This window comes from Notothenia rossii, assembly GCF_949606895.1.
Source record: "Notothenia rossii genome assembly, chromosome: 6".
NCBI classification, from domain to species: Eukaryota; Metazoa; Chordata; class Actinopteri; order Perciformes; family Nototheniidae; genus Notothenia; species Notothenia rossii.
The window spans coordinates 66700029-66844207 of record NC_136909.1 but is presented as its reverse complement, the minus strand read 5'-3'; the positions used below and the strand labels follow the sequence as shown (position 1 = coordinate 66844207).

Sequence of the window (144179 nt, the reverse complement as noted above, 5' to 3'; positions counted from 1 at the left end):
AGCCTGGAAATCCAATGCTCTGCTCTGATTCGACTCCATTTCAACTAACTTCTTAGATATCCATTAATCATGTTAATGAGCCTGAAGCAAGAGGCCAAAACAAAAGATCACCGAGACAATGTTTAGCAAATGTTGTTGCGGGTTATAAAGAGCTCTGGTTCCTCTCCAGGAACAGGAAACCATAAAAAGTGTATCTGGTTGACTCAATCAGTTTTATGTTGACATTGCAAACTCAAACTCAAGTACTGAGGCTATTGTTTCGAAACACTAGTGAATGTATATTGGATTTCTTCATAATGTCAATGTGTTAGAGTGTTATTAATGAAAAATATAACTGTTACACTCAAAAGTCATTTTTTTTACAAGGTGCTCATGCCCCTCGGATGCATAACTTGATTCCAGATCATCTTGATTTACCTTTCATCATGCAAACGTTGTCCTTGTTAGGACACGTCTGCATTCAGTATTTTCTTGGATGTATGAAAATGCACACAGACATGCATAGAGATGTAAGCCTAACAGGAGAATTCCATCCTTGGACTCCCTTGAAGTGTCGTAAGTAATCAATCTTAAGCTCAGCGCGATGTGGGACGTGTTGCACTTTACTTTTCAAGTGTTCTCACTTTCCTTCGCCCTGTCTCATCTACAGTACATCTGCTGCTGTTTTTTTTTTTTTTCAACATGTCCAAGAATGAAAAACTCAGTTTGTGTTTGAATAGGTTGACTTTATAAGTGCAGACAGAAGAATTAACGGGGGATTGTAATAGCATAGCACTATTGAAACGATGAGCTATCCCAGAAAAAAACTCAGTCTAAACATCAGTTAGTGTGGGTCGATACCTTAACAATTTTGGATTCTCTCCAAATAATATATTTATTTTACTGTCAGAGTCTAAAGTTAATTCTCCTTTTACTCTGCTTTGGTCTTCACCAACTTGTGAGGGAAATACCTGGCTTTTTTTTAATTCGCTAAGCTGTGCCTCTACTGTGACATGTTTCCTTGCTTTAATGTTATAAAAGCTCTTTATTTTTCTCATACTGCCTGTGCTGCAGCACCTCTTTTCACCCTCTGTGTGAAACAAGAGCCCAGTCTGCTCTGATTGGTTAGCTGGCCGTCTCTGTAATGATTGGTCAACTGCTTAGAGATGCTGTGGAAATCTCCCTCTTCTTACATGATATGCCCATATATAACACACCACAAAAAAGGGAAAAGCACAAAAAGCATAAAAGGGCTTCTTATGGGATACATTTTTAATTTGTAATAAAACATCAGTGTGATAATATCACACCTAATTTTCAGTTTCAAAGGATTAAAGGTTGATAAAGACAAGAAAATAAATGCAAGTGTTCATATTCATTCCATCAACAGCACTACTATGCAAACACGCCTGAGTGAGCACAATCATACTGTACACACATGCACGTGGGTTCCCAAGGTCACCTGTGTATAACAGATTAAGGGTATAAATGGCTGCTGTGTGTAGCTCTAATGACTGATCTGTCATCAGTTTTCATTAAGTGCCCTGGGTTTACCAAGGTGAGACCGTTCTGTCTGCACAGTCTGGATGGAGACGCCAAGCTGCGGATTGCAGAGGGGAAAAGAGAAAGCTGGAGTGTGACCTGAACTTCCAGTAACTGTTGCGTGTTTGGCATGTGCATGCAGAGCCGGTGACTCGGGTCGCTGGGCCTCTGTCCTAAGGCAAATTCCAGCAAAGCCATCATTTGGAAGAAAAATGACGTGCCTCATGAATTCCAGAGTAGTCTACAAGATGTGTTGGTCGGGCAATCATATGCTTGTCTAATCAGGAGGAGGCGATCGCAAATAGGAACCCAGGTAGAACATACCTAACTATATTAACATGAAGAGAAGTATGGAAGCCCTTTGAGGCAAATGAGAGGGAAAAAAACTGTAAATTCAACCAAAAAAAAGATAGTCTCCTAGATTATCTTCAACATTCCTTCAAACATTTTTTCATCTGTCAAAAAAATACCTGGTTTAAAATGAAGTTTTGATACATTTTCTAAATTTATTTTCCAAGCAATTAAACTTATTTTCCACTTGTTCCTTACTCATGAACCACAGGAGAGAACTTAGAAAATGGTTGAACAGAATACATTTTTCTCACTTTCTCTGCAAGGATTGTATAAGAAACTGAAAATGAAGAACACATTCATTTTCCTAAATCAGCCACTTATTTTTCAAGTTCACATTTGTGTCTACTACCTGTTGGACATCAGTAGCGAGTCGAGGTCCTGGACAGGAACCAGAGCCTCGAGCTTGTCACCTCAGACAGAACACACAGCAACATGAGCAGATCTTTCTCCAAGGCCCAGGAACACTGCTGACAGTGTTTAGACAACTGCTCAAGTCTCTGTTTCCCGCTGTAACTCACAATGCCTCCTCTCCTCCTCCATCCTGCATCACCAGGAAGACGGAAGGTAGATGCTGAGATGAGCGTCAGACACAGAAAATAAGCTGTAAACACATCAAATAGATGCAAACAGAGTTTATTCTGACAATATATGGGAATGGGATCTTTTCAAAGTGAGTTTCAAAGTAAGAGTCCGGAAACATTATTGTTTTGTATGCAGAGAACAAAAAATCCTCTACACAGTAAAGGACATCTACAGACTATCTGCTCTAAACGGAGGCAGAGATTTTTTTTTTCCCACAGCAAAAGATAGCAAGATAGCGTTAGTTTCGGTGAGATTTGAGGAGGGAGTTTCCTTTTTAATTAAACATTAATATGGCGGGCAAATATTCAACCTAAGTTATTGATCTGGTTTATCACAGTTAAACAAACAGCACAGATAACCATCTGGAACAGAGACTATAATAAAATGCCCTTTCAACTTGACTTATAAATAGCCTTTGAATCAAATCCCTGAAACAGCCGAAAACAAGTCAGGGAAAACAACAAGAGTTAACATGGTTTCAGTTCCAGGAATAGGCTGTACCACAAGGTCCGGGATTGGATTTAGTGATAAGCCAGGCATATGAGCTGCATTCTCTATCTGCTCTGACCCGGCTGCATGTGAGCCGCAATAACAAAGGCGCTCAGCAGTGGGCCCCAGGGTCCGTTTACTCAGTGGTGTAATGTTTGTGCTCTCATGGCCCTCACAGCAGCCGAGCACAGCCCTTATCAGGGGCCCCGGCCTAGCCTGCCACGGCCCTCTGGAAGGCTGCGGCTACAACGTACTGTGTATTCTACCACTGCAAACAAGCCTTGCACAAAGGAGAGAAAAAAAGCAAGTAGAAGGGGTGAGGAGCTAAAGAGAAGGATGAAAAACAGAGGGATCTGAAGCCTGGGGTCTTGGTTGCTTTCCATAAAGGGGCCTCCATCCCTGCTCCTCTGGAGGGAGAGAGGAGAGGAGGGTGGAGGGTCGGAGTGCATTCCTCTCCCTTCATGCCCTAGAGGGGTGTCGGCTTTGGCTGAGGAACGGGGGAATGAAGGCAAGCCTAAGCCCCTGCTAACACGCAGGCATCGGCTCGATAATGCCCAGCCAGCGCGAGAGAATGGGTCCATCACTTTGTCCCAGACCAAAGTTTTGATTGACCAGAAGGTCTTCCAATATACACGGATATACTGTACAAAAGCAATCTCCATCGTGGGAACGAAAACACTGTGGTAATAAAAGCAAGAACGTGTTTAGAGAAAACATGTCCTGCTGCGAACTGAGGTGAACTCATTTCAGTTGTTTGGTGAGTCACAGTGCCAGTCCAGCCAGGGGAGAAAAGGAGTGTTCAATATTTTCCATCTTCGTTGCTGCTTTTCGGGATTTAACATTAACTGGCATGCTGGCATGGCCATTGTAATTTCCAGCTCTGTCTTTTCTCAAAACGCCTTAGAAGATAATGCTTTATGTCACTCTTTGACCAATATGGTCTATGGCATATAAATACCTCCAAACCACAGTAGGAAAGAAAAAACAAATGGTTTTCTGGACAAAAATCCCAGTAGACATTCGGAGAAATTATGTTCAAGTGATGACAATGCCACAAAAAGACTTCCTCATTCACAGTGAAATCCAAATGTCCTCTGTAGAATTAGCTCCAGCTATGGGATCCCTGTGATTGTCAAACCCCACTGAATCTTCCCAAACCCACTGAAAAACCAGTTCCAGTTAGGAAACCATCCCACACCAAAAGAGGCCTTCCTTCCATCGCGCAGCCAACCCACCAACCCACAGCCCTCTCTTGTTTTCCCTAAAAAACCAACAGTGAAATAGGATGCAGGCCTGCAGACTGTTGTGGATTGCACCCATAAAAAGGAAAGACGGAAAGATGGAGCGCTGTTTTTGGTCCCCAAAGTGGAGGAATGTTAAGCATATCCCCAAAGAGATTAGGGTTCTCCTTGGTGTAGCACACAGCTTTCCCTCGATGTGTCAAAGGACCCGTGCAGATCAAAGCCACCTCGGACTTCCTCGTCATTAGCCGTGGCTTATCCCCAAATGCTTTCACCCTCTGATACTGACCCCCCTCATTATCCCAGCACACCCATCACTTCTGCTGGCTTTGGAAACAGAGTGCAGGGCTCTGGCACAGGATGTGATCCCCCTCTTAAAGACCCCCTTCCTCTCTTATTGAGAAAGTTACACTCACTCAGTCAAATTCAGATGTAAACAGCACCGGCACAGAGGGCCGTGCACATGCGTCATAGTTTGACGGAAGTGATACGTCCATGCAGCACATTAAGAGTTTTACAGTCACCGTTGTGCGCTGGGTTCACACATTTTATAAGCAGCATCTATTATCCAGAAATCAATAAATAATGCATTAACATGATTAATACCAAACACACTGACTTGTGGAAAATATGATATGAGCTCCAACAAACAGAAAGATGAAGCCTAAAAGAGAAAGTGTTTGTTTTTGTATAACTCCCTAATGTTTTCTTATTTCTCTTCCTCTGTTTACAATACTAAATGTGAATCTGTTAGCATTCCTCCATTGGTCCTTAGCCGTATGGAAGTCATTAATGTCAGGTCTTTGCTTGCCAAAAAGGTTATTGGCATATTTATACACTTATTGCTGCTAATCTAAACAAAGACTGGCCATCTGAGCCCAACATTTACAGTATATATTGTTTGTGAAATGAAAAGACTTGCTTCAAAGGCTGCACTGACAGAAGAGATATGTAATCGGAGCTGTCTGAGGAAGGAGGAAAATACTAGCTGTTACTTTGTGATCTATGAAAAAATGAAGCAGCGATAGACTACGCTGCACTCGCTTCAACACACCAACATCCGTCTGACCAGCTCCCTATCACTAAAGTCAATACAGCCTGATTAGGCGTGAAGGAGGCAGATACAGAGTGGCTTTGTTCCAACACTTATGAATACATTCCTCCATACTGTAGATTATCCAGATGTACCACGGGAACAAGCCTGTCACACAGAGATGGATTTTCTCCTCAAAGAATAAAAGTATAGAGTGTAGAGCAATCCAAGCGTTCAGTGTGTTTGCTCAGGGTGTGTGAGGCCCACGGTGGAGGAGCTTACTCTGGGGTTGCTGGGGGGGCCACCTGAGCAGCAGAGAGCCTGCACACCTGTTCTCTGTTTGGTCAACAGTGCAATCGTAGCCCGGTCACGCAGCACAATGCTATCGCAGGCGATCTGGAGAGCAATCGAGCGCTTATCTGTTATTGGCTCTGATTGCAGCCATTCAGGCCAATTAAGAGCTCTCCCTCCTGTTCAGCAAGTTCCTGCCCTCCAGCAGCATGGCCCCCGCTGCACGGCTGCTGCAGTTCCTGGACCGGGCCAACCCACCGAGGGAAATAACATTTAAGCAAACATCATGGGACGTTGATTCCCACATATGGATTTGTTTGTAGAAAGGGAAAAGGAGGTGAAGCAGCTGCCGTCGTGACAGTGCAAACCTTGTCACAGCAATTACGTAAAACAGTTTTCACAAAAATGGAATGAGTGCTGAGTAGTTTGCACTTTTTTTTAAATAGATAGTTGGTTTTTGTAATAGTCCTTTATGCTATATAATTGAAACACTTTAACATTTCCCGAAACACATTTCCCGAAACACTTTAACATTTGCCGAAACACTTTAACATTTGCCAAAAGAATCAAACCGGAAAGGGAATGCCCACCATACCAGAAGTGACGTGCAAGTGATTGACATAAACAAAAGTTTGTTTTGGCGGATAGACCACCGATACCTATGGACGGTACGAGTGTTGGTCGTTAAACATCTTTTGTCCGTTCTGTGGAAACCACCTGGGCCAAGTGACATGGTTTTGCTCATCACGACAGGTTCGCCAAGTGGGAAGTGGAGCTGTGCCTTTTACTAGGGATGCACCGAATATTCGGCCGCCGAAGATTATCGGCCGAAAATGGTTAAAAAGGCGAATGTCAGAGAACAGGGTTACGTTGGTACGCTAACGTGTTGTTGTGATGACGTAATCAAAACGCGGCGACAAGCACGGCGCGCGACCATGCTTGCGGCTGGCTCACAGCCAACATGTCTGCCGCTTGGAGATATTTAAAAATATCAGAGAAAGAGGCGCGGATTGCGATTTGTAAAACTTGTTCAGCTGACATTTCTCGAGGGGGTGTAACTGCAAAGACTTTCACCACTTCGAGATTACTCCACCACTTGAAATCAAAACACCCGGACAAATATGCGGAGTAAGATCAAATCACAAGCACTGACAGCGAGAGACTGTTCAGCGCTGCCTCTCATGTGCTTGATGAGAAGAGGAACAGACTTATGGCTGATAAAGCAGAGAAGCTAATGTTCATTAAAAAGAACCTCCCACTTTTCCTTAATAAGTAGAGAAGGCTGGCTTATCATAAGCTTATCTAGTTCTACATGTCTACTCTATACCCACTTTCCTGAACAATTTTCATTGTGAGTTATAATTCACCATCTCAGGTTATCATTAGGGGGAAATGACAGCAGCACAGTGTTCAATATATTGTACTTTCGGTATCTAAATGATACAATGTTGTTTACATTGCTCATGAGGACAGACCTATGGGACAGACCACCTTATTTGCAGATTCTTGAAATTGTAATTTAATTTGTAATTGATTGTGGATTTTGTATCCAGTTTTTACTTTATGTATCTATGTATACAATGTTTACTACTTTGCTTATGAGGACAGACAGCCCTATTTACAGATTCTTGAAATTCAATTGTAATTTCATTTGTAAATAGTTACATTCATGTGGATTTATCCAGTTTGCACATTTGTATGCATGCACTTATAGGTGCATTTGTTGTTGTTGAAGGCCTGGCTGTTACAGTCTTTATTTACACTATTTTGTTGTAGGCCTACTGGCCTAGATGTTTATGCAGTTTTAAAGCACCTTGGCTTTGTTCTGAATGCACTTTGTTGTAGTTATCCTACAGAGAAAAGAAAATGCACTTGACTTGGAATTAATGTACTGGATGCATTCAAAAGTGCTGAATAAATGTTTTATGGACCCATAATAGCGATTATTATTTAAGTTAAGTTTTGCCATAATCATTTATTTTTCCATAATCAGGCAGCTGAACAACATTGGTAAAAAATGTATACATTATATATATATATATATATATATATATATATATATATATATATATTTCTATTAATCATTTTTGTGTTTGTGTGTGTGTGTGTGTGTGTGTGTGTGTGTGTGTGTGTGTGTGTGTGTGTGTCATTCGCATTTATTTTCAGAAGATATTAAGATACTGTCGTCCGTTCGGGTAATGCGGTCAACGCAGCCGTCTCTCACGGTACGTCTACACTACAGGCATCAAAAAATGCTTTCAACGCTTCGCCCATTCACTTGAATGGGGTGACGTAGAAGATTTTTAATCTTCGCCGAACTGCATTGTGGGGAGCATGGCATGGCTTTGCAAGCATCACGAGCATCTATCGGCATCAAAAGTTGAACAATGTTCAACTTTTGGAACAATGTTCAACTTTTGAGGCTCGATGCTTGGCATCAGCCAATGAAATCCCGTTTATGCAAATCCCGCCAGTGCAAGCGCAGCCAATCAAACCGCGTGCAAGCTGGGAGAGCCAGACCGCAGTTCATTTCCTCATATTCCAAACGAGATATTACGGTAGCAAATCACCCGGTTCTTTACGACCGGAACTATTTACCGGGATACAAACCGGAGGAACCAGGCATGGAGGGAGGTGGCAGAGACAGTGGGTGAAACTGATCGTTTTTTCGCCTGTTTGGAGAGTTTATATCCAGTTTACTTCGTTTTAACATTGCTATTGCTTTGTATGTCGGGGGCGGGAGATTCATGTGATTGGTTGCTCGCAAAAAATCGCCAAGCTTCAGACACGCCCAGCTCCAAGATTTTTTCATGCCTGTAGTGTAGACGGGCCGTCACGTTTGCTTGGTCAACTCAGCAGCTCTTCATTTTTGAGTGTGCAATTAATTGCGCCTTTACGCAACGTCCACACGGCGGCATGTGCTGAAGCTTGCCGGTGGGCGTGTCTGAAACTCGACCAACAACCAATCACATGAATATCCAGCCCCGGACACACAAGCACGCTGTTTGATTGGCTAGAGCTTGTACTGGCATATGATTTGATTGGCTGACGCTTCCGTCGAAGCTTCAGTAGAACATTGCTCTACTTTTGAAGCGAGCAACGCGAGCAAAGCGAAGCGACGGAACCACAATGCAGTTCGGCAAAGCGTGACGTCACCCCATTCAAAGTGAATGGGCAGAAGCGTTGAAGCTGCAACGCACGCCGCCGTGTGGACGGGCCGTTACGGTAATCGCCGAGAAGCGGCACTGACACTAGTAGTACAAGATTAAAATAATGCATGTTTTTTCTGCTTTATTTGCGATACAAATAATTTGTACCATAAGTTCTTAATAAGACCGACACTGTTTGACTCAGTCCTAGTTTGACTACTACCAACAATAACATGAAGTACTTATACAGTGTACTTTTTGGGTAATACTCACTAAAAGTCCCCTCCTGAGAAAACAATTATGCCGCTTCTCAGTTTTATTAAGAACCTATGGTAAAACATATTTTTATCGCAAATATAGCACAAAAACATGCAGTATTTCACTCTTGTACTAGCGTCAGTGCCGCTTCTCGGTCGATTACTATAAAGGCGCCATTAATCGCGCACTCAAAAATGAAGACCTGCTGATTTGACCAAGCAAACGCGAGAGACGGCTGAGTTGACCGCAGTGTTCCCCTGTACTCCGACAGCACTGAGCACTACATCGAGATAAAACACATTTATTTATTTGGGACCACACACATATACCTATGGAGTTGGCCAGATGTGTGTAAATTACTGTTCATTGTAATTTGAAAACAAATGCCGGTGTTGGACATTCACAAACACACCGAACACACACACAGAGCGGAGCTGAGCAGAGCACAAACAAACCAGTCATGCGCCTTGTGGACCGGACATCTCCTTCATAAAACGAGTTATAGGGGGAATAATCGGCAGTTCGATGTGTGTAGAGGTGTGTGTGCTTAAAACGAAGCAGCCTGCAGTCGCTCTTTAGCTGTCTAATGAAGGTAAACACAGTGAAGGCTGCGTGTAAAAGGCACAGCTCCACTTCCCACTTGAAAGTATATCGTGATGAGCAAAACCATTTCACTTGGCCCAGGTGGTTTCCACAGAACGGACAAAACATGTTTAACGACCAACACTCGTACCGTCCATAGATCCCGGAGGTCGATCCGCTAAAACAAACTTAAGTTTGTGTCAATCACTTGCACGTCACTTCTGGTATGATGGGCATTCCCGTTCCAGTTTGATTCTCTAGTTTGTTAAAGTGTTTCGGCAAATGTTAAAGTGTTTCGGGAAAGGTTCAATTGTTTCGACACTTGTGCATTTGTCTCAGTTTCGGTAAAGTGTTTCGCTAATGTAAATTTGTTTTATAAAATGTAAATTTGTTTTTTAAAATGTAAATTTGTCTCAAGCTTTGTTAAAGTGTTTCACACTTTGTAATTGTCGATTGCACTTCTCAGCCACCGTACTTCGCGAATGGTACATACATGCATCCATTGCGGGCTTACATACACAGTATCACTCCGCGCCACATCAGTAACATCCTGATAGTATATGTGCGCGGCACTATATGGGGCATTCTACCGAATTAGTACAAAGTGCAGTCCCACAACAAGAGAAACTATTTAACAAAACAATTAAGTATTCAGACATATATTTAGTAAGAATATGTTATGGTCTATTTAAACACAAGGCATTAAAGGTCCCATGTCATGGCCATTTCTACTGATCATAATTCCATTGTTGAGGTATACTAAAATAGATTTATATTGTGCAATTTTCCAAAATCACATTTCTCATACAGTACAGTACAGCATCTCTGTATAGTATGTGTATTCACTCTCTGTCCTAAACGGCTTGTTGGAGCTCCTGCCCCCCCCCCCCCCCCCCCTCCCTATGAGCCCAATGGCCATCTACGAGACAGCGAGACACAGCGAAACCCAGCCCGAAACCAGCCCGAACACACACAGACACCCGCAGCCTGGCTGGGAGTTTGTGTGTGTGCTCACACACACCGACTCACAGCCTCGCCGCGTCCCGCTGTCTCAAGGAGGAGAAATCGGCGGAGCTGCAGCTGAGAAAAGATTGAATGTGTGTGTAACCTAACGGCTCCGTGGACGTAACGTAACGGCTCCACGGATTGGTCCATTTTGGGTAAGGGCACGTCACTGTACCCAGGAAGAAAAAGAGGAATCTCCAACAAGGAGTTCTGGGGCAGCAGACAGGTATTTTCTGTGTTAGAGTTATACTCCCTACAGGGTGTACTGACTCTGCAGACCGTTTACATGCATAAAAACCTTCATAACACACAAGGGGACAGGTAATAACCGGAAAAGCATGACATGGGACCCCCCAGGCGCCAAAGATCGCAGGGGGGGCACCAGGCCTCAGATAATTTGAGGCCAAATATCATATTTAGACTTTTTACATATAATTGTAAAGCAATACATGATTGTCACTAAAAGCCTTGTCTCTACATTACAATAACACATACACAATTATAAATTAATCAATTTGATTACAAATTCAAGTTCGTAGCTAATAAAGGCATACAAATACAGAAATGTATAATTCTTTCTTTAATAGAAATGTTTCTTCTGCCCGTAAAGTGTCCAAACCAGGCTTTTCTGGATAAGCGCATTTTTAATTCATAGTCATTGTCCATGCCGGTTTCAGTTGGATTATTTGTCACAGTTCCTCCGATCAGATCGTTCTCCTCCATTTTGTAGATTATTTACGACTTTTGAATCCACATAAACACATCGGCAAAATCCGGCTTACTTTGAGCATGTGTTTTAAACAGTTTAATCCCTTTGTGAATTGTTTCCACTTGCGCCGTCCTTTAATTTCTTCATTCAGCGGGAATCCAAATGAATGAATCCTGAGTCCAATAACCATCAAAGTCACTCCAATAGTGCTCCTTAATTACGCTTTCATCCTCCTTTAACAAAATACTTCACATTCATCCAGTTTGTGACAGTAGTTGTAGCATTTTTGAGACTTTTAAACTTTTTTTTTACCGCTGTTGCGCACACTTAAAACATTTTTATTTTATTTTGTTCAATGGTGTATTTAGAACATCTTTATGATTACATTCAAACAGAAGTTGGAAAATTTAGATATATTGTAGGTTTAATTTTTTAATAAAGAAACTATACTAAAATAATCATGTCCCCAGTTTTCATGTCACTACCGAAACACATAAAAACATTATGTAAATATAATGTATGATGTCCTTTATTTTTTTATGTTTCATGTGGAACTATGCTGCAGGTCTCCCTTGAAAAAGAGATCTATGATCTCAATGGGACCAATCTTGTTAAATAAAGGTTTGAAATGAAATGAAATGAAAAACAAGGGTTTTTAATCCAATGGCTGAGCCTGGTTTTAAGCCACACCCCTGCATTTTTGACGCGGCAGTGACATTGCGTCCCTGTCCCTCATGGCTGAATGGCCAGTAGCTATATCCCATACTTTTGATATAAATCTGTTCCAAAATCTGAAAAGCAGCTTGTAACCTTAAGAATTGTCACTACCGAACACATATTATCTTCAATTAAGTAAACTTTTTCGGGGTTTTATGCAAAGTATTAGGTTTTTATGTGTGTAAACCTCGTCAAAGACGTGTATGCTAGCCATGTACTTGCTAGCATTCTTCAGTTATGCAACATTTTAGCTAGAATCGTCACTACCGAAACAGTCACTACCAAAACATATGGTTACGTTTCGGTATTTGACATGATCGTTTCATTAGGGACAAAATGGAATGGTACTGTAAGCAGGTAAATCCCATAGTTTTGAAACAAATGTGTTTTAAAGTCTGGAAATCAGTGTGTTACTTTAAAGCTCTCTTATTGTACTATTGTTAGGCATATATTTTAGGTCTCAGATATATAAAAAACATGTCTATGAAGTGTTTTGCTCAAATACCAAACAGATCATGCCTTCTAGCCTCATCCCCCTCTATTTCAGCCTGTTACTAAAGTGCTGATTCTGGGTCAGTAGCTTCAAACATTCACACTTCAACATAAGGCATGTTATGAGTTAAGATTAAGCAAAAAGGTTGAGGGAATATGATACAACCTTGAGAACAAAATACTGTGGTCACTACCGAAACACAGGAAGTTTTGTTTATATTGACTTATCAACTAAATGATATGATACTGATTGGTGTTCAATTTCAACAATCATCAACTCTGGAATCAATATGATCAGTATTATGCATTTTACAAAGAAAGTTTGCATTATGATGTTTATGAATTGTATAAATTGAACTTTGAAACTTGATTAAAAATTTAATTGCATTGATTTAATCGTGAAAACGCTCAATAAATATTAGTTAAAATACTATTTAGAGAAGGGAAGGTAAAACAATCTTAACAGGTTATAATAAGAATGTTTTACTACAGTGTATGTACTATTTTTCGGTAGTGACCATTTTTTGGTAGAGGAAGAACATTCCAATACAGTCTAAAAATACGATATAAAAATGTACGGTTATTTTACTAGATATGTGTAATTTAGATCTGGTACAAAATATATATGGACACAGTTTTGGGGAAAAAACATACAACATTTCAAAACTGTTCCAACCTGACTTTGCACCAATTCGGTAGAATGGCCCGTACACTACATCCTCCTTTCTTACAATGAATGTTGCATACACTGTATAACATTTTCTCTAGTGAACATTCTATAACGGTCCCAATATTAACATTGTTCACTTGTTAACATAAGAATATATGAAATTATATTTTGCATGAGGGAAGGATATATCTATACCTATATACATTTACTATCTATATAAACTCCTTTTGTTGCTGTTCTGGAACATTAACATGTCAACTTAGAATCAGTGTATATCACTCCAACATCCTCATATAAACATGAATCCTGTATATAAACAACACATACAACCTTACTCTTCTCTCTCTATTTTTTTGAAAATAGAGTAAGGATCTTAACGTGTTAACTCTGTCTTAGCACAACCTTCACCCTGAGCTAATTAGGAAATCTTTGTATCTCTCAGCTGGTCGAATAAGTCGGCCAGATCTGTTTTTTCTTGTGCTCTGCGGTGAAGGCGTTTCACATTCAACAGTCTCTGATGTGTCTGCATCTGGCGTGCATAGCTGATGGTCTTCAGGTAAGTCAGGTTCTGGGTCCATTTGGGCGTCGTGTGGTGTTTTCCTCAGATTTCTCCTGTTGCGCCTGTGGTGCTGACCTGAAGATGTGACAACATCATAGGAACAGGACTCGTCTCTCTGTGCAGTAACCAAAGCTGGACGCCAACCCTGTTCAGTCTCCATGTGAACAGTACTTCCTGGTTGCAGCTCTGGATCTTGTTTGGACTGAACTTGCAGCCTTTCAGTCACTAAATTGTCCAGCAGGCAACCTTGTCTCGACAACATTATACTGTCTGTGTAGCGCCCACCCACCATCAACCTCTCCCATGGACCTGGTGTGGATCAGTGCTGCTAAATATGCCTGTAAGTCTGAGAAAAGGCAGAGTGCTAGTCTCTGAAAGAGCTGCGAGGTGCCAAAGTTTGCCCAACCAAAGCCCTACAGTGTGGATCAATACAATCTGAATCTGGCAGTGACCCTTCGTTCACACCACTGCCCCTTTCTCAGGAAACAGAAAGAGGGTGAGGGGACTTTGAACACACCTTAAAATACACACACTTGCTATTTCCTTTGGATGGACTCACCGCTGTACGTCACCGGCTTGGCCACGTTTGACCATCGCCCCGGTGACGATTCACAGCCTAGCCATTAACACGACGGGAGCACTGGAAATATTGACACAAAACTGGCAACATGCGCATATCGTCCACGCACATCCAGCCTGCAAATCCCAAATTAGACGCAGAAAATAGAATCATGCCTGAGAGATTGGACTGTGCCAGTGACGCCTGCATCGTGTGTGTGTGTGTGTGTGTGTGTGTGTGTGTGTGTGTGTGTGTGTGTGTGTGTGTGTGTGTGTGTGTGTGTGTGTGTGTGTGTGTGTGTGTGTGTGTGTGTGTGTGTGTGTATAGAGAATGTATGAATCAGACTAATGTCTGAAAATAGCCAAGCAGCATGGTTCTTGGAATCAGGTTAATCATTATTTTTTTGTCAAATAGCTTTGTTTAAACTTTTACCCACTGTAGCCTACTCTTCTGACAAATCCAATACATTAGTTGACTGAACTAAACAGATTTTGTTAATACTATGAAACCGATACAAAAAATGAAAACTAAAATTGATAAAGGACGTTGTCTCAAAGGACATCTTAGATCAAGTGACAGTAAGATCTTAGCCACAGAGTTAAGAATGAATGAACAGTGCCTATACACAGGATGGAGGCGTGGCACCACATACAGGACTGTCTCAGAAAATTAGAATATTGTGATAAAGTTCTTTATTTTCTGTAATGCAATTAAAAAAACAAAAATGTCATACATTCTGGATTCATTACAAATCAACTGAAATATTGCAAGCCTTTTATTATTTTAATATTGCTGATTATGGCATACAGCTTAAGAAAACTCAAATATCCTATCTCTAAATATTAGAATATCATGAAAAAGTATACTAGTAGGGTGTTCAACGAATCACTTGAATCGTCTAATTAACTCGAAACACCTGCAAGGGTTTCCTGAGCCTTGAAAAACACTCAGCTTGGTTCAGTAAACTAAATCACAAGTATGGGGAAGACTGCTGATCTGACTGCTGTCCAGAGGACCGTCATTGACACCCTCCATCAGGAGGGTAAGACACAAAAAGACATTTCTCAAAGAGCAAGCTGTTCACAGAGTGCAGTTTCAAAGCACATCCACAAAAAGTCTGTTGGAAGGGGGAAATGTGGCAGGAAACGCTGCACAACCAAGAGAGATGACCGCAGCCTTAACAGCATTGTGAAGAAGAGTCGCTTCCAGAATTTGGGGGAGCTTCAAAGACAGTGGACTGAAGCTGGAGTCCAGGTATCAAAAGTCACTGTTCACAGACGTGTCCGGGAAATGGGCTACAATAGCCGTATTCCCATGGTCAAGCCACTTCTGAACTCAAGACAACGGAAGAGGCGTCTGACTTGGGCTAAGGAAAAGAAGCACTGGACAGTTGCACAGTGGTCCAAAGTCCTCTTTTCAGACGAAAGCAAGTTTTGTATTTCATTTGGAAGTCAAGGCGCCAGAGTCTGGAGAAAGGCTGGAGAGGAGCAAAATCCAAGTTGCTTGAAATCCAGTGTGAAGTTCCCACAGTCAGCGATGGTTTGGGGAGCCATGTCAGCTGCTGGTGTTGGTCCACTGTGTTTCATCAAGCCCAGAGTAAATGCAACTGTGTACCAAGAGATTTTAGAGCACTACATGCTTCCGTCTGCTGAAAAGCTCTATGGAGATGAGGAATTCATTTTCCAGCATGATCTGGCACCTGCCCACAGTGCCAAAACCACCAGTAACTGGTGTACTGACCATGGCATTACTGTCCTCGATTGGCCTGCAAATTCCCCTGACCTGAACCCCATAGAGAATATGTGGGGTATTGTGAAGAAGAAGCTGAAAGACACCAGACCCAACAATGCTAATGAGCTAAAGGCCGCTATTGAAGCATCCTGGGCATCCATAACACCTCAGCAATTCCACAGGCTGATTGCCTCCATGCCACGCCGCATTGATGCAGTAATCCGTGCAAAAGGATTCCCAACCAAGTACTGAGTGCATTAATGGACATTTTCAAATGTTTGATTGTGTTTTGCTGTTATAAATCTTTTTTTTTTACTTGGTCTGAGGAACTATTCTAATTTTTTGAGATAGGATTTTTGAGTTTTCTTAAGCTGTATGCCATAATCAGCAATATTAAAATAATAAAAGGCTTGCAATATTTCAGTTGATTTGTAATGAATCCAGAATGTATGACATTTTTGTTTTTTTAATTGCATTACAGAAAATAAAGAACTTTATCACAATATTCTAATTTTCTGAGACAGTCCTGTATATCATAGAGGTGTTGATAAAGAGGAAGAAGATTCATCTCAGTTATGATCTTCACTTCTGCCTGGCAGAGCTGTGCAGGATCATTCCTTGACAGGTCAAAGTGCTAACGGAGAGCTCTGGAAAAGCTAGACGGTAGCCAGAGACAGAGACGATACTGGATGTGAAGAGGAGATTTAGAGAGAAAGGAAACAGAACTCTATCTAACTCTAGGTGTTTTCCGAAAATGTTTTGCTATATCATCTTCAACATGCAACAAGTCTGAAACAGTGCTTTTCCCTGGCATGACTTTTTGTAGCATGAGGGTGGCCTAGCTTAGCATAAAGCCTGGAAACAGGGGCACAGCTAGCGTGGCACTCTATCACTAAGTTATTGTTTATTGAATCTGTTCACAAGGAGACTTGTTAAAATGACAAATGACACTTACATTCAACATATTTTTCTTCATTAACAACAGGTTGACCTTAGTGGAGCACGCACCTGTCGGTAACAAAACCCTCATTAAAAGTCCTACAAGGACGTGAGAGAATGCCAATAGACAGGTTATTGAACAAAGAGATGTATGACTTTGTTGCACCACAGAATGTCATCCTGTTGTCATCACAGGGGTGAATTAGCACACCCTGTATAGAGGAAAGCTAAGCTCATTTACATTTTCTTAGAGACATTTTCAAAAAACATGACTTTCAGTACCGCGGTTTAAAGGATCTAGAAACTGAAACTGTGCAAAACAAGAATATCAAATGGTAGAATATCAAATAAATCAATAATAATCCAAAATCAAATAATATGGTTGAACTCAGAAGTTTAATAGATGGGAAACCACTATTATGGGAGAGACCCCTGAGAAAAGGAATCATTTTTATAAATGACTAATTAGAGAGCACAGGTAATTTATTTTTCATACCATTGTTTTCGCTGTAGGCTATGTATGGTCAGATATGTGATTTTCTTCAGTTTAATCAGCTGCTTTCAGCTATTCCAACTAACTGGAAGCGTAAATGAAAAAAAGATGGAAACCGACCACAGGTCGGTGCACCTTATACAAAAAGTCGGAAATGGCAATCGAAAATGAAAATAAATAAAATAATGTATAATGACTGTTTCAGAGCACTGGCCATACTGCTTTTTTCCTCATACGGTCTGCTCTCACTGAAAATCAAACATGCGGGGCATGGGACTCCCGTGCCCCGCATGTTTGATTAAAGACTTTCATATGTCCCGTGACGGGACATATGAAAGTCTTTATGGGACCCTTTACTGTGCCTCATTCTTTGCTTCACTCACCACCCCCTCTTCGTTTTCCCTGTCTTGTCATCCTCAGGGCTGTGTAAGCTCTGTGGTTTGGCAAGCCCGTGCAGAGAGCTCAGTAGTTCCTGTTGTGGGGAGGGCAACTATTACAACCCCACGCTGCTACAGTTCACAAAACAATTAACATAATTATCATTTTACCAAAATAGAGCCATGATATCCAGTGATGCAGCTGTGGGGGTTTAAATGTCAGCTTGATATGCCTGTTGATATGTTTCTTTTCTGCAGTCTGTCTTTCATTTTGTGTCTTTTGTGTATTTAGTCGTGGAAAGAAGGGAAACAACTGTTCACAGAAAAAATACTGTGTGTCACTGTGGGAAATAAATAAACCAACTACTTTCTAAAAAACATAATGGAAAACATGGTAGAAACACAGTATTTTGAGATTTGAAATGGCAGCGCTATTCCCTTCCGTTTTCCTCTACACATCTGGCAGTGCAAAAGAAAAAGAAAGAACAGGAGAATGATGAGCAGGAGAACAGAGCAGGAAGAGATGAGGCGTCTGGTAGTCTCAAAAATGGAGGATAATACTTTATGTTCGGCCAAGACAATGCCTGCATCACCTTTCAGCTACTCTTTTCTCCCAGCCACAGTGAATGTCGGAAACAACCGCAGCTTAACCGATATGAGGAGCAGTGAGCATTAGACACCAGGATGTCTGCCGTCGAGCAGTTGGTGCGCCGCCAGGGGTGAAATGTCACATCTGAGTATAGGGATGGGAAACCACTGCAGCCAGAAGAAGGGGGATACAGGACAAACAATGCAGAATGGTAATGTATTTGCTGGGAAATGAAATAAAAAAACATTGGTAAGAGAGAGAAAACAAGGGATGAGATTGTAAGTAGGGGATTAGACTATATATGTATATTCATATTTCCTCTATGATTGTTGGCCTTCAATCTGAGCCTAATCACACTTAATTCTTTGGAGGTTTCTGCTTTCCTGTTTAGTAATACATATAAAAACCTCTGATTCACATTTGATTGGGTGGGATTTATATGTGATTAGTTAAAAAACAAGGGATGCATTCTAACGCAACATGCTAGCCTACAACAGGAGCTTTGTATAGAGTCAGATTAAGCTGGGTAAATGTAAACATAAAAAAGCATTTAACCAACATAACATCAAACATAACAGGTTTACCAACGTTCTTATGACTTTACACGAGACGAGGGACTGCAGTCTCAGTAAAACAATTCTAAAACCTATTCTCTATATGTTTTATAACTTAAAAAATATGTCATTGTTTTATATTCTTTTTGTCTGCATATATCTTGGAAAAAACTGTACCTTCGTTTTGAAAAGTGCGATACAAATATAATGTTTAGTGTGTTGTAGGCTACACTAAGGAGTCGTAGTGTGTTTGTCTGCTGTCCCTAGAAAAGTTACAGTTTACGACACATTATGCAGACAGATTAATTCAAAATTGGAAGAAACACAAGCTCGGTTTGTCGGTTTGTTTATCCGTTTGTCGGCAGGATTACCCCAAAAATTGACAGGCGTGTAACTGTGAGGAAGCTTGTAGCATGGGCCTCGAGAGAAACCATTACATTTTGGACCAGATCCCCATTAAATAGCGGATACACACATTCTTTTTCACTACCATGGGGAAGGTCTGTGCTCTCAGATCGCACTATAGTTTATAATCTGTAACCATTACTAGACCTTTATGTTATGTCATGAGCATCATGATAAGCTTAGCAACTTCACGTGTTCAACATGCAAAAGATGAAAGGAAACATTTTCATAGTTGAGATATACAGTATAAACTGTTTTACATTCCTGATAGCGTAATGTGACATAACCATACGGCCTACACCTCTTTAGCAGAACATAAATTGCGGAGAATGAATACCACAGTCAGGGAAGATTTATACAAAGACACACCCACACACTTGTTATTCAACATTAACACAAATCTAACGTCACCCATTCTAAATTCTTCACTCACTCACACTACATTTAACAGTGCATACTGTACTTGCGGCAGCTGTAAGTCTCAGTGAAGCCACATGTCCTTCATTAAGATATATATTCGCTGGCACACAGTTCTGGGTGCAGCCTGTTTCCATAAGACCCCAATAGACTCAACCTGGCTCATTTATCACCATTAGGAAGTGAAAGAAGCCTAGGACAGGTGCTGAAACCAGCTTACAGAAAATTCCCTGTATTTGGACACAAAACACTATCACTATCAGCATTTTGCACAGTGGCTGAAGTATTGAGGTTGCTTAAATGAACTAATATGAAGTGGACAACAGCACTATGGAGCAGGCTTATCCCTGAACCAGTGTTTTTGTTAAACCATTTAACTGTACCAAATTACCAGTGGAAAATATTTTTAATATCAGCTTTAAGTGGCCTAAATACCTCTATTTTTTTATTATGTTGTTGAAAACCACAAGTTTTATTCTCTAAACTCTATAAATCATGTGCAAACAAGGTCTCCACTTTATTTGGAGTTGTAACCAGATCTCTGCCGTCAAATCTTTCAAAAAGGCCTGACAACCTGGTCTCCATTCAACCACTTAATTTAAGTACATAATGGTCTCTCAATGCCTTAATTACCGCTGCTCGGGATATATGTTTCTCAGTTGCTCCCCATGTAAACAAACAACTGACTGAGATTTGTTGCCAGGCGTTCAATTTGTTCCAACTGCTGAACAATTGCCTCGGCTTTTCAAATCACGACGATTGACAGTACTCAGAGGTGTGGCGCAGTTAAAAGAGGAGCAGCTTGAGAGATGTAATGTGAAGAGCTCATGTCTCGACTTGTGTCTTAATTCTCATTATTCAAACTTGGAAAGTAGTTTTACTGTTTTCTTTTGGTTAAGTAGACCTGTTGAAAACGTGCTTTAATATCCTTGGCAGACAGTGTGTGTGCATGTGTGGATATATGTATGTGCATGTCAGTTCGTGCAGTGAGTATGAAGAAGCACCCTAGGGTCTCCCCTTGGGCTGAATGTGAGGAATCCGCCCCTGCTTTCTCTGAAGATGTGCACCCAGTGCCCTTCTTCATGGCAAACCTCACCTGGCCCAGGTGTGCTCTCCACCCCCGGGGCCCGTCAAGTGAACCTGAAGCTGGGGGCCGGTTGGGGTCGCAAAGCAAGCCTGTCCTGCTTTACAGCTCATCTCCTTGGCCTCTCTCCTCCTCCTGTCCAAGCAGCCATGTAATGAAGCCTTAATGAGCCTGTCACTCAAACTGTCACTGGTTCTCACCTGAGAGACACAGCAATAAAGGGGGGAAACCCAGGGTAAAAAGGTAAGGCTGAAAGTGGCAGGAAATTAAAAGAAAGACAAATTAATGAGGGAAAGGATTAAAGTCGGAAAGATTATTACAATCGGACCACTTAAGACAACATCTCTCAACATTTATTTCAATTCTAACACCGCTTTTATTCCATAAAGGCTCAAACTGTTCACTTGCATCACCTTACAATATGAATAACAACAAAACTAAATACATTTCTAGATATCCAACTTTAGATCAGTTAAACTGAAGACAGAAATTGAGAAAAACAATAAAGAAAGAAGGAAAAAAAGAAATAAAGACAATATACAAGAAGGATTTTATATAAACAATGGTGCACTCACAATGTATTGAATTTGACAGTAAGCGTACAAACTGAAATGCACTTTTTAATAATACAAGACATTAAGCAGTATTTTATACTCATAGTGGGACGGGAGTTTATAGTTTTTACTACTTGATTCCTGGCTTGGGGGCCAAAGCATAAATCTGACAGATCATGAGATGATACATTGGGTAGGAAAGAAGAAAAGACAAAGTCCTGCGCACAAATTAGATTTTCTTTTGGAATATGATCTAATTTCTGCTTTTAATGTGCTATACTGGCGATCCTTTTTTCTTTGAGCCTAAAACGTTTCTTTAAATGAAACCATGTGAGAAGTTTAGAGGGGGGAATCATTCACTATTTACAACTCATAGACATCTGAAATGTGTCAAAGAGCCTCAAAAAGACACTGTTTTACTGTAAAAACTGAAAAGGTGCGCAACATGCGGAGCAGTCTTTATTAAGTCATTATCAAATTAGTTGACGCTGAAAAGTTACATATAATTACCTGGAAAATAAATGTTGTAGTATCCCCTGAATTTTTGTAAATTTGAAGTTGAATGAATACAAAATGAAAATACTTGAGAAAAAGTGCTTGGTTTCAATCAATGAAAGCAAATGAAGATGCAGTATGTTATATGGCTTGTATGAGCTCTATCTCCACCACTGTGTGGAGCCAGTGGGCCATTTCCCCTGCAGCAGAGAGAAACAGTGTCAGACAAGGGGAGGGAAGCTGTGAGGGAAAAAGAGAGAAGAGAGGCGGGGGGGGGGCAGCGTACAGTCGTCTGGCAAAGCAAAGGTTGCCTGATTAAAAGCATGTGCTGACCCCCGATTCCCAAGCCATGACAGACAGACCGCAGCAGATACACAGACATGAACAAAGAAGCAAAGACCTCCGCGTTCATGCTTTCAGATGCATTCGCTTGCAGAAACACATTTGGGAATGATGTAGATGGTGGTGGGGGACATTTATGGGTGAGGTATTAAAATGTACCTCCACATTGTTGCACACTGAACCATTTAGAATAAAAAGTATGAAACACATTTGAAGATGTGACTTTAAAAAGTTCCCTAGACCTCTTTTACTCACAGGATTCTCAGACAGAATCATGTCCTCCTGTCCGGAAGGTTAGTTAACGACAACAAACACACTCTTCAAGAGGATCAAGAGAGGCGCTCAGAAGAAGAAGAAAGGTGGGCGTGTGTCCCACGTTAGAGCATCAGTGGCCCATGACGTGAGGAGCTGAAGCGAGCCAGCAGAAAGCAAACAGGAGCAGAGCAGGGGAGCAGCTCGGGATCCAGAGAGAACAGCAAAGTTCAAACCCATAAAGAAAAATACACGCTGCACAGGCTTTCAAATCAAATAATAATTTCTCTTTAAACACAAGAGCTGGGCAGCTAACTCAGCTCTAAAATGACAACATGCAGAGACTCTTTTGTTCTCCAAGGGGCTTGTTGGGATGCCAAAGCTTTGAAGCTAACAAATCCAGACGCAGGAATCATGACTTTAATAAAAATACATTCATATATTTTCCCTTTATTTAGACATTAAGTGCATATTCTGTGTCATTTGGATCTTTCATCATGCTTTTGGTGTGGCTTGGCTTTGCAATATTAAATATTTACCCAATCCTTGGAACACGTCGTTCCTTCTTTTCTCACTCGTGTGGGTTTCTAAAACACACACGTTGACGAGTTTACCTCTAGCAAAACAGTTTCAAGGGAAGTTTGCGGGGGCGGTGCATGGGAGAAAAAAATACATCAATCTTTGTATGTCAACAGCACCTTGGCAGAATGGGGATTTCAAATGGCGCGGAGAAGGCAGCATTTAAGCCTGAGCAGTGTGAGGAGACGTAGGTTGGTCTGTGGTTGCGTCTGGGGTTGCCGTGTTTGTCTGGTTCCCCTTTCTTATCTTTTGTTTACTCTAAAACCCTCTGCCAGCACTCAAGGAGACCATTACACTTCCCCCTTTACAACTTATTTACGTTAGCTTTGATTAATAGCACGTTACATTTGTTATGAGACACACACGTTGATTGAGAAGTGGGAAAGGATGACTTGTTTGATTTGAAAAAATAAGCTTAATCCATCCCCACTCCTTTTGTGACATTTCAGTCGTGCTACGCAATAACAAGAGAGGAGGCCAAGCAGTGCAGCCTGCATGCTACATCTGCAAACAAGCCCAACCAGCTGTGCAGTGTATAGATCGTAACTCTTAAAACCTCCACGTCTCTGTTCATTTGTCAAAATGAATATGGAAAAAGATTAGACATGCATTTCTGAGAGCTGGTTTCCAATTTTTTTGTCCAAAGAAATAGTTTTTCCAGAACTGGAGCACAATATGGCAATGTGGGTAATTTCCAGATTAATAAGATAAACTTAGTGGAATCATTTACCATAACTATACCAAACTTTATTTATTGATGGTAAGGCTGCCACATATGCCATAGAATTTCGATATAAGATTATTGTTGGTAAAATAATTCCTTATAATAATATTATTATGCTTGTATATACAAGAATAACAGAATTACTTCGGGAGACAAAATAAATGATGTAAGAAGTGCTTAATCATTCAAACAATATCACCATATGTGTATTATTAATATGACTTTAAAATCAACATTACATTTTTAAATCATCCCTTTATTTGATTTAATGTTTCTTTTTTCTTGTAAAGCCTTAAAACAAACCATAAAACACATCTGTGAAAAAGGAATTTTATTGGCATCGGGAAGCAAAGTGTGAAATCACAACAGCCCGTTTCAACAGAAGCCTTGCTCAGTCCCTTATTTCAACCCAACGCTCCCAGAGCTCCACCATGGCTCACCTGTCCCTGCACAAAATGTGCTGAGAACATATTTTTGCCCGGTAACAAAGCGCTACTTTTACCCAGCTTTGGGGTTGCTATAAATATTTAAACCAATACACTGCGTTACTATGTCTTTTAGAAAACAGGTAGCAGAGGTACAGTGCAATTAATTGGCAGGTGGAGCTGTTACTGTGCTCCAACATGTCAGGTATAGAATAACACTGTTGCATAAGATAATTCTCAGTTATGGTTCCTGCTGCAGAGTAAGAGCAGCAGTGGCTGTGTGTGTAATGCTGGGGCTGTACTGGTCAGTGCAGCTGCAACTACCCCCCACCCCAGCCCCTGCTCCCCCCTCATGGCTGCTTCACATTATGGTATTCCCTCATTCCCCCTTGTGAAATGTGTTATCTATCATGCGACTGCTTTGGTATCCATTTAAGCTCCTTCCTCGTCTACCTCCTCCTCTGATGGTGACAGATGGCGTTTCTCCCCACGCTTACGGATCTGGACTGATGTTTATTTGTTGAGCAGCGTGCTCAGCGGGAGTCTGTCCTTCCCTTGTTAGCGCTCCCTATATATATATAAATATATATATATGAGGGTATAGCTGCATGTGTGACCCAGGCATCCCAGTGTTTGCACACATCCATCAGCAGAGAGTGAAAGGCTGATCGACCCCAGCATAGCCCAGTGTTATCCGTGTAGCTCATACAGTAGGTATGTAGTAATGCACATTTCTGATAACCAAAATGTGCACAAACCTATCGGCCTCAGATAACGAGTCTGCGCCATGTCAGAGCTGATATCACATGACATAGTGAGTGATTGTGAGAGAGTCTGTCAAACATACGAGCAAACAGATAACTCTCAACTAAACCTCCATCGTTCACTCTTTGTGATAGTGTTCACCCCCTGTTGCCCACCTTTTGCATCCCTCACTCTCAATCTTCCTCCTCCAAATCCAAAGCTGACCACTCCATTGGGCCACATCTTTATCCATGCTCTGTTTTCAGTGTCAGTGTGATGGAGAGGGGTCATCAACCCGGACACCTCCCTTTTCTGCCCCTCCCCCGGAGAAAAGGCCTGGGAATTGAGCTGTTTAGAATAAAGTGAGACTGTTAGCCTGATGGAGAACGGCCTGTTTCTCCGTGAAAGTGTTAGACTGAGACAAGGTCAGACATTGATATCAGTCATGTGAATTTAAAGTGATGTATTGTGCTTGTTGAATATGGTATTAGTAGATTTAACAGTAGCTTTAAAGCTCTGCCATCCGTCTGAGTACGTCTCTCAGACTTATTTTGACAAATGTTGGGATTATAGCTTTTCAAGATAAACTACACTTTTCACACAGACGGATGCAAGGAATCTCCCTGGGGCATAAAAGAAGACAAACGGAAAGTCATGAACTGCTATCAAACTCAGAGAAAAAACGAGATACTGCGTCACTAATTACTCAAAGTGACAGCGTATACTTTACTGAGGAGGAAAAGACAGAAAGTACAATGTGTCAGTGTTTCTAAACTTTAATTTCTGAGTAATTCCTCCATCGCTCAACACATAGGGGTCAGGACTCTGGGAAAGCAAAAGTGAAGTCCAAGAACAACCACCTTTCCATTTAGACAACCTCAAAGACACCACACACACAGAGACACACACTCACTAAGGTCGCCCAGCTGTGAAAAGAAGCCAAAATACACTTAACTAATCTGCTTGATCTAGCAATTTATTGACGATGAACATTTCAAAGAGGTTGAAACTTGAGCCGCATGCGTCTCCTAAACCATGGCCAATGCAATTTCCACTGGCAGGCAGGAGGTTGGGGGGGGGATGTTGGGAATGGGCTGACCAGTGGACGGTGCTTTATTGGTTGCCTTCGCCTCGGCATAAAAACTAATTCACCCTCGATGACAACCCACGACGAAGAAACGAAAGACGAGCTGCATTCTTTTTACCCCCTCCCTCAACTACCTACTTTATTAGCTGGCCTTTGCTGTGACAGAGCCATTCATTCTCTGCCCTGCACTACCCTTTTCTCTCTGACACACACATGCCCTCTTCTCCTCCTCGCACAAACCAAACCAACCAACCCCAACATGTTATATTACCGGCTGGGAATTTATATGGCTTTCAGCATGAAAAAGCAACTACGCCTTTATGGCTGCACAGTAGTGAGGGCCCTCGCACACACCGGGCTCAGGATCCACGCAAAGCCGTGACACACACACAGGGAATTACAGCAGGGCAGTTATGTCAACACACGCTGAAAAAGAGAGGCAACTTGATCTGGTTTTCCTGTATATTACTGACTGTCTTGGTTAAGTCATTTATTCATCCCATGTGGAACAATAACTTTTCACAGATAAAAGCTAAACGTCCTGTCATTAGTCAGCTTACCCCAACTTGCCATCATTTATGCTCTTGAAAGGACCATAACTTTTAATGAAAGCCTGAAGAAGAAAAAATAGAGCAAGAGCCACGCAAAGAATTTCAGTTTCAGTAACACCTTGTCTAACACGCATCCCTCCCAGGGTGGCTCTGAAGGCCAGGAATGTGACCCTCCTCACATCGCCCAGGGATCCAATGAGCTCCACATTGTACAGAGGTTAGGTACCCGCAGGTCCAGCTGGGCTTTACTAGCAGCCCTGCCTCCAGCAGCTCCGCAGGCCTATCGAGTTACCTCGATTTTGGGTCAGCGAAGCCCTTCTGGTTCCACTTAGAGCACTGTTTCATTATTTCAGATTTATCACTGCCATGTTTGCCAGTTGCCGTGTTTTTCCCTCCTTATGTCCCCAAGTGTAATTCATAGCATCTAATAATGCACAAACCAAGACGTTTTAAAGGGACTGCAAGTTGGAGTTGTTCCCAGGCTTCGAGGGATTAGAGGCTCTCTAGGGGCCGCTGGGTAAAACGGTGGATTGTTGCCCAAAAGCAGAGAGAAGCCAGTCCCAGTGGAGGGGACATTACTGGATATTGACAGAGTCACTGCGTGGCCTCGGGGTTCGGTGACTCCCGCCTGAGAGTCACCCGTACGCTCCACCCAGCATGGCATCATGCAGGGCCGTCCCAGAGGATTGCACAATAGTGAAGTAATGTCATGGATGAGTTCCAAATCTTTCATGCCCTTGTTGTTTACTTTACTGAGGCATAAAATAACTATCTCATCTGCTGTTTATTTTGCGAACAATGACCAATTGATAAATGTGAATTTCCCAATGATATCATGATAAATACAAATTGGTTGGACACATAAACATCAGTAGCAGAGGAAAAAAAACAAGCTATTGCACCACTCACTACATCCATGCAACAGTAGGACTCTGCATCTAATCCCTCAGGGGCCATTTAACTGTTGTGTTCTTGTGCCGGAAACTCTCCAGTGGGGGTGCAGGGACAGGAGACTTGGAAAAGTTGGGATGAAGCAAGAAGGGCAAGAAAGCGGGGATGCATCCCCCCCATTACCATAATAGAATTACGGTGGTGAACAAAGCAGGCATTAGTGCGCCCACGGTGGCATTTGGAGAAGATCCATCTCTCTTTCCTCCACGGGCCAGCCCTCACCGCTTAAAGAAAAGGAAAATCTACCCTTTGTCCCCCACCCCACCCCTTTCATGAGCCTCGCCAGATTGCAACAAGGGGCTCAACGAACACACATGCACACACAGACCTGCACAAACACACACTTCTTGCACTGGTGTGTGTGTGCGCACCCACGGCCGGCCGGTGCCTCAGCGTACAGCAGGCAGCTTGACCTGCCCATCAGAAGGGATTACATCTACATAACTCCAACAAAACCCTGTCAGCACCCGGCCCCTCCCTCAGCCACCCTTCCATCCACTTCTTCTGTCATCCTGCTTCTCTCCCCTCTCTGTCTCCTCGTCACTTTAACCTTTCAATCCTCCCTTTCTTCTCCCTCTCCGTGACACTTCTATAAAGTCTGATGTAATACATTTCAGTGTGCCAGTGTTTTTCCCAGCTGTGTTGAATCAAATATCACTCAAAGTCCCCTCAAAGAGAGCATGCAGCAGTGTCAGAGAGCGGTGACCTCCAAATATTTATCACAAGTGCTGGCTTGGCATATCTGAAGTGGAGGTTTCTTTGCTCATGAGCAGCAGCTATAGGACTTGCTGCTACGCTGATTCCCAGATTAGGCAACAGGCAGTAGTGCTGGTGTCAGATTGTCTCTCTGATAGAGGGAACATGGCGCCGTCATGCACAAACACATTGAGCTGTTATGAAATGGACCTGCGACTTCTGGTTGGCTCTCCAGCTGCATGAGTCACTTAAGCTCCTTAAACCCCAGACACACCAAGCCGATTTTGGCCGTCGATGGATGTCAGGCCGAAAATGAGCGTCGTGTCGCCCTACTCAGATTGGTGTGTCCCGCACCGCCGTGTCTTTTCGGCCGCGCCGACACCTTTTTGGCCGAAAACCTACCAATCAGCCAAAGGCTGTCGGTCAAATAAATCACTCTGATTGGCTGTTCAGCTAGCGAATCAGTGCATGAGAAGCGAAACGGAAGTGAGGGACCCAAACAGACTATTAAGAAGGCAAATCTAAGATTTCATTTAACTCCAGCTCTCGACACAGGTTCGGGAAAGCACCATGAGCTTCTCGTTGTAGAGTGAAAATGGAACGCACATGCTATTTGTTTATATCACGCAGTCTGTTCTTCTTCTCTCGGTGTATCACGCAGTCTGTCTTCCGGTTGTTGCCTCTTTTGAATGACGAATACACACTACCGCCGCCTGCTGGTAAGGAGAGTTATTGCCACTCACGCATGCGCAGTTCGTTCGTGCTACTTGGCCGTCGGCTGAAGTCTTTGCGGTGAGTTCCAGTGCGACACATGGCCAGAACGCAGGAGACGTGAGGCGACACAACAGTCGTGTTCCGTCGGGACGTGTTCTTTTTATTTACACAAAGAAGCTAAACCGGAGGGTTCATTAACATTACCATTATGAAATAAAATAATATAGTTTAGGGCTAACTAGAAAAAGATACCAGAACTAGGGCAAATTAAAACATGACTGACCTGCTTGGAGCATCAACGCTAACTGAAGCTGGACTCGGACATGCGACAGCGAAATACACCCCCCGGGTACAAAATAAAGGTATGCATAAACAAACAAAGGCGGACCCAATTTACATATGAAAAGAAAATATAATTTTGGTGAAGAAAATAAAGATTTTCAAGTATACAAATAGCCAAAATAAAAAAGTAATAGAATAGCAATTTTATTTTAAAAAATGTATATCAGTCAGGCTATATATTGGGGGGAAATGTTGAGCGTATCTGGATATTGGGGGGGATGTCCCCCTCCCAACGTATATGGTGAATTCGGCCCTGGCTTTCACACACCTCAGTCAACGACAAACAGCAGGCGGAATGCTATGGGATGCAGGCACAGATCCTGCGGCCTAGTTAGCACCCGAGGTGGTGAAAATCACACGTTGAACTGACTGAATAATGACATGAATGAAACATAATAACATGCATGCAGTGTTTTTAGAAGCTGTGAAATAATGTGCCAATGAACTGCAGCATAGGTAACAAAATGTTTTAATTGGACTTTAAAATAATTTTTTTTTTATCATCTTAACTTGTTGAATAGACAGCTAATTTCTGCAGAACTTCTTGAAACAAGTCTGGGGGGTCTTGAATCCCCAAACCCTTACTCAGGAGTTGGAGGGAGATAGTGACTACCAGACGCGTCACACTTCTGTTCTCTAGTCCTCTGCCGCCCCCTAGTGGAGATATAATAAAGATATCAGTCCTAAAGTTGAGTATACACTGTGTACTAATGGAGATACTGTATGTTGGCAGATAGTGCACAACACACTAATTAACTGTGGCATTTATTTGAGCAAGAAACACAATATGTGCATGGAAAAGTTTTATTCAAACTACAACTTTAGAAAATTGCATTGCCAATTTCTAATAAAAAATATAATAGGTAGTAGACATGGTTTTCCTTGTTTACAAAAATAGTTACACCTGTCCACATTTAAAACCAAGCAGCTTTATTTTAAAGCAGATGTAGAGCTAATATTTTTATAGTTTTCTACTTTTAAATGTCTTCTTCTAATATATGTCCATATTTGGGAATTTCTTTTGATTTAATTATGTTACAGTACAATTGTTATGTTATACACTGATAAACTAAAGCAAATACAATAATTGTAACCTACCCTCTGATTCTGTACATTTTTTTCGATTTCTGTTGCATCGTGGGACATCCGTCCCACAAATGATGGCCGACTCAAAAATCCTTAATCCTTTCTTTAGCTATTCTAGAAATTCAAGACATGGTTAGAATTTTAAGAATGCATTATGGGACGCAGTGCTTGTCTCAAATGAGCAAAATAAGGAAGTGCAGCCATAAAACAAATCTCTGCACTTGGTACTGTAGAATAGATGGAAGCATTCTGTGATTGATCGTCATCTCAATTTAACAACACAGCTGATGTTATCCTTCAAAATCACAGGAGAAACACTGATCCTGGACCCGGTTCTTTCTTGGCAGAGCAGCACGTGCTTATCCCCAGGAGTGAAGGCCTGCACGGGCCGCAGCAAAACAGCCAGCTTCAGCTCCCCCCCCCCCAAATGGCCCCGCTCGCACACACAGGCCCAGTGTCCGGCCGGACTACACGGAGAGGAAACACGCGTACTCCGCTTGACTAGAAATAAAAACACACTGCTCCGCGAGAGACCCCAACCCAGCAGGATAGTCTATCTGCGCTCACAGGAAAGAGGCCAGGGCAGTTAAACTGGGATCACTCTGTACGCTCAGCACATATTCATGGGTACACAGCCTCAGATAAACACACATATGCACAAATACATAAGCAACAATACAGGAAATGGGTCAGCTGCAGCACAGGTATCCTTTACATCCTCCACTGGCTCCCACTGTCCTCCAGTGAAAGGGAACACCCCCGGTCTGCAGCCCTGGGCCCGGCTGGCCGAGCGCACAGCGGCTTATAAGAGGCCATTTCCTTCATAATCATCCCTGCCTTCCCCATGCTATAATTTCCCAAAGGACAGTGGCAATTAGCCTGGGGAGGGCCTGACTGTAGTAGGGGCATCTGTGGAATCTTTATTACCTCATGGCCTTCCATTGACACATATAAACACACACACAGCTTGGATTTCTGGATCCCCTCGAGTCCTCTCGTGTCTGCATATTTCAACTTCTTTCTTCTCTAATACGTGTACAGTTGTGTGTACATTTCACCTCAAAATCAAGATATCATTTTTCTTTTTTTCTTTAATTGTCATGCTACTTTTTGTGTGAGGTGCCTAGTGTTGAAGATATTGGCCATGGCTTCTTTGGAATATAACAAACTCAATAGCACTCAGCTTGTGGTGCTTAAATAACTCAAAACCAATGTCTCTTTCAAGAAATCAGGACTCAAAATAATCCATAGACCTTGGTGTGAGCACTTTCACAAAAGGAATTATTTTCTATCTTTTGAAATACAGCCATCACCTGTATCACCTCGCAGAAGAAAGCATGCTTCTACCTATTATCCAGTGCATGCACACTTCCTTCTGCGCGGACGTACGGAGGAAGAAAGTAGTACCTACGTGTAATTGCTCACATCAAGTCTGTTTTTTTATCTTGAATATGATGTCTGTTTGTAGAGACATTGTTGTTGAGCTTCGCTGTGCATGTGTTGTTTAGTTGATGAATATGTTTCTTAATTTGCATGTGTTTTGGTACATTTGTTGTTGTTTCTTGCATAGTTTTTAAATTGCATCGCACTTCTCCTAATGCAAGTGTTTTTGGCCGTTGTAGCGCATTTGCACCAGTCAGCCAATAAAGATAAGAGGAATATGTACTTCGAAACTGTTCGTCAATTTTTTCCTCCTTCCTAGTGTGCTGTTTGGTTAAGGCCTTTTCTTTCCTCTTCTCTCACCACCCTTTTGTTTAGTTTTTTGTAAATTCGTTAATAGGATCTCTCTGCGGTGTCTATTTCATATTTACACGTAAAACACACATCACCAGTGGATCTGGATGTAGTTTTGTCAACAACAGTAGGGGAAGACATCTTTCAGCAAAGTCTTTACAGCTTGTTGACATAGCCTTGAGGATTTCCTATGATGTGGGATTAATATCATCACATAAACGTCCTGCTCCAGATTACAATAGTGAAATAGGTGTGTCACTCTGAAGTCTGTACACTGTCTATGTGAGTCTTCACATTTAAACAAATCATTTGTGTCTTTCTCACTCTCATATCCCTGATCATTCTGTGAGGATTAGCAGTGGTAAAATCATGTAAAAGCCTGTGCAGGAGCTGCAGACCACACTGCAGCCCCACGCTCCTGACACAATGCACTCATTGATTCCCCTTTGCTTTTGTAAATAACAGCCCTCACCGCAACCTGCACACGTGGAAGCCACAAAAGAGCTGTTTTAGAGATAGCAGGAGCTTTTTAAAAGATTATCCTGTCCTCAAGTCATTACCGGGGCCTTGATAAGAGTTTGTCATCGAGTGGTAATGTTCCATAGATCCCGTTGTTCCCCTATGCTGCCCCTGCCGAGCCCCCCATCCCCGATTTACTCTCGCTCACTCATGCCTCTGTTTAAATGGGAGCAGGGTGGTGTTGTGGCGAGGTGAGGCCATGGTCTGCTAAACACTGTGACATTCATCCAAATGGAATCAGATAAAGATGGGGGCCATGAATACCTTCAACATAAACATCACCTGGAGCAGCAAGAGGGGCCCTCGACAGCACACATCGGCCAATCAGAGTCTGTGAACATCTGGGAAGACAGAGAGATCTACCAATAGCAGAGGATGAAAGAAGGGAGGGAAGTCACTTCTCACCAATCTGAAGAGCTGCTGACTGTGATATCAGATGAGGTCAGAGCTGTGGGTTCCCTCCACACCAGGGGTTACCCACAGATGTGGGTGAGAGGAGGTGATGCGGGGGTGAGAGGAGATGTGTGAGAGAAACATGACCTTAACTCGTGTAGATCAATTTCCCCGTGGAGCAGCCTGGGAGTAGGAAACTGTTGATAGTTGTGTGGAGGAAGGTGAGAAGAGTGAGCCAAAAATACAGTGGTGTGGAGAGCATTATGGCCAGCCATATAGAAACAACTTGAAGAAGATCCGTTACGAGTCAAACTAATAAATCAGAGGAAGAATGTAAAGGTTTTACATTTGGAGAATTAAGCTGAATATTCAGGAGGAGACTCAAAAGTTGAGGATTGAGTTAAAAAAATAGAGCCGAAACTGCAGCCAAAAGTAGTTAAATTAAACTACTATCGTTATTACTGGGGGAGGTGTTGAGAAAACAATGAAAGGGGAGATATTTACAGAGAAAATGAGGAATGAACTCAGTGGTAACCCTCAGCGAGGAGGTGATGAAAACTAACACACATTCAGAGGAAGACATGTTGTCTTTTCAGTAAGTACCGCGAGCAGGCATGGACCTGCCCATCCTGGATGAAGAGATCTGTCAGCACCAGAGGAGAACATGCTCATGGGAAAGGGATGACCTGCTGTACTTCTCCACCACAGACTGCAGTGTTCGGCTGCACACGAAGGCCCCAGTTCGATGGCTGCTTACACAGATGATTGAGAATGCGTAGCAGCGAGAATACCGTGTACGATTGATTTGGCGAAGGCTATTAATTGAATTCTGCCCTGTATGCAGCGTGAAACAGCGAGGGATTTCCATCTGTTAAATGAACACAAGTTCCCCTCACAGCTTTGGATCCAAACACTCTTAATCTTGTGTTTTTTTTAAAACTACTTTGAATGTTTATTTCTGAATGGGGGTACACAAAGCCAAACAGCAGATGGAATAAAGGCTTCCAGGAAATCGTGCAGCAGCAACATGAGTTGGCATGGTGTCCATCTGTTTTACAAAGCAAAAAAGAAGGAATTAAGTACATATAAGTTGGGGAAGAGGTGGATGGCAGGATGAGAGTTATCAGAGCCATTTGGCGAGCTGGGTGGTAGCCGAGAGTTTAAACAGAGGGACAGAACAGAGGCGCAGTGCGGCCTGCATACCGATGGCCTGGCGGGAACGGCTGGATCGGCTCTCCGGCAGTTATTCATTAAGCTATTAAAAGGGAACACAACCAATCATTTGTGTGGCCCTTCTGTTTCAGACTGTTTTTCTTCTCTTTGTGCTCTGCCTTTCTCGCAGGAGAGAAGAAACAGAATGCACTTCAATGAATAAATCCGAAGAGAAAGGAAAAGAGTGAGAACCGTTAGACCTGGGCAGCGAGCTGCGGCCAGCTGTTGGCCCTCCTTCTGAGCAGAAAAGAGGCCATTAAAGGCGGAAGCGACTCATGCAGGAACTAATTCACTTTTAGGGCAGTTTGACAAATGAAGGAACATTCAAATCCAATCTACCTGGGCTAAAATTGAAGGGGGATAATTGAAAAGAGCTCTTGCTATAACAGGTCTTTCTCTCAAAGTGCCATTACACAGCCACTTTGCCTCTCATTGAGGGACAAGAGCGCCCTCTTGAGTCAACATATAACAGCACACAGGACATATAAAGTTAATAATATTGATTTTATTTCCATCCATATATACAGATATTTTTTTCTCTTGTCATATTTATATAGCTTTAAGCATTAGGATCACTGTACAAACAATGAACAAAGAACAATGAAAAACGGCTATAGTTTGCTCTGTGTTAGTCACACTAATCATAAAGAGGAAGTACAGTTCATTGCACAATACTGCATGACGTGAATGGAGGAAGAAACACAGCATGGGTAAACTACAGCTGATTATCTGCTGGGTGTGGGATCCTACAGTATGTCAGTGGGAGTGAAATGGGTCTACAGGAGCATGTAGTGCCCTAAAATAGGCCTGGGTTGCCATAGTGACTCGGGGTTATACGCAACACAACAGAAACAGCACTGACGTGTTTATGAAACACAAAAACGCACAACAAACAATGGTCCCACGGATGGAGTTACTGTCTCGTTTCAGGACCAGTTAACACGCTACAACGCAATAAAAAACACAACCACTTAATATGTATTTTGCTCCACCATTAGGATGAGTATGATGGTCAGAAAAGCAGAACGGATGGCAGTGGGTCATATGCTAAAATATGTGTGTCTGCCTTTGTAATTGTGATGGGCAGCACAGATTACCGTTTGTGTGTAAATTATGTCAAAAGTCTGATTCAAATGAGTACGGACACATTTTTGACAGATCATCTTGTAATACACACCAGAGAACAACCGCGTTACACAAACATCAAAGAAGAGTAGTTTTCGTTTCAAGGTTTCATAAAAGTAGAAAACGAAACATCCTTAGTGGAATAATCTATTCAACTAATATGAACACTACACAAGCTAATTAAACGGCATCACTCCTATCACCCCTGTGTTCAGGGACATTCAATTATAATAAGGGTGAATTAGGAGCAAGGTGGCCTGGCTAACTTTCCTGCTGATCAACAGTTACAGCTGCGGAGGCTGGGAGGCAGCAGGCTTTGGTCACTCAATTATACAGCACCACCTGCTGTGGCTGGAACACCCAGTCTGTCGTGTGTCTGCCTACAGAAATACTGTGTCTCTGTACAGGGAATCGTAGTTAGCATTCTAATAATGTGGTATTTTTGGTTAATTTACGAGGGAATCCAGTCATGGAGTAGTAATGTGGGCCGTCAAGGGCAGTGCAAATGAAATATGGAACGTATTATTTTTGGATGAATGAACTCTGCCGTATTTCATCCCAGCAGAGAAAAGGCAAATTAAACCCGTAGAGCTACAACAGTACTTTGAAGTCATTAACACAGGCACGCAAAATAAAGCTTACCAAGCAACCATAAATAAAAAGTTAAATCCATTAACCTACAGAGAACACGAGGTGCATCACTTCACGTGTTGGGGGGAATCAGGACAGAAGTGTGTTTCTTTTGGGGCCGTTGCATGCATTCACAAATGTGCACAAACACACACGTCATACCAAACATTTTTTTTCATCTTTGTAGTCACAAAAACAGGGAGACGGACTCCACATGGAAACATATCCTCTCTTCTCCTGATGAGGATCATGACTCCTCTGGGCGCTGACACAGAGTTCACTCACACTGGTCGAGGTTTAGAAGTAAGAATGAATGACGGATCCTTGATTTGCACCATCATCCGTTCTTCTCCAAATCTTTCAGAGGTCACTCAGTGCTCTCCTGGCCCAGCTCTTTGTCTTCGCTGATAACGCTCTCTGGCACGCTGCCCTCCCCCTGGAACAGCTCCTCCATCAGCTGCTCCCCTGCGCTGCCGGCCCGGGACGCCCACAGAGCGGCGCCCTCCCGCAGGCCCAGGGAGCGCAGCAGCCGAGCATACTCCAGAAACGCAGACTTGATTAGTTTATGTGCAGGAGGAGGTCAAGGAGAACTCATAACATTGAATAGGTCAGAAGAAAACACAGTGAACGTTTTCATTCCCCCTCAGGAAAGTATTTTTAGTTACACTCTGATTATAACATCACATGGTTGTTTGTTTTAGTAAGTATCTGTGATAATCTTCTTATTTATTGCAAGACCCAAGGAAAAGTAGCTGATGATGAACATAATGAGCCTGGGCATTATCCTTGAGTCAGACATACTCTTTAAATCCCACAGAAAAGGAACTGCAAAGGGACTGCCTTTTCTATCCCAACAAGATTCAGAGTTCACGAATTGATTTGAATTACGTTAGATAACTGTAATAGTGTCTGTAATGTTTTTTCTAGACCATAATTAGTCCAAAAGTCTGCTGCCAAGGCTTTAAAAAAAGAAAGAGGAAGCCAGTCAGCCAGATCTAGATGCACTGCACAGTGTCTGTTACATCATGATTATCATCATCATCACATACAGACACCTGACTAATATAATGCTTCCATGCAGGATGAAGACACCACTGAACAGTTTGGTGAGAAAATAAATAATATGAATCTCATATAGAGATCATTGCAGTCATTACAATACTAGGAACACTTATATGCATAACACAAAGCAAGACAAAGAGTAGTTGTTCAAATACAAACTGCAGCCCTCAAATATTGAATCAAACCCTCTCTTAAAATGCTTCCACATCAACAGGTCTTTATCCCCTTAATGAAGGGAAGAGCTTTTTTTTCAGAACTGTTGCTTTGACTGCATTAAGTTTTAGCAAGTGCAACTAAATATATTCAGCATTTATATGATGGCACTGCGGCCCACCTTGTTTAGGCTACTTTTGATGATCACAAAAATACTAAAGATTAGATGGAAACAGACACTTGAGTTTTTAGTTAGGCCACATTTATATTGGTTTTAAAATAGATATGTCACTTTCTTAAAAGGAGGATATTAATGAATACACTGGGAAACTCTGAAAGTGAGATATTTGATCTTCTTGAAAGACAGCTCGGCCCTGCGCAGGCTTAGTGTGCTCCTGGTCTGCTCTCCATAAATGATAAATCACTTAGTGGCTACAGGCCAGATCTGACCAATGAACAAGCCAGGGGGGATGTTTCCAACTCATGAGATGAAATATTACTTTAGAGGTTTACCTTTTCCCACCCCCTTATCTTTTGTTCTGTAGTGTGTTTATTACTACATTGCGCTGATCACACAAGATACAAATAAGAATATAATATAAGCCAAAAAAAAAGGCTGACTAGTAGAACTTATGTATGCAGTTGCAATAAAGTAAACGTATATACAGTACATCTGAGGAAAAACATTGCAGGATGGGCTAAACTACAACATATGTATTCTTTCTGTATGTCTATGTTCAGACGTTTTTAAAGTAAGTTCTAAAAGTTCTCTTATGAGATACGATGTGCTTTTAAATGTCTTTTACTGTGAAGAGCTCTCTACTATGGAGTGCACATCTGCAGTACAGATGGACAGCGTTAAGAGGGAACCTAACCCTGGTTATAAATGTCCATCGGAGTGCAGTAATGGGTTTTCAAAAAGGATATTGGAAGAGTCATCGGCCTCCATCACCCCGTACTTCAGACAGGCTTCGATGAAGAGCGCGGCTCGATCAAAGTACCGCATGCTGCCCGGGAGATGGATGGAGGAGGACAAAGACACACGCATGAGGAGGTGAGAGCTATTGGCAGACCCCAGCCTCATCCCTGCCCTGATGGCTGGGATCCCAAAGCATACATCAGCCCCGATGTCCCCCTAATTCCCTGAGCTTTCACTGTCAGATCTCAGAGCACGAGGAGGAGGAGAAGTAGAACAACAAACCAAGGGAATCGTTTTAGGGGGAAAATATATGGGGTCACTCAGACCATAGTTTATACTGCCATACACTCAAAGATGGAGAATGGAGCAAAGGAAAGGAAAAAAGTCACAGGGTAAAACATTTGGAATTTTAAAAGAGATAAAGTTAAAAGGTATTCCTAATTATGATGGCTTTTTTAATTTACCGAATTTCTGGGAATGTAATGAATACAAGAAAGACCAGGGTTTCTTCATATTTTCCAATGCAATACTTCATAGGACTTCATTCTAAGCCCATGCCATGGTCTTGCACGTTTTTTGAGCTATGTCTGCGATTATATATACAGTGGGGCAAAAAAGTATTTAGTCAGCAACCAATTGTGCAAGTTCTCCCACTTAAAAAGATGAGAGGCCTGTAATTTTCATCCTAGGTATACTTCAACTATGAGAGACAAAATGAGAAGAAAAAGAAATCCAGAAAATCACATTGTCTGATTTTTAAAGAATTTATTTGCAAACTATGGTGGAAAATAAGTATTTGGTCAATAACAAACAAACAAGATTTCTGGCTCTCACAGACCTGTAACTTCTTCTTTAAGAGCCTCCTCTGTCCTCCACTTGTTAACTGTATTAATGGCACCTGTTTGAACTCGTTATCAGTATAAAAGACACCTGTCCACAACCTCAAACAGTCACACTCCAAACTCCACTATGGCCAAGACCAAAGAGCTGTCAAAGGACACCAGAAACAAAATTGTAGACCTGCACCAGGCTCGGAAGACTGACTCTGCAATAGGTAAGCAGCTTGGTGTGAAGAAATCAACTGTGGGAGCAATTATTAGAAAATGGAAGACATACAAGACCACTGATAATCTCCCTCGATCTGGGGCTCCACGCAAGATCTCACCCTGTGGGGTCAAAATGATCACAAGAACGGTGAGCAAAAATCCCAGAACCACATGGGGGGACCTAGTCAATGACCTGCAGAGAGCTGGGACCAAAGTAACAAAGGGTACCATCAGTAACATACTACGCCGCCAGGGACTCAAATCATGCAGTGCCAGACGTGTCCCCCTGCTTAAGCCAGTACATGTCCAGGCCCGTCTGAAGTTTGCTAGAGAGCATTTAGATGATCCAGAAGAGGATTGGGAGAATGTCATATGGTCAGATGAAACCAAAATAGAACTTTTTGGTAAAAACTCAACTAGACGTGTGTGGAGGAGAAAGAATGCTGAGTTGCATCCAAAGAACACCATACCTACTGTGAAACATGGGGGTGGAAACATCATGCTTTGGGGCTGTTTTTCTGCAAAGGGACCAGGACGACTGATCCGTGTAAAGGAAAGAATGAATGGGGCCATGTATCGTGAGATTTTGAGTGACAACCTCCTTCCATCAGCAAGGGCATTGAAGATGAAACGTGGCTGGGTCTTTCAGCATGACAATGATTCCAAACACACCGCCTGGGCAACGAAGGAGTGGCTTCGTAAGAAGCATTTCAAGGTCCTGGAGTGGCCTAGCCAGTCTTCAGATCATAACCCCATAGAAAATCTTTGGAGGGAGTTGAAAGTCCGTGTTGCCCAGCAGCGACAGCCCCAAAACATCACTGCTCTAGAGGAGATCTGCATGGAGGAATGGGCCAAAATACCAGCAACAGTGTGTGAAAACCTTGTGAAGACTTACAGAAAACGTTTGACCTCTGTCATTGCCAACAAAGGGTATATAACAAAGTATTGAGATGAACTTTTGTTATTGACCAAATACTTATTTTCCACCATAATTTGCAAATAAATTCTTTAAAAATCAGACAATGTGATTGTCTGGATTTCTTTTTTTATCATTCTGTCTCTCATAGTTGAGGTATACCTAGGATGAAAATTACAGGCCTCTCTCATCTTTTTAAGTGGGAGAACTTGAACAATTGGTGGCTGACTAAATACTTTTTTGCCCCACTGTATATGGAAAGCACCTTTGAGCATTAGGAAAAGCGCTATCAAAATCGAATGTATTATTATTATTATTATATAGTAGGCTCATAACGGCATCAGTCCAGGGTCTTACCCGTGCAGCATCTCTCCTACTTTGTAAAAGCAGCCCAGCGACAGCAGCACCAGGATGGCTTTGGACTTCTGGTTGACCTGTGGGGAGCACAGGTGCTCCGCCCAGCGCTTCAGCACATCTGAGCTCTCTGCTGGGTTCAGACGCACCTGGAAACGCACGCACACGCACACGCGCACACACACACACACACACACACACACACACACACACACACACACACACACACACACACACACACACACACACACACACACACACACACACACACACACACACACACACACACACACACACACACACACACACACACACACACACACACACACACACACACACACACACACACACACACACACACACACACACACACACACACACACACACACACACACACACACACACACACACACACACACACACACACACACACACAGCACTGAAACTCCAACTGCTTGAAAGGGGCTTCCTGAGTCAGACAGCCACGTGTTGTTCACAGTGGGAGAACATGGTAGTGTTGGGCTGCTCTAAATTCTATTAAAATATCTGTCTGTCTTTCCAAAATCCATTAATTGCAATGCTAATGCTAACGCTAATGAGAAAACTTGTTCAAACATAGTTGCAAATAAGCTAAATTAATTGCATTCATAAGATAAGTTCAAATCGGTGGCTTAAAGATCACTGTATAAATCAAACATATTATTTATTTAAGAGTTTAAATAGCAACATTTATTTTGACGTTGCTTTTTAAATATTTTAATCGTTTAACCTTTATTAGAATAATGATTTTTTTATTACTATTATCATTTAATTTGTATTTCTGTTGTACCTATATGTTCACTTTATTTTGTAGGGTTTTGTATTGTTGCATCTATTCAATTGTCTTGTGTCTTATCTTTCCGAGATAAATCATTATTTATTTGTATTATAATACATTTTACCTCCTTTTGTCTCTTAACCTTTTAAAATGTTATATTTTGCTGCATGTATCTGTAAAGGTTTTAACTGATCTGAGGGGAATTTCTTGTTGTTTATTTTTGTGTGTGCCATTTTGTAAAGCACTTTGAGCTGCACATGCTGTATGAAAAGTGCTATATAAATAAAGCTTTATTATTATAAATGTGAATAATCTGTCACAACTCTTCTTGCAATTACCAACAGATAATATGTAAACTCAAGCATACAATGTACACAGTTAGTACACTCTGAACTCGCACAACTCACTCTGACACTATCCAAACATTTCACAGTGTGTGATGCTTCCTGTTGACGGACACCGTCATGCTGAGTTACCTTAGCCAGCCAGGCGGCTCGGTTCCACTCCCCATAGGTCTGCAGGTAGCGACAGGCATCCGCCGCCTTGTCAATCAAACACAGCAGCTGGACGCCCTCTGACGGACAGCAGAAGGGGAGAGTTTGTGTGTGCATGTGAAATGGAGATATAATAGCCTATCTCTATGCAAGGCCGGAAACCAGTGTGATTATTTATTTACACACTGCTGGCAATAGCCACACTCATTATGCAATATTTTGATCAAGTTGAATCCAATATTTTTATAAATATTTAACCCTTGTGCCTCACTTTGAAAAAAAGTTATTTTTATGTCCTTCGAGGATATTAATGTTGGAAAAACTGCAACTGTTTTGTTTTTACAGAATATCAGGAAAATTCATCTATTTGTCCTGAAGGGCAAACATGAAAAACGGCTCTATCTGGAGGAAATCAAAAAATGTTAAGCCAGGGCTGCAGTCGAATAGTCCAAAAATCAGCTCCTAAGTTCTATCCCTTGACCTCTGAGTGAAACGTCACGGGGTTAAGGGATAGTGGATAGGAGAATTCAAAAGGACTTAGGAGAATTCCAAATGCACTTTCACTATCCGAAGTGTTTATGATGCGCAAGCGGACGTCATTTTGTGCGTCTGCTGCTGTGGGGGAAACTATGGAAATTACAGTGTTCTATCCAACGGACTACAACATGGATGTTTAATAAGAACGAGGGACTACTGTAAACTCATCTAGAGACTGCACCGTGCTCTGATGCTCTTGCTTTATGCTTTATGAACGTGGACAACAGAGAAACATATTCTTCATGACCAAAGTTGGAATTGAAATAAAAAAGGAAAGTGAAACTTATGCTCGTCACCCTCTCTCTTCGGTCCACATTAATACAAATGATCCCAAAGATTGCATGAACTATGAAAATATCTTAAAATCAATACAAATGTATTTATTATAAACTTAAGTCCTTAACATCTATCACTGTGTATATCACCATTCAAACATCTTTTAAAAGTTGAAAAACCCCCACACAGCTCAGTGAAGACTGTGAAATGTTGACTTTATTTGATCATTTCAGTAAAAACTAACGTCCATATTTCTCTTTTTTTGATTATAATACTGATGAACGTTCAAAACAAAGCACTTTGGCAAGTTACCGTTTTAAAATGCTTAATAAGCACCGTAACTTCCATGATATAATTTCTCCGTCATAATCGGTTGTTTCCGTGAACGGCCGACTGTTGTGTGACAGCAAATGCTGCGGCTGCAAGGCATTGTGGGGCAGCATTTTCTCCTCTCCTTTCAGTTAGGGAGGTCCAGTGGTTCCTAAGCTAAAGGAAGTTATAAAGAAAGTTTGAAACCTCCTTTCCTATCATCTAGAGCAAGGGTTGCCAACACGTCGATCGCGAGCTACCAGTAGCTCGCGGAGGTTTTCCGAGTAGCTCACCAGAGGGCGCTAAAGTGCAGTTGACATGTTGAGACATATTTATTTATGTAGTATATTTTGAGAGTAAGAAAGATAGATAAAAAGAGATGTAAGATGCAGTCATGACAACTGAGGAAGGTCCGTCAAAGAAGAAATCTAAAATATACTACTTTCATGACGAGTGGGAACATGAATTTTTATTTACGAGCATCAAAGACAAGTGTGTGTGTTTAATTTGTGGCTCGAGTGTTGCGGTGGGGAAGAAGGGAAATGTCGAGCGGCACTTCACAAAACTTCACGAAAACTTTTCAAAGGAGTATCCCGCCGGCAGTTGCCTTCGCGTTGAGAAGGTACAACAATTAAAAGCTACGCTACAAAGGCAGCATTCATTGTTCACGAAGCCGGCCAAGAAAGCTAGCCTAGCTACAGAAGCATCGTTCCGAGTCGCTCAGTATTTGGCAAAGAACAAAAAAGCTTTCACTGATGGCGGTGTTCTTAAGGGAGCGATGTCTGTTATGGCAGAGACTTTGTTCAGAGACCACAAGAGCAAGTCGGAGATAATGTCTGCCATTGACGATGTGCAACTGGGAAACAACACTGTGGCGAGGAGAGTGTCGGCGCTGTCAGTGGATGCCATGGGACAGTTGGAGCAGGACATGGTCAGGTGCAAGTGGTTCTCCATACAGTGCGACGAGTCGGTGGATGCGAGCGACACAGCTCAGCTGTCTGTGTTCATCCGGATGGTGTTTGAGGATTTTACGGCGAAAGAGGAATTTCTGACACTGCTTCCACTCAAAACAACAACAAGAGGTGTGGACGTGTATAATTCTATTAAGAATTATTTCATAAATAAAGGCGTGCAAATGGAGAAGCTTGTATCCATAACAACTGATGGAGCCCCGGCTATGAGAGGTCGCCACAACGGTTTTATCGCAAATTGTAAGTCAGATCCATATTTCCCACGTTTCCTGAGTTACCATTGCATCATTCACCAAGAAGCACTTTGTGCCAAAGTTATGGACTTCAATCACGTCATGAAACCTGTGATACAAATAATAAACTCTATCCGAGCGAAGGCAAAGCAACACAGGAGCTTCAAAGTTTTTCTTGAGGAACTGTCAGCTGAATATGGAGATCTCCTTCTCCATGCTGAGGTGAGGTGGTTGAGTAGAGGGAAAATCCTACAGCGCTTCCTCTCCTTGCTGAATGAGGTAAAGCTCTTCATGGAAGAGAGGGGGGAGGACACCTCCATCTTATCTGATGCTGGTTGGGTACTTGACCTGGCCTTTTTGACTGATCTGACAGGAAAATTAAACCAGCTTAACCTCCAGCTACAAGGCAATGGCAAAACAGTATGTGACATGATTAGTGCTGTAAAGGCCTTTAAAGCAAATCTGTGTCTATATCTCCAGCAAGTAAAGGGAAATAAATTGCATCAATTCCCCTCTGTTCAAAAAGTAGGCTACTGCAGGAGAATAAAGATGCTGCTGGCTTTCTTGACTTATCAAAGTACTGTGACTGCTTAACTAAGCTTGGGCAGGAATTTGAGGACAGGTTTCTTGACTTTAAACAGCTTGAGCCCTGTGCAAGTTTCCTTGCTAACCCATTCAACATCGTGGATGTTACTGACATGTCTGAGCAACTGGCCAGCCTTTTCAGTCTCAGTGCTTCAGAGTTGGAGCTGGAGATAATCAATCTCCAGAATGACATTCAGCTGAAAGCACATCAGATGGACAAAGATTTCTGGAAGCTATTGGACCCAGAGAAATTCAAAAACATTCAAACTGCTGCACTGAAACTGTCCTGCTTATTTGGGTCAACATATCGCTGTGAATCAGCATTCTCTGATATGAACTTTATCAAATCCAAATTCAGGACAAGACTTACTGATGAACACCTCAATGACTCAATCAGAGTGAATTTGTCAGGATACACACCCCAGTACAGTGCTCTGGTGGATGCTATGCAGTGCCAGGTGTCACATTAGCTGAGTCAGGAGAAAGACAACAATGCAGTGACAGACTGAATGTTTGAAGACATATGTTTGCTTGATGCAAGTTGAGAAAAGCACAAGCCATATTCCCCTTTTACATGTGAAACAAATTTGTGAAATGCTTGAAATAATTTAAATTATAGAGCTAGAAATGTTATTATTACAATTAGGAACTTTGCACTCTTATCTGTAAAACTGTTTACTGTAGTTATTGATGTTAAAGCAGAACTCAGTATTGCATGGTGATTATTTGTCTTTTTTTCTCTTCATGAGAAAGTCAAGTTTATTCATGTTAATGTTAATGTTTCTGCTCTTGAGTCACGAATGTGATATGTGCACTGAAATCTATATAAAATAACATGAGTAGCTCTTGGCCACTTTCTTTTTTCAAAAGTAGCTCCCGGTTAGAGAAAGGTTGGAGACCCCTGATCTAGAGAATTCGAACGGCACTTATCATGGCTGCTACTGAGGGACTTCCGGGTCATTTCACTCGGTTAGGAATGTTCCTAAGCTAAATGGACTATTCGGCTGCAGCCCAGGGCTTTAGATGAAAAGTCTGATACAACAAAATGGATGACTCGAATGTCCTCAAAATAAGTGTTTTTTACGGGTCCTTAAGAGTCGGAATAGTTAAAACTAAAGAAAATCTCACCCTTGCCAAAATGTATGCCATATTTAATAAAACAATTAAAAAGCCCAAAACTTGCCCAATGAGGCACAGGGGTTAAGGATAAGCTTTTGAGGCTGCTGCCACCCACACAATGAATGCTGCAGATACTCATTAAAACCCAGAGGAGAAGTTTGCAAGCTGTTTTCAGACATGCAGCAACTCTACCTGCTAGCTTGCCGTTGGCGATCATGTTGGTGGCCACTAGTTTGATGGTGGACTGAGAGGGTCCTGAGGAGGTGATGGTGGTCACCAGGCAGGCTTTGAGGGAATCACAGTAGTAGCTGGAGTTGTCTGCGCTCGTCTCCAACAGTAACTGCACTGCCCGGTCCGTCTGAGAGCCACAACAAAGAGATGAGGATGTAATGACTGAGGACAAACAACAGCAGTAACAAGGGGAAATTATGTTCATCATCAGGGTTTCATCTGGAGGGGATGAGGCTCAGGCGGGGTCAGCTCATGCTGGCCTCAGCCTGTCTGCCGATTGGAGGAGAGCGCCTCCACGTACAGCCTGCTGATTGTAGCCTGTGATTAGAGCCAGAGTGGGGACCTTAAGTGGGGAGGGGTGACTACAATCCCCACAGGCTGAGACACCAAGGGGGACACAGGCAGCACTTATCGTCAATCTTGCCTCATTAGGCTCCACAGCAGCGACATCACCTATTTACCCTCATGGGAATATGCTTGTATGTCCAGCTACAGTATAGAGTGTGAAGGTGTTAGTTAGTGTTTTTGTGGGAGACAGGATGGTGGCATATAGTCTGGAAGCTTTAAGCAAGAAAGAAGTAAAAGCAAAACCTCTGCCAGGTTTATCTTTTGAAATATCAAAAGGAGGTTTGCCCTTTGAGGCAAATATTGCACTTTACTCATCTATCTATATTTAAAAAACCTCTTGGTTAAGCTGTTCAATGCAACTCACACAAAGCTGGTTGCACACAAGAAGTCGTCTTTTTAGAGATCATCATTGGACAGCAATGCTTCAAAATGTGATGATTTTATAATATATGATGCATTGCTGTAGAGAAAACTACCAAACAGTATATAAGAGGAGTCGCAATGGACAACCTTTGGACTAACATCTGCAGTGGTTAAAGGCAACAGACACATTGATGCAGCAGCAATACTTATCCCAAAACGTCATGTAAAACACTCGTAGGGAACATTTTACATAATTCCATTACATAAGGAAGGTTTTGAATGCAGGATGTTTATTAGTAGTGGGACACTGAAGTAGATCTGAACACTTTAGTAACTTTGACTTCAATTACAGAAGACATATTTGATCATCTCCTAGGTTATTTTAAGGCTGGGGAATGTGAGCTAAAACACTTCTATAATGGCACTCTTCTATGTTATAATTGTTTCTGTAGGACAGTGTGTGAACAGTCTGTGTGGTGCAGTTCCTACCTGACCCAGCAGGAGGAGCTGGTCCGCACATTTCTTAGTGTGTTCATAACTGGAGCGCTTCACTTCCTGCAGGTGGACCCGATCCAACTGGAACTTCTGTTGGGCAGGAAAGTGAAGACAAAAGTTAGCTTATTTTAACATAATGCCTCCATAGATCCATAAGCGTGTGTGTGGGTGAGCAGTAGAGATGTATCATTTCTGGACAGAAAAAGAGTAATGATGTGCAAAAAAAGATATGGAGGACAATTATAGAAATACAGAGAGCAGAGATGGAGAGCGCAATTAAAAACTCCTTAAAATATTCAAGAGTTCTCCCAGTGTCCCTGGTGCCAGAGCCACCCATACTTAATATCAGTGCTTTTCCCCCCCATTATTTCATTACATGTGCCCAATTGGGAGTTCAGATATTTTTTTCAGAGAGCAAATGATAGGCTTGAAACATTTAAACAGCGATAGCTATTTTAAAGAATGACTTTTATATGAGGACTAGAGGGAAAATGGTTCAATAACGAGAGCGATAACAGCATAGTAGAAAATGAGTTGCACAGGATGTGTGTGTGTGTGTGTGTGTGTGTGTGTGTGTGTGTGTGTGTGTGTGTGTGTGTGTGTGTGTGTGTGTGTGTGTGTGTGTGTGTGTGTGTGTGTGTGTGTGTGTGTGTGTGTGTGTGTGTGTGTGTGTGTGTGTGTGTGTGTGTGTGTGTGTGTGTGTGTGTGTACACCCTTGTATCTTTATCCGACACAGGCAGTACTTTCTTTGCACTTTATTATGATGAATTCTTCAGTGAGTCACAGCCGTGGGCTTAAAATCCTTGCAGAGATACAAGATGAGTTTAGTAACCGCATGCTCTGTATTGGAGTCTTGGATATTAGTAATTACAGCCAGGCTGCTGCCACTGAAGCTGTTTTATGACAAACAGTTGCGAGAGTAGCTGCCGAGTGTCTGGGCAGCACTTTGAAACTTTGGGATCACTCCGTGGCTGCTCATTAAAAGTTAAAAATACTTTAAAGAACAGAATAGTGCATAATCCATCAAATTAACCTCGAAAGACACTCAGAGAAAAAAAAAGACTCTTATTTGAGTTTTTTTTAATAGAACATCCATGAAATTAGACAGTCCATTCATGCTACTTTAATAGTAAGAGCCGTTAGACATTTTCCTTAACTGGCTTTCATCAAAAAAGGTCAAGAAACATTATGTAGCTTTATAGGTGAAGAAATCCAGTCTGGCTTCACTTGGAAAACCAACTTTTACACAACTATTCCATTTGTTTTCTTTTTATAACTATGTCCGCATAAGTAGATGTGTACTTGCGACACAAACACAATGTTAGGGTACATAAGATCTAACAAGGGAAAAAAAATGTAATGTAAAACAGATGCATTCCTGATGGAAACATGGAGGTGGATTTCTTTTTTTATTCAAATGGACTCTGATGGTGCTATGTTGACCGGCAAAGGTAGAAAAAGGCGGTGGAGGACAGATCAATAGACATCTTCTCAACACTCTCCAGAAGAAACTGGGTCAATAATTAGTGCTGGAAAAAAAGAAGAGATCCAAGGTTTTGTTTATTAAAGCCATCAGCAAGCGAATTGATCCGAGCAATGACACGGAGCAAACAAGAGATGTTTTTTTCATTGAGCGTAGCCTGGGGTGGGCTAGAGTCATTGGAGGAAATGTTGGTGGGATTGATTTTAGTTTTAGTGGGGTCAAAGTGAAAGATAGGTTTGACCTTAAAGGCTTGAAAGTCTGAGATACTTCCCTAAAAGAGTGAGGCTTAGTGAGACAACAGAAGAGATACATACACAATAGGGCTGCTCAAGTAATCGCGATTAGGATTATGGCTTGCAACGATTACGAAAACAACGTAATCAAAATAAAACGATTATTTTTTTATTATTACTATTTTGGTCTTTCAGTTGAATTATACTTAAAGGTGGGGTAGGTAAGTTTCAGAAACCGGCTCGAGATACACTTTTTGTTTTATTCCATGGAATGCTCTTAACATCCCGATAGCAATGAATATCTTAAGTGCTTTGACAAAAAAATCCATAAAAAAATGTAATCTGTTGAACCCGTAATACTGTAAAAACTACAACCAATCCGTTTAGCCGGGCCGGCAAAACGGATTGGATTGCCGCCCTGTCTGTCAGCCTTCCATCTCGTGCACGCACAAATGTATCTCGTACCCTCATTGGGCAAGAAAAAATGTAACGGAGAAAATTAAGAACAAAAAGAAAGTGGAAACTAGGAGAAGTCAAACCAGAGTCAATATCGGAGTTGCTTTGGCTGTGTAGTATTGATAACCGAGGTGTGTTTAGCTTTGCCCGATATGTAACGTTACTGCAGCCTGCTCTCGCGGAGGAGGTGCTCTGTAAGGAAGTCTGAAGGAAGGGGTGGATTCTTTTTGGCTGTGTACTTTCAAATTTTAGTGCAATCGAGCCGGTTTCTGAAACTTACCTACCCCACATTTAAAGTTCAGGGTAATCAACTGTTAAAAACATACTGTTCACATTTTTTTCTCCAATAAATGGAGGTTTTCAAAGTCAATGAATAATCGCAATTACAATTATTTACCCAAATAATCGAGATTATGATTTTTGCCATAATCGAGCAGCCCTAATACACAATGTCATTGATAATGGAATATACTGTGTGACCCGTGCTGTGTTGACACTTTGGATGACAAGACACAGCCTGGTAGGCACTTGTTTGTGTGTGCTCTGACTTCAGGAGAGTAACTGTCTCTGTGAGGAATCCTATGGGAATTTTTAAATGTCGACTGCAGGGATCAGGTATTTGTCTCCATTGTGTCAGTGAACCAGAGACCGAGAAAGCAATAACCGGCTAAATAGGTTTCAGACTATGTCTTTTAAACGGCTTGAACTGGTGTACCATATTTTTTAATCAAGGTGACACTTTTTATAAACCTGCAAGAAAGCAAAGAACGCGTTTGGAGGTATCAGGCATTTTTAACTTCGCAAATTTGAGTGCAATAATGCAGAAAAAAGTTGGTTGTTTCATAATATCTAAGACATGAAAGTACAACCCATTCTTTGAGAAAGGCATCTTTTTGGCCTTATTGTATTGGCTAACTGTGGGACAGGGGAAACAGGTAGTGCTGCTTTCACTTACGCAGATGATGTCAATATTTGTTCCCCAAAAAATGTATCAATGGTAATTTTTTTATTTGAACGTTTTTCAGATTGTGATGTGGCTTGGAGAAGAGTACTGATCGTGGTTCAACACAAGCCCACATGCCGGACTTGGGATCAGATTTGGGATGCTGACACTTAATTTTTTTGTTGTTTTACTGACCTGGAAGTAAGAGCTCTCACACAGGATGTCATTGCAGATGTCCAGGTGGTTCTGAGGCGGTGGTGGCTTGGTTCCTTCACCCTGGGTGTTCCCCTCTGCGATGGACAGACGGGCCTGAGCGAACGCCTGGATGTAGTGGGACGCCACAGTCCAGAAGTGAAGATCCGACTCGTCCCCGAACAGCCTGCGGTTTACCACAACATCACATCAGCTTAGCGGATGTTCTCTCGGGGGAAGTTAGTGTAGGTCAGACATTCTGCGAGTTTCTTCTTGTAGTTCGCTCACTAATGACCACAGCTCCTGCATCTTCCAGCCCACGCCTCACTCTTTCAGCTCCCGTCCACCCCCTCTCCACACACTGCCTTTTCTTTCGTCATTTACTTCCCTCAGCATCCCTTTCAACATATCTGCAGAGGCACACAGCTGTTGCTAGGTTACCTTTCCACATTACCCATGGCATGAAAAACTTGGGCGGTCAGTCAGATGTGGAGACATAATCATGGGCTCTCAATGTGATCGGGGACATTGTATTCAATCACCGTAGGAAAGGGGTCTTTGGGATGTTCTAGGCTTAAATAACAGGATGCAAACAGGGGGGGAGGAGGGGGGGGATTGCATTTTTACTCAGACTGGCTGCTCTAGTTACGTTGGATGCTCGAGGGAACGGAGAAGTGGAGCAGAGATGAGATCAGAGTTGCTGACACCAGCTCTCGTGTCATGCCTTGTTTGTGGGGATACAGAAACAAGGCTGTACAGTTGAGGCAAAAAATAACTCCTGTCATTTAGGCATATTATTTCACAGTTTAAAATATACATCTTACATTTTCCATTACATAATCTGAATGAATTAAAATGTAACAAATAAAGAATCAAGTGCAAATCTGCAATAGCTAAAACCACTTTACCTAGATACTAATCTCCAGCCTCCTCGGGTAAAAACTGTGGTCCACAAAGGGAGGAAAAAATATTGCGGAAAGCAGCTAATGAGATCTAATTTTTACACTTTTAGTACACAATTAACGGTAATGATGATAGGTACTGATTTCCATTTAATTACGCTCGCTTGGTTTAATTAGGTCCCCGATCCCAGATTGATCAGTAATAGCATTAATGCAAACACTGTTCGACTTTAGGTCATTATTACCCACTCAACTGCCTAAAGATTATACAAAAAGACAGGAAGACATTAGCGGGGGGAAACATATGGAGGCAAAAATAGTTTTTTTTCTATGTTGGTAAGAAAAATGTGGTTGTATGATATCCTCAAAGAGCGTCTTTCCACTTCCAGGATAACAGCTGTTTGTTTGGTGTTTAATATTACCCTGCTTATATAAACTATACTTTTGTTAGAACTCAGTGACTCAGAACTCCTTTGAGACCGTCTGAATGCTAAGACAATAGTCGCGCCGGGGTACCTCATTGACACAGTGCTTCATGTGCAGACACCAAACAGTGTTAGAGCTCCATGCTGAATTTAAACTCACCGTGAGACCAGGAGGCAGCGCTGCAGCAGGGTGAGCTCCGGGTCTTGTAGCACGCTCTTCATATCACTGGGGAGCCAATCAGAGGCAGACAATCAGAACACAGCGAGCACCAATTACACTTCTCAGACACAGCGGGCCCAGCGTGGCTGTTACGGGAGATTCCCTTGTATTCGTCTACCCACACACTACATGCTTTCTGGGCCTGCTGTCTAAACATGAATCTGAGCGCAAGTGAAAACTTCATAAACGGAAACTATCAGCATCAGCATTAAAAAGCGCAATTACTCACTTAGACATGGCGTTGAGCTGCTCCTGGATCAGGCCTTTTATCTCGTCTTTCTCTGTGTAATCTCTGAAACAGAAGGGTCAAACTCACATGTCTCACTAAAATAAAACATGACCTGATATTAAAGGTGGGGTAGGTAATTCACTTCAGAAACACTTTTTGTTATATTCCATGGAATGCTCTTAACATCCCGATAGCAATGAATATATTAAATGCTTTGACAATAAATACATAAAATAAATTCATCTGTGGAAGTCTTGGCGCTGTAAAAAGCACGACCAATCATCTGAGCCGGCCCGGCTAAAATAACTGGATGGCCTACCTGCCTGTCAGCCTTCCATCTGTGCACAAACTTATCTCGTGCCCTCATTGGTCATGTGCGCGTTCGTGTGTGTTGGAGGAGGGGGTCTGTAAGGAAGTCTGACGGAAGGGGCAGATTTGTTCCAGTTGTGTACTTTCAAATTCTAGCGCACTCGAGCTGGTTTCTCCATTCTTACCTACCCTACCTTTAAAGGTCCCCTATTATACTCTTTTTCATCAGTATATTATAGGTCTCCATATATACAAAACATGTCTCTGAAGTGTTTGGCTCCAAATATCAAACAGATCGTGCATTGTAGCATCCCATAATCCCCTCTGTTTCAGCTCTGTTTCAAAAGTCTAAAGTCTAAAGATGGAAATAAGGAGCCACCCCCCACGCCCCTCTGAGAGATATTTGGTTAAAAAGAACACAGTGGTGCTCTAGGAGGAGATTCAGGTGATAAGGTGTAATAAAAACATTATGACATTACAAAGTGGCCAAAATCTTTTATGGGCAGCATTTTTTACTGTTTCTGGTAAGAGGGAGTTAAAATGCAGTTACATTTTAAGTCTGTGTAGATATAAATAAATGAAACCACTGGCCCATATCAATATGTTGCTCTGCTTCTTTAGGGAAACACGTTGATGCCAGTATTTGTTTTTAATTTGACAGCTGGTGTACTCAACATCAGTTCACAAAGTGAATTCAGACTTTACGTAGGTCTTATAAATAAATTAAAACGCATTGATCAACACTGGTATTGATGTTGAAGACTGGCACAGGGCATTTTGAGCTGTAAAAAAGCACTCTGCTCTCACAGTACTGCTTATAAAAGTTCTTAATCATGTCATGACTTGGATTTTTGTCTCTGGGCCACGCAGTGGGCTGCTATAGATTCTCCAAGTATTTATTTTTCCTGTGCATTTCCTGGGTCCTAAAACCACAGGTCAGATGAGGTAGAAAAACTTAAAATTGAAAACTTACACCGAGATCTTAAAAGGGGGTTATTTAAAAGTGGACACTTGTACGGTGAGTCACTCGGAGTTACATTACATTTTACATTACATGTCACTTGTTAGACGCTTTTATCCAAAGCGACTTACATACTCAACACTGTATACAATCCCCACAGGAGCAATTTGGGGTGAAGTGTCTTGCCCAGGGACACAACGAGATGCTGACTGCAGTGGGGTTTGAACCTGCGCCACACGCCGTTGATACTTACACTTGAGTGATGTCCATGGTGAAGGTTCCTGACCAGGGCTGCAGCAGGAGGAAGGTCTTGAGAGTGAGGGCAGCACGGGGCACCAGCAAGTAAGGACACCACACTGGATCTGAAAAATATTCACCCCATCAAAAGGAACATGCATATTGAAGAGGCCCTATTATGGTTCTTGGGGTTTCCCTTTCCTGTAATGTGGTGTATAGGTTTTTGTGCATATATATTATCTACAAAGGCTAAAATACGAAATGTCCCTCAAGAGGGAGTTTCCTTCCCACACATTCCTCCCCCTGCCTGAAACACCTCCATTGTAGTCCTTTGTTACTTGCGCGACATAGTGACATCACTACTACGTAAAGTTAACATGTCACAGTAGAGAAACAAAATACAAATATGAACCTGAAAATGGGCATTATAGGACCCCTTTAATGCCAACTTGAGTTGTAATACATCATGTGTCATTATGTCCTGCATTGTGTTATTGGATATATTTTTAATGAATTATTTCTTAAATAATAAGTCTTTATCCAACTCATTTCCCCAATCAAAATTCAATATGCACTTCTCTTTCCTTCCTTCCTTCCTCCACTAGCTCACCGGTCAGGTCCTGTTCATCCATGCGGTAGCTGGCGGACTTCATGGCCATCTCCAAAACTCGGATACAGCCGTCGTCAGAGGCCAGAACAACCTTGTCTGACGTGCACCAATCAATGTCCAGGACGCGGTAGTTCACGTTGCGCCCGATCCGCATGCTGCTCACCATTTGGACCTGCGAGAAGAGGAGGAGGGTCAAGATGCTCGAGCTGTCACTTTAAAGCTCATTTGAAAGCATGGGCAATAGCTCTAGGAAGATGGTGGGATATTAAATGTTTCTCAGCAGAATTTCAGAGGAGAAAGGAAGGAACTATATGGAAGGATTTTTGGATTCAACATAAACAGAGGATGTGTGTAACATTAAAGTAATTTATGTTGGGTAGGCTCAGTGGACAAACAGCCTTTATTCAGAACAAATCTCTTTCACTGGCTTTTTATGCGAGTCATTGCAGCCCGGCTGTCAGCAGAGCACTGGAGCATTTCCAAGATTTCTCCTGCTCCTCCCTCTCCACCCTCATTCTCCCCTGCTCCTCCCTCGCCTCCCTCATTCTCCCCTGCTCCTCCCTTCCTCCCTCTCCATCCCTTTCCAGCCATATTGCTCGCTTCCCTCTTCCGCTGGATCCATCTGTTGTCTGGCTTTTACGATTTGGGTCAAACATTTTTGTCTTATCTCAGCTCCCTTACAGAAAGACAATAGTGCTCCAGTGAGACCCTCTCCCTCCATCTCACACTAGTTAACTGGAGCATCTCTTGGTTGTGCAAATCCATCTGCTTTTCCATTTGTATACACAATGCTGCTGGGAAAGATCACACATATCTTGGTGTGGATATGGTATAAAAAAGAAAAATCCAGTCTGTGACATTAGATCATATGATGAACCGGAACGCACACTAGCCTTAGGGATTCTTAGATGAGGTGAAATGAAGACAGAGCAAAGAGAGGACTTTCTAGTTTGGGACGACTTTGGGGAAACAAAGTTAAAGAGGAGGCGAGGAAGCGTGTCGCACACAGGAAACAGGATCATCCATCCTGTTATGGTTGAGCTTATTTACACCACTGAAAAGGCTTTAAGCACTTGTGTATGTGTGCAGCGCATTGCAAAGATTCTTTAATATAAGAGTACAATTACAGTTATTACCACAGCGTTAGTTTGAGAGAGGACATTAGCGGAATATATTGCAACACAGTGCATAATGCTTCAGTGATTACACTGCTATGCAAACACATTTTTCTGCCATGGTTAATCTGTTTAAATGTTTGATATTCTCCTATTAACTTGCAGCACCTTGCAGATGTTTTACTCTTATCATGCAGTGCAGTCAGGTGATGCATGCTGGGAGTTTTTAGTTCTGTAGCCTCACCTCTTTGGTGTCCCAGACCTCTGCTCCATCTGTGTACATCACCAGCAGCTTCTGGTTGCCCTTTCCCGGGGCGAAGCGGATCTTCTTCACCCAGCCACGGTGTGTTGGTATTCCCCTGAAAGCATCAACAACTCGGGCATTGATTTTATTTTTGTATTGCCTCACCAAATGTATTTACTCACTCTTTAGTCAGAAATAAACAATAAGTATAGACAGTCGAGCCATGAATATTCTACAAGTTTGCTTTGGTCTTGATTAAAAAATCGAATGAATATATCAAAACTGAAAAAAGCCAAGAGAGGCAAGCAAGAAACATTCATTCAGATGATCTGCTCTCTAAACCTGATACAAACTGTTGATCTGACCTTCCACCTGTTTTTAAGTCATAAACAGGACTTAAGAACAGGTGGAAAAAGTTTTGCCAGGTTGAACTTTTAAATAGGTTTTTTGGTCCATAAAATGGAAATGTTCCTTTGTTATCTGAGGAACAGGTTGGAAATAAACTAACTTTGTGTTGTCTGTGAAAGCACGTAAAAGAAAAGCAGCCTACCATTGCCGAAATGAATATAACAACATAAAACACCTCCGTAAAACAAAACAACCTAGTGCAAATAAATGCTTTGGAAAAAGTGTAGGTAGTAATGCATGTACTGTAGGTACAATGTTATAGGTGTCTTAAAACCTTGGGCAATACAATCCTAGAGTTGATACCTGGACAAACGGGCTTTGAGGTCCCAGAAGTTGAGATTGCCGTCCACGTCCCCGAGCACCAGGGTGTCGCCTTTCCAAGCAATGCACGCGATACTACCCATACTGCCCTGCAACACAGAAGGGATGCACATATACAGTTAGAGAGGACAAAGTAGGAAGGGCTTTTACCCCTGCTAAATGATCATGTATTTAAAGACTGCTAATTATGTCAACTTAAAATAAAGAAATAATTAAAAACACCATCATTCCAATATATTGTCCAAATACCATCTGCTAAACTTTATAAATCTCATTGTGTTCTCATAAACTAAGAAATGTTTTTAGTGTTGATCGTTATCTGTGTACCAACCCAGGAACTGCAGATGCAAATTCATTTGAGCTATAATCTGGCATATAGTATATTGTCTCTCCCTGAGATGAATGTATTTGTATGCAAATAAAGACATAATAATAATACAAATCTATTAATAACTAAGAGTTTTGACAGCATGGCTTGATGGCGAACATCTTTCCTGTATGGTAATCTTCTATTATATAATATATATGCCGTTAATAACTGTGCAAGATATACCTGGCTGCTAAATCCTAAGAACTGTTATAGGATGTGTATTTTGTAAATTGTGTAACCTTTTATTTTTATAATATTTTTTATTATATTATAACTTTTTTTTAACTGTAATACTTTTTAATGCATGTAACATTATGTAACATAACATTAAGCTGTCTGTGGCTCTTTTTCTGCTGTAACAACGTACATCTCCCGTCTGTGGGACCAATAAAGGTATTCTGATTCAGATTCTGATTCTGATATAAAGAAACAAAATGATATAGTAGGAATTACACTGTCTAGTAGCGGTTACTGAAGTTGTACCCTACTAAGACAACCCGAAAAAAATCCATGTCATCCAAATCATCTTATACATGATTAGAGGAAGGACATAAAAAAATGCTGTTAACATGTCTTCTCTTTCAAATGGGTCGTTTAAAAAGTGCAATGCCAACAGCATATAAAAGGCCTTTTCCTTTAGCTATAACAACAACAACTCTCTAGCCAAGTGCTAAACAAGCACGACATCTGAGTTTAAGTAGGGCTGCGCAGCAAGACAGAGCGCTGATGTGAAGACATTTAGTGTCAGCTCTGCTTCAGTGTGTACCCAGTGGATAATAGGACCAAACTTTTTAGGGGAGAATCTGTCAGTTTCCTGACAGAGATATGAAGATCTTCTATCATTCTGAAAGGACTATAAACCTCCGGGCTATGCAAATCTGTGAGCGATGAATCTGCAGCCATCATGAAAAATACGGCTTTAAAAATCCTCCAGGTAAAGCTCCAGTGTCTGTCTGTGCTGTGTGTGTGAGGAGAAGGCCACACACTGGCTGTCAAGCTATCTAATCTGCTCCTCCGGAATAGACTTTAGTAGCATATTGGTTTTTATTTAGAAATACTGTATGCAGCAAGATGAATTTTTCCATCTTGAATACAAAAAATAAACAGAGACTGTTTGTGATAAGGCGTGAAATTGCACTTAGTATTTTGAGAGCAGTTGTAGGCAATCAAAGAAAAACAACAGAAGGTGCTGCTACTTTACATCATGACTCAGCTTGAAAACATTACAGGCAGTCCAAAAAAGGTTCCTGAACACAAAGACATCTTAAACAATAGCTTCAATGTTGGGGGGGGGGGGGGGGGGGATGGACGCTTGGGACAGTATAACAACACCTTTCTTTAATCAATTATAAAAAGCAACTTGTTTGGTGACACGACTACTTGCAAAGTAATCAAAATAAATCCTGTCTTCAGTAACAGCTTGTGTCTGTTTACCAGCTGGGCTGTTTAGCTGTCACAGCAAATTAATAGCTTTAGATGCCATTCAAGTAAATAAATACAGTAACATGTTCTTTCTTTTCCCCTGAGCCTGAGTCACGCTCTGAACCCGCCGAGAGAGCATGTGCAAAACAATATCTGGGACAACATGATGACACACTGATGACACACGCCAAATCACTGGCATTCAGGTAATCTGGTAAAAATGTAAAGCTGTAGAAGCTGTTGCACATGAGGATGCACACTTTTTATTATTCAGCCAACATGTATATCAACCCCCCCACACAAGATACACAAAATGAACCTGAATCACACAGAATATGGAGGGGGAATGATTGCTTTTACTCTATGGGGGAGGAACTTGTGCAGAGAAGAGGACGGTGTTACATCTTTGTGTACAGTAAGGATTAGCAGAACCACTGGGAATAGCTTTGAGCGAGGATGTGGATGACCTTGACAAAGTCCAGGAGGATATGAAGCTTAAGGAAACATAACAGTTGACACAGTCTGCGCACTCACATCAGGGGGAATCCTTGCACCATCCTTGACTGTGTTGCCCTCTACGGTGATGTGGTACACCTGCCCGTCAGTGTCCGTGAACACAAAGTGCTCCCTGGCTGAGATGGCCTGACTGGACTCTGACTTGCTCTCTGCGTCCTGCAGGAGACTGTGGAGGAGAAACATGACAGTGGTAATGTTTTACACTCTTTCAAATATTTCACATTTGAAAGAGTGTAAACCAGTTCTAGGCCAGTGATTTCCAACCACGGATTCTCGGGGGGGGAATGAAAGGATTGTAGAAAAGCTACAAGTCATTTCAATAAAAGATGATGCGAAAATTGCATAATATAATGGCTAATAGTTGACATAGTTAGCTAGAAGTAATGGATAAATTGACTTATTTGACCAAACTGACCAGGACATTGACAGTTAAACAGTCTGATCTCAATACTATGTACTTTTGTATAATGATTACTGTTAAATAGCATACAGTTTCAAATCAATTATTAGTTTGGAGCATGACTGGTGGCCTACTGTATGGTTGCTTAAATTAATCTCACATGAGTTGGGGATGGCTCTGAGTGAAGCCACATTTTTTTATGTCTGGGAAAAAAGTACTAGATTTTAGACTCCATTTTGGGAAGATGATAAAAGATAAGAAAGTCGTTTTGGAATAAGAAGGATTAACTGTTTGGGGGGGGCGTGGCATTGGGATATATATTTTTTTTAATCCTCTGGAGCAGAGGGAAGAGCTGTGGATTATTGTTATTGATTCGTGCATCAGTCTTTCTTAGGGTCAAAAACACTAAACTCACAACTTCAAAAGAAAGCGTTCAGTTTATTTAATAAAAGAGCACATGTTCAATGTGAAAAGTGACAGTAGATATAGATTAGTTGCAATTTGGTGCTATATATATATATATATATATATATATATATATTTTTTTTTTTTTAAATAAAAAATAAAAAAAACATCTGGAATTTCAGGGGGGGGCGCGGGGCTCCGTTGGCGGGGCGCAGCGCCCCTCCAAGGCAATGGTAGGGGAGACACTGCACACCGTTGAAGCTCTGACTCTGCCTGAGGTTTTTCTATCCTGGCAAAAGACTTCATAAAACTAAATTGTGAGATCTATAACGCCGACCTTATGACTGAGGATTCCACGATGCTCTGCTCAGCGTCTGACACGGTCTGCCGAGCCATGGCCTCCCTCGCTGCCATCTGCTTCTTCTTCAGGCTCTTCAGGTTGTGGGACGGGGACCACTCCTGATTAGACACACAGGGTATAGCAGTTACAGAATCACACCCAGACCCACACTCATTTTCTGGACTAACAACAGGCGAAAAGCAGACAGACAGAGACTGGAGGTAAGGAGGTGTGATTTGCATTCTGAGGAGCTGCTCACATAAATGAAGCTCAGGCCCGCAGGAGAGCAGCCTTCCTGTCTAACTGCTGGAGCACTGTGAATGCAGTCTGCTTGACTCGAGGTTGTAATCAATATGGAAATGAGACAGCAATACGAGGCTGGGGGAGGCCAGCATGTATTATTAAGGTTACTGCCGTTTTTTATTCGCGCTGTGGAGGATTTTACTGCCCCACTGTAAAGTTTGTCCAGCATAACTCTTCTTTTATGAGCATTTCTCTGGCCTAATGAAGCCGCTGCTTTTTGCTGAGCTTGGGAAAAATGTTCAGACTAATCTTTGAAATGGCCCTCTCCACAGCAAGACGGTATTATCACAAAGGAAAGAGTCAACAATGGGTGTTAAGACAACACCTTCAGTTTGTTTTGTTACAGTAAATATCCTAACTGGAGTTATGCAGCAGTGTATTTAAAGAAGCATAGCTAAACATGTTTTCTTTCTGTTTATATTTCAGTTTTATTGTTGCATTCTTCTCTTCTTTTTTTTACTAGCAACTCAGAATGGATCAAATAGTTTCATTATTATGTAGGTTCCTACCAGTGCAGTAACGGTGGGGAAGTTCTTAGCCATCTCCCGGAGAAGCGTCCCCGTCCTGGTGTCCCACAGCTCCAGAGGTTTGTCTCTGAACACAACCACCAGGTACTGCCTGAGGAAAAACATCACAAACACACACATTCAATCTCAAAACATATGCTGCCAAAGACCCCACTACAGGGTCTAAAAAGGCTTTTATAGGGTTATTTCTATATTGAAAAGGGCTGGTGACTTGGATATATTAAAGAGGACATATGATGCAAATGTTTAGGTTCATTTTGTTTGGTGCCTCTACTGTGACATGCTTTAATGTTCAAAAAGGTCTTTATTTCTCACTGTCTGTGATTCAGCACCTCTTTTCACCTTCTGTCTGAAACCAGAGCCCAGTCTGCTCTGATTGGTTAGCCGGCCGACTCGTTTGTGATTGGTCAACCGCTTTGAGATGTCCCATCCCTTAAAATATATGTATTTGAGAACTAGCCAATAGAAGCGTGAGTGTTACATAGTGATGTCACTAATTTAGGGAAGATTTGAGCCTTTGTAGACCATTTGCATGTACAAAAACCTATATAACACACTGCATGAAAGGGAAAAGCCCAGAGCATAATAGGGCCTCTTTAATGTTTGCTGGTGACTGTCACACATAAGTTATTGATGTGTCATATTGCCATCAAATTGATAGAATAGTTTCAGAAATGTGTTTACTATCCATAGTATAAAATACGTTTTAGATTATTTTCAACTATTTCTCAAAAGCGTAAATGCAACAATGATGAGTTTTTAAAACAATTCTTGCCATGTGTCCAACTTTTAAACCGCTTACCTACCCAGGATAAAGATCAGGCCAAGAAACAAGCTCTCCTTCTTGAAACATTTCAGAGAAGAAACTCAGAATTCAACACTGTGAAACACTGCAGCTACGGGCAGCTTCTCAGTGAGCTACGGTGTATGAAAACATGCGAACCTCTCTCTGTAACTCCATCCCCTGGCCCATGCTATTACAAGATTGTGATCTGTAGAGGCCTGGTTGAAAAGAAAAAGATAGAACCGATAAAAAAAGATATGATGCACTGCCCTGAAGTTATATCTTCTTGAACTTGATATGGTTTCAATACCCGCTTTGCTTTGTTCAGGGGCAACTTTTGCTGAATTACAACAGGCAATATAATTATATTATAAAGGCACATTACTCATATTAAAACTCCTAATTCCTATAACACAAGAGTGTTTCTAGGAGTTGAGGACAATAAGGCCAAGGTCCTCTCCTTTCTTCTTTGGATAAACAAATTATTAAAGTCTATTGTTGTTGATGTTATTCTTTATGCACCCTGGCACCCAATGCACAATAAAATAAAAATTAGTTGAATTGGTAAAACTACTTAAACTTCTATTTAGCATTTAGCTAAAACGCTAAGCTGTTGTAAGAGTAGCTTAAAGGAGCACTATTTTTTAATTTTTTTCCCTTTAATGTAGTGTTTTATAGGTTTTTGTGCATGTTAATATTCTGCAGTGGTTAAACCCCATCATTCCCATTTCCAGTTTCTCTCCCACACCCTGCAAGAAATACTTTGATGGGACTCCTTTGTTTATTTCCGTGACATAGTGACATCACTACCCAACACTCGCGCTACTATTGGCTGGCGCTCCAACACATTGTTCGTGGTAGGCTAATGGGGGGACATGTCCGACACATCTGTGAGCAGTTGATTAATCAAAACAGAGGCGGCCAGCTAACCAATCAGAACAGACTGGGCTCTGGTTTCAGACAGAGGGTGAAAAGAGGTGCTGAGAAAAATAAAGACCTTTTTAACTGACACACTCATGTCCGTTACACAGCAATATTTACCTACAGTTTATTAACATTACCATTATATTGCAGCTTGGATCATACAAGACCAAGTGAGGCTGTTGCAGCAACAGCCCTGAATGTGTTGAAATGAGAAGCAATGCGTTTCAAAAGCTCTAATATTTAACTTTTTATCCGTATGGGAAGTGTATTACTTGCATTTGTGAAGCAGATTGTAAGTGATACAATATACTATAGTATGTTCATGGCCATGACCTAGAGCATTGTATTCATCGCCTCCATAGCAAAGAAATGTAGGGAGTTTTGCTCTTCTTAGCAAAAGAGCAAAAATGCAATAGAAGGCAGAATATTCAAAGATGAACATTTTCAGCATAACACATTATACACCTACTTTGTAATTGATACACGGGGCTAAACAAGGTTGCTTGGCATTGTCAAATAGTGGTAGATACAGTGTGGGGCAAAAGAAGTTTGACCCCCACTTTGGGAATCCCTGCTCTAGAGCAGTGATGTTTTGGGGCTGTTGCTGGGCAACACAGACTTTCAACTCCTTCCAAAAAAATTCTATGGGGTTGAGATCTGGAGACTGGCTAGGCCACTCCAGGACCTTGAAATGCTTCTTATGAAGCCACTCCTTTGATGGTAGCCTTTGTTACTTTGGTCCCAGCTCTCTGCAGGTCATTGACTAGGTCCCCCCGTGTGGTTCTGGGATTTTTGCTCACCGTTCTTGTGATCATTTTGACCCCACGGGGTGAGATCTTGCGTGGAGTCCCAGATCGAGGGAGATTATCAGTGGTCTTGTATGTCTTCCATTTTCTAATAATTGCTCCCACAGTTGATTTCTTCACACCAAGCTGCTTACCTATTGCAGATTCAGTCTTCCCAGCCTGGTGCAGGTCTACAATTTTGTTTCTGGAGTCCTTTGACAGCTCTTTGGTCTTTGCCATAGTGGAGTTTGGAGTGTGACTGTTTGAGGTTGTGGACAGGTGTCTTTTATACTGATAACGAATTCAAACAGGTGCCATTAATACAGTTAACAAGTGGAGGACAGAGGAGGCTCTTAAAGAAGAAGTTATAGGTCTGTGAGAGCCAGAAATCTTGTTTGTTTGTTATTGACCAAATACTTAGTTTCCACCATAATTTTCAAATAAATTCTTTAAAAATCAGACAATGTGATTTTCTGGATTTTTTTTCTCATTCTGTCTCTCATAGTTGAGGTATACCTAGGATGAAAATGTCAGGCCTCTCATCTTTTTAAGTGGGAGAACTTGCACAATTGGTGGCTGACTAAATACTTTTTTGCCCCACTGTATGTGATATTCAGAGAAAGAATTCTGGTTATTTCGACACCTCGGAAAAAAAGCAAGCAAGAGCATCGCACCTTTTAACTTTGATATATTAAGAGACAAAAAGAGATAAAGAAGGAAAGGGATAACATTGTTCCAAGGTTATTGCAAGTAAGGTGAAGGAGTATGTGGGTGTAAATTGAATATATGTAAATGTACAGTTAGTGTTTGTGTCTCAGGTAAAAGCATTAGGAACGGTGATGCTTGGGATTGGTTTTACATGTGGAGGGGAGAGCCGACTTACTTGAGATGAGACACTTTCATCATCTCAATGGGTGGCTCGTCGTTTCCTCGCTCGCCTCTGAATGCAAAGCATCTGCCTGGAAATCACAACAGACAGAGAGAGGGAGAGGGGGGGGTTGTGAAAGAAAGCAGGACACGGTATCTTTCCTCACACCTGTGAAGAGACTGATTGATCTCATTTACATTTAGTGGCAGGGCATCCTGGTTTCATCTCTTTCGCCAGAGCGGAAAGAGCAAACTGCCGACAACTTATTCTCACCAGCTGCTTTAATCCCTGCTTTACATTTACGCAAAGTCGCCATCCACCGAGCTGACATTATGCAGGGCATCAAGGTGCCCCTTTAAACAAAACAAGAATAACCTTCAGAGCATCATATTTGCCAAAGGAAGTGCTGACCTGATTTTTGCTGAGGACACTCAGGAAGTTGGCCTGTTTAAAATGTGCAGAGCTGTCTGTGGGGAAGAGGGTGACCTCTAACAGTTTCCTCAGGACTGCAGTCGGTGTGTTCCAGAAGTGTTTGTAAATCGCTAGGCATATGGTGTAGAGGGAAATTGGGAGACTTGTGCAGCATTCGAGGCTAATGCTTTTCTTTTGAAACCAAAGGGTTGACACTCTTTAGCCTACACTTTTTAAAAACTGGTCAAATGTGCGTTTACAAAAAACAAACAAACATGTTAAGTCACATTTTTTCAATCGGCCGTATGCAATGAGAAGAGGCATGATTTTCACTACTATGGTTTCTATATTAATACTTTTTTTTTTCATTGATGACATTTAGATTCTTGTATTTTGCTAGATTAACACTTTACTGTTGATCATTATGACTTCTCTCTTAATATCTGTGCATTTTATTACTTTTAACATCCACATTTTTGTCGACTGCTTGTGAAGCACTTTGAGGGTGCGTTTGATTTGTTCGAAAGGTGCTATATATATAAAGTTTGATTGATTCCTTTATTTACTGCTGATGATTACTGGAAATAGGTTTTAAAGAGCTGAGCTGATGATCATCCACTAAATATAATGTGTAATTATCACTGTCACACATCATAAATATTTACTGTTTGTGAGGCAATGAAAACAGGGTTCACAACAACTTCAATCAATCAATCAATGTTTATTTATATAGCCCAATATCACAAATGTTACATTTGTCTCAGTGGTCTTCACAGTTTGTACAGAATATCAGTATGACAATATGACACCTGCTCAATACCAGCCTTCCCCGAGTTATTACAGCATACGGACACATCTTTTTTCTTAGATAACAAAAAAAGACTAGCAGCTATCATTTCTGCAGAGACCAGGTATCAGCACAATTTAGTAAGACGAGTGAGGAAGATGAGTTTCTATCCTGGAGTCTGAAATCTTATCAGAAAATGCTGTAAAGGGCACCAGTTGTCTGCATTGGTGGATTATACTATCAGCTGAAGAGGATTTAAGTACTCAACTTGCTACCTCGCAGTTCTAATTGAGAACTTGATCATGCAAAAACATACTCACCTTTCCTGAATAAATGAGAGGTATGAACCTACACTCAACAAACAGAAACTATATCCTGCAAATGTGGCATGGCAACTGAATGTAGTCTAGGTGCAGCAGGAATTTAAATGTTGGATAGTTGAATTGTCAATGTATACATCTTACATTAGAACATTCAATGAAATATATCTACAACATAAATAAGTAGGCTGAAGAAATATACCTCAAATGATTTCCTCGGTACAAATCATAATATTTTGGTTTTTACTTCTAAGTAGAGAAGATTTTGCAACATGTACATACTGTTGGACATCTTATGAGCAGTGGTGGAAGAAGAAATTAGATATTTTACTTAAGTAACAGAAGAATTACTATAGTCTTTTACTACTTAATTACAAGTTAAAGTCCTAATTATAAAAAGTGACCTAAATAGAAGAACAGACGTCATATCACTAAAATGTACTACATGTGTCCAAAGTAAAAGTAGTCAGTCTGCAAATTCTATAGCACATTTTGCAGTGTTAACATTCTTTATTATTCAGTTTCTATCAATAATAAATACATTCACTTGAATAACGTGCATATATAAAATGACAGTACTACATCATATAATGTGTTTTTATATGTAAAAGTACCTAGCTAACTATTAATGTTAAATAACTGTAATGAAGTGAAAATGCAAAATTTAGTGGAGCAAAAGTATATGTAGCATGGATTTAAACTACTCAAGTAAAGTGCAAGTATTTCAAAATTGTACTTAGGTTGAATACTTGAGTACATATACTTTGTTATATTAGACCACTGCTAATGAGCTCCTGAAAGGTGTATACAGTGGGGCAAAAAAGTATTTAGTCAGCCACCAATTGTGCAAGTTCTCCCACTTAAAAAGATGAGAGAGGCCTGTCATTTTCATCCTAGGTATACCTCAACTATGAGAGAAAAAAGGAGAAAAAAGAATCCAGAAAATCACATTGTCTGGTTTTTAAAGAATCTACCGGTATTTGCAAATTATGGTGGAAAATAAGTATTTGGTCACCTACAAACAAACAAGATTTATGGCTCTCACAGACCTGTAACTTCTTCTTTAAGAGCCTCCTCTGTCCTCCACTTGTTAACTGTATTAATGGCACCTGTTTGAACTCGTTATCAGTATAAAAGACACCTGTCCACAACCTCAAACAGTCACACTCCAAACTCCACTATGGCCAAGACCAAAGAGCTGTCAAAGGACACCAGAAACACAATTGTAGACCTGCACCAGGCTGGGAAGACTGAATCTGCAATAGGTAAGCAGCTTGGTGTGAAGAAATCAACTGTGAGCAATTATTAGAAAATGGAAGACATACAAGACCACTGATAATCTCCCTCGATCTGGGACTCCACGCAAGATCTCACCCCGTGGGGTCAAAATGATCACAAGAACGGTGAGCAAAAATCCCAGAACCACATGGGGGGACCTAGTCAATGGCCTGCAGAGAGCTGGGACCAAAGTAACAAAGGCTACCATCAGTAACACACTACGCCGCCAGGGACTCTAATCCTGCAGTGCCAGACGTGTCCCCCTGCTTAAGCCAGTACATGTCCAGGCCCGTCTTAAGTTTGCTAGAGAGCATTTAGATGATCCAGAAGAGGATTGGGAGAATGTCATATGGTCAGATGAAACCAAAATAGAAGGACGACTGATCCGTGTAAAGGAAAGAATGAATGGGGCCATGCATCGTGAGATTTTGAGTGACAACCTCCTTCCATCAGCAAGGGCATTGAAGATGAAACGTGGCTGGGTCTTTCAGCATGACAATGACCCCAAACACACCGCCCGGGCAACGAAGGAGTGGCTTCGTAAGAAGCATTTCAAGGTCCTGGAGTGTCCTAGCCAGTCTCCAGATCTCAACCCCATAGAAAATCTTTGGAGGGAGTTGAAAGTCCGTGTTGCCCAGCGACAGCCCCAAAACATCACTGCTCTAGAGGAGATCTGCATGGAGGAATGGGCCAAAATACCAGCAACAGTGTGTGAAAACCTTGTGAAGACTTACAGAAAACGTTTGACCTCTTTCATTGCCAACAAAGGGTATATAACAAAGTATTGAGATGAACTTTTGTTATTGACCAAATACTTATTTTCCACCATAAATTTCAAATAAATTCTTTAAAAATCAGACAATGTGATTTTCTGGATTTTTTTTTCTCATTTTGTCTCTCAAAGTTGAGGTGTACCTAGGATGAAAATTACAGGCCTCTCTCATCTTTTTAAGTGGGAGAAATTGCACAATTGGTGACTGACTAAATACTTTTTTGCCCCACTGTATGCTTCCCTGGCTGAACAAGTCCCAAACTAATGGTATCTCTGTATTAAACACACGGATCTTTTTCATTTCTCTGTAAATATGACCGCAATAAAAAGCATATTTACAAAAACGAAGAAGCAAACACAGAGCCTAAGAGCACCACCAGCAGACACATTTTCCGTTAAGACTCCTTAGAGGACTTCAGGCTCCTTAAAGAATTCTAACTTCCAAGAAAAAAAATACATAAATAATGTTAATGTGTGTTGGAACGTGTAACGCCTGTAACCAAAGCTAATGCAGGGGACTGTTAACTTTGATGACTTAGGTGCTCTAGAGAAGGTCATTAAGAGGTGATTTACCCTCATCATTGTTCTGAATGAACTGGGGATGAAGGCTATGTTACCCAAACATTATAGAGACCATATTTTTAGGGACGATTAACAATTCTGTAGCCATTAAAAGATTGTTTAAGGTTGAGTTAAATGAGGTGCTTATCCATTGTTGGTGTATTATCTACAATACTGTAGGTGGCAATGGGCACAAAAGCAATATCAATTAAAGTGCATACACTATATTTAAAATATTTTAACTGTTTTAGTGAGACGTGGGTGAACCCATAGCCCACAGGGTTGGAGTGGGAGGGTCACAAACTGACAAAGCAGTGCTCCAAGGAAGTTATTAATAATTTAAAGAAACACTTGGTGCGAAAGTTCATCTTCCAACCCTTTTTTCTTCTCTCACACACACACACACACACACACACACACACACACACACACACACACACACACACACACACACACACACACACACACACACACACACACACACACACACACACACACACACACACACACACACACACACACACACACACACACACACACACACACACACACACACACACACACACACACACACACACACACACACACACACACACACACACACACACACTCTAGGGGTTTCACCAACTAATCGACTACCTTTACCACTAGTCGGCGCTGTAGGCCCTAGTCGAAAAAATTGAGGTAAAAGAGGTGCTGCAAAATACGTCCAACATTCTTATGTATGGCAGTACTTCAACGAAGATGTAACCAACTCCACAGTGAAGTGTCAGTTGTGTACAGCTGTACTGAAGTACAATACAAATGCATCTGCTATGCGCAACCATCTGAAGATGAGACACCCGCTGCCGACAGCTAGCACTAGCAGTAATGCTAGCACCAGTGAGCAACGGACCGGCGTCAGCACTGAACAGAGGCAAACGAACAGCAAGAAAACACGGGTCAACAGTGATGCGGATGATGAGCTACGGGATTACTGCCAGCGGACACCGCATATCCCCACAATGGATAATCCACTGGAGTGGTGGGCAGAAAACGTGCACCGCTTCCCCCGCTTTCGAGGAGCTACCTGGCTATTCCAGCCACAAGCACCCCGAGTGAGAGGGTTTTTTCCCTGGCAGGCAACACTGTCACCCGAAAGCGGTCAAGCCTCCTTCCCTCACATGTCGATGCGTTGGTGTTCAAACCAAAAATATGGAAAGGTTGTCGTTATCGTGGAGGACAGCGAATAAAGTGTTGCGCACTGGATTTACGTGGCATTTATGTAAACAAGAGTTTTTTGCTGTCGATTTTGGTGAGTCCAGTTACTGTTTGTTATTTACTCAGCCATGTAACACAAATTAAAATGCAGTGTTTAATGTTACTGTATGAGTTCCAATATAAAATACATTTGTACACCTCTCCTTGTGTGTCTTTATTATGACGTAACGACTAGTCGACTACTATTTTGAAAAATGTGTCGACTAGTAAATATTGGTAGTTGTGAAACCCCTAACACACACACACACACACACACACACACACACACACACACACACACACACACACACACACACACACACACACACACACACACACACACACACACACACACACACACACACACACACACACACACACACACACACACACACACACACACACACACACACACACACACACACACACACACGTAAAATAAAAAAATGTTATCAATGGAGGCTGGTGGCTTTGTATAAGAAATGCAGTTCCCAGAGAGAAAGGGGAGACTACAGTGGTGAAACAATTCTAATGGTACTGTACACTTAAACGGATATTGATTTTTTTACCGCAACCCGTCCACAGAACTAGATTGCTCAGGATCCGTGCCAATATTCAAGTCTGTTTCCCCGAATTGGGGGTGAATCGACCGCCATCTACTTAAGGTCATACACTGACTGTGTATATGTACGTCACTCATACATCCTAATGACCTGAAATATCCTTGACATATATATATGAAGCAGACACGTGAAGTGTTCTATCCAATATTAGAACCATATTTATTGATTCTCACATTATATTGAGCAAACATTTCACCACTAAAACCATGTCTTTCTGACCATCCATTACTTTCTCTCTCTTTCCACCCCCTGGAGGAAGTTGAAAAACACTCGGTCATTTCTAGAGCCGTAATTCTATAGAGCCGTCACTGGGGATATCATTTGCTCTGCAGGCACTCACGACAGGATCTCATTTTCAGCTTGGCACCATGGTGGTTCCCTAACACTGTTTAGTTTGGACCTAATTTGGAGGTAAGTGTCCTCTGGAGAAAAACAAGAAGGGTCTCTTAGAAAAACCACATATAGAGTGAAAGACTGAAGTGTCTATATGCTCTTAGTCGTTGAGGCTGCAGGGAGCCTGAGCAAAACAGAAGGATCCAACAGAGTTTTTGTGTCTCTCCCCTGCCAGTATCAAAGGTTACTTGGTTCTGCCAGACGCTCACCTTACTATTGTTTTTTTTAAGGCACTTGGAAGATTTTGATAGTGTTTTTGTTTTAATCTATACACAATGTATATTGCACATCTGCCTATTTTGGGAGAGAGATCCCATTTTGTTGTGGCTCTCCCCAAGTATTTTTTCCATTTTATTTATGAAGTGGATTCATATTGAGAAGTTTTTCCTTGTTGACTGAGGGAAGAGGTATGTTATACACACTGTAAAGCCCCCTGAGAGAAATGTGTCATTAGTAATATTGGGGTATTTACAAACAATTTAATTGACTGATCATTATCAAAGGAAGATATAAAAGTGTTGGTTGGTAGCCTTACCAACAGATACAGGTGAGAATGTGTGTGTGTGTGTTTGTGTCTCTTACCAGTAAGCAGGTCAACATGCTGCAGTTCATTCCGCACCATGCCCATGTTGTTTGGTGCAGAAGTAGCAAAAGATAGGAAGCTGGTAAGACTCAGCCACTCAATTCCCCTGTGGAGTAAGCACACACATACACAGGTTTTAGTAAATATTTCTATCTAATACTTGCAAGTGTAGCTGTCAGATATTCCTCTGCTGCATCCTCGCAGGCAGAAAGGTAAATGAGACACCTAAAACTTCTACAAAATCCATCGGGAAGGTGTAGCACAGAAAGTCACGCCAGCAAGTGTGAGATATGAATATTTTTGAGAGCGGGGCATAACTCAGGGAGCACAAACTCCACGGTAATGAGATGGTAAATAGCCAAATGATTAATTAGTCGATTTCCCCACTAAATGTAAATGAGATGCTAAGCAGGAAGGGCTCGTTTGGCATGGCTGTGCCAGTGCAAGGGCTGCCGGGCTCATTTCCATAAAGTACCTCTGCTCTCCACCACAGAAAAATACACTGCTTTGATCTTAATCTTGGATGTGGAGATTACAGTAATACTCAACCAGAGCCTGAACAGGAAAAGAGAACAATCTAATAGTTAGTTTTGCAAGAGAAAGCCCTAATCTGATGCCATTCCTGTAATGGTAATGTCTGGTCTAATGGAATCCATTTATTTTAAATCTCTCGCTTTGCATATTAATTTTGATGGTAGACCTTCAAAACTAATATGAGTGGTGTTAAATAGTACATATAGGATGTGAGCAGGAGGTACGGTGGCTTTGAGTGAAAGATGAGGTGACATCTGTTGAGTGTCAGGACTGTAGAGCAAATTCTCATTGACAACTGAAGAAAAAAAAACATTGCCTCTCTCGCTTTAATTTCCACACTCATTTTAATCCACACATAACAGCCAGAGGGTAGCGACAGACATTTTGTGCTTTTCTTGAAAGGCTCATTAAAGTTTGTTGGAGTTTCGCATTTGTGGAACTTCTCTCACTAAAGGCTGGTTCTGCTTGAACAGATAGTGTTAGCTCCCGATCAATCTTTTAACAGCATTAATTGATTCAATATTGTGCTTAATTAATCCTGGTAAAATAGTTGTACTGCTCATTAGAGAATACCAATTGAATGAAGCGAAGCCTGCTCTTTGTTGATGTTTGGCTGTTGCATTGTGGGTCACTCAGAAGGTGGTGTGGGATTCGGAGTTGGTTGCTTTTCATTGTGGCTTGCATCGCACAACATTATTAACCAATACACGCTACACAAGCAAGTTCATGTTAAGCTTTCTTTTGTCCTAATTAGAATAAATAGCCTAAACTTACTTGATATTCACTTTGTGTGCTAAATGAGTTGCTTTGTTGTAAGTGGTATTTAGTAGGCTCAATCAATAAAAAATCAATAAAAAGATTGATCCATTAATTTAGAAAACACAACAAAATGAAGTTTACTGGTGGATTTATATTTTTCTGGGCAAATATATGACATTCAGAGTTGACTGCAAACCATGTATCCTTGGATTTCTCTGCAATCACTGTGGAAACCATAGAAATAGAATGAGAATAGTATAGCCATTGAACTATGTTGCACTCATTTCAATAGTTCAAAGGAACATTGCGACAGTGGTGAGTGAGTGAAGTAAAGTATAGTGTGTCAAAATCACTCGTTTTTGAGCTAAGTCATGGCTGTCTTAAAATATAATTCAATACAAATAATGTAATGATTTTGCCAATAGAAATATGAAGCAATTAAAATACAGCAATAATCAATGGATTGGTGCAGGGATGATGTATTTTTGTAGGCCAACCCTGAATTTTGCATCACAAGGGCTCCCTTGACAAAAATCTATGGGAATTAACCAATGGATTTCAGTACACTGGAGAGGGCTTCTCTCAGAGCTTTCAAAAGACCCATAACATCAAGACAAGGCAACCGGATGTGGTACAAATTATTTGGAGGTTTTAGGACTCATTACTGCACCACTACATTTATCCTCTCAGGCAACAGAGATGGTGCACAAAAGGGTCATCTCCATGCTTTAATATTTCACTAATGTAGTCGTTAAAGCAAAACCTCAGCTCAGCAGATTATGAAGAACTTTATGCAGAAGTTAGCCGGCAACAATGGTCATATTTCATACTTTGACCCTTCTGCTATGTTAATTTATATAGGAATGTCTGCTCTACTCTCATTCTACCTCTATGCTGGCAACATGTCGACCATTATTTTTGGGGGAAATTAAGAAGAAACACATTATTCTCAACTCACAATCGGCCAGCTGGCATCAAGGACATCAAGGGAAACAAATACTTAAAAATGAATAGTCGACTGAGCGTAGGGTGTTTACGCAGAAGGTCATGGCATTGAGGCATGACACATTAAAACAGGTATTGAACAGAATTTGTTAGAGTATCTTTTTGTACATGTTGTCCAAGAGAGTTCCTTGCTTAACAGCTTTTACTTGTGGTCATGTCATTGGTTCCTGAAAATTATCATCAGATACCCTCCACTCCTGACTTTACTTTCTATTTTTAAATGTCTGCTTGCGAAATGAAAAAGAAAGTTTCTTAATATAGAAATGTGCTTCTCCCTGAAGGCCCCTTTCAAGTAATATTGACTGGTTCATTAATTAGCTACCAGGACTATAGGGAATGATGTAGTGCTCAGAGGCATGGAAAATTATATTTTATTTGCTTTATGCATGTCACCCAGAAATCTAGAGAACTTTCTCCCAGCACATTTGGACTTGTCGTTGCTTATTAATGATGGCTATGTTCAAGTGAGCATATGATACAGCATATAAAAAACAGAGCACTGCATTCAGGTGATTTAGTATACCTGTTTGACAAGTGAACATGTCTCCTGTGAAAAAGCTGTATATAGTATTAACTGGCATGGGCATATACGATCTAGGAGTAACAGCGTTGTACTTTAGTAAAAATCAGTAACACGTGTCAAAAATTCAATGAGACTTCCCTGTGATGGTATTACTGTTAGGGTTAGACGGATACAACACTAACTCACTTATTTTGTATCATCAGCTGCTGTGAGTAGATATTGCAACAGTGGAAATCACCACTTTAACACACCATTTTCTTCTTTCTACCGCCAGTTGAACACAAACACAGAAGCACATACACTGGGCAGGGTACAGTATATTATATGCCTTGTATTGTGTTGTTGTGATGAATTGATTTGCACGGTAAAGCTGGTCCCATTTTTCAAGTGAAACTAAGCTTTCACTGTGTGTCACACACACACACACACACACACACACACACACACACACACACACACACACACACTTCAGGAAAAAACACTCACCATGCAGTTATGTGTTTTTTTTTCATTGATTATTTTCCGCTCATTGAGAGTGTGTAGTTGTTGTACTTGAAAATAATAAGATCTGGGTATATAACACATTTTATGTCACCAGGTGGCATTTGTATTTATGGTCCCCATGATTTAATTAGCATATAAACACGGTATGACCAGCATCTTGGCATGATTTTGCTTTGATTTGATACGTTTTACCTTGATTTGCTTTGTAAAGTGCATTATACAGTATGCATATCAAGTGAAAACCTGTTCAGCTACACAATATCTTTAACCTTGATATATTCTGGGTTATTTTATTTTGCTCTAGTGGTTGTCCTATTTATTTCCTTGAGACAAGATGACCATACTCAGCCGGTGTTCACATACAAACCTAAAGCAAGCTAAGAAAAACACAAGAGCTGACAAGGCACTCTAATTATGTGATTGCCAATTGCCTCTACAAGCACTAATGAGCCAGAAAACAATCAACACAAAATCCATCCACCCCGAGCAGATTGACTAGCCACTGGGGTTCACCCATCTTGTCGTTTTACAGATATTTCATGTAATCCAGAGGGGACTGAACCACTAACCCCTGCCTTGTTGTGACTTCACAGCAACACAAATCTTACCTGACTTCACAAGAGTGGACACTGAGTTCTTTGTGGAGGAGGCCACTGGTCAGGTTGTAGACCAGCACAGACCCATTACTGGTGCCTGGAGAGAGGAAACAGAGAAGAGCAGTGCATAAGAATGATGACAGTCACAAGGAATACGTTACATAACTTCCCCATCCAGGATCAGAAGGATGGTGTGTCACTGTGACACCCCTGTGCGTTCCCTGTCACTACAGTGGGTTTGGATTGAGGCAGCACATCCAACCCTGTGTCACTCAGATCACAGCCCTAGAACATTTCACCGTTTCATCTGCTGCGAGGGAAACAGCTTCATCCCTCCCTAAACTCCACCCGATTAAATATAACATGTGACATTTGACACTGATCGAAAGCTCTAAAGAGGTTTGACAAAGTGATGTTCATACTTTGAAAGAGAAAATCAAATGTATTTTAAGTTATTTTAATGTTTACCAAGGTTAAATCAAACCTAAAGTCAACCTAGAGGTTTTGAAAATGTAAGGAAGATGTTTCAAAATCTGAAGCGTATCCTGGCAGTGATGGATTTGAAGACTTTTGTCATCTTCTGGGGATTAAAACAAGTAATGTTTTAGCTTATGGCTTCGACAGTGCAAATGTTTATAATCATTTTATGTGTATCATGGGATTTTCTCATATATGTTTTTATATTTGAGCAAAACAAGTTATAAAAGCACTTATCCACGCTTTCAGCTTGAGACGATAAAATGCTGACATCCTATTTGCATTATGGTTATTTCCTTTAAATGATTACAACAGCTTTGTCATGGGTTTTATAAAATGCCCCGGGCTTATTTAACATTAGTGGAAAGGACAAGCAGTTGTGAACAGGCAACAACAATTGAGGTTATAACCCAAGCAAGGCAGCTGAAAGCCGCAACAATTAAAATAATTACTCAATTGTGGAGCAAATAAAGCAACAACCTGCAGCAGATGTGAAAGCACATTTAAAAGCCCATTCTCATGACGCTTGGAAATTGTTTTGTGGTAGACACAGACAGGTGCAGGAACCCATTTGCTTTTATAGTTATCCTGAGTGTGATGAAGCTCCGCTGATGTTTCCAGTCCCTCTGCAAAAGGACTACACTTGGTTTCAACAAGACAACCACATGCTGACACAACATCTGGACGTGGAGAGAGGCAGTGCTGCAAAGCAATCTGTATGTGTGTGTGTCTTCCCTGCCTACTCCCTGAGAAGCTGAAAGATGGCATGTAGTGTCGGACTGTTGGACACTTCTGTCAAGCTGAAGTGGGTGGATGGAGATAAACATAGATACTCCCGACCATGAGTTGCCTCAGAGCCAAAGTTTGTTTACTTTAATCAAAATGATCAAGAAGATGCCGCCCTTCCGTATGGCAGTGTGTGGTGAGATTCAGATGAAACATTGAACACATCAATCAAAAAGATGCATTAGCAATTGTTCAGTTTGTCCATCCATTGTATTTTCAAAAAATAATGCAAAACAGTGATCTGTCATTGCGATGCTCAGAAAAGGTAGTGTTAAAACATTTTAAAGTGTTGAATTTAAAACAATGGATTGATAATGGATCAGGGTTTTTTTTAAACTGCATTTCCTAACCACCTTCATTTAAATTATTGACGAAAGTTGGATTAGAAGAATTATATCAAAGGTATCATATATCTTTCTTGGCCTGGTATAGGGTCTTGTAGTGATCTACAAATATATAGAAATCCCCATCGACGGACCACTGGAGACGATAATGAGAATCAATCCATTTTATAATTGTTTTGCTTTTAGAGTTGCATGCCTCAGTCGCTGCCTTCAAATCAGTGGAGAAGAAGTACATTTTTCACATTGCAATTGACAAATGTGTTGATACTTTATTATAATCTAAATGGGGTTTTATTTTGCAGATCCAAACAATGCAGCAAAGAATAGCTGTCGGGGAAGCACGGATAAATAAATTAGGCATGCCTAACTTAGATGATTGGGAGTATTGTCGGTTAGTCAGTGCTTGCGTACATGTCACTGAAAAGGAAGGCTCCGGGCAATGCACCTATCAGTAATGGAGCTGTCAAGTCTCACAGAGATGAATGCTTTTTAGACAGGAGACCAGACCACATTGCTTCTGGAGAGTGAGGCTGGCTTCACAGCTTGTAACCTTTATTTTGGAAGCAAGGAGACTGAGAAGAGGGAAGTGAGACGCAGCAATTGAGAAAACAGAGAAAGGGAAGCCTGATTTCTATTGAACTGTAAAGAAAATGTGTTTGGCAATTTCAACTCCTAGTGTTTTTCACACCATCAGTATAAAGCTCATGCTTTATTTGCACCTAGACAGGAAGGTGTAATATATCCGTTTCTCTTGGCTGTTTCGGCATGTGGTGTTGGAGGAACTGAGAATCCCCTTTTAACTCAACTACACATTAGTGACAAACCCTAATGCAGAATGGAAAAGGAAGCCAAGGAAGAGAAAGTGCAGTATCTGCCAAGAACTCCCACATGGATCACTCTGGATTCAATGATCAGGTGTATTCTCTGGCTCTTGGTAAACAAAAGAGGTGACAGATGCCAAAGCCTGCCAGATCTTTGGTGACAGTACCAAGCTTGGCATCATTACTGAGGGAGAGACTACAGCAACTGTAAGCCAGGAATGTAACCAATTTCTACAGCATGATAGTGAGGCAAATACCAGATTTGAAGGCTCCAAATGAGGCTTTTTCTACTGTTATTTGAACATCTACATTGAAGCAATAGTGTATGTGTCATATCTAACTGTGCTTGTACATTACATTTGCTAGAAATGAATTTAAAATACAATTTCAACTAAACATACTGTTGCGTTTGAATCGCCAGGACATCTTTTCCACCTTTCAGCGGAGATGTGCCTTCCATCTAATTCCCCGACATAATTATCCAGTCTCCAAAATGTACTATTCACAAACGAGCTCATAGGTTGTGGAACAAAAGACACATTTGAAAAATAAAGCTAGAGACCGTTGCTCTACTTGACTCTGCAAGCTGACTTTGGGGATCTGAAGAAAAGGATGAAGAGAAAACTAAATTGCCTTGTTCTAGTTTCAGATTGAGAACGCCAATGGGAACCAGCTGTGCCAAGTCGACCCCTCACCATCTGCGTGTGAGGGGCTCCTACTGCCCTCGCTCCAAAATGCACTGATTGGATTTCTAAAAAAATACAAAAGATGATAGGTCTATGACTGAAATTGATTTTGAAACGGTTGCTTTTGAAAGAATGGTGGTGGTGGTTTTTAAGTAAAAAATCCCAATTCACTTTAAACAAAAGATTAAAAATAACAGTTGGAGAACAGCAGTGGCCTCTTTAGGTCTTTATGAAGTATATAGTCACCACGTAATAATGTGTAATCTTGGTTAGAGAGATCTGTGTCCTACTGTTGTAGATGTGTTCACAGTGACAAAAACACAGAATTGAAATGGTAGTAAGATGTGTAGGTTGAGAGTGTTATTATTCATCTGCTTGCCATTGGGTCTGTAGGTGGTAGCATTTCTTTGAGGTATGATTCAGTCATGTTGGCTTTGTCAGGGGAATGAATGTAGGAATTTTTTAGGAGGTTGACATCTAAACTGAAGGTTTACTGCATTGGGAAGAGATCAGCGGTAAGCCTGGGCCTAAAATGGAATGCATTTCAGAGGCAGGAGTGTGTGAGCAAACAGAAATATACACACAGGAAGGGACAAACTGTCAAAAAACAGAGACACGTTACACATTCTAGAATTGTATAATGTTATGCATCATTACTGTGGAGAAGATGAATAAAAAGAATATGCAATCCAAAACAAATGCATCAAAACGCTCACTGTGTGTCGTCTAACCGCCGGCTTTCGGGGAGATATAACAAGGGCTGATATTTCTGATGAACTCTATGCCTTTTGCATCATCATCATTTGCATATACTAACTCACTATCTCAAAGAGTCAGATTCTAAACATTTAGGGAATGGAAATACCAATCAACATGCATGGAGGCAGATAGAAAAGGGGTTCATCATCAGGAAGTTTAAGAACACTCCAAAAGTATTTTACTGCAACAGAAATAGATTACTATAATTGGACTACAAGAGACTATTAATAGACAAACATGTAATCCAAATTTAAATGCAATTATTATGGGGAATTGCTGAGCTTGTAATCACTTTGATTCCCTACAACTGCATTCATATGGATATACAGTGGGGCAAAAAAGTATTTAGTCAACCACCAATTGTGCAAGTTCTCCCACTTAAAAAGATTAGAGAGGCCTGTAATTTTCATCCTAGGTATACCTCAACTATGAGAGACAAAATGAGAAAGAAAAAAAATCCAGAAAATCAAATTTTCTGATTTTTAAAGAATTTATTTGCAAATTATGGTGGAAAATAAGTATTTGGTCACCTACAAACAAACAAGATTTATGGCTCTCACAGACCTGTAACTTCTCCTTTAAGAGCCTCCTCTGTCCTCCACTTGTTAACTGTATTAATGGCACCTGTTTGAACTCGTTATCAGTATAAAAGACACCTGTCCACAACCTCAAACAGTCACACTCCAAACTCCACTATGGCCAAGACCAAAGAGCTGTCAAAGGACACCAGAAACACAATTGTAGACCTGCACCAGGCTGGGAAGACTGACTCTGCAATAGGTAAGCAGCTTGGTGTGAAGAAATCAACTGTGAGCAATTATTAGAAAATGGAAGACATACAAGACCACTGATAATCTCCCTCGATCTGGGACTCCACGCAAGATCTCACCCCGTGGGGTCAAAATGATCACAAGAACGGTGAGCAAAAATCCCAGAACCACATGGGGGGACCTAGTCAATGACCTGCAGAGAGCTGGGACCAAAGTAACAAAGGCTACCATCAGTAACACACTACGCCGCCAGGGACTCAAATCCTGCAGTGCCAGACGTGTCCCCCTGCCAGTACATTTCCAGGCCCGTCTGAAGTTTGCTAGAGAGCATTTAGATGATCCAGAAGAGGATTGGGATGTCATATGGTCAGATGAAACCAAAATATAACTTTTTGGTAAAAACTCAACTAGACGTGTTTGGAGGAGAAAGAATGCTGAGTTGCATCCAAAGAACACCATACCTACTGTGAAACATGGGGGTGGAAACATCATGCTTTGGGGCTGTTTTTCAGCAAAGGGACCAGGACGACTGATCCGTGTAAAGGAAAGAATGAATGGGGCCATGTATCGTGAGATTATGAGTGACAACCTCCTTCCATCAGCAAGGGCATTGAAGATGAAACGTGGCTGGGTATTTAAGCATGACAATGATCCCAAACATACCGCCCGGGCAACGAAGGAGTGGCTTCGTAAGAAGCATTTCAAGGTCCTGGAGTGGCCTAGCCAGTCTCCAGATCTCAACCCCATAAAGAATCTTTGGAGGGAGTTGAAAGTGTATGTGATTTTCTGGATTTTTTTTTCTCATTTTGTCTCTCATAGTTGAGGTATACCTAGGATGAAAATTACAGGCCTCTCTCATCTTTTTAAGTGGGAGAACTTGCACAATTGGTGGCTGACTAAATACTTCTTTGCCCCACTGTATTTGATCATTCAGTTTGAAATAAAAGTCAGCTTGACTTGATGCTTGCCTTCATATCAGCAGCTCTTAATTTCCTGTTTCGTGATGCACCGATGTTTTAAGGTATGGCTCTGCTGATATTCATTTCCAGAGCTTATTATGTCTTAAAACCAAACTACGGATGCACATCAATAAAGGGCCTGGACGTGCAAGCATTTCAATTGTGTAGCTGCGGCTGCATAATCATTCAGCCCTATATAAACAAATACGTAGATTTATATGATAATTACGGGAATATATCCTATGCAGACCGGTCAATGAATCCATTAAGGGAAAATTCGGCTTTTTTTTAATGAAAGTGTTAACAGTTGTTATTGACAGAGCCGGCCCGACCCATTAAGCGACATAAGCGGCCGCTTAGGGCCCCGCAGCCACTAAGGGGCCCCCTAGCAAAAAAAATAAAAAATCTCAGTACACCGTCGCCGTGATAAGTATGTTTAATTAATTGTGTTAATATGCCTAGATTGCCTACTCTCAAAGTTATGTATTATATTATTGAGTCAATAATATAATACATTAACCGTGCTTTACCTGAACCTCATCATGACACTAGAGAGGACGGCAGGATTGTAATTTCCCGTGTTCAGTGAATGCAACAGAGGCAAGACACCAGACCAACCAGAGAGTTGAATGGAAATAAACATCTGTCTTATTGGCTGACAGTTACCTATCATGTGAGCTGTGACAATGTTTAAAATGAACTGTCAGTCAGACTCAGAGTTTTTGAAGATGGACATAAGAAAACATTTTCTAAAAAAATACGACAATTCTCAAGTGGTGGCTCACACAACAACCCCAGAGCCACCACTTGAGCCAGGTAAACAAGGTATGTAAATGTCAGTAAACTTCCAAGTGATGCGAACATGTAAGCAAAGCATAAATTACAGCTACGTTGACGTTACTTTGAATCGCGGGGGTAAGCTAAACCGTTAGCAAGTAGCTATAGCTAGCCAGATATATTAAATAAACACTTTGTCATACAATCTAAATGTAATGTTTTTTAGCGTTACCTGGTGATTTCAAAGAAAGCTTTCTGGGAAATGTTGACTTACTGTTCGACATAAAGCTAGAAGCTACCTTACAGTACACAGTTGATCAGGAGTCCTGTCAGTTAACGTGTTTCACAGTAAGCTTAGCTAAGCATCAACCTAGCACTGAAATATATGGATGTTATGTGAAAAAGTCAGCTGAAATGGTGACATGCCACTGCTTTACATGTCAACCAGCATCTTTGAACGTATTTACAGCAGTAAATGTGGCTGTTTGGCCACTGACGTTGCCATAACAACACCTGAATTTAAATGTGCAACCTCTTTTTGTGACAGATTTTTGCAAGAAATTATAATTCTTCTGAATGATGTTCCTATTGACAGCTAGTTTCTATGTGAACATTATGAGATGGACAGCCAGAGAGAATAAATGAAAAACAGTTATGAAATACTATATGACAAAACAAGAATACAGTTTAAAGTGGACCTATCATGCTATATTTGAATAATATAGTGTAGGACCATACCTATATAAGGCATATTTATACTTTTTATTTTTCAAAATACCAAACAGATCATGCATTTTAGCCATTCCTCATTTCGCTCAATTTAACACTGTATTTGCATGGGCTGATTCTGTGAGAACAGCACCATCTACAGGCCTGGCATATGTACTACAGCGTCTCCAGCGCTTTCGAACGGCAATGTCCGTGACTGTCTCCTCCTGATTGGTGGAGTTGGCCCAATAGCCGTAGCACCACTTCTGTGACGTCATAGAAGTGTTCAAATCTGGATCAGTCTGTATCAGATCCGTTGCAGCCCCTTTTTAAGAGATTTGGGTATGGAGGAAAATAGAGAGGGTTGTGTTTTCTGACACTTGGTGAGTTCCCTGGAACACCGGGGACACATATTCATGTATAAAAGACGTACAAAAGTGCATTTTGCATGATAGGTCACCTTTAAGTGATTTGTAAGATATCCATAAATAAAAATCTGTTTACAGTTCTGTTTCATATGGGTGTTGAGAGATGTATCCATAGATCTCTTAATTTTTCTCTCAAAGTGCACCAGATTGATGCTTTTAACTTCAATATTTAAAAAAAAATCTTCCCAGGGGAACATGCCCCCGGACCCCCCTAGAGGAGGTGAGGACCCCCCTAGAGGAGGTTAGGTCCACGGTGTTTACATGCTTATTTATACAATATGTGTGCTTATGCTAACATAATAAGACAAAAGTTGGTTCCGTGTTGTAGTGAGAGCGCGCTAGTGAGGGGGGCCCCCAAGCCAAAGCTCGCTTAGGGCCCCCAAAAGTCTAGGGGCGTATTTTCATACAGCAATACATACTGTATGCATGGTTATGTTTAAGTATAATACTTTAATGTTTAGCAATGATTATTAGCAACTGAACATTTGCTGAGCCTATTTCTTCAGAAAGTCTACCAGCTGATGAAGGACAGCTTTTTGATTTCTCAGTTGGTAGGCGATCAACTAAGATTCACCGTTTCCTATCAGTTGCTATCTGCTAATAAATGAAAAGTGTGCATGTGACAACTTATCCTCTGTTTGTGTGGGCTCGACATTAAGGACTGCCCGATGGCCCGGGGCCATCTAGTGTTTAGCTCGGGCAATGAAGCCTCACCTGCTGGTTGCCCGATCGGGCAATCTATTATGCCAGTATCATGCAGCTCGCGGATCCAGTAATGAGTGACCCGACAGTAAAACGAAACATATCTATAACTAGTTTAGGTAGTTTGAGAGGTAATTAAAATAGCTACGTGTGATATTCTAACCTAAAGTGTGAGTTTTGTCCGCTCACCGCTGCATGTGATCATGCAGCGCTGCATGTGATCATGCAGCGCTGCGTGTCGACTCGTCAGCAGCAGCTGATCTCTCTCTCTCCCGTCAGATTAGACTTCACCCGCGTTTATGTCCATATCGATCAGATCCAGCTAGTTCTAGCTAATGATATGACTACCTGCTTATTAAAAGACACCTAATCAATAAGTTTCGCTATGCAACTGGGTGAGGCCACAAAGTATAGCACAGCATTATGCATTTGTTTACATGCCCACCGGAACCCCGAGGTAATACCAACAGATCAACGCACAATCAACCCATACAGGACATCTCTTTCTCCACATTAAGTGTTAGACATTATAATTGACTATTCTTGTCTGTCACATACTCTTCTTGTCTGTCACATAAGTGGCGCAACTGAAGCGGTATTGGGCTAAAGGGAAATTATTTTGACCAAAGAGATTTAGATTTACCGGCTAACGGGAACTCTGACGTCGCCATTTTGTGTGCTTCGCGGATGCACTCGGCTCCTCTCGACTGCTGCTCGGGTCTGCTCGGTCAGCTTCCGGATGAGGAAGAATTCATTCGACCAGCTTACAGTAGATAACATTCCAAAATGTTTTAACAGGGGCCATAATAGTGTAAATAATGTTTGTTTTGGCAGTTACAACTGAATGTAATGTGTTCTACTTTTTTACATCTGGGAAGGCATTTGCCTTCATCAGATGGAAAGTGTCTTGACCAACAACTTAAAGAGCATCTTGCAGGTTTTTATTTTTTCTACATTTATGCTTAAACTTGCTTGAAAATTACAATTAAAAAAGTGAATGCAGGATTTGATATGTTTTACGAGACATAAGGGCAGGAATTCAGAGAGAAAGGAGCAATTTTGAGCTCTGCTCTTAAAAACGGCTTTTTTTTAAGGTCATACGTCAAACGCGTCATATTACATCACACAGGGGACACATCTCCGCTCTCTGACCGCGGGTATCGTGGAGTTGAGTTGAGCGGTTGTGTTTTAAGGAGCTGTTATTTTTCAGGAGTTTTACATTGTATTTCACCATTTGTAATCATGGTGCAGTATTGTGTTTGTGCAGGTTGCACAAATACCAGCCTGTCAGGACATCGAGTCCACAGTAAAAAGGACCGGAGCTAGCGTTCGTTCCTGGGTGCGTTGTGCATCCACCTCCCTGCAGCACATACTCTCCACTGCTTTATCAGGAAACCGTATTACTTCTCTTTACCGTATTACTTCCCCCCTTCGCTGCTCTCTCTCTCTCCCCTCCGGTACACGGCACCGTAAGACATAGTGTCGAGTTGCATTAGGTAACGCTGTGGTGGCTGTACTGCTCCAGCCGTCTCCTTTGTGTTTGTTTGTTTCCCCCTGTCTGTGTTGTTTGTGTGGGCGTGGTGGCTGTCACTCCTGGCTCCCGGCTCAACCTCCACTCACCCGCTGCAATCAGCTGTGCACCCTCCCCGACTACACACCTGCTTTCCATCAAGCCATTTACAACGGCATATCAACGGAGGCTCCACAACCTTTCTCCGCCAGATCGTCAAGTATCAGCCGTATCTCGCGTCTCCACTCCGGTACACAGCACCGTAGTGTGGAGTTGCATTAGGTAACGCGAGATACGGCTGATACTTGCGCATTAGTTTCTGTTATGGATCAGTATCAACAGTCCTGCCAGTAACGTTACTATATTATCAATGCTACATTAGTTATAGCCTGATATATGATAGCTAACTTTACAATGTTGTGATGTGACATTAGCTAACATTCTGTAGCTAACGCCGGTCACTCACCAAGATAGCTGCCCAGTTCTCCACTGGTTCTCCTCACACCACAGCTCAATTTCTCTCCGATGGCTGTTATTTCTTCTAATCCTTGGCTGCTCCTGGTCTCTTGGACGCCTAGCAGGCTCATAATTATAAGGTTGTGGTCCGTCATATGCATTTGAATATTCATGTTCAACTTCTTCTGTGTCTTCTTTGTCGAAACTAGCATGGGATCCATGTTTATTAATACGTTACACCGGCCGCTCTCCCCCTTGTGTCCCCCGTGTTACGTCACACGTGGGAGGTCACGTGCCGAGGCTTTTTTTTGCGGAAGTTTACATTTCTTACAAAGAAATTGCGCTCAAAGTTTGAATTATTTCAACTTTTACATCAATCCGATGTGCAACCAATCAGCTGACAGCTGTGCATGCTAGCTTAACTAACTGTTTTTAACGCGGCCAACCTTGAGTAAATAGCAAACAAAATACCTCTATCTCTATCATCTGAATACTGAACGTTCTATGCATATGAACTATCATGTGATGATAGAGTTCATATGCATAGAACGTTCAGTATTTTTTCGATGGAATAGAATTGTATCTGAATGGGCAACACATCACATTTATGACACATTTAGTAATGTTTAGTTAAACTACTTGTTGTCAACAGACGTCAGAACGAACGGTTCATTCATTATGAACAAAAAGCAGTTCATTTATTGGATTTGCAGCACTGATGCAACTGGTTGTGCTCGGAAACAGCTACAAATCATGATGTAACAAAATAACATACTGCACACTAGTGGATAAAACTGGCCTCCAGAAACTTTTGAAATGTTAAAGTAGACCTGGTACAGGCTTTGAGAAACCCTGCGGTGAAATAGTAATGCTGAGCTCCTTACTTTTAGTTATATTTCACAATACTCCACTTTCAGTAGGATGAAAACCAACTCCTTTACACAGAACATAACTTCTTATGCGCATGTGTGTCAATTGTGCATTGTTACCTACCTATAGCCAGCAGGGGTTGGTAGTGATTGATGTTTTTGGTGGTTAGTGGTGGACACATGCGGAGAGCAAATGGTGGCAGTGGCAGACCGGATAGCAGGCCGCTCAGCAGGAACTTCAACTGGACCTCCTGCTGGATGGATGATGGAGGAAGGGCTTCACCAGCTATCAAGGTCTGACCTGGAGATAAACCACAACATTTGTTAATCAAACACATTGAATATAGCATGCTTAGTACTGCTACAAAGCAAGAATGGGACAAAACAGAGATCTTTGTCAGGCTTTATCAAATCTGTTTATCTTGAGTATTGCTACGAGTATGTGATTAAATGTCATTTATTTCAATTTTCCCTGGGCATACAACCCGCAATATTACAACTGAAATGGAATGACAAAATTACAGAGAAGCAATTTATGGGATTGAAGTTCCATTTCTGTGCTAAAAGGCTGTTTGGCCCCGATCCAAGTCCGTTATTATTGTGTATGTGTTGATACAACTGTGACCAATATAAAATTTGTCGAGCTGATCCAATTTAAATGATACATCTGACGGCTACATAACAACTTGATTTGAATCATTCCCTTTAACTTTCATATTGTGTTCTACAGTATTTTTTGTTTAATATCTGTGAATAGTCTCAGCCTGTAAATGTTTGGGAGGAAGGTTTGGACAAGATTTTTGGATCTCTACTCTGTCCATCCATTGAGATATCTCATTAAAACTGCAGGCAGCACGTGATTTTACACCATTACTACAAAGCACAATTGGACACATTTAAACTGTCATACCTGCGTTACAATAAACATGTCTTGGATAAATTAAACACAACGATGTAGTTAAACTTAAAGGGGCCCTATTATGCTTTTGGGGGTTCTCCCCTTCTTGTAGTGTGTTATACCTTTTTGTGCATGTAAATAGTCTGCAAAGTCTAAAGCCCAAAGTTTTCTCCAAAGGGAGTTTCCCCCCCTGCCTAAAATGCTCCATTGGACTCCTTTGTTTACTTCCATAACATAATGGTATCACTACATAACAGTCGTGCTTCCATTGGCTAGCACTCCAACACATTGTATGTCATAGACTAATTGCCGGAACAGGTGGTTGACCAATCAAACCAGATCCGGCCAGCTAACCAATCAGAGCAGATTGGGCTCTGGTTTCAGACAGAGGGCGAAAAGAGGTGCTGCAGCACAGGCAGTATGTGAAAAATAAAAAGCTTTTTGAACATTAAAACATGGAGACATAATGGCACAAAATAAAAATATAAACCTGAAAATGAGCACAATATGTACTCTTTATGACACAAACTACCACCAACTGAAGCCAATAAACTGCCAGCAACAACTTCAGCTACAGTATCCAACAGCTTGTAAAGTAAAGTAGCTCCTGCTTAAACTCCAGTGGAGGATATACCTGACGCAAACACTGGGTTCTAATTGTCTACAGGTGTCATCTTGCATCGAATGGCACAGTTTCATTTGTGAGATAAATGTGTGGTTATCTCTCTTGCACTCTTATTTCAGAATCCTAGACATCTTTTTGTAACAAAGCTCATTAGCCCTCCTACAAAAAAAAAACATTCAACTTTGCTTTATTCCAAAGATGTTCTTTGGCTGGAGTTGAAAAGCTCACATAAAAAAGCTAATTGTATTGTGGTTTTTTTCATTAAAAGCAGTGGTACATTTTTAATAAAGGATCAGGATGTAGGGATGATTTGAGACAATTAAGCCAAGACCCATGTTTCACATAAGAGTACCCATACGCTTCCACTTCTTAAATTCTACTTATTATGTAAGTTCTTACAAATCATCTGCTTCTGCAGAGCTATAGGGCACCTCTTAAAATCCAAAACGCCTCAAACTCATAATTGGTACTGATGGAAAATCCATTTTAGCTTTCATTTCATGCTCCATAACAACCCTCTTTGCATTGGTCTTTCTAAATGATCAATGCAGCTTAAAGACATAATAAAACTATAGGGACACTCTGAAAGCGCTGGCCACTTTCCATTAGTAAGAAAATAAGGTATGAGTGCAATAGGGTCTTTTTTGGACCATGCTACCTCCTTTTATCAGCAAACAGACAAACACACAGAATAAAAACATTACCTTCTTGGCAGAGGTAATGAGATGAGGGCAGGTCTGCATAAACTGATACTGCAATAAAAAAAACAATCATGTATACAACAGATTGCCATGTGCAGAAATTGAAAATATAGAATGCTTTATGGTTTTACAGGTGGCAGCTCTTTCCCTTAGCATAATCAGGTCACCATTACCCGCCTCATTCTCTTGTTGTGTCAGACAATCAGCACCAGGTCTAAACAACAAGCTCGCTGTGACAACATTTAAACAACATGCAATACAGTGACATTCCCTCCTAAAAACAGCTTTACTCAGCAACTGTCAGACAGAGCCATGCCTCCAGGCACTAACTTGTGTGTGTGTGTGTGTGTGTGTGTGTGTGTGTGTGTGTGTGTGTGTGTGTGTGTGTGTGTGTGTGTGTGTGTGTGTGTGTGTGTGTGTGTGTGTGTGTGTGTGTGTGTGTGTGTGTCTTCCCCTCATAACTAACTATGATTCCCTTGGCTGTCACTGAATCCAAAACAAACAAATACACAAAAGTGAATAACTCCGGGATCTCATTTATAATTTATACCCACATTCATCTTTTGGCAGGTCCTTATGCTCTTACTAAACAGGAAGGAAAAGAAGAAAGGCAAAAGGAGAAGACTAAAGACATAAAGAGAAAGAAACCCATCGTAAGTTAAAGGATGAGATGATTAAGAGATAGAGGTAAAAAGCGAGAGGAAGGGCCATGCACCCACAGGACAGTTTGTGCAGAGCGGTGCATACTGGGAAATAACTCCGGCCTGTGTAGTGCACAGTCACACATTACAGCAGAAAGAAAAGGGTGCCCTGAGGCCCACAAAACTAAGTGAGAAACAATCAGAGATATGACAGGGCACTGTGCACAACAACACCCCCACACAGCTTTGTCTTTCTTTATGCTTTTCACATTTTCTTTCTAAAATGAAAGTCATCCATCTAGGGAGGCTGACGAAAGAAAAGGTGATATTCAGTTGTTTGAAAATGAATACACTCCCTTTAACACTAGATTGTTTTGATATTGCATGGAATTAAATGAATACGGTAAATGAAACTCCCTCTAATCTAATCCATTTCAAAGTAAAAAACTAACTATAAAAATCATCCAGAACAAATTAATTACTGCCTGCAATTGGAAGTCGTCCTTGTCTGTCCAAAATGTCAAATCAATCAATTAATTATTTTAAGCTATTAGAAATGTATTTAAAATTGTCATTATTATCATAGCCGGCCAAAGTTTTTGCCAGAGCTGCCATTTGCAATAACCCCAACGGATTATTACCCTAGCAGTGGAAAGGCAAAGAAAGCACAGCAATTGGTGCAAACTACATGTATTGCACTGACTAGACATCAGTAAGAACCATAACTACTACTCGCTTTAGGTCTGGTGAATACTGAAGAAGGTAGCAGACAAGATCACCTCTGTAAAAACATAGAACTCGTAATATGATAGCGGCAGCAACATTACTAAAATACAAGCATATGCCCTGTGAAGTGCACTTTATAGGGGAATCACAGCAGCTCTCCATTAAAGCTATGCGAAAATTGAAGTACTTCATGCTAAAAATTCAGAAACCTTCACAACTAAGCTGAGATGTTATAATAAATAAATAAAACACTAATAAAGATGCAACAAGGACACTCTACAGGGGGTGTATTCATTTTCTACCCACTGTATGTGAGATTTCGCCTCAGAAACGAGGTGGATATGCAGAGCCTGTCATGTCTGGTGCTTGCTACAAGGTGTTGTGATGAGTGTTCGTACCGATCATGCTGTTGAGAGACAGATCCTGAATCCTTTTCTGGTTTGTGCCCAGTGGAGATCCACAAAACGAAATGGGGGTGTAGAGCGGCGAGAGCCCAGAACTGAAAGAGAGGGGGGGAGGAAGAGATAATGAATACATCGTTTTGAAAGCATGGCACAGATCACCTATTAAACCAAGTGAATGGAGAGTGAAAAATGTATATTGCTTCTGTGAATGATGAATGTGATTTGCCTTTTAATAAATGACTGAACCAGAGGGAGATAGCAGCTTTAGTAGAGGAGGACATCTCTACTGATTTTTTGCATTGATTAGATGCTGCTCGATAAAAAATAGAGCCGCTTCTCAGGTCCTATTTTTAAGACCGCTACAGAGCTTATACACTCGGGGCCTGACCTATAATCGAGCAAATACAGCGGAGTGGAATGTTCCACTCTTAATAACTATTTTTAATTTATCTCTGCAGCTGGCACACTGTGACAACACCACCCTCACGGACGAAATGGCAGAATAATTATTATTCATGTCAGTATATCCAACCTGGACGCAAAACAACTTTTTAGGATTTTTCCTAAATAGTGAGCAAGTGAATGTTAAAGAGGACATATTATGCTCAATTTTAGATTCAGATCTGTATTGTGTGCCTCTACTGTGACATGTTTCCATGCTTTAATCCTCAAAAAGGTCTTTATTTGTTCTCATACTGCCTGCTGCAGCACCTCTTTTCACCCTCTCTCTGGGGGGCTGTGTTTGCAGGCCATTTACGTGCACAAAAACCTATATAACACTAGTATTCACTTTGTATAATTATGGAGAAAATTGAATATGAATGACATTATTTAAACTTAAATGTAGTAGTTTGGAACCGAATTTCAGAATAATGACATGTTTCTGTAAAATAAAACCTCCAACCGGTCCTGGGTCTGCCCCATGGTCTCTTCCCAGCTGGAAGTGCATGGTGGATCCTAACCAGGTGCACGAGCCACCTCAACCACAACTCCATTGTCCCTTCACTCGAGAACAAGGCCCAGAGGTACAATTTTGAATTAAAATGTTATTGCACATTTTTACTTTAACTCCTTTTATTGGTTAAAATATTGTTATTATTTTATTTGGCTTTTTATTGCACATTTTTGCTTAAACTCCTTATAATAATAACACGTGTTATTTTTTTATTGTATTTTCTATTGCAAATTTAAAATGCAACCTATTATGAACCATATCAATATTTCTATTTCATTTAATTTCTTTTACACATTTTTTATTCAGTAATTTCTTGAATTTAAATATATATATGTTTGTAAAAAAGATGACAAAAACAACATTCTGACGGTTGCCATAGTGAAGTATTCAGATTCTGACTGGAAAATAATTTGTTATGATGTCATAGGGCAGTATCATTCTAGATCAGTGGTTCTCAACTGGTGGGTTGCCAAAAGTGGGTCGCGGATGTAAGGGAAACTTCTGCAGAAATGGAGAGTCAGGACTCAGAGAGACACGAGGAGAGTTGGAGCTTTGATGTCAAACACTGATGTTTATTACAAGTATTGGCCGGAGAAATTCACATCACAAGTCACAGCAGCCAGAGATTCTGACTGCACTGGTAGGTTGCCATGTTAAATCTGCCAAGCCTCTCTCTCGATAGACCTTTTAACTAGTTTACAGAGAGTTAATCAACAGCTGGGAACACTGGAGATACCCCCAACATTGGAGACACTCAATCACTTGCCTGACTCTTAGGCTCTGTGACCGAGAGTTGACCGGTCATAAAACTGAGAAATATCAACATATGACTGCATTAGCACATTCCTTACGGGAGATAACAGACTCAGGGTTGGTCGTAAACGTCCCCACACAGAAAAGGTTAGACTCCTAGGAGTAAGACTAAATGAATCCCTAACAGCGGATGTGTGAGTGAAAAAAAACTAAAACATTTTTTTTTATTTCTTTTTTTTATTTCTTTTTCAAACTTTTATTTTGAAGGCCCGTGAAAAACAAACAATGGCAGAAAATATTATTAATACGTCGGGTAGTAATAGATTTATTTATTTTTTCTTCTTACAGTGCCCCAGAATGCGTAGTTTATATGTTAGTATTTCTAAAAATCTCCTGGGGGAGAATCCCCCCAGACCCCCCTTCTGGTGTTTTTAGCATGTGTGCCTTTTTATGTTATACAGTTCAGCTTTGATTCCATCATCTCATGAAACCTTTTTAAAATCATACTTTGGTTCTGTGAAGGGATATAAGGGATATATACACTGTACTTCACTTTAATTAATATTGTATGCTGAAAAGCGTACATATATTACAGCACAATTTTTTGTTGAATAGATTTGAGTGGTTCAAAATGGTTGGTCGCGATTTATTGACAAAGTAAAAAGTGGGTCCCGAGGCCTGACCAGTTGAGAACCACTGTTCTAGATGATGCTGTCTTGTGATATTATAATTCTAGAATTTTCATCAAAGGCAGAGACAGATTGTTCCAGACAGTGTTGGTTCAGGGCGAGTTTAACTTTACTACACAAAGTGCAGATTGCAACAGAAACAAAAGACAGAGGAGAGAAACACCATGATCCAGTCAAACATAACTGTGGGAGACATGGATTTCATTTCCAGAGAGGTTGACCCTCCAATAAACTTCTACCTCAGCTTCCTGGAAGAGCAGGTCCGCTGTGAGCTGAAGGACAGCGAGGCGAGGCTGAGGGCAGAGACCACCTGGACATTCAGGAGGACCTGCTGGCTAACTTTCTCGATTACCTCCAAGAAAACCGGGAGAAAACAAAGCTGCAGGAGGGAGAGATTACTAACCTCACAGCTGCTCTAAAGAAGTCTGAATGTCTGAATGCTGAATATGCTGCCCAGCTTCAAGAGGAGAAACAGGCAAACAACAAACAATCGGCTGCTCTGAAGGAGGCAGAGAAGCAGCTGGAGAGCAACCGCAACAAGTACGAGGAGGACGAGGCACAGCTCTTCAAGGAGACAGACACCGAAATAAAGAAACTGAAGCAAAGAGAGCAGGAGTGGCAGAGGTTGAAGTCAACCCTGCTCCAGGTCAAAGAGAGGATGAGGCAGAATCTGGATCGGCAGTGGCAGGAGGAGAAGTCAACGATTCTTCGGGAGAAAAAAGCCTCAAGCAGAGTCTGCAGGAGAAGGTGAAGGAGTGGAAGGTGGAGAAGACTGCCCTCACTTCACTGCAGAAATCCTAGAGCCTCCATCTCGCCCAGGTGGAGATGCAGGAGAAGAAAAGCAAGAGCCTGATGGCTGCTCTTCAGAAAACCTTTGAAGATCAGGTGGAGAGGGAGCGCTTCCTCTGGCAGCAGGAGAGAACCTCCCCGCTGCAGCAGACTGAAAAATCAGAGGCCTCATATGCTGCTCAGCTCCACGCAAACAACAAACTAGCAGGTGATCTGAAGGAGGTGGAGCAACAGCTGGAAAGCAACCGCATCCAGTACAATGAGGACGAGGCACAGCTCCTCAAGGGGACAGACACCGAAATAAAGAAAATGAAGAAAAGACAGCGGGAGTGGAAGATGTTGAAGTCAAACCTGGTTCAGGTCAAAGAGAGAATGAGGCAGAATCTGGAGCAGCAGTGGCAGGAAGAGAAGTCAACGCTCCTTCAGGAGAAAGAAAGCCTCCAGCTGAGTCTTCAGGAGAAGGACGAGTGGGAGGAGACACAGAGCTCCCTGAACGCTCGGCTGGAAGGTTTGGAGAGCCAGGTCACCAGAAAAGAGAGAAGAAGCAACTGGTTTAAGAAGCTCTTGCCCTGCCTCTACAGTTCCACGCTGAAGGAATGAATGAACTGTGTAATAATATGTGAAAATATGTAATGTTTGCTGCTTTGTTGTTGTTCAAAAAGGGTAAGGTATTTATCAGGGGACAGTCACTGGGTTCGTTTAAATCAAGGTTAAAAACCTTTCTTTTTAATGCAACCTATCCTGAGATCCTTTAACCGTGCTCCAGTCCTACCTCTCCGACAGATCCCACTTAATCTCCCTCAATAACCACTCTTCTGCCACAGCTTCAGTCACCCAAGGTGTTCCCCAAGGTTCAGTACTCGGCCCCCTCCTCTTCATCATCTATCCTCCCCCTTGGTCAGATTCTCCGCCACTACAACCTGGGCTTTCACTGTTACGCCGACGACACAGAGATTTACATCAGCACCAAATCCCCCCACAACCACCCACATCGAATCCTGTCTGACTGCAATACAATCCTGGATGCAACACAACTTCCTCAAACTCAACAGCAACAAAACTGAACTCCTCCTCATCGGCTCCAAATCCACCCTCAGCAAAAACCCCAACCTGACACTCATCATCAATGGCACCCCTGTATCCCCTTCCACCCAGGCACGCAACTTTAGCGTTATATTTGACCCCACCCTCTCCCTCGAGCCCCACATCCGCCAATTTGTCAAAGCCTCATTTTTCAACCTCCGCAATATTGCCAAACTCTGTCCCTCTTTCACCTGCCCTGCAGCTGAGCGACTCATTCATGCCTTCATCTCCTCCCGACGTGACTATTGCAACTCACTCCTCTACGGCATCAGCACTACATCCCTCAATAGACTCCAGCGTGTCCAGAACGCAGCCGCCAGACTCCTCACCCACACCAAATCACGGCATCACATCACCCCGGTCCTCAAAGAACTCCACTGGTTTGCTTTCCACCTCCAAGGCCAAACTCCGGAGCTTTGGGGACAGAGCCTTCTCTGTGGCAGCCCCGAAGCTCTGGAACTCCCTCCCCCAAGACCTCCGTGAGTCTGAGTCCCTCACCCTGTTCCAGTCCCGCCTCAAAACCCACCTCTTCAACTCTGTATATCCATAAGCCCCCCCTCCCTCTCAACCAACTTCCTCCTGACTGCTTTTTCTGTTTTGTTGTTGTTGTTGTTTGTTTTTGCCTGTCCTTGTTTGTCTACCCTCCCTCATAATGTAAAGCGTCTTTGGGTTCAAGAAAAGCGCTATAGAAATATTATTTAATATTATCATTGCACTTTTAGTTGCAGCCAGTATTTTATCTCTTTTATGAATTGTCTTCTTTTTTTTTTTATTGTGTGTTTGTTTTGTTTTTAATTATTATGTGTTGAATGCCTATGTGAATCACTTTGAATTGCCTTAAAATGTGCTATAAAAATAAATGAACCTTGATGACTGTGCCTGTGGAACTGCCTGATGCTCACCTTACTACCTCTTTAATGGCACCCAGAGGATTGTTGACATCCACCTGGATCCATCTTCATCTTATATACTGTATGCATTTTTCAAGTATTTGGATGTATTATCTTTTTAATTTATACACATCATCTATTCCATGTCTGTCCTGTGAGAGGGGTCCCTCCTCCGTTGCTCTCCCCAAGGTTTCTTCCATTTTCCCCCATTAACTCTGGGTTTCCTTTGGAAGCTTTTCCTTGTCCGATGTGAGGGTCTAAGGACAGAGGGTGTATTTTGTACAAACTGTAAAATGTGTGATATTGGGCTTTATAAATAAACTTTGATTGATTCATTCATTGTTACTCCTGTTCCTGGAGTCCCTCCATTACTAGGCATATTACAACATAAGCAGCTGCATTAAACTCCAGAGCAGCCGTCCGCTGTGTGTGACACAGCTCCTCTTGCGGGGTTTCAGGTTGAAGGTGTCAGTCACATGACAGCCCTCACATGCTCTTTTACATCAGGCGTCAAAATCTTACGCAGGCTGACATGCGACACTCACTCTCCTGGCTTTGCCACTTTGACACTCTCATGACATTGCATTTAGCTGACGCTTTTATCCAAAGCGACTTACAATAAGTGCGTTTGACCAACAAGATACAAACTTGAAGAAAACAGAATCATATAAGTACATCAGGTTTCATAGAGCTAAAACATTTCAAGGGCTACTCAAGTGGCTATAGATAAGCCAGCCCTTTATTAGTATATAATTGCTTTGTTAATAATTCTATCGCTCGAAGTGGAGTCGAAAGAGATGAGTTTTCAGTCTGCGCCGGAAGATGTGCAAGCTATCTGCTGTCCTGATTTCAATGGGGTGCTCATTCCACCATTTTGGAGCCAGGATAGCAAACCCACGTGTTTTTGCCGATGGGAACTTGGGTGCCCCTCGCACTCGCAGCGAGGGTGCAGCGAGCCGTTTGGCTGATGCAGAGGGGAGTGCACGTGCTGGGGTGTACATTTTAATCATGTCCTGGATGTAGGAAGGGCCAGATCCATTCGCAGCATGGTACGCAAGTACCATTGTCTTGAAGTGGATTCTAGCAGATACTGGAAGCCAGGGAAGGGAGCAGAGGAGCGGTGTGGTGTGGGAGAATTTAGGAAGGTTGAAGAACAGACGAGCCGCTGCATTCTGGATGAGCTGCAGAGGTTGGATGGCACATGCAGGTAGACCAGCCAGGAGGGAGTTGCAGTAGTCTAGGCGAGAGATGACGAGAGCCTGGACCAGAACCTGCGTCGCTTTCTGGGTCAGGAGGGGACGTATCCTCCTGATGTTGTAAAGAGTGTATCTGCAGCAGCGGGTTGTAGCAGCGATGTTTGCAGTGAAGGACAGTTTGTTATCTTGGATCACACCCAGATTTGACTCCGTCACCTGGTAGGAATGGCCATGGCCGTCGTTAAAATAATTGTACGTCCTACGGCCACCATGGCCTTTGTGCCCCTCACACTGATAAAATCTCAAAGTTGCTTTAAAAGCGTCAGAGCAGTGGTCTGGTCTCTGAACTACATTATGTTGCGTTCACACGGACGCGATGCGAATATTTGCATCGCTCTAATCGCTGGAATTTCACCGCGGCTGTCAGCTGTGTTTACGTCCGTCAGGACGCACTGGAGAGGGGGCGGGGATTATATCCATGTAAATACTGTGGTATTTGGTATACTACAACAACATTAATATATTTTACCGTGATTTAATTGTAATATACACGTTTCAAAATTATGTAACAAAATACTGATAACAGTTAGTAAAAAACATGAATTAATGCCTTGACAAGTGTACAGACAAGACGGCAGGCGAAAAACCTTTTAAAACCTGTAGCTGCTCCGTCCAAACTCACAACAACGTCCTAAAGACAGAAATAAAGCAGCAACTGTATTCGCCATGACACAGACAGTCTGTGGTTTGTTCATGTTTAACTTTTGTGCAGTTTCTGAACAGATATGAGGAGCTGTGAGCTCTGAGTGCTAACAGCTAATGTTTTGGTTTTCTGATTCAACGTCAGTGACGGCAGGCTGAGATGCTCACTGCTGATTAGCTACCGCGAGAACGCGTCAGGCGAATTTGATGCTCGAGTTGAAAAAATGTAACACACACACACACACACACACACACACACACACACACACACACACACACACACACACACACACACACACACACACACACACACACACACACACACACACACACACACACACACACACACACACACACACACACACACACACACACACACACACACACACACACACACACACACACACACACACACACACACACACTTCAAAGTATTGCTTGTTCATACAGTTGAATGTTTTAGCTTCACGGTGCACTGCTGAATGATTTATGTGCAGAGTTTGACCGTTGAAGGCTGTTTCTTCTGCTCTGAAATTGAATATATTTGTTACGTATTAATAGAATTTTTGATTTTTTTATTTGATTTTGGATTTGTGAATGGGAGAAGTAGATGGAAAACATACCAAACACAAATTATTTCAAGTAGAGTATCTCATTGTATATACGGTAATACTAAGGAGGCATAGGCCTATGATGATATAATGTTTGACATTATTGATATTAAAAAATTGATTTGTTTTTCATGTCATTAGTGTGTTTTTCTTATCAGAAAGTGAAGTTATATATTTGTAAGCTCCAAATCCAAATGTTTGCCTCAATGGCCTTTGTGCCCTGGCATGTGGCCTTGGTGCCTGACACCAAAGGCCAAATGGCCTTGCCCCTAAAATGACGAAATGTCAAGCCTGACTACAGGAAAGGGGAAAATCCAAAAAGCACAATATGGCCTCTTTAAAAAAGAACACCAGATTTCCAGTATATTGTAGTATGAGACAGCTGCCAACATTTCAATAGTCCTTAAATAGAAAGCCCACCTGAATGAAACATCCGAACCATATTCAAGACTATAATAAAATAATGAATCACAAAGTGTCAAAAAACAAAGACATGCCAACCATATTTTATTTAGAGATGCAGATTATTGTGTTTTTAACCACAGCACAATGGCAGATAAATCTCTCCTTGCCTCACACATCTCTGTGCACCTCCTTAGTTCGCTAGTCACTAAAAAGACTAAATGTAGTTCAGAATATTATTTTGTTTAAGTCCTTTAAAAAAAAAAATTAAAACACTCTGCTTTTGAGTCCCAACCTTTAAAAACGGTTTATGTAGCTTTGGGGATTTCATCAGAATCAAACCCAGAATAACTCTATTTACCCCGGGGGGAAATGTGGTTACGTGACAGTTGCAACATTTTAGAAAAAATATTTTATAAGAAGTTGAAGTTCAAAATGATCTGTGTGTGTGTACCTTTGATTGGTGACAGCCCTGCCGGTGTGGGCTTTGAGCTCCCACAGCATGGCTCTGCCGTCGCTGACCATTAGCGCAGCGCTGTTCTCGTTGACAGGGCAGATGACCATGCGATATGGCCGGACTGTCTTGGTGACGCGGATGGCATCGCACTGAGAACGCAGGTCGTACACCAGCTCGTGGGTACTCTGCTCGGGGTCTGAGGGAGAGGGGGAGAAATGGAGGAAGTTTAACAAATTGAGAAGTAGAACAAAAAGGGCAGGATGGGAGGGTGGTGGATCGAAAAATAAGGATTATTGCGGGAGATACAAATTGATAAACAAATTAAAGAAAATTAAAAAGGGGAAAAGTGGATAAAGACATTGAGTTGATGTCATTTTAAAAAGGGAAACATAAAAAGGTAGATTGGAAGTAGATAGCAGCGTGAGAAAGTCTGATTGAGACACCTGTGAAGAAAACGTTTTAAGTAAGTGTGAGAAAGAAGAAACGGGAGATATGAGGAGGGATTTAAGGAGATAAGAAAATAAGACGAGAAATAAATGGCTCACAAAAGGAAATGGCAGGAAAGAAAATAAATGGAGTAATATAGAAGAGATAGCAAGTGGGGGGAGGAAAGGAGGGAGACTCAGCAACAGAGGACTCCCACTGGCCTATAACACTAAGCTAAAGATAAATGAGGGTAAGAGGCTAAATGCTCACTGGAGCATAAAGCGAGGCTCCAGGCTCTGACTGCAGTGTGTCTGAAGAGATGATGACGGGGATAACACAGGAGTGAGGACGGGGGGAGAGAGTACAACCCAGTTAGCATGTACCATGAAGAGGTTTTATTACCTGTTGCTTCCTCTTGGGTTGTAGTGGAGCGACACACTCGGAGGGTGATACAGCCGTTCTCGTGGAGACAGTAGAGGGCGTCCCGCTGAGCGCAGGGAATCACCTGGACCCAGGGAGCAATGTGTGTTCAGAATCAAATGCCAACATGTCTTTTGAATACTTGGTATTGAACAGGTGGTTATTTAGTTTGCTTGTAGCACTGCATCATTGTGTGTGTGTGTATTTCATTTTCTTTATTTAGAACCAACCCAAATGTAACAAGATATGAAAAACAATATGTTTACTTGTATTCTTTGCTCTTCACAGATGGATTAAATTACTAATCTTTTTTTTATGATGAATTAATTTTTGGTGAATAAAGATGTCTACACTTTTCTGATGCCTAAGGGAAACAAGTTGAGGCTTTTTTTGTAGGCTTCGTTCTTAATTTTTATAAATGTATTCATACAAAATGAAAATAAAGGACAGTAATACTTGTTCAGTGCTGTAATACAATACTGCATTGATTCGGAGTCACAAGAACAAAAATAAACTGCATAAAATGTATAACATTATTCTCATAAAATAGGAAAAACTTAAAAAGGGGTGTGTCCTACTTGTCCAGTGTAAAAGTACCATGCAGCATTGACTTATATTCATAGGGTTGAATGCATATAAGCTATCGAAAAAAGGAGCAAGTAGTGAGCTATGAGAGCTATTTAATTTTTTGGGGGGACTTTTCCAAAAAAGTCCAAAATTTTACTAACTATATACATATAAAATACTAAAATCAAATACAAAACAAGTGTGCCCTTGATGTCCAGTGTATTACTAAAATGCTCAAATAATATTTTGCAGAATCATAACTGCTACACTTCTATTAGGGTCCTTCAACCCTGACGTTGTCTGTGCTCCTGATTCTAACAAAAGGACCAATTAGCTGGAACCTAATAACTTTTATATTAATAATAATGTTATTTTTTTGGGGGCCCCAATGGCATTGACCGGTTCACGCAGTCTTCAAAGTAACCAAGTAACCTATGCATTTGTAATTTGTCTGTCCAATGGCCTTGCTGCCTTTCATGTCATGTGATACCTTGCGTAACGAGCGAACCGTCTAATCAAACTGTACTGTGTAGCTAGCAGCAGCAAGTTTGGCAGCATTATAACAAATGTAATAGCTTGCATTTATAATGTACAGCAAACCAAAGCACAAGAGCGGCGCTCAAAAGAGAAAGGACAAGAGAGAGTGTATGTCCGTGCGTGTGTGAGCGTATCAGCGTCCGCTTAGGTGTGGGGCGATGGGGGGGCCCAAAACAATATTTGCACCGGGGCCAATCACAACCTTGTTACGCCACTGAGCAGAATCCATCGATCGAAAAATTAATTATGACCAGTTTAAGTACTTATATGGAATTGTCAATCAACCTTTTTTTACAATTATGAGCCTCACCTTTGTTGTTCTAATCATTTTAAACCCAGATCCCCCCAATGGATTGCATTACATGTACAGCAACTGAAGGTACACCTAATAAATGGGATATGTGCCAGATCTTACAGCGTGCAGTATAGATGTGTCTATATTTCCCTGTCTTTCCTTGGAGCGTCTACACAGGTCTGGACCTTTGCTGCAGCGGTGTCATCAGTCATGCAAATTGTCCGAGAGACAAGCACTTTATAACACTTAGAGGAGGGAGGTGTTGGCCGGACAGCGCCTGGGCGGCTGAGTAATACCCCTGGACTCCTGGCTCTTTGACTTCAGGACTTACTCCTCAACTACAAAAGGCTTGTTCTCCATCTTTGTACTCTTTAACCATGGACATTTATTAAAAAAAAGATCGCTGACAGTCCCATATAAGTATGATTTATGGGAGCGCGATAAAGTTTACAATTTCACGCTCACAGAAAATGTCAACTGGCTGTTGTGATAAATGGAGGAAGAGTAATCTGGGCATTGCTTTTGCATAGCTATGTTATATATTTCAAATGGCATATTATGGCTAAAATAGAGTAGAACTACCACAATGAAAAACACGAGATACACAACAATTACGAGGGTTATTCACTCACAGAGGGACAGAGAGTAGGGAGTGGGAAGAGAGTGACATTAAGAGACAGTTTCTGTTCCATTACTGGCTCTGCAGCCGTGACAAATCCTTTATCTAATACCCTCACAACCCTCACAGCATTCATCAATTTCCAATTAGAAATCCAGACTTTAAACAAATGGGAAAGTCACCTAAAGGTCACCGGTGCTGCTGAAGGTGGCCGTAGAAAGGAACATAAGGTCAGACAATATGTAAGGACAGTGAGATTTCTGTGCTGACGCTAAGCACTGCCTGGCATTGCTGTTCAGTCATCAGACCTTAATGAGGTGAGCACTGAGAAGGAGGAAGAAAAGTAGAGAACTTTATTATATACAGCAGGTGGAATTGGCTCCCTGGGAGAATCATTGATGAAAAAAGAGCCCTTCAAGTAAAGTAATGAAGGTAGAAACTGGATCATATTATGTGGAAAGAAGGTGATGTAGGAAGCGTGTTGGAGCGAGACAGCGCAGCCGTGCTTTCATTTATCTCGCCCAGACTAACTAAGACATCAGAGCAAAAATTGGGAAACATGTCTCTGCGTGAGCCTTGAAATGCAAAGAAGGAATGTCTTTCCCTAAGACAGAATGCTGTGAATACAAAATGTATGCAATTGCAAAACGAGTCACCTGCTCTCCACCAAAAAATAGGTTAACTCTCTTCAAGTTTGCGATTTCCACAAACTTTGGTTCTTTCAAGCTATACAGAGATACGATTATATAATTTTTGCTGTTCATGTACTGTAAGGCGTGCCTCACCTGAACGAAGGGCACCCCGGAGCGCTCGATGGCCACCACCCCCACGGTCTGGCTGAGCTCCAGGTCCAGGATGAGGATCTCTCTGGGGTAGAGCAGCAGCATGTGGTTCCTCTTGGACGGCAGGTAGGACAGCTGCAGACAGTCGTTCAACGTCACCGCCTCTGCACTGCAGCGCCACAGGAAGAGGAGGACCGGGGGATGCACACAAAGTAGAAAAATCAAATTAATTTCAGTGTCAGGTAATCTGAACTGGGAAAAATGTTCTCGAAAGAAAAGGGGTTAATGATGTATTAATGTATTTCCTACGCGTTGGCCATTCTTGTTTTAGGCACAGCAAACAAGACATGTTTGAAGAGACCAAACTTTTTTTATTAATAAGTAGGAAAATAAAGTTTGTCTTATTCAGCAGACACATCGCCAAAAATATATAATAAGCCTCTACTGCAACAGCACACTTATATGCAAACACACCAATGTGATGATGGATTTAAAACAAGCTTTAAATAGGACATATTATGCTCATTTTAAGGTTCCATAATTGTATTTTGTTCCTCTAGTGTGCCATGTCTACATGCTTTAATGTTCAAAAAGGTCTTTATTTTTCCAATACTGCCTGAGCTGCAGCACCTCTTTTCACACTCTGTCCGAAACCAGAGCCCAGTCTGCTCTGATTGGTCAGCTGGCCGGCTCTGTTGTTATTGGTCATCTGCTTAGCAATGCCCGCACCTTAGCGTATTGTATACAATGTGTTGGAGAGCTACCCAATAGAAGAGCAAGCGTTACATAGTGATGTCACTAAGTTACAGAAGTAAACAAAGGACTAAAATCGAGGTGTTTCACGCAGGGTGAACTGCAAAAACTCCCTCTGGAGGGAACTTGGACTTTGTCATCTGAACTTTGATATTTCAGCCTTTGCTGAACATTCGACCGCACAAAAACATATATAACACACAGGAGGACCTCTTTAATAAAAAAAAACTGTCTCTTTCCTGACATCAAATTGATATTTATTTATGTCTTCCCATACAGAAAGATGGATTAATTAGTTATTGCTTTTGTGGCCTTTGTGAGTCACAGGCAAATGTGGGAGAACTTAAAAGTGAATATGATATAATGATACAGCATTATACCAAATTTAAAAACTGATGAATTTATTTGCAGCATCACAAAAAAAGCCATTGAATTATTTAACGTGTTTTAAAAATGTATGTTTCCTGTAAGTCCTTTCATCTGTGTTTAAGTCATTACAAATGCTATATCCATGGCAGCAGCAAGGTCTGATCTCTCCACTCTACAACAAAGGCGTCACAAATACTTAAATTCAATCAAAAGGGAACAGAGGGCAGGTTTGGCAGAATTTATGAGCAGGCCATGGTCGTTACTCATTCCTACAGCTTCATTCCTTTAGGTCACCATGAGATGAAATAAAAGAGACAAACTTTATAACACAATGGAGATCATTATCATCCGGGGGAAGGCGCAACAGATAAAATGGACTCAATTGGGTAACCTTTAGGAGTTGCTGAGCTAAATCACACTGTTACTGAAGTCAGGCAAGGCAGAGATTGGGACTGAAGCGACCAAAGGCAGAAAACATCAGAAAGAAAGAGTAAAAGAGGCTTCTGTGTATTAGATGGAATAAAATAAAAAGACAGAGCTTCAGAGAGAAAGACGAAAAGCAGAAAAAGAGAAGAGAAAGTCTCGTTAACCAAGCCATCGCAAAAAATTCAACTGTATTTCCAAAACATCACACTCTCCTCTTTGCTGTGAATAACCCATGAAGGTTGCAGCAGTCTGGGGATCAAACATAGCAGTGTTTCCCCTACCATTGTCTTGAAGGGGTGCCCTGCGCCCCCTGAAATTCAAGGTGTTTAAAAAAAAGAAAATTTGTATATATATATATACTGTATATACATATATATATATAGCACCAAATTTCAACTAATCCATATCTACTGTCACTTTTAACATTGAACATGTGCTCTTTTATTAAACAAACTAAATGCTTTCATTTTAAGTTGTGAGTTTAGTGTTTTTGACCCTAAGGAAAAATATCCCAATCCCCCCCGCTCAGGCAGCACCCCCCCCCCAAAACAGTAAACTTAGGGGAAACACTGCATAGTGATACACCGCCACATACGTGCTGCACACCCACAAAGCACATGAGGCAACCTCAGAGGGCCGCTTTTACTGTCTTTCTTCAACAGAAGTTGTATTGTTTATTCATGATAAATAAACATAAATGACCCAGAGGACCTTCAAATCAAATGCTTATACATAATGTAGTCAGATTGAGCTTCTAATGTCCACAGAATAAACTCACAAAACTTCATACTGGCAGGCAGTGGTGCATAAATTAACAATTTGGCCTTGATTCTAAAATGAGCAACAAATGTGTGCATAACTATGTTTTATGATAGAGACCCCCCCCATTTTGGCTAAGAGAAGACCAACAGCAGCTGGAAATGGCAGAGGCTTGCTATGAAATAGTTTGGTTCATTTCAGGGTTTGACCCAGTGATGTATCACATGTCCGCCAAATGGGAGGTTATGTTTTTGGCCCGGTTAGTCTGGCAGCAAGATTACGATAAATCTTCTGGCTACATTTTCATGGAACTTAGTGGAAGCATGTCTCATAGGCCAACAAAGAACTTATTACAATTTGGAGGGGATCCAAATGACAGGGCAGACACACAGATCACTTTTCACTTTCATTAAAATTGCAAGGGCAAATAATGAAATAATCATAGCGGTAGTTTTGGACAGAGAAAATTCAAATGAACGCCCCTCAAGATATCAGCTATGGTCTGAATTTAACATGTAGCAGGGGAATTGTTAGGGCAGAATACAGTATTCAATCACAGGAATGTCTTGTTACCAAGGTTATTGTATCTTACTCACTATACTGTTCACAAATGTTACGCCCTTTCAGAGCTGTATTAAGTTACTGCTAATTCATAAAGGCTCATCCTACTGCTACATTAAAATTGGTGAAACACTACGTAGATTGTTGTGAAACAGTCACAGGAAACTCAATCTATTTTTATTTGTTTGTGGTTAGTGTATGTTCATCAAATGCACAAGACAGGTCCAATGTTATTTTCTACATTTCTTCATTAGCACACTGAGAACGGCACTGTGTGCCGGTGAATGGAGGTTCCGAGGCTACAGGCTTCTACAGGCAAACAAGTTTATTGTGCCCTGCTGTGTGGAAAACTATTCGCGCTGCCTGCAGCATGAACTGATGGAAAAGCTGATTTTTGACACACTGACTTCTTTATTAAAACAACATGAGTTTGCTATGGTTGCTCTTTCCCAAATCATCAGTTGCTCTTCGGTGTATTTCTAGCAAACTAGCTGATTTCGAATGTTTGCTCATTCCCAAAATGGTGGGACATATAAACCTCATGGGTTGTTGGCAATGTAGCTTAGTGTCTGACATCTTAAGGATAAGTAGCATTAGATGTAGAGATATTACAATACTGACAAGGTTGCTCGCCTTTGTTATTGTTTGTCATATTTGTGCTGGCTAAAAGACTGATGAATAGATATCTGATGAGACACTAATGTGTATGATGTAACATGTTTCTGATACCATACATTGGTACCACTTTACAATAAGACTACCCGTATAAAAGGGTTTACGAGTAGTTTGTAATTCATTTATTAATTAGGTTGTGAACACTTTATAAATCATTAATAAGCTTTTATAAGACATGAGATAAACGGGGCAACTGTGACCGGTTGCTTGCCAAATAGAGATCCCACTTTTATCTGTACTGCTAAGCCTTATATTGGCTACTTAGCTTACTTAATCTTCTTCATCAGCCAGCATCCTTGGTATCTGTTGCTCACTGAGTTGATTCTCGCTAAGTAGCCAATATAAGGCTTAGTCATCTTGCCAAATAGTGAGCCTGTGTTGATGTATGAAAACTATGTTAGAACTGGTTTACAAATGGTTCTTAATGATTAATAAAGTGTTTACAACCTAATTCATAACCCAATTATAAACCCTTTATAAGGGTAGTCTTATTGTAAAGTGGTACCCTTACATTGATATCAGTCTTGTTTAAATCCCCCAATATATCAACCACAGGCAGACAGCACCAGAGAGGAGAGATACCGGAACGCGGACAGAGGCGTAATGATGGAATACAGCATTTTCCAGAGCAATTACACACTGCGTTATAGGTGAGGGAAGAACGTGTCACACACCAACAGAAGACACAAAGAGTGAAATGGACACGGCGGCCGAGTGGAGTGAGAGAGAATAAAGAAAAGTAAGATTAATGGAGTGGTTGTTATTAGAGCTGGTTGAGTAGGTGGACAGAGAGGCGGCTATAAATAAGCCTGTGTGACAGCCACAGCCACTCAGGCAGGAAGCAGGCAGCACATCAAACAGGCCTTTGGTCCCTGATCCACCCAAACTTTTTGTAAAGTTATGTAGTCTAACACAATTTAAATGTCAGTGTTCAGTTTAATACTTAATGGAGAAAAAAGAGGTACTTGTTTTTGTAAATTAAAGTATTGAATACAGGTGAAGTCACAACACATAATACATTCATTGATTTTAACTTCTTTAACCCTGAGAATGAAAATTCAATTTTTAACTTTGTCACATTGATCAATCTCAAATCTTGCTTGGGTAGAACAAATAAACAACCTAAGGCACAAAATGAAAACATAATCCAAAATCCATTATTATTCTCCAATAGCGAAACCTGTTATTTCATCCTTTTGACAGAAACATAATTTTCGACTTCAGATCTCTCAGGTGTGATCAATAGTTTGTTTTTTTGTTGTTGTGTGTATTCTACCAAACATAATTTCTCCCATATATAATTTCTCCCAAAGAGGCAAGTAGATTTAACCACATAGTGACATCACTTTGTAACACCAGTGCTCCAACACAATGTATGTGATTTGCTTAGGGGCGGGAAATCTCTAGGCAGTTGGCCAATCACAATAGAGCCGGCAAGCTAATCAATCAGAGCAGACTGGGCTCTGGTTTCAGACAGAGGGTGAAAAGAGGTTCTGCAGCACAGGCAGTATGAGGAAAATAAAGAGCTTTTTGAACATTAAAGCATATAGATATGTCACAGTAGACACAAAATACAAATATGAACCTGAAAATGAGCAGAATATGTCCTCCTCAAGTTATTGATAAAAAAAGGTGAAGAGCAGCACATGTTACAGAGACACAAAAGGAGTGTATAATTGGCATTCACAACCTGTCGAGAGCTCATTCAATGGTGTATTGTGCTACATAGATAGACTTGTTTACATTGTATTAACAACAAACTCATATATCATGAAATTAAACTTTTTGTCTTCATTTTTACCTGCAGCAGAGGACATAATATTATACCTACATGCAGATTCACTACAGGTCAAGGGTGTACAACAAATACAAACACTTTAGATATCCTTAGACCAAGACATTGTTTGATAACATTCTTGGAACTGCTTGTATAAAACTCAAGTGAGTTGACCCAGAGCAAAGTCCTTGATTCGAGGTTGTTCTAGTAAAACTCTTAGGGACCTTACTTAAAATGCAGAGAAGGTTGCTGGTGGATTTACTGACATATGGGAAAAGTTTTAAATTAGCAATACATTTATAAAAACAATCTGACTTACGTGGGTTTTTCATTGGTGATGAGCACTTTGACCTTGTTGAGGGCCTTCTTGGCGCCTGTGGGGGCAAGGGAGATGGCAGAGGCAGGCTTGGTGTGGGCGGGGCTTGCATGGGGGCTGGCGATGTAGACCTTTTTACCAGCGCTGCCTGGGGGTTTGGAGTGGGAGAAGTCTGTGATAAAGACTATTCCTTCACTGGTCAGCACTGCCAAAAGACAGAAAAAAAACGTTTAAAAGTTACAACTGTCAGTCAGTAAAGACAAATGGTAAAATATATTTATTTCAATTTAAAAAGGAAGTAAGCAAAGTCTCTCTCATATGAGTAATCTTAATATATCTTAAATCTAATTCCACCTCCAATTACAAAAAAATAAAACATGTAAACAGTGTATAAACAAAGGCTGAGTCACATTTTTTTCGACAAATTTGTTGATAACTTACATGCCATATTGGAGGGGTCAAAGGGGTCAAATGAGAAGGAGAGGATGTTCTCAGCGTAGCTCTTCTTCCATAGCTTGGTGCCCGTGTCTCCGTTCCACAGCACGATGTAGTTGGGAGGGTGGATGGCCAACAGTAGATCACGAGACGCATCCTGATTCCATAACCACTCCAAGTCTGGCAGAGAAAGAGCAAGAAACAGAGGGGAGAATAAAGAGTAAATTAAGTGCCAGAACAGAAAGGGCAGAGAATGATGGTAAGAGCTTCTTAATGAAAACAAATAGTCAACAACAGTTCCAAGTTTCTCCCTGGCAGGGCCCCTGGGGGTGATATCCTTCCTGTACAGAACTGAGGGACAATAAATCAATCCAAGCTTACATGAGAGGAAGAGGGGGGGGTTGTGGAAGGTATCTTACCCTGGATAGGTTTGGAGTGCTCCTGGATCTCACAATGGGCGGTGCCGCTGACCACATCCCACACTATGATCTTCCCCGAGGCGTCCCCTGAGGCTAGCCGCAGACAGTAGGGAGAGCTCTGGTTGTGGTAGTAGTTCTCCCTGGACCATTTCACCTACAAAACACCAGAGGTAACGCACAGTAAGTTCAAGTAGCAATACTACTGTGTAAAAATACACAGCTGCAAGGAAAGGTCCTGCATTCAAATTCCTACTCAAGAAAGTGCAAAAGTATAAGGATGAAAATGTATTTAACGTAACAAGCGAAAAGGACTCGTTATGCAGTATAGCCCATTTCAGAATCGTATATATTACATTATTGGATTATAGTTATTGAGGATTTTTTATTGTTTTCATAACTTCAACATTACATTTGGTAAGGGTTGGGTTTATTTGAAATACTTTGTATTCAGTTGGTTAGCTTTACATGTAATAATTAGGGCCGGGACTTTAACGCGTTAATTAAGATTGATTAATTACACAAAAATTAACGCATTTTAATCGCACTTATTTTTGTACCGCGGAACGTTTCTCACTGGATGAGTTTCAGGGGTACCGATTACACTGGAGCACCAACTAACGTTCATAACTTCAGACAACAACAAACCACAGTGAACAATAGTCGAACGAAGAAGCTGATGAGACCGCTTTGGTTGGCCCCGTGGATGGGACATTTTGTTTTAAAAAACGGACGGATGGAAGCGTCGATAAGAGCATGGTTGTTTGCAAATTATGCAAAAAGGAATTTGCATATCACCGCAGCACATCAAGCCTCAAGTATCACCTCAATGCAAAACCTATAGCAGCTAGCGTGGAAGCTAGTGTGGACGTTAGCCCGACTCGGAGTACAAGGACCCACACCCAATTCGCGTTGATCAAACAGTGGCCTATGCAACAGAGATTTTATTTTTCATCAGGATATTGGAAGAATAGGAGGGATTGAGGTCAATCACTGGCACTTTTTTATTTTATTTTAAATGGTACAGTACACTTTATGTTGAACTATTTATTACGTTGTTGGTGCAACTGGCACTTTATGTTGAACTGTTTATTGTTTTGGCCAAGGTTATTGAGAGAGTTGGACTGAAATGTATTAGATTTTTTAAATCAACTGTTGGTAAATCAACAAAGTCTGTTATGGCCTCTGAAGCAACAGAGAGATGTTTTCTAATAGTCAGGGTTTCCAATGTTCTGAATGTACTTGAAAGTATTGTGTTTTACTTAAAAAACAAAGTGTTATAGTTTACAGAAGGTCTACCTACCTATAGGCTACCTGCATCTCTGAAATGTACTATATTCCTAAATATGCTATTGCTACACTTTATGGCCAGTGTACCACCTTGAAAAAAATAAACAATGTTTTGTTGCTTAAGCTTATGTATTCAGTCATTATTCAATGGTATACTAAAATCCAGGTGAAAAAAAATTGCTTCTCACTGTTCTTAGGTCAAATATTTATATGTGATTAAAATGCGATTAATTGCGATTAATTAATTACAAAGCCTGTAATTAATTAGATTAATTTTTTTAATCGAGTCCCGGCCCTAGTAATAATATATCTTAAAACAGCAATCTCCCTTGGATTTTTTAATCCTTGAATGGCTTTTAATTTTGGTTAACTTTAATGGTATCATTGTTCATGTTTTGTTGTTTTTCTGAATCTTGCTCTGTTAAGCACTTTGCTGCCTGAAAGGTGAAAAAGTAACAAGTAACTAAAAAGTATTCGAGTAAAAAAGTACAAAATGTGCATCCAAATGATATTAGAGTTAAAGTATAAACAGCATAGAGTGAAGTACAAGGACTTCATATTTGATCTTAAGTACAGTTATTGTTATTTATTAACACAATTTTCAAAATCATTTTTGCCAGTCGCTATGGCAGTGTTCCTCAAAGTGGGGGGTCAGAGGCAGGACAGGGGGGGAGCGTGAGACCAGGAGGAAAAATTGTTATGACAAAATAAAAAAAAGTTTATAGAAAATGGTTATGACGTTGGCATGACCGGCGGAAGTTACACTTAGAAACCTTAGAAACCTATGAGGGCGCTGTAGGACACAGGTGTGCAATGTACATGTTGAGGATGGAAGGTCAATAGGCGGTGTCAGGGGGGCTGCAGGTCCCCCTAGGATAGCCATAGCACCCCCTAAGCGCCCCCAATAAATGTATGTCTTACGTGTGAAATTCATAATTTGAAAAATGATTGATTTGAAAAGAATATGCTACAGTACAGTACAAGTAAGTCTGGGTCTCTGTGTTTCATTCAAGCTTGGCTCTGTGTGTGTGGAACGAGCCATTTTGTGTGCGTGCGCGAGCGAGAGAGAGAGAGCGCGCACCGGTACCGGATATTGTTGTTGTTAGCATCTGGTGCTAGCTAGCTACGCTAACGGATATAAGAAGCTTTTTCAACAACAAGGTGGAGGGAGAACTCTCGCCTGTCAGACTGAGAGGCTCAGATAACCTCAGCTCAGTCTTTAAATTACACACTGAGATTAGTTATCTCAGTGGCTCTCAAACGGTTTTGTCCGATTAATGTAAACAATTATTTCCGAGGCAGACATTTATATGATCATTATAGGTATAAAAAATAAGAGAATAAATGAAAAACAGGTATGAAATACTATATGACAGTAAAACAAGGATACAGTTTAAAATGGGAGTGACTTGTAAAATATCCATAAAGAAAAAGAAAATATGTTTACAGTTCGGTTTCAAATTGGTGTTGAGAGATGTATCCATAGATCTCTTCATTTTGCTCTCAAAGTGCACCAGATTGATGCATTTAACTTCAATATTAAAAGAAAAATCTTCCCAGGGGAGCATGTCCCCGGACCCCCCTAGAGGAGTTTAAGTCCACTCCCCACTTATAAAAATAGCACTTTATCCCTGCTTACACTTTGAGATGAGCTGATTATCGAGCCTTCATTGTAACAGTCGCGGGTGTACTGTGTATGTGCGTGTGGGGAATGTTGCAGTACAAAATTCCAATGTAGCGACCGGTACCTTAATGGGAAACCTTAAATGTTTGAGCACCCGAAACGTCAAGCTACCCCACATCACCCCCAAAAGAAAATCTCTGGCGCCGCCACTGAGCCTGCAACCCCGTTTTGAAGAAATGTGCAGTGCAAACAGGCTCATTGCAGCCACTAATGCTGTGATAAGACACACTTTTTGGCCAAATATCAGCATTTTCTTTCTTTTCATTTTTTTGCACGGATTGCAAAGTGGCTAAGTATTATCCTTTGTTCTAGCAAAGGGATTGCACAATTGTATTAAGTTTAGTTTTTTCGAGCACACAGACTTATGGAGCATTGTTTTATTATCACTGTTCTAGCAAAGTGATTTTTTCACGTTCATATTGATGTATTTTGATAAATGTTAACTTGGCCCATTACGTGACTATTTGTGTTGGGGGGGGCCCGACTTTTTTTTTTTCTCCAAACAGAAAAACTTTGAGAACCACTGCACTACGGAAACATTGCAAGACTTTTACATGTTACCATTAAAAAAAGAAAATGATGAATTTGACTGAAAACAGAGGCAATATTGTCTGTACTGTAGGTCTATCCAGATCAGGTATTGTTCTGTATAAGTGCTTTTACATGTTAACTATGGTGCATATAAAGCAGGGTTAAGGGAAAGAAAAACGAAGCAGTTCCAAGAAACACACACCATAGAAATGTATATGCTAAAAAGACAAATGACTGAACAAGTTTGTGTTTAAATAATTGATTATGTATGTGAATAGGCATGCTCTGTGCTATGCCAACTCCTTGCTTTTTTCTCCCTTTTATTCTGCAAGCTTTCTTTTGTCGGGCTGTGTGGTGAGGAATGGCTCGCTGCTGTGGCTGCGGTGCTTTACAAGATTAAAGTGTGCTTTGCTGTGAGGAATGAGAGTCTCGGATTGAGCCCAGGCACTGATAATCACCACACGATTTATTGCCCATTATTTACCCTTCTACAAAGCACACAAACATAAACCATACACACATAAGCTGACACAAACACACATACACAGAAGGGCTATCTGTTAATACAGAAGCAACCTTTATCAGTGTTGCTTTTTAGCTTACACAGTGAAGCAGCGCTCAGTGTTTGTTCCAGAAAGCAACCACAACAACTTATCCCAAGGTTGCACAATGCTAACAATAATTCTGATGAAATTATACTCCATCAGTACGGGTGTGTTTTTATTTCATGGAGGAAAAATATTTTCTTTTGCAACGAATAGCAAAACACTTTTTCCTTAAGGGTCCCTATGACAGCTACTGTTGCTTGGAAACAGGTTGTGAATTGCAATATGGGGAAATGCATTTAATGAATTTACTGTATGTCAGACCACAAGCAAGACATGAAATAGCTAGCTAATGCACCCTGTGGTCCTTACGCTTTACTTTCAACCACTAGGTAGACCCTCCAGAAAAACGCGGGCAAAAATCCTTGATTATGCGATTAAAAATGCGGGGTTTTTATGTGATTTTATGCGGTGAAATTGTGGGAAGTTGCGAAATATGCGGAAAGTTGCGAAATATGCTAAATATGCGGGGGAAAAGAATAACACTTTTTTTTAAATATTGGGCTGTCTTATTTATTCTCTCTCACACACAACCTGCCACTAACGTTGAACCCCTTTACTATTCAATTAAACACATTCAATGTTTATTTATTGTAAAAGCAATTGGGCTATTTTAATCTCACACACACACACACACACCCCACCCCCCCCCCCCCCCCCCCCCCCCCCACACACACACACACACACACACACACACTGCTCCGCCTCATTCTGTTTTCATTTACTCGTTCGTTATCTGACCAGCTTCAATCTTGTAGGCTACTCACTTCGTTTCTTGTAGCCCTCGAAAGGGTTTTGGAGGTTGATGCCTCGGGGAACGTGAGTTGAATGGCTTTCTTGTCCGCAGCAGCAGAAAGCATTTTCGAATGTTTGAATGAATCAAAGTGGGTCGCCACCGTCGATTTTCTCTTATGATCCAACACACAGTTGCAGAATAGTTTCCCCCCACTTTTTGCCCGGTCTTTAGTAGAAATGTTCGTCGGTAAATGAGATGGATTAGATTTTTTCATTTTGGTGTTTTCTCTATCGTGTGAGCTCCACACGTTCACTCTATACAGTGTTGTTTACATTCTGTGATGCGCGAGCTGATAACGTCACGTCAAGACGAGTCAACTTTTTTTTTCTCAACTTTGTGTCGAAAAATGCGGGGATTATGCGGCCATTTGATAAATATGCGGCCTTTTAAAAATCTGCGCCATATTGCTGATTATGCGGTAAATTCTGCGATCGCAGAATCGCGTTTTTCTGGAGGGTCTAACTAGGAGACTACCTCGCCTGAAGGAAAGAGGTTAGCAGTTTAGGAGACGGGCCTGCAGTTAGCGGCTATTGCAACACGAATTACGTCAGCGCAAAGCCCAGCATCTGGGTGTCAAAGCGAGCCAGTATATAAATTGGCACATATATAAAAGACATACTGTAAGGGCAATAGACACATTAAAAGCTTACAAACCATAATACACATACATATTTGCTGACTTTAAGTGCAACAGGTATGATTCTGCATCTAGGAATCAGGTATTAAATGAACACTTTGAGATTCAGAAAGAACTCAATTGGAAAAAGAAGTGAAACATGAGGCCAAAACCAAAATGTCTTCATACAACAAACTGTTTTTGATTAGCCTTTATTTGAAATATTCTACACAAATTAATCAGTTAATTGTCTGATTACTTTTTTAGGTTTTCAGCTTGACTTATTGACAGATATCAAAGGCTATTATGTATCCAATGGAGCAGAGTTGAAAATGTAAGTCAGTTGATTGGTAAGTCAATTGAAAAAAAAAAATGTAATCTACAAAAACATTTAGAACAATTGTGAAAGTGATTAATTGTTCCACCCATTTTCAAGCAAAAAACATTTGCTGTTTGGATACCTTGACATCACTGTGAGCTGTTGGAAACTGTTGTAGGCATTCTTTTATGTATCAACAGAATTTAAGCCAAAACAAATGATACTCAAATTCAGATGAATAGTATTGAGGATACAAATATTAGAAGTTGCAGCCCTACACTGTAAATATAAACTGCTGAAAAAAGTTTACTTTGTGAACTCACCTTGACCACGTTGGCTTTGTGCCGCTCCAGCACCTGTATGGTCTGAGACGTCTTTGGATCGATGATAAGAATACTGGAGTGACATCCCTGAGCTATCAGCCCCTGCCAACCCCTACAGAAAAGGAGAGCCGAAGAGAATGAAAGAGTGAATTATGAGGTAAGTGAAAAGGAGCTGACATTTCTTCCCGACACAGACTAAACACAGAGGGTCTGTGAGTGCGCGGGCATTGAACCAAGACCACAAGACCCCAAGAAGAACATTTAAACTTTCTTTTTTTTACGAGTGTTGGGAAAATACTAAATGTACTCTTTCAAGGACAGAGTTGCATATGATAACAATGACCCAAGTGTATGACAGTGTATATGACAAGATGTATGAGTACCTAGTAAAAGAAGCATGCCACCCTGTTTTAAAGCGTATGATAAGCTATGTGGCAACGATTAACATGATGATTCAGTCTCTAGGAAGACATGACAAAGATGATCATTTCTGACGTGGTCCTCAGCTAATCTGAACAAAGCATTGAACACAGCTTTGAACCGTTGTTCCTTCAAATACAAGTATCCTGTTTTGAAACTCAAGCCGGTGACTAGTGACATTTTTCTAACAATGAGCAAAAAATCTATGACCATCCATCCACTCCATGTCTAGATCTTTTACATCTTTCAGTATGCATACGTGATGGGACTACAGAAACAGGGTATATGCAGGAATCCTGAAGTCAAATGTAATACCTTTTAAGACCTTTTTTAAGACCCTTTCCATACATTTTAAGACCTCATCGCCACTTTGAGTTCTAACCGGTTACATTGGCGACACACTTTACCTCACATTGACTTTATACAGTATTGATTGTCCTTCCTTCTTATCTTCCATCCATTTGGACGCAAACTTGCATTTTCCCATAACGATGTTTAACAACCGGCGTAAACGGACCTTCGCGCGCTATCAAGCAGTGAGCGTGCGATGTCCTGTTCAGATGACGTCAAATCCCACGGGATGCCATAAATAAACTCCAAAGATTCACACTACACACCTACGCAATGATTACATTCAGGCAAACTGTAGAATACAACCTCTTTGGACAATTTATAGACTTATTGAAAACAAGCTACAAAATGTAATACCTTGGAAAATGCTGTTTAATACTTTTTAATAGCCTTAATTTCGCTAAATTGATTTATCAACTTTTAATACTTTTTAAGACCCCGCGGACACCCTGAGAAAGGTCACAAATCAATTCCACATACAAAATGTAAACTCCAATATTAAATATGTGATTTTGTATGGATTTTCAAAGTACAACAAACTGTCTAATACAACTCAGAGGAAAGGAAGTGTGCACATTAGCTGCAAGTGAAGACAATTAACAACTTAAATCATTAATAATCTTCCATATCATTGCCACGTTTTCTACATGTATGAGGAAATGATATCCACTGAAAGCGTTTTATTAAAGATGAATGGTAAGTCTCACTTGTTATCGCATAGATTAATACATTAATCATTGCCAGCTTCATGTATGGGGAATACAACTTGGTGACAATTGGATTCCTACACCTTTTAAAAACACTTTTTAAAGAATTTTCTTGGTGCATTTTTTATCTTTTTCCATGACTTTGCACAATTTTTTATTTGAATTCTTGTATTTTATGATATATGTTGCATCGTTGGAGGAGCTCGGGTCATAAGATTTCCATTGCCATTTCTACACTGTAGCATATGTGCATATGACATTAAAACCTTTGAATCTACAACAATCCAAAAATAGTGTATTCGATATTTGACACTGACATAGTTCATTGTATTATATATTTAGCATTGATATCATAGAGGTGTTGTTAATAGTATGCCACCTAATATAAATACATAGAGAGGATAAAGCATAAGAAACACATGACATTTCAGTAAAGAGCATTCCAATACAACACATCTGCAACCTCATTAAATAACATATAATAAGGTTTAATATGCATAGTGTTTTTATCACAGGCCCGGAAATGCAATAACGCATAGGAAGTCACAGTGAAGTCGTGCTTCCAGCTGGAATACTATGGGAAGGTAAGGGTTAGAAAATGCATCAGGCCCAGCAAACTGTCACATCCCTTCACATCACATCACATGACACAGGATGCCCTAAGTGTTATGTTCTGTTGGGAAAAATCGGCATAATAATTCTTGCAGGTAGCAATAAAAGGGAACAATGTAACGTGTTGCATATATAATATAATTAGCATATATCAAACATGAAATAACATACGCACGCATTGACTAAATGAAGAAGCTACATAAAGATGCTAACGGCAGATGTGCAGTACTCACCAGTCTACAGCGGTTTTATTCTGCAAATGGAGAGTGCCAGTCAGAGTCCGAGCCGCGAGTTTGATGTTGACAGTGTACGGAATCATTGTTGCTACGCAGTATTTTTGCTACATTAATATTTGTTGACCAAAAGCTGCTAAAGTTGTTTAGCTTCAGCGCTTCGGCTCTGTTGTTGAGACTTCTAACAGGAAGTAAAACGGTGTTTTTGAATGGAACGTCGTGTAGGAACAAATCCCAGCGATGAAAGGTTCCAAAGCTGAGGCTTCACATTTGATCATGATCACAAAATGTCAAATGTGTTTATAGAGAGTACACGTAAACAATGCTATGATAGTATGTTATATTCTTTCACTTTTTTATATATTTCCAATATTGCCACAACAATGTAATTTTGTCACTGTTAGCATTTAACCAATGTTTAGTTGTAGAAAATAATTCAATAATTTAGTTTGAATGTAATGTTAGTTAGGCTATTACATATCAAATATTATAACAATATTAATAGTACATGGCAATATTACATTACATTTAATATTACAACCCAAAATGTCCTTATTTAAAAAAAAAAGTATATGCCATTTTATTCTAAAATTGTTTTCATAAAACCCAATTTGTTTCTATACGCAGAAGTGACATTCACTTATATATTGTTATTCATCCCTTCATTTGAAAATGGTATAATAGCCTCGAAATGTTTTAAAACATCTAATGATAACCTTTTCCTCCATAAACATCATTATACGCGCCCCCTGCGTGAACGCCATCAGACTCCGATGATCTCGTGCCCCCTGAGTGAATCAGAGTGTGAAGAGCAAACGATTTACACACATTGGAAGTTGATGACAATATATTGTTGTCTGATGGGCTTGGAAACACACCCCTGAGAGAACAGTGCAGCGGTTTAAACCACATAAACTACCCTGAATAACTTTTGGCAGATCAAACAAAAATCTTTCTGCCTTTTATTTATAGGCTCTTCCTCACTAAAGTGACACAAGTTAGCACACTGCTAGATGTAGTGGAGTGAATCATGGGAAAAAACATGACTTTATGACTTTGGGGAAGAACACCCTGTCCAAGATGATTTCAAAGATTCAATTGTTTCATCTCCTTCACAGCCCTGCTGCCTGCAGTCAGTTTCCTTTTTGATCTGTCATGCCCAAGTGCGACTATATACAGCACAAAAAGCAACATTTTACTCAAAACCCTAAAGAACACAATTAGCTTTAGTTCCTGGCAAGAATTAGCCTTTAAATATGACATTATCTGGTGTGTTAAGACAAACCCTGTGGTGCAAAACTGGAAACAAATGCATAGAAACAGTTAAAAGGGAAGAAAAACATAATATATCAGAACATGAAAAAAAAAGTTTTTCCCCATCAATTGGTATATAACAGCATTTGCTTTCTCCTGCACTGAGTGTGACTTAATTAAAAAAGGTTCCACCATACTAACTTGCGAGGTTGCAAGTGCAGCACTGTTATTGGTGATATTCAGAATGGGAAATAATAAGATAAATTATTATATGGTAATTTCTTCAGGGAGAAAAAACATGTACACTTTGCATTGTCAGACATTGCATTTACACAATGTTGTTTTTTTAACAAAAAAAGCTTATACGTGAATGATGATTTATCAAACTTTTCAAATTGGCTCTTGTTCTATATTGTGAACTATTATAATCCAATGGAAGGAGAAAGGAATTCCAATATTGTGGCAGAGAGATTAAATTATGAAAACATGTTTCATGTCTGATTATTGGATTCATTTTAATTTGGTTAACTCAAGTTTGCATCCCACATCTGTCAAGATCATCTTGTGGTCATGGTGTTCTGCAGAATGTACACACACAGAATGTCTGATATTCATCACAATTATTGCTGTCTTTAGAAACAGCGCTGTGCTGAAATTGAATTATGAGACTATTTCTCACTCTTCCTAGAGGCACACATCTTTAAACCTTAGTCAGATGTATGGCTGTTGTTTCGTACATGGAGATAAGATGTGAATATCATTTTTGACAGGTATGACTCAAATACATTGTTTAATATGTGATATAATGTGAGCAGCTTCAACAGCTGCATGATAAATGTCTATCTACAATTCTAATGCATTTTCTATTTTGTTTATAAAAAATAAGTAAGGGTTATTCCATCAAAAGTTAGACATTTTGTCCAAGATATTTAATTAGATTTATGTTCGAGAATAACAGTCTTCAAGAAGTTTGGAAACCTAAGAGAACAGTGTCAGCAATTTTTTTATTTAAATCAGTTTACCCTAGTTGAACTGGTAAAGATAGTGTGAAGGTTCAACATAAAAAAAAACCTAACCCTTAAGAGACATTTGGTGAATCCCCTATCCCAAACTTATTAAAATGTGCAGAATTGCCTTGACATGTAGGGGAGATTGGGATAAGTCGAGCCATTTTTTAGTTATGCTGTACTCTAAGCAAGGAGAAATGACACATAGTAAAAATGAAAACACACACCTATAATTCAGGAAGTCTCCTATCAATGGCAATGATAATAATTAATATTTGATCAAGGGCAGTGAAAATATTACTTCTTATTACATCTTGTGGCTCAACTTGCCCCAGTGTAGGGGTAAGTTGATCCAGGTCAGGGAGTAAATTGAACCACTGTTCAAACCTGGGCATACCTGTTCAAACCTGAGGATACCTACAACACATCTTAAAGGTAACTATAAAAAATAAATAACAAACCAAATACAAGTTTAGTTTTTCAAATATTTTTAATATAAATTTCGATTGAATTGCTTGATTTTTTTTAACATGTTAAAAGGAAAAGTAATCATACAAATGGTGATACAATTTCATACATCTTACCAATTAAACACAGGGTAAATACAACTTTAAATGTAGCCTACAATGAGCTCTTATTATCAACTTGGCCTACTTTCATTCATTTCTCCATGGAAAAACTGGCTCAACTTACCCCAAGGCCCATGGTTCACTTTACCCCATAGCCACCCTTTTAGAAAAAATAGCCTAGCATTACAATTCAGAGTCATCTTTAGCTTAATGATTCACATGGTTTAATACGCTGCCAACATATCAACATATACAATATATATGTTTAAACCTGGATACTTTTTTTTTTTACATGACAGCCGATATAGCTGACATCTAGAACATTTACTTTGACGAGCAAAAAACGTTTTTTTGTAAAAATGTTTACTTACCAGACCACAATGAATATCTCTCTTTCACAGGCAATGAGAAATGGGTGGAGCTTGCATAATGTCTTTCACTTGATTACAACTATAAGGCGTTGCCTGGTTACAGGGGTTGGTTCAACTTACCCACTGGCTCAACTTACCCCCTTCTCCCCTACATGTATGCTGTCAAACAACACAACAAACCATCAGTTTCAAGTGTATACAGTATGAAATGCACTTATTTCGATATGAATGTAGATCAAAGCAATAATCAAATTACGATTACGATGATTCTGAGCCTGATTTCCACTTGATAATCATAACTTACAGTCATTTCCCTCATACAAGAAGGACACCGCCGTGATAGTCTGTTGATGGAATTACATTAATTGTTACTCCCAATACCATTGAAAATAAAAAATACAACTTTTCTAACACTTATATGTTTAAGCTCTAGTTAGTTTTTAGGCACAACTTGTCTTGGCCAGGGTTTGAGAAAAGTGGGGGCTAAAGAATATTTAGATATTTTGGAAAATGTGCTCTCTATCCTAAAGGTAAATGAAAAAACTGAAAAAACTAAAGTGCATGACGCCATGGCAAGCAGCCGATTAGCTTAGCTTTGCATTACAACGGAGGAAACTATGCTACAGTGAAAAATATAAAAAGGGACAAAGGCACTGCCAACAGACCTCTAAACCTGAGAAAAAATACATATGTACTAACTAAGCCTGCAAGGTTTCTCCCCCAGCCTCTCCTTTACCTTTGCTCTCCCCTTTTCTTGTGATTGAAAAGAAAGCAGTTAGTCCGGTTACCCTCAGGTCAGTCATTATTTGACACAGTGAAAGGTAATAAATCAGTCCTTTTTCTCTTTCCCTCTTGTTTTACTTCCTAAAGCCTTTAAGTGTCTGTGGCTGTGTGGCCAAGGGAACGGGCGGTGATGTGTAATGAAGGTTCTCTAATGAAAATGGAGAGCAAGGATAATCACACTTTGGGTCAGGTATAAAACCCAATTAAAGTCTGAGTGCCCTGAGTGCACTCCACTGCTGGCCATCAGTCGTGTGAAACATTATTCTTGCTACTCATCTGTATATCTTTGTATTTATACATAGTATTGATCTGTTTGTGAGCATACTGAAATATATTTATTTACCTGTGATGAATGTAAAATATCAAGCATTATTCTGGCCAGTTTGACCATACTCTTAAGTTCCAGTTAAGAATCATTTTTCATGGGAGAATAAATTAATAAAACATATTGTTGTCATGCAATTAAATACTTACAGCTGCTACATGCTTGTTAGATAACATAAGCAAACTTTAAATAGATATTGCTCATATAACTGAGTGAGTTTGAGTTGATATTTTTTTAATTTAAAAAATGGTATTTGTTTTAATTTTAAAATGTAAAGTTGTACTTTGAAGTTATTAGGTTGTAGCACTAATTGTATTGTTGCTGTTTATAGGAAAACATATAGGGATCCATTAAGGGCTGAGACATTTCCATATGGTGCTCTCTTACAATTTAAAAATACATTAATCCATAAGCGTTACTTCTATCATGTTACTTGTACATTTTGCTGAGTCTTTCTGGATACCTTTCTTGACCTTTACTGACAAAATATTACAACATTTCCGAACAAAATTAGAATGCTGAGACAGAGGCTGGTAATGTGGCTCCCCTTGTCATCACCTGTTCTCTAAACACACACAGAACACAGTCAACACACAACAGGACAAAAAAAACCTCTTGATCTTCCCAACAACAGAACTCCCTGTGCAAACACCATGGGCATTGGGAAAATGAAACAGAAGCAACAGGGCAGAATATTATAGTCATTGATTTCTATCAAACTCTAGCAGTCCATATGGGAGTTTCAAGTGAATCTCTGAATGTCATATCTCAGTTGACTTGAAAAGTTTGAGGGAACAGAAAAAAAGGCCAAATATTTTTATTGCAAAGTCTTCATCACCAGATTAAACCTTCTGTTGCTCGTGAAGCATGTCAGATCCACACTGATGAACCAGCCCCTTTGAATCATGCTTCCAGAGTGTGTGTGTTAACTGCTCTCTTCCATATTTCATAAAGTCTCGCTTGACGGTTACAACACTAGATGTCAGAATGAGTTATGATGTCGCACTCTGAGACGCGATCCCCACGAGATGTGCCTGATTCACTTTTATCGTCCCGGCAATTGAACATCTGCCATATGAATATTAATGAAAGCCTGAATGAGTCGTGTAGTAAAGGGATTGTCGTCTGTGTAATTGGCAGGACTGTTTCCATTACTTCTGCTGGCATGAAATGGATTCTAAATGGCTGCCTTGTAACACCAAAATTAGTCATCTTTTTACACGCAGCCTGCAAAATTTCACACTGGGAAAATGACACATAATAGTCACATTTTATTTATCATAAATACAGCAGTATTATGAGTGACACGAAGGACATAAAGGGCATAATGATGTAAATCATTAGTGGTAACAAACATACTTGTTCACTTTGTTCCTTCAGGGAATGGGAGGGAATTGATTACTTTAGGAGATTACCTTTTCATTGCATGTGAAATATCCATCTCGTCACTAGCCAGAAACAAGTTTAATATAATGAGTTTAATAGCTCAGCATTATCATTTCATTGAAGCCCGAAAAGTGAATGTTGTGCCTGTGTTCTGTTTGCATGCGTATATAAATTCTACCCTCAGCATTATCTGAAATGACCCATGCAACTGAGTGCAAATGAAGGAAATGTTATTGTACAGGATGTAAGCATCTGAGCCACACAGTGCAAAGTAGGAGAGGAAAATTAGAGTGCTTTTGTAGGAAAGTGTCAAAAGATTAACATTATTGGGTTTTTCTGCAGATGGAAAAAAACGACATTATAAATACAAAGTTCAAAGGTTTATTCCTGATCGTGAAAAAAATAGTGCGCTTACAGTATAGGACTTTTAACTTTAAGCCAGCATGTAAGTAGAGAACAAATACATATTCTAACATTTACATTTCCTTGACAACTGAGCAGATGGAGGCTGCTTTTGAAGATTAAATGACATAATCAAAAACTGGGATTTCAAAATGGCTGCAGTGTTTTAAAACATTTGAATGTGCGCATACAGAAAAGTAGAAAAAGTGAGATTTTATACACAAAACCTGAATCAACAAGTGGGGGGAATATGCAGATGTTTACATGGCACTAGGGTTCACAGGTTTGTGAGCATTAAAGTGAAATATATTAAATGCTATGGCCTTTACATGCACCCCATCTCATCTCACTTAAGCACTACATAAGAGATGTTGGGTATGTGTTGGAAAGGGCTCTCTTCGAGTTTCATAAAAACACCAAATGAGGGACTATTTTTGTAAATGACTGTAAAGTTATTATTTTGGATTAAAGTGACAAAAATATCCAGCAATCTGCATTTATAGCTCTAAAACAAGTGTTCATGAATAGACTGCTGCAAGGATGATGAGTTTTTGTAATGCAATTGCCAGGAGTACAAAGCAAACGTTATAGATAAACAAACTACACCATGGATGCATGACTATTACAGTATGGCCATAGCATGAAGCTATAGGTGGAATGGTGTTCAATGAGACTATAGGTAGTGCTCAACAACTTTGTCTTATTTAGCCTCCTATAAATGAACATGTCAAAGCTTCAAAGTTCACAACCAAAAACCCATTGACTTCAAGCATAAGAGCTGGAAGTGCAAAAATGCTAACTATTTCCCCAATGTTGGACTAATTCCTGCAGCACAATGACTGGTTGCTAATCGGAAGTATCATTAATAGACATGTTTCTGTTGGCAAAGACATTCTCAATCCTAAAAGTGGATATTCTGTATGAGTTGGTAAAGTAAACTATGAATTACACGGCTCATTAAGTCTTTTTTGAACCATTATCTAAACTCTCAAACCAGTTAAATGTTAAAGGGAATGAGTCGATAAAATGAGAATGAATTCACATGAACGGATCAAGGTACAGGAAAACCGACGCATGGATCACACCTAAAATTAATTAAACACGGATTTGTCAGCCTCATTTTCCAGGGAAGGCAGAAAGAATATTGAATCTAACTTGGAGAGGGTCCGAGTCCCTTGACCCTTGTCAATTATCTACAGGGGTCCCTCGGGGCTCTGTCCTCGGTCCCCTCCTCTTCTCTCTGTACACAAACTCGCTCGGATATGTCATTAGCCCGCATGGTTTTTCATTCCATTGCTACGCTGACGACACTCAATTAATTCTGTCTTTTCCCCGTTCAGAAACCCAGGTCGTCGCACGCATCTCTGCTTGTCTAACAGACATCTCTCAGTGGATGTTTGCTCACCACCTCAAGCTCAACTTGGACGAGACTGAACTGCTTTTCCTTCCGGGAAAAGATTGTCCCACTCTTGACCTAACAATCAACATCGGCCCCTCTGTTGATTCCCCGACTCAGACTGCAAGGAAACTGGGTGTGTCCCTAGATAACAAACTGTCCTTCACTGCAAACAACGCTGCAACAACCCCCTGCTGCAGATACACTCTTTACAACATCAGGAGGATACGTCCCCTCCTGACCCAGAAAGTGACGCAGCTTCTGGTCCAGGCTCTCGTCATCTCACACCTAGACTACTGCAACTCCCTCCTGGTCTACCTGCATGTGCCATCCGACCTCTGCAGCTCATCCAGAATGCAGCGGCTCGTCTGGTCTTCAACCTTCCTAAATGTTCCCACACCACGCCGCTCCTCCACTCCCTTCACTGGCTTCCAGTAACTGCTAGAATCCACTTCAAGACACTGGTACTTGCGTACCATGCTGTGAATGGTTCTGGCCCTTCCTACATCCAGGACATGGTTAAACCATACACCCCAGCACGTGCACTCCGTTCTGCATCAGCTGAAGAGCTCGCTGCACCCGCACTGCGAGGGGGACCCGAGTTCCCATCAGCAAAAACATGTCGGTTTGCTATCCTGGCTCCAAAATGGTGGAATGAGCTTCCCATTGACATCAGGACAGCAGAAAGTTTACATATCTTCCGGCGCAGACTGAAAACTCATCTCTTTCGACTCCACTTCGAGCAATAAAATGAAAAACGAAAAAAACTAAATAAAAAGCACTTATATACTAACTAAGCACTTAAATACTAGGACTGGCTTATCTAAAGCCAGTTGAGTAGCACTTAAAATGGTTTGGCTCTATGAAACCTAATGTTCTTATTCTATTTTCTTCAAGTTTGTATCTTCTTGGTCGAATGGATAAAAGTGTCAGCTAAATGAAATGTAATGTAATGTAATGAATCTAGCTGTAAAACAGTGCCATATAAACCGAATCCCAAGAGAACCATAAGTTTGTGCTTCTCAGTCTCCAGGCCACGCTCCACGCCTCATCAACACAAACCACATATGCTGATTTGGCATTACTATTCTTGCTGTGGCCTCCCTCTTGATGTTTTATTGAAGTCTAATAAATGACAAGAAGATTGAACAGGCAGACAGTGAATGCCATTAGAGAAGACCAGCCTCTCCCAAGAGCAGCACTAAAAAAAACCTTAGTGTGTGATGTGTCAATAAAACAGTTCGACAGTATTCAACATGCAGGGCAGACAAGGCTTCACAGCCCATTAGATACACTAAGGAACAGTAGCATGGGGATGATATAAAGGCCTTAAAGGCAGAATTGAGAGTATTTCAGCAGCTTAATGTGATAATGTAGCATATCAATCTCTAACAACATGATCATCTTTAGACATCTTACAAGCATGCAAATATTTTTTGTTAGTCTCTAGCAGATTTTCCCTTCATGTAAAACCTTTTATATTTGTTTTTCTAAGGCAGGGAGCTGTATTATATTCATGTACAGCCCTGGGCACACACGCATTCTCGATAATGTACACACAGACACTAATGGGTTTATATGAACACCTACAATAATAGTTGGCTTTGCAGTGTGAACTTAAGGCTCATTTTTATAAAGTTTCGCTTATACCCGTTAAAGTACATCACATATTTTAGTTGGTAATGGAAAAAATAAAGACCCAGTTGCCAAGGATACTCCTACACTGAAAAAAAGGGGTTGTTCAATTTGCAAATATGCAGTTAATATATGAGACAGAATTTATTCATGTTTTTCACTGAAACATCAATCAATCATGTACTATTTTAATCTTGAGGGGTGTACGTTCTATAAGTCTCAATCATGTTAAGAAATAAGACAAAAGTTATGTTTATCTCTGTAACTCCGCTCACTGAGCACATACTGTACGTCAGCAGCTTGCTCTGCAGCCGATTACTCAGCTTCTTATTATTGACAAATATTTTATTCACAAATCAAAATGGTCGGACTCAAAACCCTACTTTTAATAGTTTCGTAATTGAACTTGAACAATATGGCATTTTAATGGACAAGATGAAAAGCAGAAAAGATTGCAACAAATCCTTATTTGAAAATGTTGAAGCTTTTTTTTTTTTTAAACAAAGGGGAGGGGGGGGGGGGGGGATGTGTCCACCATATTTTCTTCCCTTATTGGAGGAGTAAGCTGGTTCTGTTCCGAGGAGATCTCTACAAGGTAAAAGTTATTCAAAGTTATTTAATGTCATCAAATGTTCGTCATAGTTACAGGTTATCATCATTGATTTGCCGTTACAACGAGCAACGTAAATTACAGCTGTCAATTTGTAAACATTGTCTTTCACTGGTGTTAGCAAGGATAATGCCATAAAAATCATAAGGTGAGTTTATATTGATTGACTTGTGTTTAGCGTGTTTTTATAGTGTGAGTATTTGTAGAGCGTAAGTCCGGCAGTTGCATGCTTTTGTGGTGGAACATTACGGGCAATAATTCACTGAGTTATAGAGAGTGTGTTGCGCCACGGACTGTTAGGTAGCGCACGCACCTGTGGTTTGTTATCATTCTAGCTTGAGTAGCATGTAATGAAGTTGTTCCTACCTTTCTGTAAACTAATGGAAAATAAAGTGTGGAGTTCCATACTCAACACGCCGCCTCCGACTCCCATTCATCGGCTCTACACTTGTTTACAATATTTAAAACTATGAACCTTGCCCAAAGTTAAGCACATTAAACCGAGTTCAGTGGGGAGGGGGAGTCATAGCCGATGGATGAGCTTGCGGCATATTTGCGGTCCGTCTTGTTTTAAATTATTGTTTCATGTCTGCTGTCAGGCGGTGAAGAACTTTACTGCGTCGGTCCGGCTCTGCATGCTACTCTTGTGCCGACTTTAAGGGGCGCTGAGGCAGGATGTACGGTAGTATGCTGCGACCATTACCCATTTAAGGTGTTGATTGTTAAAAATATATTACAATATTGTCTGTGGGACTGCAGTGTTTTCCCTAAACAACAGTGTATATGTATCTGCTTTGATCCGCTCTTTATGTAAATACACACAGAGCGGATCAAAACAGACACGATAGAGTGGCGAAGTCACGCCCATCTACTTCCGGTCCATGGGACCTTATTTCGGAAAAATTATGTATTGAAGTCAATGGAGAGAAAACGTATCTTTCGATCCCGTTTGAATTGTGCCATGGATTACACATATGATGTTTGTCAATCTTAAAAAATAATTTCCATGTCAAAAAAGTCACAGTTTGTCGTAAAACTGTTGAAATATAAGACTATGAAAAATATGCAACTAGAAAGACTACAAATCCCAGAGTCGCGTAAGTGATGTCACAATTGTTTTCCTCCACTAAGAGATAGCTAAGATCAGAGCCTGGTAGATAAGCCTTATAGATATAAGGCTTGTTTGAGACAAGCGAGACCTGCGCAGTTGCGATCAACGTCTTGCTGGTGCGTTGCATGATGGTTAGTCATTTTGTCCGACTTGCTCTGGAGGCTCGCCTCCATGAGATGTTGAAATCTCGCGGGACAAAGACGCCCGCAGACTTGAGAGCGAGGCACGGCGAGGCACGGGTTATGGCTAGAAAGGATCCGTCTAATGTAAATATGACGTCACGTTCTCGTTCTAACTCTCGTTGTAATCGGAGCGGCTCGGTTGTAATCGGAGCGGCTCGGAAGCGCAGTCACATGGCTGAATGTTTACGTTTGGGATGGCGAGAAACTAAACTATATTAAGTATGTAAATACTTGTTAGCGGTCTTGCTGTTGAAAGAAGAATGACAACACTGTAGATCAGCAACACTATGGTTTATTTTGTATTCACAGGCAAGTCAACGTTGTTGCAGTAAAAGTCCCAAGATAGCTCCTGGTGCAATAAAATATATGTTGCATGTTACTGCTGTAGATGTGTTTACCTCTTTTATATCCCGTTGGGTAGTTTAATCTTCAGCAATACATCATATTCTATAATATCATCATATATGTGTAGCTTTGTCTCTGTATCTTTCAAAAGTAAAGTGAAACAGCTGTTTTCAGTTTTGTGATGTATTTTCCAGCTGATCCAAGAGGCTTTTTAAACACCTTACTTGGCTTAAGAGGGAGGGGAATTTTCTCAACACATAAAGGAACACTTTATCCTTCAGTTTATCACAAACATTACATCAACACATTTGGAGATCCTAATTTGAATTCAGTCTGTAATTTGATATTAAGGTTTTAATAATGAAATGAGGTCATGAATCGAGTTCAAGGTTAAGATCATCTTTATTATCCTATCTACAAAACATACAACATTAATATAACAGTAACGAATAAAACAAAATAACATTATGCAACTCTGATCTTCTTGCTGATACTTTTCAAAGTTACTTTTACATTTGCTCTACTTCTCCTGCTACTGTTTGCTCTGCTTTCAACTTCTCTTTCAACTCTGCTCTTTACTCTGCTTTCCCTGTTTCCTCTGTTCTCCTCTCCTCATCTTCTCCTCAGACTATCCTCCTTTTGCTTTATCCTCTCCTCTCCTGTTCTCCTCTCCTCATACTCTCCTCCTTTTGCTGTCTCCTCTCCTCTGTTCTCCTCATCTCCTCTCCTCCTCAGACTCTCCTCCTTTTGCTGTTAGATATTTAGACTGTAATGACAGCTTATGATATACTTTTTATAACTACATAAATCACATGCAACGGATTAAAAACGTTGTTTTACTTACCACCTCTTTACAGCTCCATTCATCTCCAAGCTTCCAACATTCACCTGGCGGTGGTGCCTTGGATGAAAACAACTTTTGATATGATACAATACAACAACAATAGTTAACACCTAGCCACAGCAATAAGCACAATGAGAAGACTAATGGTCTCTTTTATACCAATTTCTATTGGAGTGAAATGAACTGTGCCATGTCACATAGGATTGGAATGGATGATTGGCTGTGTTTTGTGAATATAGAGGAGATGGCAAAAGTAAATATACTTTGTTCTTACCTAAAGCATCTATCCTCCTCTTCGTACCCCTGCCTGCTCCTCCCGCATTAGACTCTGGGGACTTAGCTTTTAAAATCTTGTTCAAGCTGTCCACTCTGTAGTTGGATCTCATGACCTCAGCTTTATGACCCACCTGGCCTGAAAAAGGGTGTCTACGATGGCTGGTACTGAGAGGTGTTATGGTCCTCTTCTGCCTTTTGTGTTTGGGGGGCGTGAAGGTGAGAGGAAGACTACTGTCATGTGGGGTGTGTTGCTTTACGCCCTCCAAAAGATAATTTAGTCTTGATATCACTGTACACATGAACGTCTCATCCTGTAGGTGGTATGTGTGCTCAGTAATTTCCCGCAACAAGGTCCCACACTGCTGTCGTTTCCTATCTCTTGAGGACTTTGAGTGGTTACCACTGCTCTGATTACAACGAGAGTTAGAACGACGTCTCTTCCCGCGTCCCGCCCACCCCGACCCTTTCCGATTACAGCCGAGCCGCTCCGATTACAACGAGAGTTAGAACGAGAACGTGACGTCATATTTACATTAGACGGATCCTTTCTAGCCATAACCCGAGGCACGGCGAGGCGGCGCAGTTCCTCTCCACGTGCTGCGGAAGCGAAATGCTTGATGGGAAACGACTCGCTGGTATCTCGAGCTGAGCGCTCATTGGTGGTTTTTACCACATGCTGGTGATGAAACTCTCCAATTGGCTCGGCAAAAGTTTGTTGTTGTTTTGTGTCAGTTTTACCTCGCCACTTCCATTCACATTTTTCATCATTGTTCCACAATGTTTATCATCATGAAATTAATATCTATATATTTGTATACTATACTTGCACTGCTTACCGTTTTCATACTTTATATATCTTAGCATATTCATACACACTGATAATACTGCTCAAAGGCTGCTGAGTATATCTAGTGTATTCATACCCCTCCTCACTGTTTATTCATCATTCACTTCATTCTATCTTTTATTCTGTAGATTGTGTACATTACTTTTCACTTTACTGCTTTTTGCACTCCTGGTTAGAAGCTAAACTGCATTTCGTTGTCTCAGTAGCCTACCTGTAATCTGTGCAATAACAATAAAGTTGAATCTAATCTTGAGCAGGAACAAATGTATTTACTTAGTACATATCTGACATTAATGACATTTGTGCATTCTTTATAAATGCAAACCGAGTCAAGCCGACTCCGGAGGTGGCGGTATGCACCTTAAAGTTGTTTGCAATCCGCCAAAAAACCGAGAGAAGAAGAAGAAGCTGACTCCGAGCTGTTCGACTTCAGGCAAGCTTTTTGTGACCTCCCCCGGCTGCGATCAGCTATTCTCGTCTACTTTCGAGGCGAGCCGCAGCTCGTCTCAAACAAGCCTATAATCTATCTATATGGCGCTTGCTAAGTAAGGGATAATGTGCTGCGGCGCGGTCATTATGGGGAAAAGAACACCGACAGGCTGATCAGGAGCCCGACGCGAAGCGGAGGGATCTAGACCAAGTCGCTGCACATTATCCCGCTTATTACATGGCCACATTCTCAACAAAGTAACGTTATGACTCCCAATATTAATTGAAATGCTTTTGTGGACTTCGAAAATGATTTTATTGATTTAAAAAATAGTTGTATTGATTTAAATTGACATGCATCCGCTAAGACAAATAGTCCTTTGTTACCGTTTGAACTAACGTAGCAACGGCAGGAACTGCTTCGATAGCGTTTTTGAGGAGCTTTTTGATTACAGATTTGAAAACATCGCCGCTTGCTTTAAAAGTAGCACAATTCATTATGTAAAACCTTGGAAAGTATCTAGATATCCCTGCCCTAATGCCAAAGTAACTGGCAACTGAATATGTGTCGCCGTTTGATGTCTATGTCTGGACCGCTGCGTAAAAGGAGGATTTCTGCCCGTTACTTCTCCGTTGTTTTCTTGTCTCTCTTGTCTTGTCAGTTAGAAAAGCAAACTGCATGCAGTTTGCTTTTCAGCCAAACTGTATACAGTTAAATCGAACGGACTTGTTTGTGCAGATGTGAGCGTCCTTAACAACGGTCAATAAGTGCTTGACAGCGGTCTGTCTGTTCGGTATTAACAACTTGTCACGTGTTCTGAATTGACCAATCAGAATCGAGTATTCAACTATTCCATGTAATAAGATAAGATAACTTTAACAAGATTTGTGTGCTTAGTACCAGGTTGTTATCATACCAGCAATGGGTCTTGCTCGTTCTTTCACTTCCCATCTGATGAAAGGACCAGAGGCCTGTACTACGAAGCAGGATTTTCGCTTAGCCGGCTAACTTCAGGGAAAACTCTGGGTTTCCGGTCCTACGACGCTGGTTCTCTTTTTAGCAGGCTAGATCTCCATGGTAGATTATGCTGAGCGGCTAACCTGCCCCAGAGCAGGTTAGGTTGCAGGCTAAGAGCTCAACTCAGTGAAAGCACTGCCTGCTGACCAATCAGAGCTCAGTGTGCAGAGTTTAAAGCTTTCAAGTCATATTACAGGAGAAAGGAAATTGCCGGAAAGACGGCCGGCAAAAATCAGAGACTGTGCGTTAATAGAATATCACCTCCCATCTTCAGAGCAATCTGACTATTATAACATTAGCGTTAAGAAAGCTTAATTAAATATCTGCCACAACATAAGTAACCGGATCAAAGTAACAGTACAGTCCGCGGCATATCACATCATAATGTATCATATATTTCCTTATCTGAGTCAGCTTCTTGAGCCGTATCTTGGCCGTGCAACACTTACAGTGTCACAAACTGTATGCAGAAGTATTATTTTAAGCAACACGAGTCAAATGTAGCTAATTAAAGTCAGATCCAGACGGGGCAGTGATATCATAAACCTGTTAATGTTAATAAACCTAGAGCATTCAAACACTTTTTCTTTTACCAGCTGTATTCACCTTGCAGGTGTAGCTATGTGGCTTTTATCCTGGATAAAGTGTTTAAGTCATGGATGTTTAAAGTTTAACGTCTTCATATTTGTCTAATTATATAGTTAACTTTTCATTCGGGAAGTATGACGCGCTGCGCTGTCAGTACGCTTGTCCATGTTTGTGATTGGTCGAATACCACCGCTTTCATGTGAACGCGCACCTAACTAGATAGGGCACGGCTGGCTTGAGCGATCCACTTGATAACCCGCGTCGTAGTACCGTTTAGCGAGAGCGCGTATGTTTTGGATTAGGCCAACCGGCTAACTCAAACATATCCAGGTTAGGTTGAACCAGCTTCGTAGTACAGGCCTCAGGAGTGGCTGGATCAAGTTAGCTACCTAGCTAGCACGTTAGTTAGCATTACAGCCATGTCATTTTTATTGGCCTTAATATGAAGTAACATTAAGTAACCCAAAATGTTAAACAGTAAGAGTAGTAGTCATATTTCGTGAACCCTTTGAAGAGTACTGTCACCGGTGTGATCATTCTATAATACACAATTTAAGCCCGGGGAATAAATGCTAGCGCTAACGCTAGCATCGGCGATCGCCGATCTTTTCTACTTCATGCTATCTGCATAAATGGTTGACATTAAACATTAAAAAGACCAGGCAGTTCAGAGAGAATCAAAGGAAGGCAGGCAGGCAGCTTTGCATGACATTCTTCTGGACGTGTTTCATTGTGGTGATAGTGAGGGTAGTCAATCGTTTTGTTGACAAGACAGTAGTGACGGCCATCTTGGTGACGTGTGTTGTTCTGCGAGACCAGAGATGTAGTTCATTGAGCGTTTCACACAAACAAATGTGTTACTTCACAGTTTTACGACACATTTTTTTTTTTTGACTTGCAAAATTATCTTTTAAATTGACAAACATCATATGTGTAATTCGTGGCACAATTCAAACGGGATCGAAAGATAATCTTTCTCTCTCCATTGACTTCAATACATAATTTTTTCGAAATAAGGTCCCATGGAGCTCCCCCGGAAGGGGAGGGACTTCGCCACTCTATATTGTGTGTGGGGGTGTGTCCCGGAAAGCAACACTTGATACTGGAAAGTGGCGCCCATCTCAGCCGAAGTCGGTTCATATTAATCTAAAGGCCCGGACACACCAGGCCGATTATCGGCGTCGGTGGGCGTCAGGCCGACAATGAGCGTCGACACGCCCTACTCAGATTGGTGTGTCCCGGACCGTCGGGTCTTTTCAGCCGGGCCGATGCCTTTTCTGCCGAAAACCCGCCGATTCACGGCCAAAGGCAGTCGGCAAAAGAAATCACTCTGATTGGCTGTTCAGCTAGCGAATCAGTGCATGAGAAGCGAAACGGAAGTGAGGGACCCAAACAAACTATTAAGAAGGCAAATCTGAGATTTCATTGAACTCCAGCTCTCGACACAGGTTGAAACGCACACGCTATTTGTTGTTTGTTTATATCACGCAGTCTGTTCTTCTTCTCTCGGTTATCACACAGTCTGTCTTCCGGTTGTTGCCTCTTTTGAATGACGAATACACACTACCACCGCCTGCTGGTAAGGAGAGTTATTGCCACTCACGCATGCGCAGTTCCTACGTGCGTCTTGGCCGTCGGCTGAAGTCTTTGCAGTGTGTTCCAGTGCGACACATGGCCAAAACGCAGAGACGCGAGGCGACGCAACTGTCGGGGTCCATCTGTGTCAGTTCTTTGTTGTCAGATTGGTGTGTGCCTTAAAGGTACATCATTAAATGGTAAATGACACATTTAAGGAGCAGAACATTTTTGTTTTATTTGTGTGTGAATAATGAAATAATTTGAAATATGTTTTTCTGTGATAGGTAATTGGTGTGGAGAAGATTGACCTCAGCCTTGTTTTGAACATTGTTCCGAAGGCTCTGTTGTAAATGGTGAGTATTCAAATGTTTTGTGTGATTTACTTGACTGACTTAAACTTAATCTTTAACAAATTGAAAACTGGTATTAGTCTGATTTTATTTGTTGATGGCTATTTTATATGTAGTCTTACATTACAGTAATACTTATTTTATGTCGCTTTGGAAAAAAACGTAAACTAAATGAAATTTTATGTAGTCTAAACTGGATGTTCTTCATTGGTGTACTTGATATAAAAAGTTATTCTCACTATATCACAACACCATTCAACAGCACCACAGATTCCATCCTCCAAAAAGAGCTTTTGTAAAAAGACCTCTCACAGAGTTTTAACAAAAAGTATGATCACCTCCATGAAGGAAGGATTTATTGCAGGACTTGTGTATTCGACTGCATTTGATTTTGCTAGGAACAACCAAAAACCCTGCATTCTTGGAACACAATGCCCTAGTGCAGGGGTCGGCAACCCGCGGCCCACGGGCCGCATGAGGCCCTTTACGCCCTCTGCTCTGGCTCCCTTGAGCTTAGACAAAAATAAGAAGGAGATAAAATAAAAGTATTTGTAGGACTATTTATATTTTGTTGCATGGTTGAAAATGTTTCGTATCTTGTATTTTGAGGTGATACTGTGACACATAAATAAAAAACAAAACGGTTTTAATTAGGTCAACTAAAATATGCATCACATCCTGCTACGGTCCCGCGCGAGCGCCTTTTCCTGCGGGTGAATAACCTGACCCCCGGCTCGATGAGCGAACTATGGATAAATAAAGAAAAGTACCGGAGGAACACAGGAATTAAATTCTGTGTGGACAGAGTTATATGCTTTCACAGCAAACGATGCTGGTTTACCGGTATGTTTGATGTGTAGAGAGAAGTTGTCAACGGTGCTGCAGCCTTTACGTATCGAGGAACAACAAGGGAGAGGAAGACAGCTGACAATCTTCAGTCATAATTCAATGGGGTATGTAATTTATTTCAGAAAACACTTTTTGTTATATTCCATGGAATGCTCTTAACGTCCCGATAGCAATGAATATATTAAATGCTTTGACAATAAATACATACAAAAATTAATCTCTGGAAGCCGTAGCGCTGTAAAAAGCACAGCATTTTAGCCGGCCCGGCTAAAATGATTGGATGGCCTACCTGCCTGTCAGCCTTCCATCTGTGCACAAACTTATCTCGTGGCCTCATTGATGATGCGCGTTCGTGTGTGTTGGAGGAGGGACTCTGTAAGAAAGTCTGAAGGAAGAGGCATATTTTTTCCGGTTGTGTATTTTCAAATTCTAGCGCACTCGAGCTGGTTTCTTCATTCTTACCTACCCTACCTTTAACTCTTTTTAGGGTGCAGCTATATGTTTTATTTATTTCAAAGTGGGCCCATTTTAATAATATTTTTTTTCCTTCAAATGTGCAGAGGACTCCCCAAGTGCTGTGTCTCATTTATTTTAAAGTAGGCCTGTGTATTATTTTTAATTCTCCTTATAGGAGTTCTTTGTTTCTTATTGGAGGTTAACAGTTTTATATAATGTAATAAATAGCCTAATACATGCAAAAAAAACGTAGTTTTTGTCTGATATAGGCCTAACAATAAATACAACTTTATTAGCTATCAAGCTATGAAATATATTTTGCGGCTCCATACAAAAAAATGTTTTGGAAAAAGGAGCAAAATGGCTCTTTTGGTCAAAAAGGTTGCAGACCCCTGCCCTAGTGGAACGGTAGGGTATAATGAGCTCTTTAAGATAAAGATGGCGCCTGCCCATTAAGGGCTTTGTAGTCGAGAAGAAGAATTTTAAATTCTATCTTGTGTTCTACAGGGATCCAAAACAGGAATAATGTGGTCCCTTTTCCGTGCTCTGGTCAATACATTTTGAATCAGCTGAAGCAACTTAACTGACTTCTTGGTACACCCTGATAATAAAGAGTTACAATAAGCTAGCCTTGAAGTAACAAATGCATGGAATAGTTTCTCTGCATCGTTTTGAGGCAAGATATGCCAGGTATGTGATTTTGTAAATACATTTAGCACAGAACTACAATCATAACATCATTAGAAAATGAAATGATTTGATGATTTTTATGACTGTGATATTTTGTTTTCTTTGATAAATGCGGAGTTTAAGCGCATAACAACCCTGCCCCTCCAATCAAGATTTCTCTCTCAGCTGTATGTGCTATCTGACAAACTTCTGAAGATTTTTGAGAAGAGAGGAGGACAGATAGGTCTGCGTCTGAACTGTATTATGTCAAACATGACTCAAGTAAGAATTCATTTTAAGGAAATTATATATCGAGTCAATAGTGTACACATTTCATTGAGAAAAACAGATTCTTTATTTTCTTATTCCCCTTCACTTAGGTTGATGATGTTGATTTAGGGTGGGAATGTCTTCTCAAGGGGCTGTGTGTACACCTCAATGAGGACCCAGAAGATCTTCTGAGAGAGTTTGTGGTCAGTAGAAGTAATATTTTACCTTTTGATTTTGTTTGTTGGGCTTTAAAATATGCAATTATGGAAGCACCACATAGTATATAGCCAAAAGTATGTGAACATCACTGTTTTTTGTTTAATAGCCAGACTACACTGAAAAGCTAGAGGGCTTTTCATTTAAAACGGATACAGGAAATGAAACATTTTTTATTAGGTCAGACAGGAGTATATCAGATAACAAGGAGGCTTAAAAGTACTGAAATCTGACCAAATGTACTTCTTAAACACAGGGATTTAGTAATGGGTATATACTGTATATGTATTGATTGTTAGATCTCACTCTGTTCCTTTTGTGACTGTGCACTCTGCAGGCAGAAGATGAAGACGTAATTCTGCGGTCCATTGAGGGGATTAGACAGTGGGACTTTATGTCGTCAAACACAATTCCACCATGAGACCAGAGGACGGATGAGACCAGAGGACAGATGAGACCAGAGGACAGATTGTCCTGGAAGGCCAACAGGTACTAACTGATGTGGACAACATTGCATTAGCTGCTACCATGCTGTTTGGACTAATGTATACAATGAACCTGAACTACCCCCCTAAACTAAAGTACATGTTCAAAGTGCTCCAGCAAATGTTAATGGAGCTAGACGGCAACATGCTCTCCAAGAAAGCCCAACCGTTTAAAAACAAACTATTTGAGTGAGCTGTTGCCATGGACCATTGTGCACTGTTACAGCATTCATACTGGACTTTCATCGATATAACTGTTTTGCACTTCTTTTGCTCATGCTTTTTGCTGTATTTATTTGCATGTTTCAGGAATGCGTGTTTTTCCATGTGTTTCAGAATGTACCACTTGCATCAAAGTGCCATGTCAGATTTCCAGAATTGTCTTTATCTAATTGCGCTACTTCAAAATGTCAGTTCTTGTATTTATTTGTAATACTTTCTTTAGTGCATATGTGGTGAGAAACCAGGCCATTATTATACTCATGTATTTTTCCAAATCAATGTCATTGCTTTTTTGCATTAAAATGCCCTTTCATATTAGCAGGTTACTATTTCAATCATGGATTTGCAAGAACATTTCCTTTTTTCGGCTAGGCGTTGACATTTTCTGTTAATTGTTTACTATGAATGAGTTACAAAAATGTCACGATTCTCATGTTATGTCACGTTTATAGTTTTTGTAGGTTTGGGTGTTTTTGCTGTTTTCCATGTCATGTTTTCCTCCTGTTTATTGTCGGGTCCTTTTCCCTGTATTTTCCTCTTGTCATTAGTTTCCCTGGTGTGTCTAATTGTCTGATTATGTTCACCTGGGCCCCTGTGTTTTCTCCTCCCTCCTCACCTGTGTCTTGTTGTGTGATTGAGTCTTGTGTGTATTTAAGTTCTGGGTTGTCTGTCTGTCTTGGTCGGTTCGTCTTGTTCCCTGACTAGTTCTGCGGTGAGTGTTCTGTTTTGTTTGTCTATATATATATATATATATATATCATAGCCTTGAAATAAAGGAAGTTTCAGTTTGTATCTGCACTTGGGTCCTGCTTGTTTCACAAACCGTGACAGTACGAACCGACCTTAAAATGGACCCAGCAGATCTTTTGAAGCTACAGGCGGAACATCTTGGATATTCTCTGGAGTATATTTTTTATACGTGGAAAGGCGCCTCATCTAGACGGGGTAGAGAGGCTGCGTTGAAGGAGGCACGTCAGGAGGTTGCTCGCAAGCCCTGGCTCTGGAGCTTGTTGCCCGAGTGGCTTAGGATTTTTTCACGTAGTCCTGAGAGCCAGTCCTCATTTTCTGACCCTTTCTTGGGGTCTGGTCTGGAGTTTGGGGGTCCACGAAGCCTCCAAAAAACTCCTAAGAGACACAAGGCCAGGGTTCCGCGCCCAACAGCCATGGTTCCGGCTCCAGCGCCAGACCCAGCAGCCGTTGCTCTGTGCTCCAGTGCCGGCCCATGCAGCTTTCCTTCCATACTCCATTACCTGGCTTACACAACCAGGGTCCAGGCTTCTGCTCCGCGCCCAGCAGCCAGGGTTCCGGCTCCAGAACCGGACCTTACAGCCATGTTTCCGGCTCCAGAACCGGACCTTACAGCCATGTTTCCGGCTCCAGAACCGGACCTTACAGCCATGTTCCCGGCTTCAGTGCCGTCTCCAGTAACCATGTTCCCGACTCCGGCCCCTCGTCACCTGCTGACTCATCGGCCGACGCCAGCTCCTCGAGTCCTGTCGGCGTACCGGCCGACTCCAGCACCTCGTCTCCTGTTGGCTGTCCGTCCGACGCCAGCTCCCCATGTCCTGTCAGCATACCGGCCGACTCCAGCTCCCCGTGTCTTGTCGGCATACCGGCCGACTCCAGCACCTCGTCTCCGGTTGGCTGTCCGTCCGACGCCAGCTCCCGGTGTCCTGATGGCTGCTCGTCCGACGCCAGCTCCCCGTGTCCTGTCGGCATACCGGCCGACTCCGGCACCTCGTCTCCGGTTGGCTGTCCGTCCGACGCCAGCTCCCCGTGTCCTGATGGCTGTCCGCCCGACGCCAACTCCATGTCTTGTCACGTTGGAGGTCCCGCAGACTACTCTTCTGCCGGGGGTTCTGCCAACCCCATGTCCTGAGCCGTTGGAGGTCCTGCAGACTGCTCTTCTGCCGAGGGTCCTGCCAACCCCATGTCCTGTGCCGTTGGAGGTCCCGCAGACTACTCTTCTGCCGGGGGTCCTGCCAACCCCATGTCCTGTGCCGTTGGAGGTCCCGCAGACTACTCTTCTGCCGGGGGTCCTGCCAACTCCATGTCTTGCCACGTTGGAGGTCCCGCAGACTACTCTTCTGCCGGGGGTCCTGCCAACTCCATGTCTGGTCCCGTTGGAGGTCCCGCAGACTACTCTTCTGCCGGGGGTCCTGCCAACCCCATGTCCTGAGCCGTTGGAGGTCCCGCAGACTGCTCTTCTGCCGGTGGTCCTGCCAACCCCATGTCCTGTGCCGTTGGAGGTCCCGCAGACTACTCTTCTGCCGGGGGGCCTGCCAACTCCATGTCGTGTCCCGTTGGAGGTCCCGCAGACTACTCTTCTGCCGGGGGTCCTGCCAACCCCATGTCCTGAGCCGTTGGAGGTCCCGCCGACTGCTTTTCTGCCGGGGGTCCTGCCAACTCCATGTCTTGCCACGTTGGGGATTCCGCCGACTGCTCTCCTGCCGGGGGTCCTGCCGATCCTGTGTCCTCTTCCATGGGGGATCTTGCCGACACCGGCTCCTGACCGGCCTCCGGAGGTGTCTGGTCTTCACCCCTCCTCGGACTCTGCCTTGCCCCCGGGCCGTCCGCCCGAGATTCCCTCCATGGACTCTGCCTTGCCCCCGGGCCGTCCGCCCGAATTCCCCTTTTTGAACTCTGCCTTGCCCCCGGGCCGTCCGCCCGAATTCCCCTTTTTTTAACTCTGCCTTGCCCCCGGGCCGTCCGCCCGAGACCCGTCCTCCAGACCCCCTCCAACCACCCTGCTGGATTTTTGTTTTTTTGGGACGTCTGTAATCCGTCCCTTGAGGGGGGGGGTTATGTCGCGATTCTCATGTTATGTCACGTTTATAGTTTTTGTAGGTTTGGGTGTTTTTGCTGTTTTCCATGTCATGTTTTCCTCCTGTTTATTGTCGGGTCCTTTTCCCTGTGTTTTCCTCTTGTCATTAGTTTCCCTGGTGTGTCTAATTGTCTGATTATGTTCACCTGGGCCCCTGTGTTTTCTCCTCCCTCCTCACCTGTGTCTTGTTGTGTGATTGAGTCTTGTGTGTATTTAAGTTCTGGGTTGTCTGTCTGTCTTGGTCGGTTCGTCTTGTTCCCTGACTAGTTCTGCGGTGAGTGTTCTGTTTTGTCATTGTCTATATATATCATAGCCTTGAAATAAAGGAAGTTTCAGTTTGTATCTGCACTTGGGTCCTGCTTGTTTCACAAACCGTGACAAAAAAATAAGCCTTTCTTTGCCATTTGGCACAATAAACCTTTATTTTGGTCGGGAGAATAGTTTCCTTTAAGCTTCCTTGCTGTGTTACACACAATAATGTATATACAGGACTGTCTCAGAAAATTAGAATATTGTGATAAAGTTCTTTATTTTCTGTAATGCAATTTAAAAAAAAAAGAAAGTCATACATTCTGGATTCATTACAAATCAACTGAAATATTGCAAGCCTTTTATTTTAATATTGCTGATTATGGCATACAGCTTAAGAAAACTCAAATATCCTATCTCTAAATATTAGAATATCATGAAAAAGTATACTAGGGTGTTCAACGAATCACTTGAATCGTCTAATTAACTCGAAACACCTGCAAGGGTTTCCTGAGCCTTGAAAAACACTCAGCTTGGTTCAGTAAACTAAATCACAAGTATGGGGAAGACTGCTGATCTGACTGCTGTCCAGAGGACCGTCATTGACACCCTCCATCAGGAGGGTAAGACACAAAAAGAAATTTCTCAAAGAGCAAGCTGTTCACAGAGTGCAGTTTCAAAGCACATCCACAAAAAGTCTGTTGGAAGGGGGAAATGTGGCAGGAAACGCTGCACAACCAAGAGAGATGACCGCAGCCTTAACAGCATTGTGAAGAAGAGTCGCTTCCAGAATTTGGGGGAGCTTCAAAGACAGTGGACTGAAGCTGGAGTCCAGGTATCAAAAGTCACTGTTCACAGACGTGTCCGGGAAATGGGCTACAATAGCCGTATTCCCATGGTCAAGCCACTTCTGAACTCAAGACAACGGAAGAGGCGTCTGACTTGGGCTAAGGAAAAGAAGCACTGGACAGTTGCACAGTGGTCCAAAGTCCTCTTTTCAGACGAAAGCAAGTTTTGTATTTCATTTGGAAGTCAAGGCGCCAGAGTCTGGAGAAAGGCTGGAGAGGAGCAAAATCCAAGTTGCTTGAAATCCAGTGTGAAGTTCCCACAGTCAGCGATGGTTTGGGGAGCCATGTCAGCTGCTGGTATTGGTCCACTGTGTTTCATCAAGCCCAGAGTAAATGCAGCTGTGTACCAAGAGATTTTAGAGCACTACATGCTTCCGTCTGCTGAAAAGCTCTATGGAGATGAGGAATTCATTTTCCAGAATGATCTGGCACCTGCCCACAGTGCCAAAACCACCAGTAACTGGTGTACTGACCATGGCATTACTGTCCTCGATTGGCCTGCAAATTCCCCTGACCTGAACCCCATAGAGAATATGTGGGGTATTGTGAAGAAGAAGCTGAAAGACACCAGACCCAACAATGCTAATGAGCTAAAGGCCGCTATTGAAGCATCCTGGGCATCCATAACACCTCAGCAATGCCACAGGCTGATTGCCTCCATGCCACGCCGCATTGATGCAGTAATCCGTGCAAAAGGATTCCCAACCAAGTACTGAGTGCATTAATGGACATTTTCAAATGTTTGATTGTGTTTTGCTGTTATAAATCTTTTTTTTTTACTTGGTCTGAGGAACTATTCTAATTTTTTGAGATAGGATTTTTGAGTTTTCTTAAGCTGTATGCCATAATCAGCAATATTAAAATAATAAAAGGCTTGCAATATTTCAGTTGATTTGTAATGAATCCAGAATGTATGACATTTTTATTTTTTTAATTGCATTACAGAAAATAAAGAACTTTATCACAATATTCTAATTTTCTGAGACAGTCCTGTATACATGCATCACAATCATTTTCTATTTCTTTATTTTCAATGTATTTGTTAATTCTCCTGGCATAGTTTAGGCTGCATGATGGAGAAACCAAAAGCTCATCTGGATGTGTGGTTGTTAATATTGTTTTATTTTTGGAGAAAAATACATGAATGTTGTTCAAAGAAATGTGTTTGTCTTTATTGACTATTTGTTTTAAAATGTTATGATGAATGCTGAAGATATAAGAGATTAGGATGGATCCTGTAGAAGAATGTACGAAATGCCTCTATTTACATCAAATAAATAATCTTATGTACCCCTTGAGCACTGGGTAGATTAAACAGAAAATTATTAACATAACAATTTAATGTTTCTTTGACATAACATAGTTGTGTGTCTTTAACATAATGGAATAGTTTTGAGTACACATGATTTTAATATGTGCAACCGATGTCCATGTTTTTTATTACTTAAGTCCAACAGACTTTTTACAGTGAAGCTTAAATAAAGAAATCATGTTGCTTTAACAGGTACAAGTTAAATATACTGAGTATATTAAAAGCCGAAAATGAACATAAAAAAGTCATGTTGGTTAAACATAGGGTAAATGAATATACCTATATTAAAGGAAATATTCACATTAACATAACAATTTAATGTTTCCTTGACATAACATAGTTGTGTGTCTTTAACATAATGGAATAGTTTTAAGTACACATGTTTTTAATATGTGCAACCGATGTCCATATTAAAATCATGTGAATCCCACAGCCTTTTTTTTCAGTGTACACTGCGAGATATGATGGCAAGAGAAATAAGACGACATAAAGAAAGAGAGAGAATTCATGTTTTCCTTTGTATCAATGATCATGTAACGCTTTGGAAGTATTCATCGTGCAGGCTTTATTATAGAAGTATATTGATTTGATGAAAATCTAAAAGAGATGAATATAGTGGAAGGAGTGGAAATGAAATGGAGGAGGAGGACGTCAAGGAGAAACAGATAGGATGGATACTCAAGGTTGAAGCGCCCAAACAAGGATGGAAATCTATAAGCTGAGTTGCTCATTATCACAACTTAGCTGCACAGCGAGACACTGTTCCACCTTCCACACTCCATCCTCCAGCGCAATTTACCCAACCTACAGACCATAAAGAATTACAACCGAACCTTTGCTCCTCTTAATTGTGTATACAGTATATCTGTCTATTCCCATATACACACATTATATGCAGTCCCGTGTCCACTGGTGCATGTATGGGCTTGGATTAGCGGCACTCCGTCACGGACCAGGGACGAGTTATGTGCTAATTATCCCAGTTACAATTAAGCCAAATTACTTTCCAAAAGCAAGGATGCATGACAGCTCGATATTAATTGACCGACGCCATTGCGCAAGTGTGATTGTGTGTGTCTATGCCAGAGAGTGAATGAGTAGAAATAACAATATGTGTAAGACGGGCAATGATATGGGAAATAAACAGCTGAACATAAAAACTCAGCAAAGTAAGTATTTGCCTTAGGTTGTTTATCTAACTGTCTTGTGCTTTCTGTTGCGAGAAAGACAGCTTTTGTGAGTCGGGTCAAGTCAAGATGAAAAGAGCTGGAGGGCT

The 144179-nt window shown here is 41.1% G+C and overlaps 2 protein-coding genes and 1 long non-coding RNA gene across 14 annotated transcripts; 1 reads left to right on the top strand and 2 right to left on the bottom strand.

Moving 5' to 3' along the window:
* Positions 1-34685: 34685 nt before the first annotated feature.
* On the bottom strand, positions 34686-117417 carry wdr11 (WD repeat domain 11). 4 transcript variants are annotated; one of them, XM_079690621.1, is made up of 30 exons: positions 117198-117417; positions 114875-114986; positions 108714-108867; positions 108301-108474; positions 107863-108064; positions 102227-102392; positions 99406-99508; positions 98575-98773; positions 90045-90145; positions 88283-88330; positions 86180-86356; positions 75016-75100; positions 71082-71188; positions 64131-64206; positions 60737-60845; positions 59922-60043; positions 58798-58945; positions 56454-56560; positions 55743-55857; positions 54384-54555; positions 53790-53898; positions 52267-52329; positions 51978-52043; positions 50494-50677; positions 47178-47273; positions 45939-46104; positions 41630-41796; positions 40409-40554; positions 38098-38177; positions 34686-36522 (listed from the first exon to the last, which is right to left on the bottom strand). In XM_079690621.1, the coding sequence occupies exons 1-30, from the start codon at positions 117281-117283 to the stop codon at positions 36323-36325; spliced, it is 3840 nt and encodes a 1279-aa protein (XP_079546747.1). In that variant the 5' UTR covers positions 117284-117417; the 3' UTR covers positions 34686-36322. The 4 variants fall into 4 exon arrangements, with proteins under 4 accessions (XP_079546747.1, XP_079546749.1, XP_079546748.1 ...); XM_079690623.1 differs by having other exon boundaries at positions 41699-41796; positions 117198-117416; XM_079690622.1 differs by lacking the exon at positions 88283-88330.
* A 9468-nt stretch (positions 117418-126885) lies between these two features.
* Positions 126886-140834, top strand: LOC307044001 (uncharacterized protein). Of its 9 annotated transcripts, none has more exons than XM_079688990.1 (6): positions 130954-131227; positions 134097-134350; positions 134438-134506; positions 136316-136759; positions 136858-136950; positions 137301-140834. In XM_079688990.1, the coding sequence occupies exon 6, from the start codon at positions 138519-138521 to the stop codon at positions 140355-140357; it is 1839 nt and encodes a 612-aa protein (XP_079545116.1). In that variant the 5' UTR covers positions 130954-131227; positions 134097-134350; positions 134438-134506; positions 136316-136759; positions 136858-136950; positions 137301-138518; the 3' UTR covers positions 140358-140834. The 9 variants fall into 9 exon arrangements, with proteins under 9 accessions (XP_079545122.1, XP_079545118.1, XP_079545116.1 ...); XM_079688989.1 differs by having other exon boundaries at positions 130954-134154; positions 134229-134350; XM_079688996.1 differs by lacking the exons at positions 130954-131227; positions 134097-134350 and adding an exon at positions 126886-126920 and having other exon boundaries at positions 136616-136759.
* LOC307042627 lies at positions 128451-130207 on the bottom strand. The gene is made up of 2 exons (XR_013809200.1): positions 129692-130207; positions 128451-129474 (listed from the first exon to the last, which is right to left on the bottom strand). It is a non-coding gene; the product is annotated as an uncharacterized lncRNA (long non-coding RNA).
* Positions 140835-144179: the final 3345 nt, after the last annotated feature.

Bases quoted from the DNA above. Each gene is read 5' to 3' on its own strand.
- wdr11 (XM_079690621.1), bottom strand. From the start codon at position 117,283: ATGATTCCGTACACTGTCAACATCAAACTCGCGGCTCGGACTCTGACT. The intron at 86,357-88,282 runs GTAATGTTTTTA...GTTTATCTCCAG, and splicing joins TCATTACCTCTGCCAAGAAG to GTCAGACCTTGATAGCTGGT. The intron at 58,946-59,921 runs GTCGGCGTTATA...TCTCCTCCACAG, and splicing joins GTGGAATCCTCAGTCATAAG to TCTCCTGCAGGACGCAGAGA.
- LOC307044001 (XM_079688996.1), top strand. From the start codon at position 138,519: ATGGACCCAGCAGATCTTTTGAAGCTACAGGCGGAACATCTTGGATAT.